The 106,137-nt window shown below is 36.7% G+C and overlaps 2 protein-coding genes, 1 long non-coding RNA gene and 2 pseudogenes across 3 annotated transcripts; 3 read left to right on the top strand and 2 right to left on the bottom strand.

Annotated features, from left to right (window-relative positions):
- The first annotated feature begins 8,111 nt into the window (after positions 1–8,111).
- Positions 8,112–17,004, top strand: LOC100371973 (short transient receptor potential channel 4-like; annotated as a pseudogene).
- Positions 17,005–20,659: 3,655 nt separating this feature from the next.
- LOC100372118 (transient-receptor-potential-like protein) lies at positions 20,660–35,992 on the top strand (annotated as a pseudogene).
- Positions 35,993–45,075: 9,083 nt separating this feature from the next.
- LOC100372272 (uncharacterized) lies at positions 45,076–49,375 on the top strand. Its single transcript, XM_085499146.1, has 4 exons — positions 45,076–45,180; positions 45,319–45,967; positions 47,909–48,556; positions 49,213–49,375. Exons 1-4 carry the CDS (start codon positions 45,127–45,129, stop codon positions 49,224–49,226), a joined length of 1,365 nt encoding a protein of 454 aa, XP_085355272.1. The 5' UTR covers positions 45,076–45,126; the 3' UTR covers positions 49,227–49,375.
- Positions 49,376–53,022: 3,647 nt separating this feature from the next.
- Positions 53,023–70,955, bottom strand: LOC100329010 (transient receptor potential channel 196). Its single transcript, XM_085499570.1, is given in 15 exon segments — positions 53,023–55,579; positions 55,700–55,821; positions 55,943–55,984; positions 56,410–56,586; positions 57,349–57,544; positions 58,831–59,453; positions 60,133–60,250; positions 60,252–60,270; positions 61,061–61,263; positions 61,751–61,938; positions 64,247–64,654; positions 65,935–66,042; positions 67,394–67,512; positions 68,060–68,249; positions 70,665–70,955. Coding segments are annotated over 15 exon segments (3,171 nt in total). The 5' UTR covers positions 70,683–70,955; the 3' UTR covers positions 53,023–54,939.
- A 5,231-nt stretch (positions 70,956–76,186) lies between these two features.
- On the bottom strand, positions 76,187–77,035 carry LOC144352004 (uncharacterized). Its single transcript, XR_013420523.2, has 2 exons — positions 76,832–77,035; positions 76,187–76,516 (listed from the first exon to the last, which is right to left on the bottom strand). It is a non-coding gene; the product is annotated as an uncharacterized LOC144352004 (long non-coding RNA).
- Positions 77,036–106,137: the final 29,102 nt, after the last annotated feature.

The raw sequence follows: 106,137 nt of genomic DNA, 5'->3' as shown, positions 1-106,137 counted from the left end.
TACAATAGTTATATATATTTAAATAAAAAGATTATGAGGTTAAATACATTGGTTATATTTTCGAATATCCTACTCTATCAAGGAGAGGTGCCAGCACTTCACTTGCTATCCCAATTATTCAGTATTGGGTTCCCTATCTACTGCATACTAGTAATATCCCTGGGAATCTCGGTATATACTTCAGATAGACCTACCAATAATCTATAATGATTCCCTACCCCTTCCACAGCCACGCACTTACTATCTTTCCACTTTGGTATCTTAACGGCTTTGGGCAAAGGAATTACACGTTCTACACCATGAAATTTGTATTTTAAATCACCCCATTCGATATTCAACACGGACGAAATTATACCACGTTCAACTGTTAAATTCTCGATCACGGGTCGCTTTGCAAAGGCCAAATGACTCGGAGACACGTACAGAGTCATAACATTTACCAAGACATACAGCTTGTCATTGGATATCTCTAAAATTAACTTAGTACGGGGCAATTTAGGTGCGCGATACATTATAGAGCGATTACAATAACACTTGCACAATCGAATAACCGCCAATATTAATAAGAATCCTGAACACATTAAAATCAGAATTAACGTTTCATTTCGAAGTTGGATCATGGAACTCTTCAAATCTCGCAAAGGATGGTCCGTAATTAACTCGTCTACTGGCAAATATAACGTTTTAGCCCGGACCCTGGGAAGGGATGCAATCAATATGCTCAAAGTTCTCACCTTACAAACTGTATATACTGACAAAATCAGTGACCCTGTGCTTATAATAGCCAGAATGGTTTCAATTATAGTAATAGTTTTGACTTCCAAAAACGGTAAGGCAGGGGTTTCATCCGTAATGTCGCTAAATAATTTGTCTACTTTAGAATAATAAATTGGTTTATTTTTCCTTAATAAATCTGCCGTTCTGTTTAAATCTACCACCAAACGTGCATCAGAACGTACAATTTCCTCGAAATTCCCTCTGTTAATGGTGATGTTAGGGAGTTGTACTCGCCACGGGTTTTCAAACATCGATTCCCCCGTAATTTCTGTCAAATCATCTGGGTCATAAAAGGGTATTAAAAATGGCAAATTTACCGGATGCAGAAACGTGGGGGCCTCGTCTTCTGTGCAACTGGTTAACAATGGCGATATATAGAGATTGTCGGAATTTATAGCGCATCCACAGGGCAATTTAATTATACACATTGTACAACCTTCAATAGGCTCAGGGCTTTTATCCCCGCATGCTATTAACCATTTAGTATCATTGCTATTTACCAAAATATTCCCCTGTCCGATTTCGAGAATCTTAGGGTTGTATACTGGGTTGAGTATTAAATCTATTTTACATGTGTTATGAATTTCCTCTTTATTATCATAGAACAAGGCCTTCGTACACGACGACTTACGCATATTTATCATGGTAATCACAGAGGGACAATCTTTTACTGTCAGACCAGTACAAGACGAAATTTGGTCTGTACTCATTTCAATGTAGTAAGTTTCATCTTCATTAACCCCAAAATACTCTGCAACTGACGTTACCTTCGTGCGCCCGTTCTTTGCTGTATTATTGTCGAAATGCTGAGGTTTATCACCTAAATCATAAGGGAGGGGCATAGGCATGACTATCACTTTATACACTTCGAATATGTCGTTTTTTATTGTAATGGGGATTCCAACCTTTATGTACACATTATTGTCTGTACGCCGAAATGTCACTCTCGCATTATGGTAATAATAATTCAAATTCGTGTATGCTATATCAAAATTAGGATATTTCTTTCGTAGTTTCTTTCGCACTGCCCTTAAAGCATCCCCTAACACTCTCGGTCCTATCAACTGCAAAGGTAACCTTTCTTGTAATAACACGTCAATCGACTCACCCTACGTTGTGTCTCCCTTTCAAGTAACTGTAACGCTTGTAGGCGTTGAATAGCATATCGAAACATTAAATGTGTGGATCGCCGTTCATAATTTAATTCTTTTTCTAACGCCTCTTGATTTAGTTCCATTCTGTTCAAGCGCTTTCTCCATTGCGATAAATCAGATACGATCGAATAAATGGCCTCATGATTTTCCTTAATCCCATTCAGAGCATTCTCTATTCTTTTATTCGTTGTGAAAACATATGAATTTAAATCATCTTCGTACGCAACAATTTGATCTGTCATAACCTCGGTGGAACTTTCCAATGCCGCTACATGTCGTCTCAAAATATTTACGTCGTTCGACGTGGCCGTTCCGAATAAAGATTTCGATACCTTCCCTACAAAGTCTAATAATCCCCTTTTCTGTCGTTCATTTCCCAAATTCTTTTTCTCTATCTTTGGAAATAACACACGAATCGCTCGTTCATCTCTCGAAATATGATACATATAGAACTTATTTTGTTGCTCGACTAACTTCAAGGTTTCCCCGTATTCCTCACAAAACTTCGGAATGAGGTGAACTGTTTCGTTCGAACATAATGACTCATTCACACTCATCATAGGAATATCTAAATAAGGTATTGCGAACGTATGATGCCAGTACGTTAGGCTGTTATCGATGTTTGCTACCCGTTCAAACAATACTCCATAATTGGGGCGCAGAACATAATCTCTCATCTGCACAGACGGTTTCCATCGTACGACCAGTAATACACTAATAAATATCAACGCTATTCTCATCTTGACATCAATTTCTCGGGAGACGCACTATAAATTAGTAATGAAATGAAAAGAAAGGGGTATGACACATGATAAATGAAAAATTCGTGGCCAATTCTCAATTTGCGTGGTCGAATGGTAGAATTAAGTACCCACCTAAAGCGTTTCCTAAGTTCTCATCAAATTGTCCATGGCGTCACCGCCCGGCGTCTTCATGAAAGTGTGACCCCCAACACCAAACCCGTACGTAGCTATAGTGCGGACATCACACCTCCATGTAATTTAAACTTAGGCTTTATCATGGATTCTTTCCACGCTCCTTGAGAAATGATCTCGTATGAATGAATTCGTTAAGTATTATCGTTAGTAATGAATGATGTGCGTCCCAGGGCCTAAATAACACTCGTCTTGTCACACACTAATCTCTTTTTAATATACTTCTAAACCATTAATCAACTTTTCCCGCCTTCTTTTATTCGCTTTTGTCGACCCCATAAGGGGTATCGGATGGTTTTCTAAAAATAATCTCGCCTGTTCGTTTAAATTCTCATAACATTCCCAAGAATTTTGATCTTTTGGGTACCCCACCCATTTAATAAGATACTCTTTTCTACCGTTCCTTAGCCTACCCTTAATAATCTTTTCGATACCAAAATATCCGCTATTCTTACTATTCATCTCTGTGTCTCTGGGCGTGCCTTAAATACGGGTCGAAATATTTAATTCCTACCACTACGGCCAAAGCCTCTAATTGTGTTATAGGATAATTACGCTCTGCCGGGGTCAACGCCCGCCCGCCATACGCAATAACTCTCTCACGTCCATCTTGTATTTGCGATAAAATAAAACCGATGGCTTGGCCAGAGGCGTCGCAACTTAATATAAATGGCTTCTCAAAATCGGGGTATGCCAATATAGGCGGATTTGTTAGCGCTTCTTTCAGCTGTTCGAATGCCTGTTGACATTCTTCCGTCCATTCAAACGCAATATTTTTGCTAGTCATTGTATTCAAAGGCCTGGCTATTTTCGCATATTGGAACACTAACTTTTTATAATAATTACAAATACCTAAGAATCCTCTCAAACTTCTTACATCACGTGGAACGGGGAAGTCCCTTATGGCTGCACATTTTTCTGGATCTGCTCTGATACCGTCCTTACTTATCACGTGACCTAAATATTTAACCTCTTTACACGCAAAATTACATTTTGATAACTTCAGTTTTAAATTAGCCTTTCTTAACCTTTGGAATATTTGATTTAGGTCCCCCAAATGTTTCTCAAAAGTATCGGAAAATACGATTATATCATCTAGATAAACTAAACAACTCTTCCAATTCAATCCCCTAAGCACAATATTCATGAGCCGTTGAAATGAATGTCCACTCCCAGCGACCCCCATCGGACATCGGTTAAATTGATAATTCCCAGCATGGGTCGTAAACGTAGTGAGTTCACGACTATCTGGATGTAGGTCTAATTGGAAATATCCACTTTTTAGATCAAGCGTCGAAAAATATTTGGGTTTGGCTATTCCCAAGGAGTCAAAACAATCCACTATTAAGGGTAAGGGGTATGGTTCTAATTTTGTGATTGCATTCAACTTCCTATAGTCAACACAGAATCGATAAGCACCCCCAGGTTTCGTAACCAAGACAACCGGAAAACTCCATTCCGAAACAGAAGGTGAAATTATATCTTCAGATAACATATCATTAATTTGGTTTTCAATCTCTGATCTTTTTTGAGGAGTGACCCTGTATGGCCGACAACTAATTGGGTCGGGGTCGCCTACTAATCTTATTCTATGTTGGATTAATTTCGTGTGACCCATGTGTCCTGCAATTTCGGCAAATATATCTCTATTCATATTTAGGAATTTCCTTAACCTTTCTTTTTGTTCAGAGTTTAAATCTGCCCTCGCCATGTCAATATTGAAAGGGTTTACTGTTTCACTAGGGTGATCATCGTACTTGAACTCATTCAAACTTAAGTGCTCCCCCTCTGAGCCGACGTTAATTATGCCAGTATCCGGGGTCAAACATTGTATCATTCCAACTTTAATGCCTCGAGGAATTTGAATTTCTGTGTCTAACGGATTCATTACTCTAATTGGCACCTTATTCTTATGTATTTCAAAAATGCCTTTTGCAGTCAATAACCCGTACTTAGATAAATTATTCACGCACTTATTTTCTGCAATTACTCCGTTTGGATAATGATATCAAGTTTTACAAGTCATAATTTGCTGTGTCTTGGGAGGAATTGTAATACTATTTTGTGTCCATATTGGCGACTTCGGTCTCAAATGAAACTTTCGGGATGAGAAATCAATAACTGCTTTATGTTCCGCTAGAAAGTCTGCTCCAATTATCACATTACTTTTTGTATAGTCGACAATGTGGAAAGGAATAGTCACTTTTTGATCCGCTATTTCTGCCCTAACATAGATTCGACCTCTGAGCGGAACTATTTGACCGTTCACAGTTTCGTATGAAACTTCTTGAAATAACTGAAATCTCAGCTCCCGTGTCTACCAATGCCCATACATAATCATTATCTAATTTTACTTTAATTACATTATTTCTATAGATATCGGTTGATACTGAACACAAAAGAGGGCTGTCTACCATCCTTTTCTTATGGCTAGTCAGTCTATTCTCCGCCCTTACTAAAATAGACTTTTTGGGTTTTAATTACCCCCTTGTTTTTCGTTATCACAATTTTTAGCAATATGGCCTTTCGCCCCACAACTATAACAAATTATATCTCTCGAATTTCCTTTTTGTGTCTCTCTTCGACACTCCTTTGACCTATGACCCCTTATGCCACAATTATAACAATTTCCACTGAAATAATTTCCACGGCTGTAACAGCCGGCTGCTGAATGACCCTGCTTATTACAAATGCCACATATCGGAATTGTATTGAATTTTCTACCTTGGTAAGTTAGGTTTGAACCAACCTGACTCTCTGGTCCCTGGAACTGCTGCGGGCTGTATACGTACTGCGGTCGATGTTGTTGTAATAATTGTTCAGTTTTCTGTGCTAACCTTCCCACGCTGAATTCAATCGCTGATAGATCTGCGCCATTCTTTTTTTTTTCGCCTTCCTGCATCTGACAAGCTATCTCACTCAGTCTGGCTCTTCGTCTCGCTTCATCAATGGTTTGAGGCTGATGGACAATCACCTGACTCTTGATGTCATTCCGTAGCCCGGCGCGAAAATAACGTAATTGTTCTTCGGGTGTTTTACGAAGTCGGGCACAACGCGACTTGATATTTGCCGCGTAATCTTCTACGGATTCGTCGGCCCCTTGCTTTCGCTCAGACAGTTCTTGTTCTAGTATCCAGTCTAAATCGGCGTTTTCAAAATATGCAATAAAGGCCGCCGTTAAAGCTTCATAATCATCTCTTACTTGGGCTGGCAATTCATTTACCCACATCTCGGCTGGGCCAGTCATCAACATTCTGAATCCTGCCGCTTTTCTATCATTCGGCAGTTGGTTAAAGTCTGCGTACGCATTAAATCTCTGTAACCAGGATGTTGCGTTCTCTGATTGTTTACCTTTAAACGGAGCTGGCCCGATTCCCATGTTGACAGGCGTTGGACGATTTTGAAGATCTTCCACCACTTCCTGAATTCCTTCTACCGCTTGTTGTGTCATTCTTTGGTCTCCAGCAATGGCTTGTGTCATTTGTCCAAGATGTTCCGTTAAAACTTCACGAATTCCTTCCATCATGTATGTCTTTTGTCTTGTAATCATACAGTGTTCCCAGGATGATTTTTGTGTTGAACACAATGCCCAAGGGTTATCCACCACGTGTGATAGGTATTTTTGATAGTTAAAAACCTTTCACTTAGGTAACCGGGGTTCGGTCGTTTCCACGCTAGGCTAACAAAAGACACACACAAGCTTCGTTCATCTTCCCAAAACGATTTTCTGCCAAGTCCCTGGTTTTCACCCCTTAACCAATTACAATCAGTATAAGAGACTCCAAGGCCTTGCCTTCCAACAAACAACCAATCACATGAAAGTTTTACACATCATAATCAATTAATTACTCGTCAAGCTGTCTAGAGAAAACATTTCTATACATTGTCAACGCTAACTAATATTGATGGGGTAATAATCTCGCACTAACATTCCACAAAGATACTACCTTAGTTAAACTCGCAAACAACATTGGTTTAGAATTACAGCTACTGTCTTGCATCTTAAAAACTGCAGAGTCATAAGATGTTTTTGGTTGATTTCGACCAGCTCGCCATCTGGTCTTGTCATTAACATTTATCAGTATATGTCATGGCAACCACTGTCAAACTGACTGAAATATAAATCATGATAGTACTTTTACGATGCTCACGGCCCACGTCACGTGACGAACGCGTCATTTGGGCGATGCACGACAGTAGAATCGTTAAAATCTTACAAGAAGATTTCTGGGAGCCTATCGCCACACTCGTCATATCCAGCTGAACGAAAGAGATATTAGGAAACAATAATATTATCAGTTACTGGTTTCTTTAAATGATTTTTTAATGTTTTCTTGTTACTATTTTGGACTTTTGTTTGAAATATTATATGTATGTATCTATGTGCCGAACACGCTGAGGTGCTGACGATTCAGACCGCTTTCGGCGTCTCCAAACTAGAGATCTGCTACTGTTATCCGTAAATATACGTACATAACTAACGTGGATTTCGTGTGCACGGAAACATAATATTCAGTACTCGGTATTCTAGTACATTATCGTTTTACGAATATTCGTTTTGGAATGCATATGTCATTCTGAAAATAGTTCCGTCTTTGCAGAACTAATGACATAGACACGGGTAATGATATAGAACGATCTGTTCAACGGGCATACATTTACTTATGCATATGCAGTGAGTTTCAAACAAACAAGTTATTAATACTTTTCGTACGAACACCTACATTGGTGAAACCGGTAAAATGGAACATCGAAATAAACACCGAGGTTGTAAAATGAACTGCATCACTACTAACATGCACTGGAAGGGATAATGTTTTATCAACGACCGTAGGGTAATAATGTACAAAAAGTACGTAAGCATTGCGTTCTTTAGTATGCGCCGTGCTTTTAGTCCGAAAATAATACCCGTGTCGGTTCGCAGCTCTAGCGTAAATACGAATGTCGACCATCTTTCGTTGATGTCTAAAATAGAGAGAAAGGAGCATGTTTGTCAGTTTTGTGCCATTTTTCAACGTTTTCGATGAAAAGGAATTTTCGAGTTTTCGATGAAAAGGAATTTCTGAGAATGTCACAAGGTTGGTAATTACGCATACATATAATCATCAAAAATTGTGATACGGGCGTTTGTTGGACATCGCCAACTTCAAATGTATTGATCTATATACTATCTCAAATTTTTCCGTCGTATTGCTTCTTTAACAACATTAAGCCCAAAGTGAAAAACTGTGAATTAAGTAATACCATGGCCGGCCTTTTCCCTATTTTACAGAATATGGCACAGGAGCAAGACGAAGAGGAGCACCAGGAGAGTCTGGAGCAGGTTTACTTGGCAGCCGTTGAGAAGGGAGATATAGATGCAGTGGAGTACGCCCTCAAGCATAAGGATGAGATAAACGTGATGGCCTTCGATAACAATGGAAGAAGTGCCATGGTGATTGCCCTTCTTAATGGCCACATAGGTAAGTACGTTTAAGGCGTAGAGCATTGCAACAACTCAGAAAACTACTATTTAAATCCAAGAGAAAGCATTGCGTTACTGAGAACATTTTACGCTGATACTTGTGCACAATGTTTACGATTCCTATAAATCGCGCCCTCTGTCGACAAAGTTTATGTAAAAATGTCGTCGATAGGTGAAAGCGTTATTGTTCCAAAAGCGACAACTGTGTTTCGATTGTCTAGTCGTTCATCAATTACAGTACAGTAGATCCTGTTCCAATCGCCATATTCAAATTTATGCTCACGGCAGACGACAACCAGATCACTATGAATATTCATTACAGAGATATTGAAGTTACTCTTAAAACACAAGATTCACGTTGGTGACGCACTGCTAAGAGCTGTTGATCTGGATTTCTTTAAAGCCGTTGAAATCTTATGTGAAAATTCCCAGTTTCTTTGTGTAAGTACCACGTTCACATTCTATGACAACGGTATTTGGGTCATTTTTTTTACGCATTTTTATAAACCTGTGAGTTACCTCTCTGGAAAATTGAGGGAGATGTGGAATACAGAACAGAATATAGAACAAAAAATATTGTTGACCATTTCGTAGACCCAATGAAAACTCAATACACCCTTCCTGAAAGTCGCGCCCTCTATAGACGAATTCCCTCTGTGACGTCAAGGAACGCCCTTGACAACGTCACTGCTGTTTCTACCCATAGTCTTCCATCAATTGAAACATCTATTCTTTACTGTAACCTAGAACGTTTATACCACTAATCAAACTAGAAATGAGCCACGGAAGCGTTACGTCACAACAGGGCGCCACTCGGCGGAAATGAAACGTCACAACACGAACACGTGACATCCCACGTAAAGATTGTGTGTGTGTGTGTGTGTGTGTGTGTGTGTGTGTGGGGGGGGGGGTTATGAACTGCGTCACATGACCTACCCAGTTCTAGTCCAAACATATATAAATTCTATTATGCCAACTTTGTTTTTCGAATTCATATATGGAAACGTCGCTTGTTTGCACTAGGTAATTTTATTACACAAAAACGTCGAATGGTTCTTTTTAAAAACAGAGATTGCTAATTACAAACACACAATTTTGATAAATATCAACTTCTGAGGATTACGTCATTAAACATGTTATTTTTTTGATCAACAGAGACGTGGGATTGATATTATCAACTGTAGATCTGAAAATGAAGACTTCCACCAAGTTATTACGCCGATTGTATTAGCGGCACATCACAATAATTACGACATTATCAAGGTAACATTCACATCTGTACTCCGAGAGTGGGCATTTGTCATGGTATCTTTCAAATAGGGAACCCCCGTAAATATAAATAAGACATGTTCATCTTTACTAGCAGCAACATTGGTTTTTAATAACGTTATAATTTTACATTGTCACACGATAATGTAAACCGATATTCGTAAATTCATTTCAACAAAAAAACCTCAAATTTAACCAAATTTGTTCAAATAACAATAATGACCCCCTACAGCGCTATATTTGACTCACACACTATCTTGCCACATACCCTTCTCCTCGTCAAATATGGAGCTGTGGGGAGTCATTATTGTTTGTCGCTTGGTGGTACAGTGTTGTAACACTGTTGCATTTCACTTTCCGAACGCAAGTGTTCTCTCGCGGTCGCGGTTGTAAATGAAATTATTGCATTTAGAAAATCTCTACAAATAATAAAGAAGGCACATCCTGCTATAAAGCACGTACGTCATGTAATATTTGCACAATATTTTCCATTTTTTCATAATGTGTAATAGTTTTGTGCAAAAAGTGTCAAACGAACAAGTTTTTTTTAGATGCGGTTAAGTTCATTATTAAATGGCCATGTAGCCGCCATCCAGATTTTTGACCTCTGAGAAGTTATGAATATGAAGTCCCGCGCCCCCACATCGACATTATTAGTTGTTGATTGTTTAAACCACCAATTTATTGCAAATCATGTAGCCATTTTCAACGTGCCACTTGCAGATTCTTCTTGATCACGGAGCCAATATCAAAGACCCCGAGTCAGATGTGTGTACAGGTATTGGAGAGAAACACACTCTGCAACAGTCTCTGGGTACAGTGCTCGTCTACAGGGCACTTTCTAGTGAAGCCTTCATCACTCTGACCAGCAAAGATCCAATCGATACTGCGTTTATATTGAGCGGGAAACTGCGTAAATTGAGCCAACGGGACGAAGAATTTGGTGTTGAATACAAAGAACTGGAGGAGCAGTGCGAGACGTTCGCTGCTGACTTGCTGGCCCAGACACGGAATACTCGGGAGACTCATACGATTCTTACTTACAACCCGACAGAGTGGGCAAAATCAGAGAAGACTGATGCGAAAATACCGCATAAGGCATTCACCGCAGTTAAGTACAGACAAAAGAAGGTATGACATAAAACTTCTCTTGATTATTATAGGGATATTTGGACTAATATTTGAACTGAGTAAAGGTGCGAGTATACACTCTGAGATCATTACTATATCATTTCACCACGTATCTACAAATACACTAGTCACATACAACAGTGGAACAATAGCCGCGATTGTAGAAGAGAATGGAATGCTATCTGAAAAACAAGGGGTATGATTAATGATTATATGATTCATATGATTAATATCGTTTTGTTCATAGTTTGTTGCTCATCCACACTGTCAACAGTTTCTGATTGAACGTTGGTATCGTGGTTTGACTGACTGGAGAGAACGAAGTAGTTTCTCGAAGATTATTATTAGCAGCTTGCTTATGATATCATTCCCTATTCTGTCAATTCTGTACTTATTGTTTCCAAGGGGACAAGTGACGAAGTTGTTACAAATACCGTGAGTAGAATGACAGTCCGTTGATTCCTATGATACTATAGAGACACATTACAGTCAGTTTTCATTGGCTAGGAATGTTTGACGCTGCCAAAATACATTTTAAGACTGGTATATCCCCGAGTTGAAAATTATTTCATAAAATAATATTTCGATTTATTGTACCGATAGCTACAACTATACATCTAAACACTCAAAATATCTAACAATTCACTTACAATTCAACCTACATGTTTTTATCAAAATACACGCAATATATAAATAATTCAAAATAAAATTATGTGGTTATGTTACTCCGAAAAAATACTGATATAGTGGTTGCTCAAAACTATAGTGAGAGAGTAAACTCCACTGTCCGTAATTCTGTGATCTACCATGTAAACTGCTAAGGGATGTTTAATGATTGTTAGCTAAATTCTCAGAAGGCATTCTAAATATCTGCCATAAAGAAAATAAGCCTCCTTTTTTGATATAGGTACACTACACTACACTACACTACACTACACTACACTACACTACACTACACTACACTACACTACACTACACTACACTACACTACACTACACTACACTACACTACACTACACTACACTACACTACACTACACTACACTACACTACACTACACTACACTACACTACACTATGATTTATTTTATTTTCGCCTCACTGTTTACAGGTATGTTAAATTCCTAATGCGCACGGCATCATCGTTGGGATTTATTGCCCTAATCCTTCTTTCCCTGTTAGTAGAAGACTGGGTGGACGTAGGAGGAGAATATGGGTCAACAGATGCACTAAAGTATTCCGTGTTGCAGGACAGTATTCGTGGAAAACAACCAAGTTATATTGAGATAGTTATGTTTGCATGGGTGTTAGGTAAGTAATAACTTCTGCATAAAATCCAATAAAATATAACTGCTATTAGCAGAAAGTATAGTATCGCCCGTCATGAGTACACACATATGTATTATTTTGAGAAATTCAATTAACAGTTTGTCAAAGTTTATCAGAGTTTGTCAGTTATGAGCAAGATAAAATACTTTGCAATCAATATATGTTAGTTTTGAGCAATTGACCCCCCTAAGTTTGCAAACAATTTAGTTTAATTTTTCTCCCGATCCGATGAATATATCTCAAATCTTCCATAAATAATGGGTTGCCATGCTTTTACAATGCAACGTTGGATCTTACAATTCATCCAATGTCAATCAAACTAGCCATATACTCACATAACGGAAGTAGATCATATAATGTGATGCTGCAATTTGCATGTTTTGTGCCTATGCAATGCAAAATAAGACCACACTCTCCAGTGCACACGTTCACTAGAAAAATTATGAGATGCGTTATTTGATTGGAAATTGTTAGAAGGTAAGATTTAAAACATTGCATACCCTGAATATTTATAATTTTAACAGCCAAGGTACTCTACACATTAGACTGAATACATGGCCGTGTATGGCCACAGAATCCAAAAATCAAGATTGTATAAATGTATCATAACCGGCTTGGGATGAGTGAACCTTAGTGTCAAATGGCCACCGAGAGCTCGCTGAGATTCACAACATTAGTTTTTGACTTCAAATGGTTTTGCATTCTTTCCTGTTTTCGTGAACCCTGTACCAAATATATCATGATTACATATTCCACAGGAACAGTGGACACAAGTGAATGTAACACTGCTTGAGGGGCAAAAACAAGTCTTCAGGATTTCTCACTCTCATCGGCCATTAGCATCTAAGTTAATAAATGCATACATTAATTTATAACTTTGAAGGAGAATATTAAAGCGTCCCAGTCGTTTCGCTGTGATTGTGTCCTACATTAGTCCCATTGCATTTAAAATACATTTGTTATTTAAAATTTGCTGCGAGATGACTTTAAATTTTTTCTCTCTCAACAATGATGCATTTGAGCCTTTGAAAATATTGTTAAACCCCAAATGTTATATTTTCAGGGATGACATGGAGGGAAATAAAGGAGATATGGAAGCAAGGTGCAGCGTCCTATGCATTCGATTCATGGAACATTATGGACTTTGTCCAGCTGTCACTGTATTGGATATCATACACACTGATGATGGTATCGTGGCTGATTGTAAGTAACGTCAAGGTGGACTTTTTTAAATCCATAAAAAAGCTTGGTATATTATGAAGTGGTACGGTAAATTTCACTTTACTGTGTCTTGTTGAAAAAAAAGTTTTTACATATACTTATACTTGTGGTCTGTATTTATATAATCGTTATACTCAATGCCCGATTGAACAGAATGTCATTTTTAATTCATTTCATTTCACCTCCTTTATCGGATGAAACTCTGACAATGGTCTTGGCAATCCTATTCAGTCTGTGGCAAACGTCCAATTCCTTAATGAGCACTTGAAATACTTTCTTTTCAAACACTTGAAATATGTTTATGAAACGCACTGAGCTCCAACACATAAACAATTGTCATATTTCACCCACAGTGGAGACGGAGATATCAAGAACTTGATGCTTTAAATGAATCAGTTGGAATTAGCAGTGAATTGAAACTACGACTGAAGAGAATGTCAGTTATGGAATTGGACTCTTATATGCAGAACAAGACACTTCCGGATTTAGAAAGCTATGTTGACCAAGTGATTACTAATATCACAGGATTCGTTGCAGACTCTCATAACCAACAGTTTGCAAAACTGACACAAACACTTATACACAATTTCAGCTGTACGACGTCCAGTGAAACGGTAACAGAGGCACCAATACAGTTTCTGGAGGACTCGCGGGTCGTCTGGAGTGGCTATGACCCTGATTAAGTTGCAGAAGCATTGTTTGCCATGGCCAACATTGTTAGCGTGCTTCGTCTGATCAACATTGTTGTTATAAGCAAACAAGTTGGTCCACTTCAGATCTCTCTCTGGAAGATGTTTTATGATATAGTAAGGTTTCTGGCAATCTTTGGGTTTGTTCTATTGGCATTTGCTGTTGGTCTGACCCAGCTCTATAAATTCTATTCGTCACTAACCATACTAGAATGCCGTAATGAAGAAGCACTATCCAGTTGTTACAGTGGATTTACAAGGTGAGGCATATATGTACAGGGAGAATATTCAGTCTAATACATACACAGAATCAATCCGCCTTCCGGTTTTACCCTCAAACCTAACATGTTGTCTGACTGGTGGATCTATTACATGATCTACTTAAATAATGCCACCCATCTGCACTAAATACCCTATTATAAGTCTAATTCTTTCCACGATTTGAATATATATCATGTGAAATCCTGACCAAATTTTGCAGCGCCACGGAGGAGCTACAGAGGCTGGGTTCGAAATTGGTGCGCGCACAACTGTGATTTAAAATCAATAACATTGTTGATCACTATGCATATATTGTGTATTGGCTACGCTTGCCACAATTTCGCTATGTAGATTGCATGAGGATCATGACTACAAATTCTGACAAATTAAACGCTCACCCAAACGTGTAATACATGTTCCAGTGTATCATTGTACTACACAATGTGCGTAAGGCTACGACCCGTCATTCCTAAACATATATTTCAACCCCACTTCAATGCCAGTGTTTATTGTGGTGACTCATTTAATTGCCAATGAAGGTCATATAGGAATAGCATATCATATTCATTAATATTGAAATAACTTAATTCATATTTCACTGAATGAAATATGCGACGATTGGTCGTGAGTATACCTGTTGGGCCAGTCAACGTCATCTGGCCACTAACACATCGTCATTCTGCAAGGCGAAACTTAACCACGTACTACAATAGATACTTACTACAAATTATTCTACTTAACTCAATCAGTAAGCATTCCCACTCACATTTAGAGACATTTATGTGATTCTGTTTCAGCTTTACGAGCACGATTCGGACGTTGTTCTGGAACCTGTTCGGTGTGTCTGCTTTGGAAAAACTAGAGGTTACCGCGAATCACCCATTTACGGAAGGTGTGGGTGAGATTGCTTATGCATTGTATCATGTTGTTGGTATAATAATACTACTCAACGCCCTTATTGCTATGATGAGCAATACCTATACGAGGATTGAGGTACGATTCGTAGCCTTTCTATCAGTTTTTGTTTCATTCGATAACGAGACTATTCTAGGAGTTATTCATATCACTGAATAGTTATAGCCGTCGATCTAGAATCAATAGTTCCAACATAATTCAACACCAACATTCGAGAAACAAAATTATGATTCGAAATTATGATGAATATTTACATGTTTTAGTTTTATTTACCGTCAGGAAAACTCGGACAGAGAGTGGAAATATTCCAGAGCCCAGCTGTGGATGAGCTTTTTCGAAGGTGGTGCAACAGTCCCGCCGCCATTCAACATCATTCCAAGTGTGAAGAGTGTATACTATAGAATGAAATCACTCATATATGCTTGTTGTCCTCGCTTACAAAGGAAACGAACAAAGGTACAGTTGAATATGATCTACATGTATTTTTGTGTCATACAATATTTCCCCATATTGAACTTCACTGTTGTTCCCCTGTATTCAAAGTTCTAACATTAGGCAAACGGTGTAGAATACGCAGCCAATTCATGACAATTCTCACAAGCCTAAAAAGAAAGAAAAATGCTCTAATCACCCCTCAGCAGCATCGGAAACATTACAAAATAATCTGAAATAAAATGACGGAATTAATATTGTACAATTTCATTCAAAATCCCTTCACTTCACTGCCACAGATCGAAATGAGTAATACTTTCTGAGCAAAAATTTTGAATGCAAAGTAAAGCACTAATCGGCTTATGATAGTTGCTTGCTTCTAAACAAAGCCTAATTTGCCTGCACTGCGAGATATGCATGGGCTATGTTACCTGTGATCGGTATGTACAATGTGTTTGAGTATATCTGACGCTTACGGAATATTACTCATGAATTATTAATTTCAGAAACAATGGGATAAAATTGCCGACTTAGAACGACGTTATGAGGTATGTATCTCTGTAACTACACCGTGTTTTAAATGTCATGTTTAAGCATTATCACCAATAGGTGTGATTTGTTCGTTACTGAATGAATACGAATCGTGTAATCAATTTCAAAATCTGTATTCGTTTCTTTTAAATAGGAAGTCATCCAGCAGTTAGTCAGTAGGTACTGGGCTGAAAAACGATCTGGAGGTCATGAAAATGAAAAACACGTGTCTCAAGTGGACATCCTACGATTGAAGCAGGATATAACAGGTTTAAGGTATGGGTTAACTTCGTCAATGCTTGTTGAAATGTGTTTGTTTGGAAAAAAAGTGATTGTATATAAAAAAATTGCTAGGTTATAGAAGGAATACATTTTCAATTATTTCATATCTCTACTTCAGGTATGAGGTTCTTTCAAACTTACACAGAAGTGATAGGTCCATTCAACACATTAGGAACTCCACAGCCAGCATTATGAAGAGTTTACTTGATATCAGATCTACTACAGCCGAGTCTAATCGGGAAGATAGTTCACAGAATACCAAGTTACAAGATGAAATGACAACAAATTTTGCTACAAATGATGACTACTTGTACCTGCAAAATAGTCGCTTTGTAACGAAAATGCGCAAAAAACTCAGTCATGGTTCGACAGAGTCTCAAACGCTAGTCAAACCAACTATGGCCACAATTGCAACCCAAACAGATGTCGAAGGTGTGTTGTATGACACAGAAGAAATGTCGATGTATTTTGATGCTGAAACCGATGAAGAGACACCTGCAAATATTGACAGAGGTGAAGCTAAGGCAATGTCGCAAGAAATCGTTCCCCTGGAACCTGCGGCTTTGTTCGCAGAGATAAGCAAACCCAGAGTAGGAAATCCGTTTTGGGTGCATTGACAAGACAAGACAAGACGTATTTTCAAACACAAAAATACAATGTTTTAAAACTTGACGACGCAGCACGTAATTTTACACTGTTCCATGCTATGAGAAAATTTTAATTAGCACAAAATTTAAAACAATGTTTTGTTTATATTAAATAGTCGGTGATATAATAAACAATTATAATACAATATTTTGAAGTTATAAATGGTTCACATGTTTGTTGAAGAATGTGGCTTCTTTTTCGAGTTAGATGACCCATTGGTCTTATAAGGCTAATTTTCAACCACCGGGATTCCTCCGCAGCATCATGTGATATTATTGTTTGCGACATTTTAATTTCACAGTTGTGCGAAATTTTGCACGTGCTTTTCTGAATTCAACGAATATGTACTCTTCAAGGCACGAGGTCACGTCATATGCAAGGGCGGACTAGGGACAAAAAACGGCCCTGGACTTTCCCGCCAATACAACCGAGGACGACAATAACGCTATATTGTCTGTCATAACAGAACCTACACAAATGAACTACTAGTATTTATAATTGTTTATTCACGAACTCAAGAACATTAATGTTCAAGAACGACTAAAGCATCTCTCCAACAAAAAATATACACATAGTCTTTGTACAGCCACTTTTATGCTTGCATTTAAAAAAAGAGAAAACATCTATAACATTGTTTTTTGTAACTGACTTTACTAAATACAATTACACAGAGTAGTCATAAAACTTGATGTGGGGCCTGACAGACGTGAACCGGACGGCCGTTCTAGACTTTTCCAGAACGCACAGATTATCAGTCCGCCCGGGTCATATGCTACTACGGTGTTAAGCGTTTATAAAGGTATATAATCATCCACGAAAAGTCGCACTATTGGTTTATTTATCAGACATTCTCTACATAAACACAATTTATTCAATTAACTATAGAAAAAAATCATTATTTGCAATTAATGTGTCCCCTGATATATGTGTCTGGTACGTCATCAAAGCGTGGACACATCCGCCATATTGGTTGTTGTGCTCGTTCATATCTAGCTGCTTCCATCTTTTTATCCAGGTACACAATACTATGTTAGTAGTAAATACTTGTCTACAATAGAAATGTGCATAATTAATTAGGTCACATGGCAAATCGCTTCACAATACCGAGTTAGAACATGTGTATCTACAATATATCTCTTGGATACAAATATTGTGTCAGTATCTATGGTGTGTACTATTGTTTTTGACCTGTTCAGCAATGAATACATGTACATGTATAAGAATAGGACGTCCTGCTAGCCCGTTCGCTTCGAAAATTGGAATTGAGATTTCTCTGCAAGTTTCGTAAAATGATGGCTGAAACTTTCTAGAAATGAAATTGAACCTGAACTTCACTGATTGCGGCATATTACACAGCATAACTTGGTGATTTTGTTGAGAAAACGAGTAAAATACTTACCGTTGCTAACACTGCTTTTGGAGGCAGCCATGTTGTGTACGCCCTCAACATCAAAATATGTTCAAAGCTTGAGTTCTCGATGTCAAAACTAGCGGATTTCATTCCTGTAGCTAAGCTTTTCCTGACCAAGCTATGCTGCACGGTGTCAAAGCTGTGATTTTCATTAAAAAGCTACACTTTCATTGGTACCCCTGAATTTGAGCGTGCACCCTGTAAATTTTAGAAACTCGAGGGGGGGGGGGGGATCAAAACAGACAATTGGTTGATATTAGTTGCTGGTTTCCCTCAAATTATATAAAGATTTGGATCAACAGTTTGGTTGGCAACATAATTTTGTATCATTCTGTTGTTGAGGTTTAAAGGGCGGTGTAAATAAACAATGTATTTTCCATGCGTTGTATACGTCGCTATGTGTCTCATATCGAACATGACGCGACACGACGATCACCACCCTTCAACTGCAGTAGTGCTTGAAGCCCTAGCATTACCATCAAATTACGATCAGCGAAAAAGATCAATGGAAAATTTGAAATTGACAACCACTGTTCATTAGTTTGATTTATTACTACCCTCGAATAAAACCTGATCAGGTGTTTGAAAACTCAATACTGGTTCACGGAACATTATTCTCTGCCACCTTGGTGTTAAGTTTATTCAAGAATCGATTTATAGATCTTTACTCCAAAAACGGCATTCTGTCGGTTTTGAACTTAACATCATTCCACCCAACAATTCACAAAAAATAAATAAAAAAAGATAAGAGAGATGCTAGATGTTATTATTGTTTACTCATTTCGAGCTTTTGGCAGATTGGCACCTTTTTGGCAGTGTATACGGTGTATATACAGAATATGGCGGCTTAATTGGATCATTTTAATTGTGAGCATTTTAAGTTCTCCAGACAATGCTTTGATAATTTAGCCGTTACGTTACTGACAGTTAGACATGTGCGTAATTAATGAGGCCTTGGGACCATGAGCCTCAGTGAACAGTTCTACCTCCGACTGGCTTCCGCCTATATCTGGTATCCCGCAAGGTTCCGTTTTAGGACTTTTCTTGTCTCTACTGTATATCTAGCTGCCACTATAAGATGGGGCGTTAAGTTGGGAATGCAATTTTATGCAAAGAAATGTAAAATATTATCCATCTTTAATGAAGAAAAAAAATGTAAAATGTACAACTCAGAATTGTGATTGGCAATTCTCTATGGAGATTCGAGTATCAGAATGATAACAAATACCTATTGGAATGAGCACAATAGGAAAATTGACAAATTGAAAGCGTACTCGACGATTTGGTGTATTTCAACTTGTAACACTATACCCATGCCAACTAAAATGTTGTTACACAAGTACGATTAGCTCTTTTGGATTAAAAATAAATCTGGAATTTATACACGTCCGTTCAACGACGAGCGACTAAATAGTGTTATGACTGTGATTCGGATCACAGAAAACGTTTGCGCAGTTGCCATTAACGCTATGACAGGAAATGATTGGAACTATGTACTTCCTCAAATTGCCACACAATTTTGTGGATCTCGACTGGAAAAAACGTATTAGGTTTTGTAGCAACTGATCCCAAGGTGAAGGTACAACATTCAGATGAAACTAACACATAGAGAATCGAGTAGATATTATTATAACTACTCGTATAGCTAATGTATGGAATAAAATACAATTGTTTATCAAAACTATCAGAAGTCAAGTATTAATAAGACAGTGAAGGTAAACCCATTGCATTGGTAAACACATTGCAACAATGATAAAACAATGCAATCCCCGTTATTGATGAGTTATATATTATTGATATATAAACACTGTATTTTACACACGCTGTATACGTTGCATGTTGTTTGACGACTGTAGTTTCTATCTATCGGCGCTGTTGGCTGGTAATTCAAACTTGTATGTCTCGACAAGACATGTATCATGCCACAAGAATGTTCCGAGTCAATTGCTTATGTTCTTGAAAAAAACCCCGCAGAAATACGGAAATGGTAGGTACCCTTAAGTTAGTAATGTGGCCGTATCATTCTTATTATGAAAACACTCAGTGCTAGGCTTTGTATTGAAAAGTCACTAAAGAAGAACAATGCAACCACCCCAGGATAGTACTAAACATGCAAAGTATGGCCGCGTTGTGCTGGCAACTAATCGGGTTACTCAATAGGAATGTAGGGGTCGTCACCTCTCGTCTAGACTCAAAGTGGTGAACCCTATCTCGACGTCGACGGTGAGAAAACTGCAGTTCCTCTTCGGCGAGGTAAGTTGCACACTAACTACGACCACAACGCGGCACATCATGAGGGTTCTCTCATTATGTTTATGTTCGTCGTTAAATTGAAAACGCTTGAGAACAAGATTATTTACAATGAGTGTCCCACATGAACAGGTTTATACGTGTCAGCGATAATTACAATTTCAGTACACAACATGGTTTGTCAGCGTTTGAGGCATGTTAAAATAATAGTCACTTAATGTTGCATTGTTTATTTTATTTGGTGTGCGTAACTTTCATTGGTAGGGTGTGTACGACACGGCGCTCCCTGGCCTATGTCACGTGACGAATGTGCCACGCGTGTGGCGCAATAGGATCGTATCAATCTCACAAAAACACCTATAAAATTAAACTACCTAGTATAAACGAATGAAACGCTGACCCGCGTTTTACATTGCTCGAGAGTTACAGTCGCCTTTAAACACGCATCACTCAATCGTGACCTCGCTAAGATACAGTGAGTTTCTATCAAAGAGATAAATGTCAGTGAAACCCGTGAAATGAAATGAACACCGAGGCTATGATATGAACTATATTCTAGAATTCGTACATATGAAATGATATCAACGACCATATGTTTATGAAGTACAAGTTCACATGCGAATAGTCGACACAGAAAATATTGCCCGTGTCGGTTCGCAATATAAGGTGAATATCGGTCAAATGTTATTCTTTTTGAAAAGGGGAGTAAGGAGCGTGTATGCCAGTTTGGCGACACGTTATCATCGTTCGCTATCACGGAATAGTGCTTATAGGACACAAGATCATAATAATTCTTTGCACGTTTTGAGCGTCTGTTATCAGTTAGCTTAAGTTAGCTCAAGAACCAAATGAATAGAATACGAGTAAACAGCCAATGTCAATAAAGTAGTCAAGATGTTAAATAAAAATGGACTATTTAAAATATTTTAAATAATCAAATTGCTTTTAGGTATGCTTTTTGTTTCATTTGGGCCTTTTTGACTCAATAGTCCTTAAAATCTAACATTACGTGTAATAACGTGACTAATCTATCGAGTTTTCACTTTCTCCTCGTAAAGGCGCGATGACTGTTCCCTCTCTGGTCACCAACAGAATATTTGCTGTTATACTTTATATAACACATGTGTTCAGCACTAAACACAAAATAAAGTTTATTGGCTTGAAACGTAGAGCCTCATGGGTAGACACTTGTTTGTATATGAAGCCACGATGTGCTTTAATTTGACAGGTACATTTACTACCACGTATGATGAAAACTAGGCAGGCTATTTTCAGGCAGCACTGTATTTCACTTACCAGAGACAGTTATCAGAATAATAATGGTAATATAGTATTTAGTAAAGCAATCCTATCATTAATTAAATTTTATAAATAATACTATAAGACGAATGGATAACAAATGGCTTTATTTAAAATTGCGGTTTAATTTGTGTGTATATTATCAGAAAGATGAACTTAATAATAATAATCGATCCATTGATGAAATCAACAAAGTAAACAGATAACAGTCTGGGATATTAACGAATGTCAATGAAACACGTTACGTTTTTGGAGTTATAAGAGATCTCCAAACTGGAGAAATGAACGAAGTAGCAAGAACTTGAAGGAGCGATGGAAAACGTCCACGAACGAAACCACAATGACAGTAACCAGCGACAAATAAACGTTATTGTTAGTGTGTCAGATAAGAACCCAAAATGGTAGATTGATTTTTAAAATGATAAACACACTATTGTTGGCTACATATCTTGATCAAAAGTTTGAAAAATTATGGGAACAATTCTGAAAGTTTTAATATATGGAAAGGTAATAAAAGTTCAAAAGAACGAAACCAGTTGCAATAAACTAGTTTTACGTCATATATACGACATGGTATTACTAGTATACTGTTTTCCGTTCACTCTGAGATTTCGCGTTATGCATGAAATCAACATGAGCTCAAATCTGCTCAAATCTAAGTTACAAATTGTGGATTACGTAAACACTAGTCCTTTCCTTACTTTACAGAATATGGAACAGGAGCAAGACGAGGCGGAGCATCAGGAGAGTTTAGAGCAGGTTTACTTGGCAGCCGTGGAGAACGGAGACATAGATGGAGTTGAGTACGCCCTCAATCATAAGGATGAGATAAACGTGATGGCCGTCGATAAGAATGGAAGAAGTGCCATGGTGATTGCCTTTATTAATGGCCATATAGGTAAGTAAGATAAAATACAAAACAAAAATACTGTTTTAAACCACAAGAATGCATTGTATTTCTATGGATTCCGGATGACAGTGTGTACCGTTACTTGTCTACGCTGAGATGCCAAGCAACATAAAAAATCGCGCCCTCTATCAATACAACATATTTGATAATGACGTTCGTGGGTGAAAATTATATTGTTAAAACTGCGACTTGTATAAAAGCATAAAGTGTACACTATTATATTTTTTAATGATTGCTAGAGATTGCTGGCGCTTTGAAAGTGACTAAACACATTTAGCCAGACTTGGTGAATTGTACAGATGTAACGTTTCTTCTTATTCACAGTAGAATGTAAACCACAAAAGCCGGCTCTACAGTCTAATATGTTAATATGTTGAAGTTACTTTTAAAACACAAGATTCACGTTGGCGACGCACTGCTAAGAGCTGTTGATCTGGATTCCTTTAAAGCCGTTGAAATCTTATGTGAAAGTTCGAAATTGTTTCGCGTGAGTATCATCATGCCTAGACATTCTGTGGCACCAGTTGTACTGAGATTCTGGTGTCCCCGGGTGTGCATCTGTTTACAGTGTCGGGGTGCTTTGCCATGGTCGTAAGTTTGAGTCTCGCCTGTATGTGCTTATATGTGCGTAATCTACATGTACCTGTGTTGTACTCCCACATCAAACTACTCCCCTGAAATATACATGTGTATGAGCATGTTCATTACCTCCTTGGAACTGAGAGAAATGTACCACTCACCAAATGTTATATACTTTAACACGACAGATGATAGAGCAAATATTCTAGTTGATCATGTGATCAATGTTGTGTTGACATAAGATGACGCTACAACGCCCCGACCCCGGACGTAATAAGTTGTCCTTAAGTCTGCCGCCCTTATAAAGTAGACATAGGTAGACAGTTTTTGCAACCTATGGTTGTGACGATGATATTTATTGTCACATCGTTTCCACCCAGCTTATTGCTGTTTCGAAAAACAAGACAATTAAAGCACTGCTGTGTCTTTCACGAACATCTTTTGGATGTTCAATTATTACATTTAAATTGGCTTTGCGGCATAGATCACTAAGATTCCCAAGTAATCTGATTCTCAATCGCCTCTATGCAGCAGACATTAGAAAACCAATAATTACAATTACACAATTTAGATAAATATCAACTTCTGAAGATTACGTCATCAAGAATGTTATATTTTTTTACCAACAGAGACGTGGGATTGATATTATCAACTGTAGATCTGAAAATGAAGACTTCCATCAAGTTATTACACCGATTGTATTAGCGGCACATCACAGTAATTACGACATTATCAAGGTAACATTCACATCTGTACTCTGAGAGATGACATTCGTCATGGTACTTCTACTCTCCTTCTCATAAATATATATAAGAGGGATCACGTTTCAATTCTTCTCCGAACCCCACATGATACTGTCGGGATCATTATTGTTATAAATCAGAATTAAACCAATTTAGTTAATTTCGGCGATTTTTGTCGAAATGAATTTACTTGCAAATAGAGGTTAACATTATTTTATGATAATGTCAAGTTACGTCGTCATGAAAACAATAATTTTGATAGTGATGATTTATAACACGTGAGTTGGTAGCGCGTCTTCTTCTATTCCCTGACAATATATACCGAGTTCATGCATCGTGCATGTTTACGTTGTGATGTTGGCATTTATGTCACCTTTGGAATGTTTGTAAAATATGAAAAAAACGTGGGTTTATTCATGCATAATTTAGACAAATAAATAAAATAAACTGTTGTGACAACGTAATATACGAATAGAATATTTACAAGCACACCACTCTACAATACATCACAGTAGACCAAGTACACTGCATCACAGTGCACTACACCAAAGAGCACAACGGACACCACGCCAGGCAACACCGCACCGCATCGCACTGCACCGCACCGCACTGCGCTGCACTGCACCACATCTTGCCTCAACACCACACCACATATGGCATATTAGCCAACATAATGTACTTTTAAATTTATTTCAAATCATTTGTTTACAGGTACGTTAAATTCATGATGCACTTAGCATCATCGTTGGGATTTGTAGCCTTAATCCTTATTTCTTTGTTACTGAAAGAGTGACTGAACATGAAAGAATATGGATCGACAGAAACACTAATACGTACTGTGGTAGAGGACAGTATTCGAGGACGCCAACTAAGTTATGTTGAGTTAGTAATGTTTACATGGGTGTTAGGTAAGTAACAATTACACAGCACACATTTTAGCTGCTATTAACAGCTGAAATGTGACTGTAGTCCTGACTTTACACACACGCATTTAGTTTTTTTTTACAATTTCTGAGAGTTTATCAATTATAACCTTATGCACAGTTGTGTTTGGTTTACGTTAAATAAAGCATATCAAAGAATAAATATTCATCAATTGAGCACGTCACTGATTAGTGTACGCAAAATACCACACCAGCACCGCCACTGGAACCATTATGAGAATTGATAGTTAAATTGTGGTATGGGAGGTTATACATAGAATATTAAAGCGTCACAGTTTTTTTTACACGAGTACTAATCGACGTATACAACGAATGAAACCAAACAACACACACTGTTATATTATTTTGACCTGGTTTGCTTTAGAGTGAACAAGAAAAGGAGGTAAAACTATGGCCAAGACATCAGTGTTTGCCCACAAACATGGATGTAATTCAAGTTGTTGCGTGTCGGAGACTCTGGGGGTGGTGCGCGGTGTGACAAATGTTGTTTAATCCCGGAAATGTAACCATTATACGAAGGGCCAAGATTGGCATGAAAGTTATCTTATTTGTGCGCAGCGTGGGATGAACATTAATTTGCTAATGGATAACAATGTGTGCGGAAATCGACATAGAGACGTGTTGCTGGTGTCATGAATTTGTTTTTGCGTATCTGTTAACCGACTTAATTAGTTGATTATTAGCTGAATTGCTGTGTTATGTCTGTCATCGTGCAGGCTTATTTGAAGTTTTGGACGGAACTTGGCTCAGTGATTTGGAACTAATTACAAGATACCGTCGCTATTCTGACATCCGTAGTTATTAATGTAGTGAACGATTAATCAAAAGATATGACGTATTCAGTACTTAGTGTGATTGGCTTTATGATTGAAGGTTACGCCCTAGAGTCTTTTACTGTTTTGTAATTGGTTAGAGTTTTGAAAATGAATAAAGCGAGTTTGAGTCTTGGCGAGTAAAGCACGATAGACGCAGTAGAGAGAGGGTGCAGTCCTGGAGAGTCGAGTCCATTCCAGGGGCGAGCCTTGACGCAGTCCAGTCTTGGGCGAGTCTTGGTTCAGCCTTGCGAGAGTCTTGGGGACTTTTCCCCAGGGCGCTGTGTCTTATAGAGTGCTCCAAAGATCGACTAAGACGAGAGTTGAAACGTATTACGTTGTGTGTGCCTTATTTGACTGTAAAGTATAAGTGACTTTCCCGATCCCGTACCTCAAGGGGACGCGATAGAGAGACGAGACGAGATTCCCCCCTGACACGTGTGGAGAACCCGAGGGAGAGAATTTACCCCTGATACTGGAACAACGTGACGTTATGCGTGATGAGTTATTTATTATTTAATACGCGGCATTCATTGTTACTTATTCTTATAATTAGGCCCAGTAATTGGTGCTTATTAAATCTTGTTAACCATTTTGATTCGGCACGTCCGCAGGCCTACTCGACCAAAATCGACCCTGAATACAACTTTCGATCACCAGGGCGGGTGTAATACCCGCCGTGGTGATCGAAAGTTGTATTCAGGGTCGATTTTGGTCAAACGTACAAAACTACAATGTTAATCCGAATGATTGCTGCATTGATACTTTTATTACATTCTCCCCAGAGAAGAAAAATATTGTTAAACCTCAAATGTTTTTTTCAGGGATGACATGGAGGGAAATAAAGGAGATATGGAAAAAAGGCGCAGCGTCCTATTCATTTGATTCATGGAATATTATGGACTTTGTTCAGCTGGCACTGTATTGGATATCATACACACTTATGTTTGTATCATGGCTGATTGTAAGTAACGTTAACTTCGGACATTCTTAAATATGGAAAACGGAGCGGAATGAGTGCGTGGTGTGAAAAGTTTTTATTTCACTGTGTTTAAAGGATTTGATAAACATTGGCCAGTTTAAAATATTTAGATTCCCAAGCTGTTCATTTTCTTGTTCTAGCCTGGACTACACATGCTTACCCATTACAACATTTATTGCAGAATAAAATACTCATGGCAATACTACTATTTAGTGCAAACGTAATTTGTATATTTTCATATACGTTCACTATGAATTCATAGTTTTTTTTCGAACCAATTCAATCACTGTAACTCACACACACACACATAGTCACCCACAGTTATCCAAACAGCACGTGGACCATCGCCATTCTGAGCACAAGGCTTCGTTATCATACTAGTACATATCAATCTATTGATTAGAATATCTTTTTCACAATTTGCGTGTTTGAAGTGCCGCTACGCATCTATGTGACATCTCTCTATCATAATATTATTAAGGCATTAGACCATTTTCTATGGTACGCGCTTCCAGGGCAACGAGTCGTCTCTTTTTGGTGTCCTACTCCAAGCAGATTTCGCACTTTGGCTTGCACAAGTCTGATGCATCAACCACTATGCTACCAGTGGAGAATATAAAACATCAGATAAAAACAATAACACACACGACACGGTCAATTAAATGAGAGAATGATATGGATGCGGTAGTCAACCCATAACCAACTTTGAAAGTTCAATCGGAATAGAATATATACGTTACTACATTGTTAATCGTTACTTTCATATTTGAAGATCATATTCATTCAATGTGGTTCCAATCCGCATTACTGCGGATGGTAGATTTGACAGTGCAGCGGATACGCTATTTAAGCCTGTTGTCCAAATTATCATAAAAAAGAAAATTTGGCACATTTGTTAAGTTCAAATGTAAGATGATTAAAATAAGAGATGGGGCCACACCAGATCTCTTTCGTAAAACAGATGTTTGAGAAATTAAAAAAAAAATCCTTAACATATTTTCCCTTGGCCAAAAATAGTTTGGAGTCGGTCCAACTCTTATTGTGATGAATACAAGGTTTTTATCATAATTTAAATATTTACTTAAATTTTTATGTAATTTAAACTATGAATCTCAAACTATATACACTATACTTTAATGTTTTGAATATACAATTATATCTCACCCACAGTGGAGACGGAAGTATCAAGAGCTTACCTTAAGTGGATCAGTTGACAGTCGACTGAAGAGAATGTGAGTTGTGAAATTGGACTCCTATATGCAGAACAAGACAGTTCCGGATTTAGAAAGCTATGTTGGCGAAGCGATTACCAATATAACGGGATTCATTGCAGCCTCGCAAAACCAACAGCTTGAAAAGCTAACACAAATGCTTATAACAATTTCAGCTGTTCTGTAGCCAGTGCAACAACACCCACGGAATCACCAATACTGTTCTTGAAAGAGACGCGGGTCGGCTGGAGAGGCTACGACCCTAATTTAGTAGCAGGAGCATTGTTCGCTATGGCCAACATTGTTAGTGTGCTTCGTCTGATCAACAATGTTGTTATAAGCAAACAAGTTGGTCCACTTCAGATCTCTCTCTGGAAGATGTTTTATGACGTAGCAAGGTTTCTGGCCATCTTCGGATTTGTTATGTTGGCATTTGCTGTGGGTTTGACACAATTGTATAAATTTTATTCATCAATAACCTTACTAGAATGCTGTCATAAACAAGCTCAATGCAGTTGCTACGACGGCTTTACGAGGTGAGTTATATATATTGTATGTACAGGGAGAATAGTATTAAGCTTAACACCAGAGTCCAGAATCAATCTGTTTTCCATTGTCAGCCTGGCAGTCATATCACATGATCTATTTATTTTAAACGGTACATGCCCTTAGTGCCACCAGTTGTGTGCCAACGCTATATATTTGAACTTTATGAATATAAATATTTGGCTATTTCATGGGCGTGCGAAACAAAAGTTGTTTTGGATCAAGTGATTTGTTTTCATTTTAACTATTATTCTGACAAGAAATTTTCATTTCATACAATTAAACTAGCGTGTCCGAGCCTAAAATACACGTACAAATTAACACAAACACTGACAGTTAAATATTTGATTTGATTCACCGCAAAAGTTTTGACAAATGTGTTGTATACTGTCATCAAGCCTAATGATTGCTACGTTAATCGGAGAAACAAGTCCCAAATACACGCAATCAATGCACATCATATTACACATACACCTTGCACTATATCACAGTCACTACATCTTACTAACCACCCAGATGCTGCATTTAGGGAAGCTACATTACCTTTAACAACTAGACAATCGTTACACTACATTCGACGTCATCCATATATGCATGCGTGTGTGGCTAGGCGTCATCACTAAACATAAATTTTAATCCCCTTTCAATTCATGATACACTAATGAGACTCAAACAATTGTTAATTAATGTCATTTTCTACATATATTTATTGTTATTGAGATAACGTAATGTAATATCAACAAAAGGAATGAAATGTACACCAATGTTACCCGATGGGCCAGTCAAAAGAATCATGTTTCCTGTGCAGTTACTGTTGTAACATTACACAATACTGCTGTACATTGCCACCAGCACTTTCTGCTCAGCAAAACGAAACTCACTTCATATGCAATAAAAATATTCAATATTCCATTCCATTCTTAGCAATTGTATGATATTTATGCGTCTCTACTACAGCCTGACAAGCACAATTAGGACGTTATTCTGGAATTTGTTCGGTGTGGATGCTCTGGTATATTAATACTTCTCAACGCCCTGATTGCTATGATGATTTATAGTATTTTTTTTATTAATTAAATAATGGCCTCCGGCCCATTACAATCATGCAAATTAATTATTGACAAGAAATAAATTTACATTACAAAATATGTATGAAAATATAGATGAAGAGTGTGTCAATAGATAATATAAGCCCTATATAATAATGTGATGGGGATATTAATATATATATACATACAAGCTTATTAGGTTATTCTCATTTGATCTTTGATTAAAAAACACTTATAAATAAATAGAGCCAAAGAGTTAATGATTTGGCTTTTAGAGGAACTTAATAGTTGTACTAGAGTATTCAAATTTGGGGGTTGTGTCTCATTTGGAAGATACTTTTTCCTGATTGTGTCCCATGCAGTGCATTTTAGTAAAAAATGATATTCATCATCAATTTCTTGCAGGCACAAATGACAAATACGGCTCTCCCTAGGGATATTATTATGTCTGCCTCTTTCTATTTCTAAGGGATGGCACGCACATCTTAATCTTGCTATTGCTCTGTGCAATTTTAATTGTGGCAATGTCACATAGTTTTCAATCCCAAAATTTGTTTTGTATTGCCTATAATACTGCGTTTTTTCGCCAGAACAAACGTCTATATACCAATCTGTAATTCCAGTATCTTTGACCTTTTCACAAACTTTATACAAGAACATATCAGAGTCCCCCACCCCTTGATTAAACCAGACATAACCAAATCCATATTTAAATAGCAGTTCTTTAATTTCTGTGGCCCATGACCTTTGTCCTTTTTCGTCCAGTGAAAGTAGCATCCGGTAAGCTTTCTGGGGTAATCTGTTTTCATCCATGCTCGTAATTTTTAACCAATATTTCACACATCGTTTAACATGGTAACAAAATAAGGGTAGCCTCCCACAATCCCCTAATACTGTACAAGTTGGAGCATTTTTACCTACACCGAGGTATTGCCTACAATAAGATGTATGTACACTTTCTAAATGTTGATATTGACCATATCCCTAAATTTCAGACCCATATGTAAGTACAGGTTGAATTAAGGTGTCAAAAATCTTAAAATACAAGTCTGCTTTAAAACATTGCATATTTCCTAAGTATCTTTTGATTGCAATCAATTTCTTTTTGCCTTTTATAGCTAAATTTTCTGTGGTAATATTAAAAGAGCATTTACATGACATTACCAATCCCAAGTATTCATATGAACTAACAGTACTAAGTTGCTTGTTCCCGAAGTACCACTTTTCATATTTACTGAGATATCCCCCATTTCTGTATACTACAATTTTAGTTTTATTTAAGTTGATATTTAGATCCCACTTGTTTGTAAACTCATACAATATACTAATTAGTCTTTTCAAGCCCAAAACAGAATTTGAAAATAAAGCAATGTCGTCAGCATACAATAATGAAAACAACTCTAACATGTCGTTCGGGATCAATTGTATTCCTCTATACCCAGAGTCATCCAACATGCTTTGTAGCTCATTAATGTAAAATGAGAATAAAATAGGGCTGATCATGCACCCTTGTCGAACCCCATTCTTCAATTCAAAGAATCTCGAAGTGACTCCTCCTTCACGAACACATGATTTGACGTCTTTATAAATACTTTGTAAAATTACATACATTTTCCCGTTGATACCATTATTGGCCAGTCTAAACAATAAAAAATCCCTGTTAACAGAGTCGAATGCCTTCTGGAAATCTATATAGAGGCAATACAATTCCCCCCCTTTCCTGGCTAACTGTTTCTGAATTATGGCATATAATGTAAATATTTGATCAATAGTTGAATAGCCCTCCCTAAATCCAGCCTGTGTCTCTGGGATTATATCAAAAACCCTTGCCCATTTTGATAGTCGTGCTTCAATGATACTGGTGAAGATTTTTCCAAATATACTCATGAGTGATATAGCTCTATAGTTATCGGGATCATTTCGACTGTTTTTCTTGTGGATAGGAATAATAATACGTTTTGACCAACCTTCCGGAAAGATACCGGTATTAAAAATTAAGTTAAAAAGGGCATTAAAAAATGTTATCGACACATCACATGAAAATTTAAAAAATTCAGCGATTAAAAGGTCAGGACCTGCAGATTTGCCATTTCTAAGTTTATGTATTGACTGAATAATTTCTTTATTCGTTATTGGCACATTCAATGATGTGTCAGTTTCCCCAAATTCTGTAGAATGCGGATCAAAACTATACAGAAAGTTTTTAACTTCAGTAAGATGCTCTCGATCTATGTTATTGTTACATGAATCCTGGTTATACAGTTTTTCGAAGTACATGGCCCAATCTTGTAATGGGATTATAGATGTTTGATTTTTACTCTTATTCTTTCTAATAGTTTCCCAGATACATTTTTCACTTGTTATGTTTTCTCTAATTGTATCCTGCAATTTTTCGTTATATGTATGTTTCTTTTTTCTCACCAGTGAGCGAAATGAATTACGGGCACTTCTGTAAGTTATTATTATACAATTAATAAAAAAATTATTATAAATTGCTATGATGAGCAATACCTATACTAGGACTGAGGTATGATATACAATTCGAAGACCATTTTAGAGTTCCTGTATGATACATATGATATCTATACCAGGCTACATTATCAAATTCATCGTTTGTTTTGCCTCAGCTGGTTTGTCGTGTCACTGAATATTCGAATGAATTCAAAGAGCAATAAAATCCAAAAACAAGTTTTGATATGGATTTAATAGTGCCGACGTAAATTTACAAAATTATGATTCAATATAACCTTATGTAAAAAAACGTGTATCTATAAATTTTGGGTTTTGTTTAACGTAAGGAAAACTCAGACAGAGAGTGGAAATATTCCAGGGCCCAGCTGTGGATGAGCTTTTTAGAAGGTGGTGCAACAGTCCCGCCACCATTCAACATCATTCCAAGTGTGAAGAGTGTATACTATAGAATGAAATCACTCATATATGCTTGTTGTCCTCGGCTACGAAGGGAACAAGCAAAGGTAGATTTGAATATGCTTTGTTTCATGTGCGAGTGTCACCTAATCCAGATTTATACATTTCAAAAGTTATATAGTTGCTAAAACGAGTGATATAAATGCAACCATGTACATAACAACCAATTACATCCATTTACATCGGTGTCATTGTTCTAAAAGCTGTTTAACGCTTAAATGCGAGTTACATAAATCTAGCTAGATCATGTATGATGCATAAACGTTCCGATTATGACACTAGTAAAAACTTTGAAAAAGTAGAGGCTATAGTGAAATCTCTGTTATATATGTTATATATGTTGATTTTAAGTTCCTGGATGAAGCGCATACCTTGTAAGATTAAAATTCATGTTCTACTTATTTGGTGTACGCAAATTCAGAGTGCGCTGAAGTTTTGCAATCTTCCTTTTTTAATATAAAGCGAATGTGATGAGATACCAATATAACATGGATTATTGATGCTGATGCATTTTGTTCAGAATAAAAAGATGTTTTCTCAGTCAAACACTGTTTTTATTTTCCCATGAGTTTCAAATTTTCGTGAAAGACCAGTGTCATCTTTCAATTTAGAAATGCATTTTTGTCCTCACAAATCAATCGTTGATTCGTTCACACCAAACCCATAGAAGATCAGTAACTTTTTTTAATATTAGATTCCCGGCATGGCTTACTCCTCTTTTCCTCGATAGGTATGGTCAGCGTACGCAGCAAGTACTTGACAATTATTATACCATTACTTCATGTTTACACACTAGGCTTAGTGAATGTTATAAGCCATTGACACTTGACTGAACACCGCTAGATGGTCAGCATTTGACATAAAAAAATCTGTTTATACACCCGTGCATTATTATGTTTAAACTTATGATTAAGTGTAGATAAGAGCTCAATAAATCTGGATGCAGCGAAGTGGAGAGTTTCATTGAATTTATTAAGCTAACCTTAGTCTAGAGTTGTAGGAACTTGTAGTCTACTCACCTGGGAATAGATTTTCTCAGTGGTTTTATTGATTCCCACTGCTCCCTCAGAGGCTACTTTTCTACAGTCGGAAGTGGGCAAACCATTTTAAGATTTGTTCATCCAAATTGTTATATTTTTTTATTCAAAAAATACTGTAGGCCTCCGGCCTCAAGGCATACTCATTGTGATTACATAACATTCTACAGAGTGCAATGTCATTTTACTGAAAAAGAACTGTCAGGCCAAAATAATTGCATTACGTTTTTTTGTGGCGAGAAAAAAATAAATTTAGAAATATTATGCAAGATTACTACATTTTGTAATTGTAATAACGATATAAATTTTTCGGGTGAGCGAAATGTATAGTAATAACTTGGGATGTATTTAGATCTCAACTCTTGGTAAAACGGACAGATAATGCAAAAATGGTACTCGTCCTCTACACAGTTGGTATTACATAAAATACAAACTCTTTCTGTGCGTGTATTTCAATTCGTAGACAATGGGCAGAAATTCTTAGGCGACACAATGCTTCCTTGTAACATACATGATTGAACTCTTAAGATTATATTCAAACTCATGTGCAATGGAAGACCCAATGATTTGTGATTTGTGTATCAGCGATAATTTAGGTTTTGGTAATTGTTGAGTTGACTGAATTTGTACTTTTTGAGAGTAATGAAACTATAGCTGACGTATAATTAAGACCAGACCTTATCCCAACGAAAGTTAGAGAGGTGAACGATATTTTGGTAAATTATGGCAAACCCTAGCTGACTTCCCTGAGAGATCCAAGGTGGGCCAACATGAGATGAAATTGACTTTGGATGACTCATCCGTCTTTCTAATTGTGTTGATCAAGTTAAATGATGACATCACCCTGAAGATTTGTTTTCACAATTACAGGGTGGACACTATTTACCCCCCACAAAAAATACATCTATACAGTCTTTAGTACATCCTAGTACTAATACCCCCATTTGGCGTAGACAACAGTGCTGTGGCGTTTGAATCGATGACTGGGTGTATTGTTTTGTGCGATAGATGACATTCTAATCCTATATAATCTTATATAATACTTTTACTGGCATTTTGAATCACCTGGGAAGGCTGGACTTACTAAAAAACCCATTTAAATGTTGTATCGGTTGTTCCCAGCTAGAGTTTTAAGTCACGTTATCTACACACAAGTCAGATCATATCTTGGCTTGGTGGAATATTACAGACAATTTGTCTTTAACTCTAACCCACAAACAAAAGACGACCAAGACAAATAGGGCCAACTGAAAAGGGTTCTTAGTTAAAATCCTGTAATAAATATTCTGACTTTGACAAGCCTTTGTACTAAAAATATATAAGTCCAGTATGATGACGAGGATGAATTTGCTGTTCCCTTTGCCAGACATAAATTGAGTAAAATTACTCCGGCTGGGGAATGCGTATATTCTCACTATACCTCCTTCTCAAAAAATTCTGAATCGATACAGACCTTTATTAAAAAGGGATAATAATCATGGATTATAAATTATTATTATTAATTGCAAAAACAATGGGATAACATTTCCGATTTAGAACGACGTTATGAGGTATGTATCTCTGTCACTATGGCGTGTTTTAAAAATATTTCCAATAGGTGTGACTTATTAGCTACTGGAACTTTTTTTTATCAAGAACAAAAATTGCTTTTGTAGGAAGTAATCCAGCAGTTAGTCAGTAGGTACTGGGCACAAAAAAGATCTGGAGGTCATGAAAGTGAAAAACACGTGTCTCAAGCGGACATTATACGACTGAAACAGGATATATCAGGTTTAAGGTATGGATTAACTTTGTCTATGTTTGTTGACATGTTTTATTTGTTTGGAAAATAATGTGATTGTATGTCAACGATTTTATAGGTTAAAGAATGAATGCACTTCAATTATTTCACATTTCTACTTCAGGTATGAGAGTGCTTTCAAACTTACACAGAAGTCCATTCAACACATTAGGAACTCCACAGCCAGCATTATGAAGAGTTTACTTGATATCAGATCTATTATAGCCGAGTCTAATCGCGACGATAGCGCATGGATTATCAAGTTACAAGAGGAAATGACCACAATTGCTGCTACGATGGGTGACAATATATCAAAGTGTCTTGCTGAAACGAAAATGCAAGAAAAACTGGACCATGGGTCAAGAAGAGACTCCAACAGTTGCCACGATGGCCAACTCAACTATGACTTCGTCATCAACCCAAACCTATGGAAAATATGTTCTGTACGACACAGAAGAAGTGTCTATGTTTTTTGATTCCGAAATTGGTGAAAATACACCCATAAACCGTGACATGGATGAGGCCGAGGCAATGTCACAAAACACCGTTCAAGTGGAACCCGCAGGTTTGATCACAGAGGCAAGGTCCTCTTGACTACCAAAACCGTTTTATCTCCCCCTGAATAGAAGATTTTGGTATTTTGGTAAAACAGTATTTTACAATTCTGTATTTTTATATTATTATTTATCTGTTGATATATTATCATGCCAATTCACACTAATCGCCGAATACGTTATGATTAAGAGTTGTCGTATCTAACAATATTTTTGCATTTATTGATGTTTGAAACATAAGAACTTACTGAAGCTGAATATGTGTATATATAATTCCGAGGTTAAAAACACAACATACTAACAGTATGAACTAAAGCTTCATTTTTGTATTTATCAAAGCGTTAGTCTGTTGAAATAATAATGAAATAAAGCATGACTTGGAAATAACAACCTTGGTCCTCTACATAACATCCTAAACGCTTTGTGCACATAACGTTCGTGTATCTGATATTAGCGATCCACTCCGGTAGGATTTCTCCTAAAATCACTTACTATTTGTTGTTTTTTTATTTTGTTTTTTATTGGAACTTTTCACCAGGAACGGCATTTAATTGTGATTTTTTTTTGGCCAGGCCGATTTCGTTCTAACTTGGCAGGCAGGTCATACCTTCACTCTAGTCAGTTGGTGAAATCTGGAACAATTTTTGGCCCAATTATGCTATGGCAACAGTCAAAACAATTAATTGTGTATACCTTCGCGCCAAATGTATATCCCACAAATCCTACGTATTTTTAATGAAAATAAGGTATGCACCTAATTGCTTTAAGCTGTTAAAACAGCGTGCACAATTGTGCAAAGCGATTGCCAACTTGTTCGATTTGCGTGTTTATTTGACCTATGTTGTTGTTATATCGAACCCTACGGTTATAAAGTATGCGAAATGAATAAAATATATTTTAAGCCTCCTATGTTAGCAGCCTGTCATGTAAGCCGGCCGTAAAATGTAAAACACGCCTGAAAAAGGTGGAAAGCGATGGAAAAGTTGGTTTATTTCCGTGTATATAACCCCGCAGTTAAATTCAGAGAAAAAATATGTAAAAGTATCAAAAAAGTCATTTATATTAGTAGATTGCACCAATACCCAAGCGTTAAATGATAAACAAAGTGCCGACAAAGTTACGAAAAGCTACGGCAAAGTAGTCAAATTTACATGGAAATGACACCTATGATGTAACATTATCGGCACCTATAGTTAAAAGTTCGGAAAAGTGAATAAATATCTCGTCAATGGCCGTTTGAATATCGTAGTGGCTTCCGAAGGATGTATTTTGAAACATTTGCCAACATTAAATGGTCGCTAGTATAAATAAATTTCAAATGACTCTCATAGCTGAGTGATCAGGTGATCCACCGATCATAAAAGTAAAGATCAATCGGTCGTGGTTAGTTCTTGCATGGGAGACAACTTGAGAAAACCAGCGGGTGATTGTTTGGTGTTTTGCAACAGACATTGCATGATTTGCATGATAATTAGCTAATTTTTAGCTGTTCTATGACTGTTCCACTGATATCTAAAGAACCACTCATTGGATTTTGATGAAACTTGGTACATAGATGCTCTGAACATATGCGCAGATTTGATTAATTTTTGGTAAAAATCCGTGCATATTAATTACCTAATTTGCATAATGATTAGTCAATTTTCGGTTTTTCCACTGATATCTCAAGTACTAATCATCACATTTCAATGAAACTTGGTACATAGATGTCATACGACACTGCACAGACCTGATAGTTTTTATGGTAATATCAGTACATATTAATTACCTAATTTGCATAATTAATTAATTTTCAGCATTTGATATAAGTAGTTAGCATTACATTTCAATGAAACTTGGTACTTACATACTCAAGGACTATGCAGAGATTGATTGTTTTCGATAAATATTTGTGCATATTAATCACCTAATTTGCATAATTAGTTAATTTTCAGCTTTTCCACGGGTATCTCAAGTACTAATCATCGCATTTCAATGAAACTTGGTACATAGATCCTTTAGGACTATGCAGAGACCTGATTAGTTTTAGGGTAAATAATTGTGCATATTAATTACCTAATTTGCATAATTAATTTTCAGCTTTTCTACTGATATCTAAAGTACTAATCATCACATTTCAATGAATCTAGAATTATGCAGACCCAATTAGTTTCCGGTAAATATTTGTGCATATTAATCACCTAATTTGCATAATTAACCAACTTTCACACTGATATCTCAGGTACTATACATCACATATCAATGAATGTACATGGATGCTGTAGGACAATAGACAGACCTGAATAATTGTGGGTTAAAATCTGTACATATTAATTACCTAATTTGCATAATTAACCAATTTTAAGCTTTCACACTGATATCTAAAGTACTGTAAAAACTCCAAAATTTCGACCGGTTTTAAATAATTGGTGTTAGAAATGTGACGTGTTTTTAGAGTCAAAATTAAGGTGCATTTTCGGACGGTCGAATTTTTCAGAATAGAAATCAGCAAAAAAAAATGGGGATGATAGACAGTGTGCTTCATTAGTTTTTAAAAAATGTAATGTCCGTCAATTGACGTAAACTTCCTCATGTTTCACGGTAAAAGCAAAGGTCGTGGCCGAGTTGTAACTCAAAATCTAAACAAAGTCATCAATCAGTGAGTATTATGACAAGCAAAACAAAACATCAAGACGCGGAGAAGGGGTCAGCACAAAACTAATAGGTCAAAAGACAAAGCTGTCTCGCACTACCTAGGAAAACTTGCGAATGTTCGAAGTACAGGTACCCATTGGACAAAAGATACATGGAAGTTTAGCAATCGATCTCCCCGACCCAGTGCAATGTATCCGGTTAGAATCAAAGCTCACGTGTCCCTTATTTGAGGGACCAAATTCTGCCGTAAATTCGCCCTTGGATTAAAAAATAAAATGGGATTTAAGAAAATAAAATGGGACTTTTAAGATGTATTTTGGCGTCATTTTTCGGACATTTCAATCAATCCTGCCGGCTAAAATAGAGTAAGTTTTACCGTAGTCATTGACGTCTGTCTATTCAAGAGTACACGTGTATGATTTTTATCGTGACTAGCGTGAGCGGGTAAGCTTCCTTTCGAGAATGAGCTGTTATCACTGTGAACAATGTTAAATTATTCTTCAGATGACCAGTTTATTTTTTAAAAACAACTAATTTTTTTATTTAAAAAAAATCATGCCGTTTTCGCATCAAAATCCAAGCCAAAATATCGTACTACAACATCAATCTCTTCCGCATTGCGTTCAATAACATTAACATATTTAAATAAGCTATGGTAATTTGAACACGTTGGCATCATCCAGCTTTTTGATTGGTTAATTAGCGATTTGACCTATTTGAATTAAGAGAACATGGCGGATATCCTACAGCATCAAACGTTTATACGAGACCGGAATCATTCGCTTACGATGAAACTAAGTTGACTTTTATTTGTATTTCATAACCATTCAACAAATTTATTTTGTGTACATTATTATAATCACTACTGAGTACAGTAATAATCAACAATTCAGAAACGCAGCATGCCGAGGTTTTTGTGTTCGTTTTTATTTGAAACTTCGTTTATTTAGAATATATTTTCGTTACCAATAAAATAAAAATCTCTCAGTCAATCAGAAACCCGGATTCATGCCTTTGAGGAAGGTCCCGTTTGAACGCTCACATCGTTTTTTTTTCGTTTGGGGGAAAACTAAAACTGGTCGCAATTTTCGAATAAGAATGAGTCGTCAATTTTTAGTGGAGTCGAAAATTTGTAGGTAAATAAAACACCGAAACCCGGCAAATAAATAGGCGGCCGAATTTTTAGAGGGGTCGAAATTTTGGAGTTTTCACGGTACTAATTATTCCATTTCAAGGAAACCTAGTACAAAGATGCTCTAGGACAATGTACAAACCTAAATAGTTTGGGGTAAAAATCTGTTCATATTAATTCCCTAATAAGCATAATAATTCATAATTTTTTGGTTCTAATCACATTTCAATTAAACTTGGAGACATAGATTTTCTGTTACATTGCGCAGACCTCATTAGTTTTACACTCAAATCTGGTCATATTAATTTTCTGATTTGCATAATTACTTTTCAGCTAAGTAATTTCGAATTATATTTAATGTGTCTCCAATACTCTCAGCACATGGGAGTTCTTTCTAAGCTTTCTTTGATTTGTTTTATTATTAATGTATCGTGATAATGCCCAGTTAGCTAGCCAGGCTTGCCCAGCTGTGGAATTAGAATAGACAGCATGCATTCTCATTGCTAATTAATATTCTTTTGTTCGTGCTTGTGCAAGACGACCGTCATTTTATTGTTTCGTATGTTTCGGTTTATTTAATTTACGTTCTCACTGCAGTTCTGAGCGGGCCTCGAATCCAATCCTTTGTCAAGCTAATTTTGTTTTACCCCGATTGCTCGTTTGTGTGTCACGCAACGACGTTGGTTGTTGAGTGGTGTTCATTTTTCTAACTGCTTTAATGTCCCGATGAGTTAAATGGGAAAGCCAAAACGATTGCTATGGTTCCGGTGAGTTTTTATCTAGTACGATTCGAACTCTTGGCGTTTGTCGCGCCCGGATTTGGCGGGAGGCGCGCTAGGCGCAAACCCGTTCAGCCTGCAAAAAAAAAATGACAAACCCGGCTCACCGGAAGTCCGCGGACGTGGCCGCACCCAACCCTTAACGAATTTCTTGATCCACCAGAGTTTGTAATAGGCGGTTTTTAATTTCCCATGTTTGGTACGCCGTAATATGGACCACTTCCCCCATTTTATGAGTGTTGAATGATGTGTTTCTCGCGCGTCACGCCATGAATGAGTTTCAACCACACGGCCATGTTTCAACAATTTGAAACTAAAATCGACGTCATTGTAATTAATCGTCAAACACTATGACTATATGTCTCGTCAGTCATTCGGTGCACTTATATACATAATGAACAGACTGAAATGCCTAAAATCAATTCCAAATTTATTTAATAAAACCTGAAGTATAACGTTATTACCTATGTAACGGCTCTTGCCGAAATCCCTACAATACTATTAATATTGTGCATTTCCTCAGGTACGACGTAGGATCATTTTCACCTAACAGCAGTGAACAGAAATCAACTCGCTTACTCGCATCCAGGAACAGTTAAACCACAATTGTTTGCAGACAATGGCACAAAACAGTACTCAAACCCACATAGTGGCTGTCACGTCAAAAATATGAAAGTTTCAGTCTAACAGTATGTGGCATTTGAAAACAAGTCAAAGGAATATGTTATACTATGTAATATATCCAACAGCTGTTATTAGACTTCATTTAAATACCAGATAACGAACAATCAGTGATCATGATTTTCGTAATGGCATCAACTGTGTTTCGCTGGTCCCGGCGTCCCTTGCGAATGGCAAGCAGGATGCAGGTGTGCAGTAATCGCCATATTTTTCCACCCGACCGGGATTCCGGTCCAAAGGCACGTGTCCAAGTGACGTAATATGAAAACATTCTAATATTCGCTTTCCATAAATAAGTCTTCATTACTGCAATAACGCCCTGCCCATACAGTCTGCCAGTAAGGACTTAATATTTTGCAATGATTCTGTCATTTCTCGCTGTTTCTGTACAAATTGATAACAGAAGAAACAGTTTTTTATTCCCCGAACTTTCGAAAGTAAAAGGAAACCCCTAAACGCCCGCGAGCGTAAGCGCTGACATAAGGTAACCAAGGGATATAGAACAATCAACGAGAAAGTGATAGACCAATCATAATGCTGGAACCATGACTAGTTACCGGCCTCTTGTGGATTGGTGCGCCATGACACTTAAGGCGCCAGCCAACGCCTGTGTCCAAAAATGAACAAAAATATACTGTCTCCATAGAGAGTCAAATATGCAATACGCAATAGAAGACGCGATTTTGAGTGAGTGAGTTGTGATATATATATATATTGGAAATTTCAAAAACATTGCATACATGAAGCAGGTATATGAATACTAAATTTCTAGGATCTGTTTTTTTTTCTGCAATTAATAGTAAACCTAGATAAATAAACGCCATGGTCTGTCATCTTTAATTTAATTTGGGTGCAACTATTATCTTATTGGGGGGGGAGCACAGGTGGAGTACACCCTCATTAAAAAAAATGCTTCGATAAATACGAGTCTAAATTACAGCGAAAGCTATTTTTCGAAGGACCACTACATGCATTTTATACTGAAAATTTTAACACAACAGCAATTAAAATAGATTGCTGCATTATAAGCATCACATCCCTGTCAATTCAATGAAATAATTCCAAATAAAGAGGATTTCCTCAAATTACAGCTAAAATTTGTCTTCATTTACGATATTAAAACTGATATAAATAAATAGTGTGCAATATATTCATTTTTTGCTGCTAGTAGTAGATGTTAGTAAGGAAAGTGGTGAACCATTAGATACTCAGGGCGATGGCAGAAAAACACATAGTTTTGCGTCAGTGTGTATTCATTCGATAACGAAGGCAATTATCAGTTACAATATAAGCCCACACAGCGGTCATTCAATTTCATAGACAACAATTTTGGTGGTATGAGCTATATATTCCTGTTATGATCCGTGGTACATCGTGGCCATTCCAGGATGTAAACTCGTTCCTACAATTAAATAAATACCACATTAGTATATTAGGCCCATTTTATATGATATTTCAATCGTATGCATGCGACGCAAAACTTAATATATTGCCAAATATTTTGATTTCAATTATTTCCATGGGATAACAAATTTAGTATTTTTTGGCAAATTTTTAATTCATTATCAGTATCAGTGTGTTTAAATTTCCGTGAATTAACATTATAGCATTTTTCGTCTGTCAAATAACGGCCAAATAAATACGTGGAATCATTAATTACTAAGGACCTGGCGTATAACTGGAAATTACTTTAAATAAACAAATGTCCAATTCGGGAACAGAATAATAGTATATTTGGTTATTGATGAAATAGTAGGGCGCCACCAGACGGCTTAGCAAGTGCGTCGTGTTTCTCTCACGAAGTTGTCGCTGATTGTGCACAAAGGAAGCTGCTCATCTCGCCATTGGATGCCGGCACATCGTATGTGTGGTGTTTACAAAGGACATGGAGATGAACTGTGGTACATCGTGACCAATAATAAAATGATTGGTTGTCCAACTGTGGGCGTGTCCTTTTTTCTGTGCTAAACATGCAACACTAAAGTCCCGCCACTTATTTTTCATGGTTGTTCGACCATAGTCCTCTGCACCAGTATCGCGAGTTCTAAGTTTGGTTTACTATGTTGGTCGCTCAACACCATATTCCCCGCCTCCTTTTCGGTACCGACGCCCAACTCGGCGTCCTGGGGAGGAAATCTACTCACCACGCCACGCCACTTCGATACCTCTCCTTCCCGGAAACATGCTTTCCAATACGAGACTGAAATCTCTATAAGTTCGGCCATTTAAAATCATATTCTGGACAAGATTTTTATCAATTAAATGGTCGGCTTCCATTGCTGCTGCGAATCATTCAGAAAATGGCAGCGCAAAAATTGCGCAAATTCATTTTACCGGCACTTTACAGCGGTTTTCACGCAGACACCAGTTAATTCCGTCGTTACACAATGGCTGAAGAAATTTCACATCGACCAGACACGCCTCAAAACAGATGACGAGATTTGACAGGATCGGCCAATGCGCATGCGTCTAAAACAGCTGGTACTAATATCCTAATATTCTAATTTCCTAATAACTTATTTTGCACTCGTACAATCCAAAATACATATTTGATTAGGTTGGTTGGCCGTCAAGTACCATCCTATGGCACCAAATTCACATATCACCAACACGATAGTACAGAGTTATGTTAACATCGAATCAAAATATGACTAATATACTAAATGTTTATTTAATTAATTGTAAGTATGAGATTACATTGTGAAATGGCCATGATGTACCACGGATCCTGTTATACATACGTGTACAATTATTATTAAAATACAGTGATGTAATGAAAATGTTGCATTTAGTGTGAACATTGTTATATTAAAGCCAGTGAGTCAAACAGTCAGAAGTAGAATTGTTTAGTCTAGAAATCATGGTCTTTACGTGAACTGTGGATAAAAACAGTACCCAGTAATGATAGCTGTAAGCTCTCTCTCTAAAAGAATCCCATTCCATCGAATCTCTGACGTCACCGAGCATTCCATACTATTGTCAAAGATCCGGTTTTACAAAACGAAGTTAATATATGTCTAAAATAGCTGATGGCAATGCGTCGTGTGGCCTGAAATATCCATTACATTTTCCCAAGGCCGTACACTAAACTGTAGGATACGAAGAATTAGATACATCACACAATAGCATCCAGAGCAACAAAGCGTACGTCCCAATAAAACGTTCGTGTTAACTAACATCTTGGGGTCTGTCCGAGGCTATTAAAGTATAGTGAACGTGCAATGAGGGGGTATAATGACATACACAAATCTATCTTGGGCATCTGATGTGCGTGTTTACTATGTCATACATACACCGCGGCACGAGATGTGCGGGTCTACTGTGGGTATAATGGCGTACATAGTTCTGTCTCAGTCCTCTCAGTGACTCTGACTCAGAAAAGCACTTTTGAATCTTAGCACTGCTTAACCGTGGGATTAGAGAAATCCATACATTGATCAAATAAATAATAAGAGTTAAAATTCGAAGATCAACATGTAAATATGCTTGAAACTTGAACAGGACATTTTCAGAAAATGGTCTGTATTTAACAACATCGACGATTCTGTATACAAACAATTTTAATAAAAAAAAATGATTGAAACACACCCATAAGTGAAAGCCTCAGAAACCGAGCCCAAACAAGCACCTGTATCATGGTATTATCATATATGAAAATATTTCTGGCATATTCAAACAGTTAATTTATTATTAGTCCGTATGTATTTATTCAAAATAGTATGTATGCGTGCGTATGAAAATATACACACGCATACATACACGCGTACATATATATGTGTAAATATCGGACGATTGTTTATCTGCGAGACGAGCAGCCTGCAACCGATAATATGCGGTGTCTATATTGTATGTTCGTTGTCTTGACACTAGCCGATATTAGTAAGGTAAGTGGTGATGCATTAGAATTGATTACACGGAATGGGTATTGTATCACTTTGCCAAACCAGGGGCTTAAATATATTTGGTGACAATTTTATGTTTAATGTTTACTGAAAATGATTATTTTTTTAAAAAATTTACAGCTGTGCATTGCTGCAGCTCCTGAACCGGTAGCATTTTGGCCACTAAATAGCGAGTATGGTTTAGCTGATGTATCGGGGAATGGCAACGACGGTACAGCAACAGGCTCATCGTTGGACGCGGATGCGTACGGTAGATGTACTGGAGCATATGAGTTCAGTGGTAACAAAAACTCCTACATAGAATTCCCGAACAACGGTGCTTACGATACTGAATATTCACTTACTATGATGGCGTGGGTATATCCAACTGGAGTCGATGGTCCTATCTTCAACTACGATAACGATGGTTGGGGCGCCCACTTATGGCAAACCGCAGGACCTAACGAGTTTGTACGGTTCGTGAGACGAGATCGGTCGTTTACCGATTCTTTGACTGTCGAGCTTAGTATGAATCAATGGAACTTGTTCGCCGCTACGTACGATTACAACACTGGTATGGCACGGCTTTATTTGGATGGTGTCCTGAAGACGAGTTTGGACATTGGGGTAACAACATTAGCAACTGACTACAAAGCACGTATGGGAGCACGTATAGGCGATGGTAGATATTTCTCAGGCATGATAACGTGTATGCAAGTGTACAATGTAGCGTTGACTCTCTCCGAAATTGCAGCTGCCAGCAAAGACCAACACTGTGGAGATTTCACAGGTAAAAATTATCTCATTATTGGTAATAGCTCTTTAGCATGCGTACATTGTGTTTTATACTGTACTGAACATTATTTTATCAGCGACAGTCCTTGTGGGACTTGAAATGAATCAAGAACATGTCGATGTCTGTGACTTAGATATATAGTATATAACTAGTTACATTGTTTTTATTCGCTCAATTACTAATTTTAATTTATGGGTGTAAAGTTGGATATATTATGAATAGTATTGACCAATGATTGAATAGTGCATTGTCAGTGGAAAATCCCTAAATTTGAATCCCGAATAGATGGTTATTAGACATTATAACTAAATTATAATGCGTATCAGTTTGGAATATACTCGTATCAAAGCGTGTTGAAACTCGAACGCGTGTGCTGATTGTAACGATTTAAAGCGGCAGAGTCGTCACTTGCGCATGCGTCAGATGGCCATAGCGTGTCATTATTTACAAACAAGCGTCCACGCATGAGTCTATCATAACTAGCATTCATACTTCAGTAACAAATCTTTATCAGAGATACCTTCTTGTTATACGGACGCTTGAACAAACAAGTTTGCACAGACAAGGACGTCTAGATACATATGATGTTATATCATTTATACATACACTTCAATAATCTTACACCGACATCGAACTGGGACTGTGTCATACGCAACGTAATATTACCGTAATTGGTATAGTACACGTGTGATGGTTCAAATACCAAAATGGCAACAGTAACAGAAAGACTTCCCTGGCGGCGATGATAAAACACGAACACAGAGCCAACAGATGAGGTTTCAACTGGTACTGGTATTATTATACTCTGCAAACATCAAGTACAATAACGCGGTAAAACTCCAAACCTCCAATAACTAGATACTTAAACTCCAATACAATTCAACAAGATCTCCGATCTGATCTCAGTGCTGAACAACTCCCCTATATATACCCACACTGTCTATAAATAGACCATTACATCAGCATACATAATGAGTCTGGAATTTACTATAAATTTCTAGAATGTTCCATTACCTTCTATTGCCTCCTACAGTGTTCTATTACCTATTCAACCAGTTTCTAAAAAAATCTAGAATATTCCACCCAGACACAGTACGGTTCTAGAACATTCTCAGTGACACGGAAGTGGTAAATAAGTCGTATGCGACAGACTGTGTCATTTTTTATTCACCATTGCAATACCTTGCGTGTATCTTTTTGTTTTCAATGTGAGAAGATATTATATTTGTAAATATTGGAACCAAGTTGATTCTTAGTAGACAGATACGGTCGTATCTGTTGCTTTACGTATTTATTGTACCAACACATTGCGTGGACTCTTGACTAGGTATCGCCTTATCATATTATACTTACTGGTCTATTGGGTGTTTAAGTCATAGGTATAACGAATTGTTTGTATCACGTGATATTTTTGTTTAAATACATCATAAATATTCGACATGTAGTCGTTCTCGTTTGTAGTTTTGAATAATACCGTATGTTTGCAGACGAGCGTGAGCTCTTGCAGTCGCCTTAATTAAAAAGGCTGGACATGACCCACCTGTAGCGTAAATGATGTAATATCCCATGCGCCTAAAACCCGCGAATCCTCCATTGTAATTTACTCAGTTAATATTACACACAAATACTAAATAAAGTGGACAAAACGATTGAAAATCAGAAATGAAAAAGGACCAAGTCGACCGTGAAAATGGGGGTAAAACGGCGGCGCAATCCTGTATACTTTTGACAGTACCCCGTATTCTGGGCTCGTACAAGACATACACAATTCGAATACTTATTTCGAAGCCTAATCATACAGTAAATTGCCAGGAACGCAACTGTTAATAGATTATACCACAAGTTACTCACCAGCAATACTAGTAATTGTAACTTAGCATACGTTTCATTACAATATTTTTATTTTACTAATTGCTATTTTATCTTTTATATCAGAGACACTCCCTGACCCGGTAGCGTTTTGGCCACTAAATAGCGAGTATGGTTTAGCTGATGTATCGGGGAATGGCAACGACGGTACAGCAACAGGCTCCTCAATAGACGCGGATGCGTACGGTAGATGTTCTGGAGCATATGAGTTCAGTGGTAACAAAAACTCCTACATAGAATTCCCGAACAACGGTGCTTACGATACTGAATATTCACTTACTATGATGGCGTGGGTATATCCAACTGGAGTCGATGGTCCTATCTTCAACTATGATAACGATGGCTGGGGCGCCCACTTATGGCAAACCGACGGATCTGGCGCACCTGATGAGTTTGTACGGTTCGTGAGACGAGATCGGTCGTTTACCGATCATTTGATTGTCGAGCTTAATATGAATAAATGGAACTTGTTCGCCGCTACGTACGATTACAACACTGGTATGGCACGGCTTTATTTGGATGGTGTCCTGAAGACGAGTTTGGACATTGGGGTAACAACATTAGCAACTGACTACGAAGCACGTATGGGAGCACGTATAGGCGATGGTAGATATTTCTCAGGCATGATAACGTGTATGCAAGTGTACGATGTAGCGTTGACTGAATTCGAAATTAAAGCTGCCAGCAAACACGAATACTGTGGAGGTTGCAAAGGTGGGAATTATTTAATTATTGCTAATATATTTTTAACATATTGTGTCATATGGCTAATAAGAGGTAATTTTCCCTATGTATATCTTAACAAAATGATTTATCACAGCAATAAAATCATTATTTCTAATCGGTCGGCAACACATTAGTTTCCCGAGTAGTTCAGAAACACCTTGTATTTAAAAAACAATCTATGATATACCATGCCGAAATGGTGAAATGTTTACAAGCGTTGTTATCTAGTGGATTAAAAAATAATAGGAAGTACTTACAATAAAATTATGCAAGTACAATCCACAAGAACAAAACAAAAACTGACAGCACAATGCATTATTAAATCATTAAATATATAGTTTATTAATATAAATATATATATATTTCAGCGTAAATATTAGTTCGCATAAAAAACAATAATTCAAACTGCACATGTATAAGCCATAAAAAGCCAATCCCACTGCATATTTACCTACTGGGAGTTTGGAATTTGTGGTGCAGCACGTCAATCCGATGATAAAGATAAAAACACAACGTTTTTTGTGTTTATTTCGATCAACTATAATGATAATAGACAATGCAACATTTTGTCGGGTATATATAATTAAGAAACTACACGAATCTTATTCATGTATCAGTGATGCTCATTTCAATTCTCATTTCAGGTGCTAACTGTTAATGGAGGTAGTAGACTCGTGGAATATAATCATGACTAATTGTTGAAATAGATTCAAAGAACGACAAGGCACTTCTATGTGTTCAGTTACTGTCAATGGTGAATTATGGTGATGGGCATCTGAATAATAAATACAAGTAATGCATATCATATAGCGGCGTCATAGCATCATTATTTGTTTATTAAGAACGTAATATAGACGAGAGAATGTATTTTTAGTATTCTTGTTTGATAGAATATAGATTGGCAAATACATTGGTTTATGATTTATGATGAACTGAAGACTCTGTTTTTGTGGCACACTTATGAATATTCATTTGATGAAAAAAACGTCGTTCTCTCATACCATGTGGACTGGTTGTTTCACTGCACATGCGCTTTAGTGACTGTCCGACGGTTGCGTGTCTAGCAAAAGCAAATCCTAATACTTGACCTACAGTATGCAGTGTCGAACAACAATATTCAAAATACTGTATGTTTTTGTCCATATTGTTTCTTTAAAATGTGTTTTAATGTAATAATTGTGTTGCAACATACGTTTAAGTCCAATTTGCGACGGAGGTTATGTTTTTATGGAAAACAACACGAGATATAGAGGTGTTGTAAGGACGTTGTAGTAGCTACGTATACACTGGCTGATTTAATGTTCTAGGCAAGGTTGACATAATTAGCCAATCAAATGATCGTTGTCAATTTCCAACATATGGTGGCACTAAACATTCAGACATTTACGATTCACTACTCAAATATATTAACCCTGTCAGTAACACACTAAAAATTTGGCCCAGCTGCTTTTAAGTTTGCAGTTGTGAATTATGTCCACCATTTTTAATCAAAATAATTTCTCATTATTGTTTAATTTCGAACACATGTTGACACTGAGCACTCAGAATCCATGACCACATCTATTTCAAATTTACGGCGACTACATTGCTTAAAATAACTCCGCCCACTCAACAACACGCTTGAACTCACAGACAGCTGCTCTAAAATAACTTGGCAAATGCAGGAAAACACGGTCGCTGTTTAGGTAGTCGAGTTGTCAATCATTTTACCAATATATATTGGTACAATATATATATATTATTGTCAAATAATTTAAAATCACCATTTGTATGAAGAGTTCGACACATTTCTTTTGATTGAATTTGATTTACGATGCTATTACCATTGCTTGGTCTATTTCCACGTTCGACTATTGTAAACGATTAAAGCGGAAGAGTCATCGACTGCGCATGCGTCATATAACCATAGCGTGTCATGTTCACAAAAAAAAGCGTCTACCCGTGAGCCTTTGTGTTTTAGCGTGTGTTATTGTCGCTTGGGACTCAATTGCTGCGCGTGCGCAGTTGACGACCCTCCCGCTTTGAACTATTCCTGCCTATGTTTCATAAATAGCCCGACTCGTATCTTTGAAACACATGTTTATACAAGTCTTGGGCTCCCTGAGTTACCCTAGTTGCTTACCAACCAAACTCACCAGGGGCGGGGGTACGAATCTATGTGGATCCGGTCAGCAGAAATACGCACTTACCTCACTATACAGCCTCAGTTCTGTATGGCACATGATGATGATGTGTATTGTAGACATGCATAGTTACCTTTGAAAGTTCACAAACGTCTCATAATATATTGCACTGGCGGTGCTATTGGACCAGGAGGTAATGGGAACTGCTACATTAGTTCTAAATTCACTGGTGACGATATCTCTATGGGCTCTATGTACGTAACTAGCAGTTGCATTTTGTTCACAAACCTAGGTGGTCTTAGAAGCCAGTAACTCTTCCAACGTATAAAATCATGCCCTTATATTGAATGGTTAGCTACGATGCCTTATAAGAAAAATTAACTGTTTCGATTGACGTTCTTTTAATGTTATAAACCAATTACGTGTTTCGAAATACGTAAATACAAAATAAGTGTTTGTTTACGTCGTCTTAGTTATCCAACTGACTCAAATGTCTCACTCCCTGAATCGAAACCGAAAGCCGTGTACCTGGACCATTGTGTGAAGTACAGACGAGCTGCTAACTATACACGTCCCTGCACGACAACACGTACGACCGGATAAAAGTCTCATCCGCCACAAAAAAAAATATACAATCAAATACGCACTTATGTGGTGGGTGGTGGTGTGGTTACAGTAGTGGGAAAATACTAAGCATGCTTTGATGAGAAATCAGTATTGACTTAGGGTTTAACTAAAGTATGGTGGCTAAACCGAGCCAACAGACACACTGTTATTGAAGTAATAAGAGCCGGGATGTACAAACTAAACCATACCGAAGACGAACTTACAACAGTCAAGCTGAGACCAAAGACCAGGCGGCAGCGCAAACAGTTTTCTGATTGAAAATAGATATCCCCTTGTAAACTACACCACTGTCTACACTTTCATCATCTGAGTTTTTCAATAAAGCAGTTAGAAACGTAAATTACTTTGAGGTAGCTAGTTTTTCTATTTATATTTATTTTCTATTTCAGTGATTGGAATAAATTTGTCTAAACCAACTATTTACCTGAATAAAAGAAAGTGACAGACTTGAATGTGTAAAACGCGTTTCCGAGGACATCTACATCGTAATTGGGGAAAGTCTGTCGTAATTAAAAAAAAACACATTAAACGTATGTTAACCCTCTAGGACAGGTTTGTACTAGCATTAAGCACAGATAAATATGCAGACCGAGTCTGCTAATTAAGGTAGAGATGCAGGTTCATGGGCACTTGGGAGTGATTTGTTTTTTGCTTTTTATTATCCAAACAGTTTTGGCTATTGACTGTTACAATTTTGTAGAATTGTTAATAGTGGAAAATACTCAAAAGACTATTTTAATATATAGATAACAGGTGCAAACATTCTCTTTTGAATGCTTAGCGAGATTTAGCAAGGCTGTACATGAATAATAAAAAAAACATGGTGAAAAAAGAAATGACGGGATCTCCATATTATGCACTATATTTAACATTTTAAAAATGATAATACATTTAAATTTAGAACTGTTACAGCCATTTTAATTATGAGCATTAGCAAACTTCTTACCGAGTGAATTGTTATGCAAATCAGCAATTATCTTAGCTTCTTTTTAGTGCACATCCCAGAAATATCTCCTAGACGCTTTGACCTTTTGTTTTGAAATTTTCACAAATGATTGACAATGTGTTTATCTTCAAAACGCTATCGGGGCATTGTTTTTGGTTGACCAGTGTTACAACAATCGTACAGACAACTAGCCTGGGTGTTAATTTATGCATAAACTTGATGTAGTTGAATTTGAGCTGCACATTTCAAACTACAGTGTCCATAAACAAAATGTTAAAATTCATACAATAAGCTTTCCGAAAATATATAGTTTGTGGACAAGGGAAGTCATCTTGGTTTCCTAATTATCTAATTAAAATACCTGTCGGGTAAACTGCATCTCTACCTTAAGGTGATAATAAAGCTATCCCGAGTAGCACCTTTTGTTAAAGAACACAACCCCTACCAACAACTCCACCAACCACCGACACATTTACCAAAATGCAAGACTTTTTCTCTCACAGAATGACAAAACATTATGAGATAAATTCAGTGTATGAGCCATGTTTCACCAATGACAGTAATGCCAAATTATGAAAAGAACTTTTGAAAACGATTCATTTTCGTAACTTAAAGAAAATGGGTTTGGAGTATAGTTTCAATATTTCAGTCGAAGGTTGTGAGAACTTTTCTTTCCACCTGTGAATACAAATCTGAACATCTGAATTGGCACAGACTGTTTTCTTAGTTTTTTTCATAATGAAAACTTCCAGTTAATGTATTTGTTTTATATTCATCCCTACAAACTTTATTTAATATGCATATACTTACATAAGGCTTATTGGGTTTAACTCTAACATAGCCTTCGTATTATAAAAGCGTAGGATATAATAACAATTTGAACTAGTGTATTTTTATTGTCTCATCGTATTCTTAACTAATTCACGAACTTATTTTTTACTGCGTTCCTCTGATGTTAATATAGTGATCGATAAAGTTTGTAAACAATATCAGCAGATTTAAAACAGTTAACACTAGTTCATACACTGCATACAAGTCATTCTTTTAGTGTCCAATGCGTCTGTTTAACATGTTTACAATCGCATTAAACGGATCAATATACACTGTCAAATAAACTAGAAAGACGGCAAAACGTACACATGTCATCTTGTGGGGGTTCTAGTTACTACAATATAACTTGACTGTATTTATGAGTATGGGTAGAGATTGTTATATAGACCAGTTCATATACACAGATGCGATGGACACTTTAAAGTAAATTATATAAATATGGAATCCAGCAAACATTAAACAAAGTTATACCTACGCTAGATGAAATCGTGATGCATTCAGTACAGATCAAACTAATTAACTAAATTATAAAACAAAAAAATTTATAAAGAATTGCCACATAACTGTTAATGCTAATCTAAAGTAATCATGTGATCTTGTGAATCTTTTATATTTAAGATATACGTATCTTTTCAATTTCTGATATTTGGTACTTCTGGTATTGAGACAATACAGTACTTCAAATTACTGTGGGCCAACACAATATGTAAGCGTTGACGTCATCAATGTGATCGCACGTCCACTTTATGAATCCTAAAATTTTGAACGCTTTAGAAACAATAATATTTATTCAACTTTTACGTATTCGATGAAATGTACACAATTATGTAATAGTAATGCACATTCCATTTGATTAGATGAAGTTTGAGTTTACAATCTTAACACCAGAGGGCGCAGAAATTCTAGTATGCGTGTAAATGAATGCAGACATTAAAACATGGCAACAGCTTTCCATGAGGACCGCCAATGACCACCAAGTCATGATTCAAGATAACCGCATACACCGTAATACTGTAATGAGTGGTGAATTGGTAAAATGCAGCTGACATAATTGAATACCCTGCTGAAAACTTAAGTATAAGTAGTCAACCTGAGTTGTAATGCAGTCAATGCAGTTGACAATATCAGTTGCAGTAGAGCTGCCTGATCGTCTTCGGGTAGAATTACAAATATACATAACTAATTACATTAAACATTTTAAATGAAGTGTCCAAATGCACCGTGGCAATTCAAGTTGTGCATCAACTGCCAAGAAAAAGTAACTTTAGAAGGAAATATTTTACCTGATTTACATAGTTTTGCATTCAATACATGTATTATTGAGCAAGGTTGGAACTATGAATACCACAGTGCCTATGTTATAACGTTCATTACGTCACTGATATGACAGACAGAAGTTATATTGTCGAATAAGCACTGATATATTTCGGACTAATTAATATGTGTACATTGCATGGACCAAGTATCAAGTAAAGTAGAAAAAAAATGCCGATGTATCTGGCGTTACTATGTTTTTAGTTTTAGCAATGTATGTGCATATAATCAGTTTTAGTAAATTCTTCTGTTTCACGTGGTATTAAATATTGAAATAGTGTTAATACAATAATTCATTATTCCAATGTATTAATGGGAGTTGACAATAAATACAAAAATAATCCAGTAATACATAATTATAAAATATATAATTATATGTGTTATCATATTATCCTGTTATTTGTTTTTAGTAACATGCAAACAATCCATGTTATCACCCATATATAACTCCACAGTACTGCATATTTCCCTTGCCATATTAGGGGTTGATGTTATATCCAAAGTTACAAATGTAAAATTAACAGATTAATTTAATCTTTAATTAACCTTTCATACAGCGCATATATTGGAGACACGCCTTCCGTTTCCTGTAACGATTGAGGTGGACTTGGTGTGGCCGAAGAATGTGAAGGCTCCAATTTAGAATGCACCCAGAACGGTTTTGGTTGTCTGGGTGCCCTTGCTTCTGCAAACAAAGCTGCGGGTTCCACGGGAACGGTGTCTCGTGGCATTGCCTCAGCTTCATCGATATCGTCATTTATGGAAGTTTCTTTATCTGTTTCGGCATTAAACAGCATCGAATCTTCTTCCGTGTCATACAACACACACGTGCCTTCTGTTTGGGTTGAAACTGTGGTCATAGATGGTTTGGCCAGCGAGGCATCGGTTAAACTATCTGTTGGACCATGGCTTAGTTTTTCTTGCATTTTCATCACGGCACGACTATTTGGTATTTGCATTTCGTCTTCGGCGTTTTTCAAAATGTTATCATTTGTTATAACATTTGAGGTCATTTCCTCTTGTAACTTAACAATCCCAGCACTATCTTCCCGATTAGACTCTGCTATAGTAGATCTGATGTCAAGCAAACTCTTCATAATGCTGGCTGTGAAGTTCCTAATGTGCTGAATGGACCTATCACTTCTGTGTAAGTTTGAAAGCACCTCATACCTGAAGTAGAGATGTGAAATAATTGAAAGTGTATTCCTTATATAACTTAATAAGGTCAAATTGTGTGATTCACAAAATATATACCATATGTATAGGCATAATGACCATTATATGTCATACCTTAAACCTGATATATCCTGCTTCAGACGTAGGATGTCCACCTGAGACACGTGTTTTTCATTTTCATGACCTCCAGATCGTTTTTCAGCCCAGTATCTACTGACTAACTGCTGGATGACTTCCTATTTAAATGAAACGAATACAGATTTTGAAATTCATCACACGATTAAAATTCATTCAGTAACGAACAAATCACACCTATTGGTGACATTTAAAACACGGTGTAGTTACAGAGATACATACCTCATAACGTCGTTCTAAATCGGCAATTTTATCCCATTGTTTCTGAAATTAATAGAAATCATTAATAGCTTAGACATATCATCCCGTTTAGTGTTTTATATGAGTGGACGCGAGCGCGTCATTATTTATAACAATGTATACACATGGTAACTACCGACCACGTGTGGCACAGTAGATGTTGCATCAGACCTGTAAAATTAACACTTGAAATTTGCACATACAAACCATCAGGAAAAACAACAGTGGCATTCAATGACGTGAAATGGCACAACAATATTAAAGCGGCGGAGTCGTCACCTGCGCATACGTCAGATGGCCAGAGCGTGTCATTTTTCACAAATAAGCGTCAACCCATGAGCCTTTGCGTTTTTAGCATGTGTTGTTATCATCGCTTGCTTGGGACACAATTATCGCGCGTGCGCAGGTGACGACCCTCCCGCTTTAATGTAAATCACATTTAACTTTACCTTGGTTCGTTTCCTTTGTAACCTAGGACAACAAGCATATATGAGTGATTTCATTCTATAGTATATACTCTTCACACTTGGAATGATGTTGAATGGCGGCGGGACTGTTGCACCACCTTCGAAAAAGCTCATCCACAGCTGGGCTCTGGAATATTTCCACTCTCTGTCCGAATTTTCCTGACGTTAAACAAGAACAAAACTTGTAAATATTCATCGCCTAACTCTTAGCTATAATATTATCAAATCATATTTTCTTTCTAAAATTGTAATATAGATACAAAACGAAAACCAAATTCACTGCAAATCGAGTTAAAAGAAGTATTAAGGTAGAAGCCTATTCATGGCAGTGTTCATTGCTTAATTATGTAAATCCGTGAAGCTAGTGTCTAATGAAATCATTCTTCCGTTTGTTACAGTAACGTTTTTCGCGAAATTTGTCGTAATATTTAAAAAAAAATTATTTTTAGAACAATTCCATAGAGCACAATGTTATTCCCTTCTTTGCCACTTTTTTAAAACCCCGATTTTTGAAATAATTGATAACAAAAAAAGTATACCATTATTCTCAATATATAATTTTTTTCAGCCTATGTCATCAGCCTACAATTTAAGATATGATATATTATCTCTTCCATTGGAACCCATGGTAAATCTTTATAATACTGACAAAATGGCTACTATTTACTAAAATACAACCATCATTTTCTCGAAAATTAAGCTTGTGACCCCCAAATTTTCAATATCCTTACATTGCTCGAAACTATAAAATCTATTGGAAAATGAATTAATTCTGGGTATTTGAAATCATGAGTCGGCTTCTACCTTAAGTAAGCCGACTAAATCACACCTAGCAGAAAAAATGTTGGTATGATAACGTACTCTCGTACAACTATCAAATGAAATGAAACTAATGGATTGGCTACTAATCGTATATCATACCTCGATTCTAGTATATGTGTTGCTCATCATTGCAATCAGGGCGTTGAGAAGTATGATTACTGCTGCAATACCGTACAGTGCATAGGCAATCTCGCCTACAATTTCTGTAAATGGGTGATTGGCGGTAACTTCTAGTTTTTCCAGAGCAGACACACCGAACAAGGTCCAGAATAGCGCCCGAATCGTGCTTGTCAGACTGTAATAAAATCACATAAATATCTCATTCGAAAGGGTATTCATAGTGTGAGCGGAAACAATTCAGCAGATAAGTGAAGGAGAATGAATGTTATAGGAATATTGTACCGGTCCTAGGTCGATATACATACCTGTCGACCCAAAGAGAGCATTTTTGACCGAAGCGAAGCCGAACACTTGGAACGATGGTGGCGGGACTGTGAAAAGGTTTTCAATGACAATCTACATCCACAATGCTCTCCAGATAGCTGTTTTGTCACCCTCCCAATGGTTCAGAAGTATTTATACTCCAAGAAATTACTGTTACATTTTTATAGGTATCAACTAGCTACTGGCGAATTTCTGACATTACAGAAGCCGCGATATTTATAAATACTCGACGCGCGCACACACAATCAAAAACAGCACACTAAACTTTGGGTCAGTCGGACCTAAATAAAACGCGATTAGTATCTCCTGGTTACAAGTTATCTTATCAAACATAATTCGGTCCTAATGATACAAGATACCTTGTTAAACCGAAAATGTTACAGCCGTTTGACTTGACCATGAATATTAAAGCTGAACGGCGAATCAGCGTTTTTAGATCGATCGTAACGTCTGCGCAAGCGCTGAAGCCGAAAATTACGTAATTTTGCGGTATTTTACGGGGTATTTTCATCCTACCATATTAGGAAATGCAAATTCCAAATATGGAATGATTACGCGCGTAGCGTCCTCTAACATTAAAAACAAACATGGCTGCCACCAGGGTTTGACCGGACAAAGAAGTTCGCTGATTCTGTTCTAAACTTTTTGGATTTCGGCATTCCATGATGTATCCTTGTAAGGAAAAGATGTATAATCTGCGCGTCGGTCGATACTGCCGATGTACTGTCTTCGTGCATACTTTGAGGTACCTTCGTAATAACCTTATAATATTTTTAAACGCTTTACATTTGATGGCGCAAAACATGCACATTAGCGTGCGTATGACGTGTTAGTTTCGCACTGGATTTTATATATGACCAACTTTTCATTGAAAAAGTATGTGACCATGACTCCTTGATTTAAAACAATTCAATAACGTGACACTAAATTGTTTACAAACTTAGGGAGTAAATTACTTTCAATAGTTAGTGTTATATTAAAGGCATATGCCAATTAGGTGGAACATACAATAGGTCTACCGGTCTAACAAGATATGAGAACAAAGATAAAACCGGAAGACAGATTTATTCTGTACTTGTGTTAAGCTAAATAAATTAATAGAATATTGTTCGTGCTTATACAATATATATAACTAACCTTGTAAATCCACTGTAGCAACTGGATAGTGCTTGTTCATGCCGGCATTCTAGTATGGTTAGTGACGAATAGAATTTATACAATTGGGTCAAACCCACAGCAAATGCTAATAGAACAAAACCAAAGATTGCCAGAAACCTTACTATATCATAAAACATCTTCCAGAGAGAGATCTGAAGTGGACCAACTTGTTTACTTATAACAACAATGTTGATCAGACGAAGCACGCTAATAATGTTGGCCATGGCAAACACTGCTTCTGCAACTAAATCAGGGTCATAGCCACTCCAGCCGGCCCGCGACTCTACTCTGAACTGCTCACTTGAGTAGTCCTTCAAGAACTGTATTGGTGCCTCTGTGGCCGTTTCACTGGACGTCGTACAGCTGAAATTGTTTATAAGTGTTTGTGTCAGTTTTGCAAACTGTTGGTTATGAGAGTCTGCAACGAATCCTGTGATATTAGTAATCGCTTGGTCAACATAGCTTTTTAAATCCGGTATTGTGTTGTCCTGCATATAGGAGTCCAATTCCATAACTGACATCCTCTTCCGTCTTATTTCAAATACACTGTTACTTCCAACTGATTCATTTAAAGCATCAAGCTCTTGATATTTCCGTCTCCACTGTGGATGAAATATGAATATATTCACAATACAATACAATACAATAGTATTTGATTTGTATATCGTATATGATTCATATTCCAAATAGTGTAGATCTAGACAAGTCTTTGCAATTTTGTTGAATCTATCAAAATAGTCATGTTCTTGATACAAGGCTGAACATATTCAACTGGTGCAATAAAGTGTCGAGCAAAGTAACACTGAAATATGGATCTGACAATTTATTATTCACATTTCCTGAAAAATCAGTTCAGAATTACCCGCTTCAGCCACGTGTGAGTAGATTCGAAAACTGAACGGAATATAAAATTACTTTGTAAACGATCTTGTAATACTTGAACCTGATTAACTTAAAGTGCAAACATTTCAGTCCACTTTCAACATCCACCACCCCGAATGATGCAGATTAGAACGACATTAGAAAAATATGAAGGATCAAATTTGCTAGGAACGACGGACACTGTTGTGACAAATATATTCTATTAGGATTGACCATTTTGCACTGACTTTCTTATTTTGTTGACGAATTTTGGAGAATTAGATAACTAAGAACTTACAAACTGGCTCGTTGTGAACAGCTGTTTATGACGTAATAATAAAGTAAAATCTCCCCACCATCCCTACAATCTTTCAAACTGTTTCCAGGATTCCAAAAATAACCAGCCTTGACGTTACTTACAATCAGCCATGATACCATCATCAGTGTGTATGATATCCAATACAGTGCCAGCTGAACAAAGTCCATAATATTCCAGGAATCGAATGAATATGACACTGCGCCTTTTTTCCATAACTCTTATTTCTCTCCATGTCATCCCTGAAATTGAAAGATTGTTTTTTAATTTCAATAACATTTATTTCAAATCTACTACTAAACCACATATACCACTATGATCGAAGGCATCTTCTTCTAACGCTATCGACATACAAACTCGTCTTGTTTCGGGGCTGTTAATGTTAGTAGTATTCCTGGAATATTACGGTTAAAAAGACTTCTTGAGAGTTTATGATCAATGACGCTCATATTTGTGGTTAAAACCCCCATGTCGTTAGAACTAATGCCGCATCATGCTAATGGCCAATTTTGAATATTATGATACTAAACATGCATATGAGAATTTTTCACATTTGATTTTATGAGACTACTTTCCAAAGCATCTGACAAAACTCCGGATTAGTGGAAATAATATCACACTAATTGTTTTGCCACACACATTTTTGCCACAGAAGTCATATTCATGTTTGGGTCTACATGACAGGGCTGTGCGCCCTTCTCCCTATCAAATGGCAATTTTAATACGCTATGCTGGCATCAACCAGGCTACGTCGAACACAAACACCTGCGGACCTTAACTCGGCCAGTAGAAATGGCCTTTCCATTTCCATTGATCCTTTTAATGTTCAGCCTAATGTATGATTTGAACTTTGGTATACCGATTATGAGTCTGATACGACAACCACTATGCTACCAGCGACACTAAATTGTTCGCAAATTTAGAGAGTCAAGTTGTCAATACCTTACATATTGATTACCTATAAATGTATCTCTCTCATAACTGATAAACGTGTACTCTAAAATGCATATGTGTTCACGCACAACCACTTACCTAATACCCAAATAAACATAAAAGTTTCAACCAAACTTGGTTGTTTCCCACGAAGACTGTCCTGCAACAAGAAATATTGCAGCACATTTGTCGAGCTATATGCTCCTCCTACGTATGTCCAGTCTTCGACTCTTAACAGAGAAAGGAAGATCAAGGTAACAAATCCCAACGATGATGCCGTATGCATTAGGAATTTAACATACCTGTAAAGAAGGATTCGAAATGAAAATGTAGTGCAGTGCGGTGCAGTGCAGTGCAGTGCAGTGCAGTGCACCTATATCAAAAAGGAGGCTTATTTCCCTTATGGTAGATATTTCGAGTGCCTTTTGAGAATTTAGATAACAAAAACAAACATCTCTTAGCAGTTTTATATTAATACACTTTTGTCAGAATGAGAATAGTCATAAAGCAGTCGTACTTTAAGATCTTCTGTGATCTGGTGTTGGCCATTTTGTAATTTGTTTGTCAACATGATAGATCACAGAGTTACGGACATTGGACTCTCTCACTGTAGTTGTGAGCAAAAATAATTTTACATAATTTTACTTTGAATTCTTTATATATTGCGTATCTTTTGATAAAAACATGAAGGTAGTCATCATAAGTGAATTGTTAGATATTTCGAGTGTGTAGATGTAGTGTAGTGTAGTGTAGTGAACTAATTACAGTTCACAAATTCATTCTACTCACGGTATTTGCAACAACTTCGTCACTTGTCCTCTTGGAAACAATAAGTACAGAATGGACAGAAAAGGGAATGATATCATAAGCAAGCTGCTAATAATAATTTTCGAGAAACTACTTCGTTCTCTCCAGTCAGTCAAACCACGATACCAACGTTCAATCAGAAACTGTTGACAATGTGGGTGAGCAACAAACTAAGAATAAAGAGACACATCAATCATAAAAACATATTTTTCTGAATGCCACCCTCTCTAAAATATTAGTGCATTGTTTCGATAGTGTTTTGTTGTGATAAAATGGGCACGATGTCTGTCTCATCGTCTCTAATTATTGGTAAACATTTTTTAAGGAGTCAGAAGAAAGTTATTCAAGCCGGCAGGGCGGTTGGCGATCCACTCCGCTCAAAAAACAAACAACATGTTTCGGCTGTTGCCATGGTAGGACATGAACGTGAAGCTTACGTCGGCTGATAATTAAACCGGGCCCCATATACATTCGCAAAGAGAATTCAGTCTTCCGAAGTCAGTTCACTCAAAGACTATAGTCTCTATAGTTTTTGCTTCACTTTATTACCGGGCTTTATTACTAGCGAGTCTTTTGCTGTAATCGTTATTACATCCACGCAAGTTGACAGGTGAACGTTTTTTAATTGTATTTTCCAGATTATTTGATTGAACGCAGCATTTACTGTTCAGTCAAAGTTCAAAGTTGCGTTCAGATTTTACCACCTAACTCGAGTGAAGGTGTGACCTGCCTGCCAAGTTTAAGCAAAATCGGCCAAGTCAGAAGATCACAGTAGAATAAATCTGTGGAGACACAGGGAATCAAACACACACGAAAGTGATTTTAAAGGCAATCCTAGCAGAGCGAATCGCCAAAAATGTGAAATTATGCGGAAGTATAATAATTATAAATTTGTAACTATGCATCACATTGTGACATATCTTTTTCATTGTAAAACATGACTAGAAAGCAATACACCGAGAAGTCAAGTTGAGTACTTCGTCTGCTTAGTGACTTCATGACTGCGATCAGATAATCACTTTTGACGCGTCGATTAGATTTCTAGCACAGTTGATAATTTGTATAATTTTATTTTTAGATGGATTGATTTCTGCATATCGGACCGATAACTTCCTCTTCCAATTAGATGGTTATTATGTGTCTACTATAAAGGCTCGATAAGGTATTTTCGTGAGCAGTAATAAAGTGTAATAATGTAATTTAATTAAAAAGAAACGTAAATTCGTAGACATGAGCAAGACGTAAAACGTAATCGGATTCTGCATTCGTCCTACATTTTATTTTTTGTACGCGTATAAAGCATTTCCCCCATTAAATGGTGTAATTCGTAGGCAGTTTCCAATTTTGATTCTTAAACACAAATTATCATTTTTTTATTATAAATTATAAATTTGCTTTATCTGTAAAGCGTAAAACCCTTTTTTTTACTGTAAACAAAACTTTCATTTTATTTCCTGTGAAAACCTGTACCAGCTACCCCCACTTGCCCCCCCTCCTATACCAACTATATGCTTCAAGATTTTGAAACAGACCATGCTGGAAACATAACAGTGAACAATACTAAACATGAAATTAAGGTAGAGATGCAGTTTACCTGACAGGTATTTTAATTAGTTAATTAGGAAACCAAGATGATCTCCCTTGTCCACAAAATTATATATTTTCGAATAGCTTATTGTATGAATTTCGAACAACTAGGATTATTTCTGGCTCGTGGTCTCTAAAGTGACATTTCAAATTTGCGAACTCAATTTCCATTGTCTTCATTGAACTCGTTATGTGGCAAATTCGATTGACGCAATCGGTTTCACATCACGTGACATTGATTAACAATAATTATTCAAGCTTAGCAGTGTGTCTTTTAAAGCGGGAGAGTCGTCAGCTGCGCATGCGGCACAAGGCCTTAGCGTGTCGTTGTTTACAAACATGGGTAGACACCCATGAGCCTTTGCGCTTTAGCGTGCGTTGTTATCGTCGCCTGGGACTCAATTCCCGCGCATGCGCAGGCGACGCCTCTCCGCTTTAACCGGTTCGTGTTTTAGACTTTTATTCGTCAAAATCTCAATTGATACGTTATTCATTTATTTATTTATTTATTAACATAAATACAATATACATCCACATAAGTACTACACAATCGGTCTATATTTGCAAAAACCTTTATCTTATTTCCCAGTCAAATAAGTTTCCTATGCTTTTTTTAATAATATTGAAGTGTCAATGTCAGATCATTACGAACACATTTTGGAGCAATGGGACAATACGTTAAATGTGTTTTAACAAAATGCGACAAAGCTATACTATTGAAACATCCAGCATTCAATAGTCCATGTTTTAGCGATCGTTTTGTATTCATTTTGTCGCTTTTGAAAAAGGTTCATATTCATACCATTACATCGTTTATATAATAACCGAATATAGTTATATTATTTATCTCAGAGTTTATCTAACGACCCACTAATTTCTAAGTCAGCCTACCTTCTTTTGTCTGTACTTAACTGCGGTGAATGCCTTGTGCGGCATTTTCGCATCAATTTTCTCGGATTTTGCCCACTCTGTCGGGTTGTATGTAAGAATCGTGTGAGTCTCCCGAGTATTCCGTGTCTGGGCCAGCAAGTCAGCAGCGAACGTCTCGCACTGCTCTTCCAGTTCGATGTACTCGGCGCCAAATTCCACGTCCCGTTGGCTCAATTTTCGCAGCTTCCCGCTCAATATGAACGCAGTATCGATAGGATCTTTGCTGGTCAGAGTAATGAAGGCTTCACTAGACAGTGCCCTGTAGACGAGCAGTGTGCCCAGGGACTGTTGTAGTGTGTGTTTCTCCTCATTTTCTGAACACACGCCTGACTCGGGGTCTTCGATATGAGCTCCGTGATCAAGAAGAATCTGAAAGTATCATTGCGATCTATTTATTGTTTATTATTAACAAAACTAGCAAAACTTGCCATAATCATTAATTCAACGACCGTTGTGAAAACTAATTAAAAGATCAAAATAGGTTGTTTAGATAGACAGAACTACAATTCGAGTTCCCTCAAAAGTTCCATTATTTTGTATTGGGGCGTGAAAATACGTCATTCATGCATATATAACTGTGGCAAAATTCGAACATGGTGACGACAAATTACCTGAATTGCAATTTAATCGCTTAAAACACGTTCAACTCGTGTATACAAATTAATGGGCATAGTGCCGGTACTAAGTATCACATTTTGCAATAAATTATTTCAGCTCATCTTCAATATTTTATGGAAGTAACAGCGTCACTGTGTTTTGGTTATCTGATGTGGAAATGTAGAAAGGTGACAATGCTATACTTATTTACTATACATATATATATATATATATATAACAAGTTGTATCGTTATAAACCTGACAGTAATGAAAGAAAACAAGACTTGAAGCGTCGTGGTTTCGAGCAGTGGTGATGCGACTCTCCGTTTTAAGCCCTGAGAAATATTCCTATTTGGCAGTTGAACATACAAAATAAATTGGAAAATGAAAATGTAGTTTATTGGAAATTGTATTTCGTATTAGGGTATGCACATCCATTATGAAATGATACAGCGTCTGTCAAATATGTTTCTCCATACCGCGTCCCGTGAGTTCTTGTATAAAACGATGTGGATGACTCTCACCGCGTGCGCCGCTTATGGTGGAAATAAAATATACTTTCTTCTTTACGAAGACCTTCAAGTTCCCTGGTTTCTACGTTACTGGGCGTGAACCGGTAACAGAGAATGGTCGATTTTTTTTAATTCTCGTTCGTGAGCCCACATGTTGTTTAATAGTTCAATAAATTACATACTTGTATCCCCATAGATTTCTTATAAAAGTGTAAACGGATACCAAGACTGTATAGATTGTTTTCTTTCCACATTCAGTGTGTGTATTTATGAATGAAAACACTTTTTGTATATTTTACGAACATTTAATACACGTTTAAAGAATATGTAGATGCCGGCAATACAACATGAAGCTGGTATATATAGTATGTGATATTATGAAAGAAGGGAAAGGTCTGTATTTATATTTAGGATGTCGCTTCTTGAAAGATACCATAGCGAATGTCCATTCTCGGATTACAGAATGTTAATGCGGGAGGGTCGTCACCTGCGCACGCGTAGGTGACGATTCCGCCGCTTTAATGTGAATATTAATGTTACCTTGATAATGTCGTAATTATTGTGATGTGCCGCTAATACAATCGGCGTAATAACTTGGTGGAAGTCTTCATTTTCAGATCTACAGTTGATAATATCAATTCCACGTCTCTGTTGGTCAAAAAAATAACATTTAATGACGTAATCCTTAGAAGTTGATATTTTTATAATTTAGGGAATTTTCCGTTCAACTGCGAGATCTCGTGAGTTGCGTGAAATACGTGCGCTGAACGTCTGCCGCAAAAATCGAACGATTTTATTTTGAACTTCTTTATTTTGTAACTCGAAAGGTCGATTTTTGACAAGGGAATATTGCGTTTGAATATAATATATTTTCATACATATTTTGTAATGTAAATTTATTTCATGTCAATAATTAATTTGCGTGATTGTAATGGGCCGGAGGCCATTATACAATTAATAAATTATTATATTATTATTGCGTTTAAATACCCTTACTTCATCGAAATTGACCATCATCAAATGTGTACAGCACATTATTAAGCATGGAAATGTCCCCAAAATACTTTCGCGTTTGTCGAATCCCACGCGATTTTTGTCGCCACTACGACGCTATGACCTTTATTTGTCCTGTATTTACATTCGATTTCCCGGAAAAATGGTGTATTGTAAGTACTTGGCTGAAACGGTGTGGCGCCAGCTATTGTTGGCACTACCGTGGACACCACTATATTGCTTGACCCACTTATTACTTCCGGGGTTGACACGCCGTGACGCCAGCTAACGTCAGTAAAACCATGTGTACTACTTGACTCCACCTTAGGGATGACTCATGATGAAGAACTGGATGTGGGGAAATGTTTTGATATAATATCCTTTATTGTGTACAACCACTGTACCTGTTTGTATATGGATCACTTAGTACGTATGAGCGGCGATTCCAGACAAAAAAAATGGAAACAAATTACATTTCGCCCAAATTAATTGGATTTCGAATTATGTACATATTTGTTTGGATTAGGGCCGAGTATGGCACTAGGTGGCACATTTCCTCAGCCTCAGCATATGTCACGTGTTTGTGCCGCTTTCGTTCCGCTGAGTAACGTTTGTTAGTCACAGTAAATAGATGTTTGTATTGTCCGAAGCCGGCAAATCAAAAACAGCGACGCTGTGAAGAGCGTCCTCTCACGTCAATAGCGATTCGTTGTTAGAGGCGGCGACTTATTAGGTTCCCATCGATCTAGGATCCAGTTTTATGAAGGTGATTTTCAGTCAGCAGAGGCAGCGGCACGAATTTTTGCATGAAGGGGCGAGATCTGAAATCTAAACTTTCTGAAACGCGACCGCCCGGTACCGCCGCCACTGGTCAATGGTTCTTCTGCTGCGCGTAACAACACTTACAAGAAGAGAGCCAGTAACGCTGAACACATATTCTATGTTCACTGTAAGTACAACTGAAGCGCCAAAAAACTTTTTTCTGAAATGTAAACATATTACTTACACGGAGAAAACGGGAACTTTCACATAAGATTTCAACGGCTTTAAAGAAATCCAGATCAACAGCTCTCAGCAGTGCGTCACCAACGTGAATCTTGTGTTTTAAGAGTAACTTCAATATCTCTGTAATAAAACATTCAAAGTGATCTGGTTGCTTTGCTTTCACTCATCGACGTCATAATGACGTTATATAAGCGCGTCATCGCTGGAGGGCGCGACGTATGCGCGAAGATGTATGTTCAGTATTCAGCACCTCAGCATGCCCGCATATGTTCAGCACAATCAGCGGTACGAACTGTCATCCAGGATCAGTGGCGACGGCGCAAGGGGGGGGGGGGGGTTGGCAGAGGAGTAAGTCGCCCCCTCGAAAAATAATGTTAGAGGGGTCGCCCCTCCAAAATCAAGCTGAAACTCTTTGTGTCATCAAAATTTGCCCCTCAAAATGCAGGAAATAGTGTTTCAGAGGGTCTAGATTTCAAAATTAATAAGGGAGAGCATGCCTCGAATCCCCTAGCAAAAATCACGTCTTCGGAGCAAGGTTTGTGAGCAGATCTCGCCCCCTCATGCAAAATGTTGTGCCGCCGCCTCTGAGGATTTACAGTAACACGATGCATTCACGTGTTTCAAAAAATGAAGTTGTTTCTATGTTGTACGCCTTAATCTCACTTACCTATATGGCCATTAAGAAGGGCAATCACCATGGCACTTCTTCCATTGTTATCGACGGCCATCACGTTTATCTCATCCTTATGCTTGAGGGCGTACTCCACTGCATCCAAATCTCCCTTCTCAACGGCTGCCAAGTAAACCTGCTCCAGACTCTCCTGGCGCTCCTCTTCGTCTTGCTCCTGTTCCATACTCTGTAAAATTAAGAAAGAACTACGGTGTCATGTAATCCACAGTTTTTACTTTGAGCAGAGTCGAACTAATTTAGTTAAAAAAAAAAAAACAGTTTGCTGATCAATATATGTGATTATGAATTATTATTAAATAATAATTGCGCATGCGTATTAGTATTTTTCATTGTTCATAAATGCATACTATTTGAAATGATTGATTTGAAAAGATGATGTTCACATAAACAACATATTCTATAATCGTTGCGTACGTTGCATGGGACCCACCTCAATGAAGACGCGCCACGACATCTACTACACTTACTTAGGCAGTACTGATACGTCGTGAAACTAGTTTCGTAACCTTGGTTAATATGTCGCGATTTATAAATATGCCTTTTGTCATGTTTGTGAGTCAATAAAGACAAACACTGTTGCAACACGTGTGGCCACGTCCCAGCTTTATTCCAGACCGCCCGTACTCCCATAATCTACAGACTCCCTAGCACAATTGTCATTCATAATATATTACATCCTACAATGAACTACTGACTCCCTAGCACAATTGTCATTCTTAATATATTACATTCCTCCTTCTTTAATTTGTAATTGCCCGAACTGAAAATATAATTTAAATACGTCTTATCTTAATCGAAAAATGCCTATTAAAATTAAATCTTTTTACTACAAACCTATATAAGTTACGTTAGTCTGTTAGTATATTAGTATATCAGTATATCAGTTATTCCAATTATTTTTAGTTTGTGTTTTTTTTTTGTTTTTTTTTTTATTCTTTCACAGTCTGCTCTTAACCGACATATAGTGTATTACTAACTACATTACCCATTTTCAAATTCAATGAAAAATCGCAATAAATATCACCATAAATATCAATTATTCAACTATAACATCAAGTATATCAAGTATATTAACTCCAGAAAAATCGAAATGAATGTTCAATATAAACTCTAAATCACATAAAAATTCATAATCCCGTTCAATTTAATATTGCAGTCTGTCCGGCGGTTTCCTTTCTCTCGCAGGATATCTTCTTTCTATTTCTCGTTCTGGGATCTGATTACCATTTCCATTATTCCTACCATTACCATGTTCACCATTACCATTACAATTATTTTGTTTCCATTACCATTATGTTTACCATTACCATTATATTGTTTACCATTACATTGTTTACCATTACCATTATTTCCGATATTTTTCTTGTATGTAATAATTTGGTCGCCATGTCGCCTCATCTTGTCCGGGGTCTTCACCTTATAAGATACAGGGCCACTCCTTTCTACAATTTGTCCGGGTATCCATTTTTTCCCTTCTCTAAAATTTCGTATCATCACGGTTTCACCAATGTCGGATTCTTTATGCTTTCTTTGTTTATCGTGATAGCATTTCTGATTGGTTTGACGTTGTACTACATGACCTTGTATATTTGGTTTTAATAAATCTAGCCTGGGCTTCAATGTCTATCAATACCTGGCCACCGAACATGCATTCTTGCAAGCGATTTCATCTTTACAATTCCAAGGTGACCTTGATGGAGTTCTTCTAACACACGATGACGAAATTTTGCTGGGATTACTACCCGAATACCCCAGAACAAAAAAAATAGTTTCCACAGTCAATTCGTATTTCCTTCTAAAATATGGTTGCAATTCTTCACTAACTGTATTTGGCCAACCGTTCTGTGTAAAATGTCGTACTTTAGACAAAATTGGATCTGATCTGGTAGACTGTTGTATTTGTTTTTCAGTAACTGGTAACAATTCAATTTGCTGAATGTTCAATATGCTTGACTCTGACAATTTTGAGTTGCAGTACATATTTAGTGGTAACCGTGATAATGCATCTGCATTTGCATTTTTCGCAGTTGGTTTGTATTCAATGGCGTCTGGAATAACGGGCGGTCTGGAATAAAGCTTGGACGTGGCCACAACGAAAACAGTTTTTTTTTAGCATAGCTCTTTGTTTTGGAATACACTGCACATACTTCATGCTCTTTTGTATTGGTTTGCAACTCACTGGCTTGTTTATTTGCAGTTTCATAACTCTGAGCAAGTTCAAATGCACGATCAAAGGTTAGACCTGACACAGTTAACAATTCCTTTTGTGTAACAGAACCCCGCATTCCACACACAAACCTGTCACGCAGAGCTTCATTCAAAAAGGTTCCGAATTCCTATTTTTCAGCAAGGTGTCTGAGCTCGGCTAAAAATATAGCAACAGATTCTCCGACCAGTTGGTTGCGACCATGGAATTTAAATCGCTCCGCAATTGTTAATGGCCTTGAGTTAAAATAAGTATTCAATATTTCCACGAGTTCACTGAACGGTTTGGTTGAGGGTTTCACTGGAGCTAACACATTTCTGAGAATATCGTACGTCTTAGGACCAATGACAGTAAGAAATATGGCGACTTGCTTACCCTCGTCAGTAACTTCATTTGCTTTGAAGTATTGGTCTAGTCTTTCTGTATACAAAACCCAATTTTCGCCTTCTGTAAACTCTTCTATTTTCCCCAGTAAAGCCATGCTGGTTTCTTCATTCAACCATTCATATTTCAAACACGTCTACCAGGTTTATGGTATCCTGCCGACTACGCCATTGTAATGTTTGTGAGTCAATAAAGACAAACACTGTTGCAACACATGTGGCCACGTCCCAGCTTTATTCCAGACCGCCCGTACTCCCAAAATCTACAGACTCCCTAGCACAATTGTCATTCATAATATATTACATCCTACAACGAACTACTGACTCCCTAGCACAATTGTCATTCTTAATATACTAGTATTGCACCTTTGTTTATTGATGTTAATTATTGATTACGGGAATTATTTGTCAATATATTTGTCTTCTTCTTTTTTTTCGTGAAATAAATAAATTTCTAGTCCCAAAGTAAAAAAATCACTCCACATATTACAATTGGAAACTATCTAAATACCAATTTTATCAATAAATTTGATAAAACAGTATTAAAAATGGTGTATTTTATGCAGCGTGACGATTCCACAATAATATACGCTAGAATAAATAACTATGAATAGCCTGACTACTTAGAATTAATGAAAGTCCGCAATGGTCTGTAGCAAAATGGAATGAAGCGTAATTTATTTAAAATGAAAATAAAAAGATGATTAATTTTATCGCTGATAGCGAAATGTTGAGGCATGATGATCGATTGACCTACTGTCTTGTCTTGTCTACTGTCTTGAACCCAGTCTGCTAATCAACGAGTATATTGTGTGAGTTGAGCCAATCGTATGATGGACACAAGAAATATTTTTGTATTCTTTTTATTTTATATTGTTTTTGTAAATATTTTTGTATTTGTACTTTCTTAGTGCCTGTAATTTGGAATAAATGTTAATAAATAAATAAATAAATAAATAAATAAATAAATAAATAAATAAATAAATAAATAAATAAATAAATAAATAAATAAATAAATGGCCAGTCCGATAAAAATCTCTCGTTTCAGTTTGAATTGAAATTTATTAATATTTATAAAACAAGCAGAGACAAGAGAACGGGTTTCTGGTCACGTGCCTAATGCTTTAAATCAAAATTCATAACAGCGCACGAATATTGATATTCAGGTCATGTTTCGTCTGCTAAATGTGTATACTGATAAAACTGCAATATTTAAACATATCAATTTTTGTTTGTAAAATCATTTTTAAATTTTTATTCGTAAAATTAATTAGTTATATAATTTAATTAAACACCTATTAATAGTCTGAAAGTGCAATCTGATTACAACAATTGTGGTTACGGTTTCTGTGGAAAAAACAAAACAAAACAAAAACGGAAATGTATGCAATTACAGCATGGGAATAGTATACAATCACCGTATGTCCAAATATGGTTATAATTTAGGGCAAATGTCAACAATACGCACATCATTTTTCAACGAAAGTTTTTACAGAAAACTGTGGAAAAGCTTAAAAATAACAAAAAGTATATAATTATCCTGTAAACACTATTCATATCATTTTTATCTTGTGACATGAGCACGTTGTTTGGATTTTCCCTTTTCATAGCAAAGGATGTTAAAATGTCGTGAAACAGCAATAAAAACGGGCAGGCATTCATCTTTGTGCTCGAGTTGCAAACCGAGACGAGTACTGTTTTCAGGGTAGTTGAATACGCTAACATTACGGGTCATTTTATGTGAGATGAACTTTTTAAACCTTTTTCTTATCTTGTTTCTGTGTCCCTCGAGTTACACCGATGTAAGAGAAAAACAGATGTAAACACGTTACGCCAGCGTGTGAGAAAAACACATATGAATACCAGCGTAAGGGGCTTGAATATGATGTAGTTCAGACCCCAGCGAAGAGACAACGTCAGTGATCTATGACCATTCACTATGGGTTTACGTTGTAAGTGTATTAGCTTTATAAACTGAAGTTGAGTGCAAATGTCAACACATAACATATTGAAAGGTATGTACTCGAAATACACCTGTATACGTTGTAAAATATGCTGTTTGGTTCCATTATAGAGTTAAAAGGAGATTAGCTCCATGGTCCTATCAAATGTATTTAGTATACAGTATATAATAAACTATTATGACAATTTCCATGACCCAGAAACAAAAATGCAGATACATACGGCTCAACTGAGACATTGTCTGGAAGCGCCATTATCCGATTTATCCCCTGGTCGCCATACTTACGCTTGTAGTGAGAATCGCTGCTGTGAACACAATATTGCGAGATCGTTATATCTCTTGTTACCAGACGTAACCTCTCCTCGTGAAGACACGGTATTAGAGCGAAAACCCTGGTAGGGTTACGGAGATGCCCTGTGTAGGGGACGCGGTGGATTAACTTAAGTCTTTGTTAGTTACAACTTCACTGCACCTTAGCGGGGTCACTGTGAAGTGATGCATGTATAAGGACACAGTGTGTAAATATGAGCTATTAGAACTGCCGGAGCGAAGTTAAACTGGAGCCAACGTTTATTTTCATTTGTTTCTACTCGGTCTTTACAAAGTGTGTTTTCGTAAGATGGATACGATTTAGTCTGTTGTCCGTCAGACTAACTAACTATGAATGACGTATGCGTCACGTGATGCGCTGTACACAGTGAAAGTTATATACCGTGAAAAAATAACATTCCAACAACAAATATATATTGTCACTTGTCTACATACATCGACTTGTGTTGAATATTTGGCACATTTATACTGTTTTAAACGTCGCTCACAATCTCGCACTTGTTGCAATTCGAATTTAGCGAAAAGACACGCATTACAAGTAGTCCCAGGGCACCGACTCGGGCAGGGACGATGCCCACACACTAGGCAAAGAAAGCGATCTTTAAGGTCCCCATCAGTAACCTCGACCCTAATCCTGACACTCCAGCCCAAATGTACGGCTGTACATATCCCTCCAAATAACCACTTGTCGTTATATAATTAAAATGGGGGAGGACACTGGAGGGGCGAGGCAAGGATAAGAGTTATTGGTGAAGGTCTTAAACAAATCTCACCCTGTGCGAAACCATGTTATCTTGGATGTTTGCTGTGCAGATGTGTCGTGTTGCGACTATAGTCCATAGTTAGTGTGCAACTTACCTCGTCGATCAATAACTGTGTTTTCTTGACTGACTCGCGACGTCGTGGTAGCGGTCACACCTTTGCGTCTACACTGGAAGTGACGAACCTTGTATAGATATTAGTAGGCCGATTGTTACCTATACAACACGGTCATCGCTTTAAGGTTAATTACTGACCTTGGGCCGAATTTGTTACTCTCCTTTGAATGACTTACTCAATACAAAGCACAGCACTAAATGGAAATTAGGTCTCGCGGCCCCTCGCTTACAATAAGATGTCTAAGGGTCATTGGGTTTACTTCATTATCAACATTTTTGGCAGAAACTTTAACATTTTATTTAGTTTTATAATTATTCTGATTTTTTGGAAGCGTAAAAAAACGTAAAAACGGTAAACGCTGCGTGGTCAACGCATGTGTGCGGATCAGGTTGAATTAGGTTGTTTATATTGATTTCGACCTGAATTGTACTTCAGGCAATCTGGAATGCTAATTTCAAGAAGGTAATGGTTTACTATTACAATCACGTTCAAAGAAACGTTCAACACTCGACGCTTAAGAAATAAAAATGACTCAAATTCAATAGACAACTGTATAATATATTGCAGTATATATACCATCCCATGATACAGTACATGCTACGAAATGTACAGTCGCAAATACGAGCATTTACCCGTAACGACTGAATAATTTACGTACCCGAACTTAAATACCACGTGACACGGCGTGTGTGTGTGTGTGTGTGGGGGGGGGTGATTATGAATTTGTATTTTTGTAACAACAAAACCAGAGTAGTGTATTTTTTTGCAGAAACTAATAACTAATTTTGTAAACACCGCAGTAAGCATATGTTTATCACGTGACTCTCTGGCACAACATCATTTCGAGACGGTGCTGGATCACTGGATTGGGCAGGTGATGAGGAGAGAACAAAAAAGCCTCCCAAAAGTAGCCCTAAACTCAGATGGAAAACGAAAAAGAGGGCGATCCAAAACTACTTGGCGTCGGACGGTAGAGAACGAAATGAAAGCGATGAACTTGACCTGGGGAGGTGTCCAGAAAACAGCCCAAGTCAGACAGAAGTGGAGATCCTTCGTTGCTGCCCTACATGCCACTTAGGCTTAATGGGCAATAAGTAAGTCACTGGCACGCTGAGCATATTCAGAATCCGACATATGAAATTTCTAGTTTAAAATGTCCAGTGTGTATCATGGTTAATATTTAATTATCAAAATAATTTATTATTATACTTTACAGCGCTTATCTCTACTACATTTTTCACTTCTAACACAATAACACAAATTTCACACTTTAGGCTGTCGAATACACCGCTTTTACAACTTAAAGTCGCGCCCTCTACCGGTGACTCCGGTTTGATTTAATTGCGGTTCGTCCATTAATATGTTTTCGCCTAGCATGTCATTATAGATAATCTGTAATTTCGCTTATTTGAACTAATATAATAGTATATTTAGCTAAAATTAAGTTTCAGTTAATTTGTTGAATTCGTTAAAATAGTTTAATATTTGCAGCTATTTCTATTGATATAAATAAACCAATGTCACTTGGAGGTCACACAAGCACATCGACACTAAAAGGCGGTGTGACTTAGACACACAATGATGTATTGCACGAGCTAGTGATTAAAGTCAATCTAGTACGCTTCAGTGTTTCCACGAAGACGTCTATAAAACCCAAGCCTCTCGCATATAGCATGTACTGCTATATGCATCCATTGATGATCGCCATGTATGCACATGCATATTATGAATACCCGGTGATGAGTTCGCGTTGAGATCACGCTTCGTCGGTTCCACGACACGCAGCCAAATTGTTTCTATATTATGGTGATGCGTTACTAAGTATGTCAATAACACGTACGGTAGTCCACTATTTACATATTCTGCGTTGATTTATGTTCTATTCGTGATTATCTGTATATTAGAGTTACATCCCATAGCATAGGACACAGAGACGACGTTGTGAAGGCGAATAAATTACGCCGCCAATTAAACAGAAAATTGTAATGTGGTTTCTATGGTGAAATGTAATATATAATAATGACACTAATACTTAAAGATTAAGACATGTTTTAAAGTCAATTTGTTGCCAGCCCAAAAGATTATGGTCATATGTTTTGTGTTTATCTACACAACCACAATGGTGTATCTCACTGAATATAGCAATTCGTTCGTTGTCTTGTTTAAATAACAGAATGTCGTTTAAAACGATAGCTGCAAGGACAGGGACAGTGCTTTGGACGACAATTTGTAATGTGCAATATTGTTGCACAGTTAATTCAGTGATTTCACCCATAATATACCATGTAATATCCTCTTATTCTTATTAAATGTCATGTAACGTCACAAACAACAGTAGCAGATAATAATAATAATATACATTTATTACAAAGCTAGGTATGTTGACTACTCAGAATTCAGGATTTGTCGCAGCTGGAATCGCATCACACAGTAATCGCCAAACATACTAAAACAGATACTAAGCCAGTAGTGAACGCATGTATTTTTTTCTGACTCACGACAGCAACATATTTGCAATACGTTAACAGTCTCCGTCTTCAAATACCATGCCGAGAATAATATTCGTCGTCTTATTCTTCTTATGGCAGCCAGTATACTTATTTTTCGTGTTGAGCTGTATGCCAATGATGAGGCTGGTATTCAGCACATGGGTATTCAGCAACGCAACATGACTGACAATAAAACAAACAGGCACATTTCATATGTCCATGTTGATAAAAATGAAGTAATTCACAGTAATATCAGGGGTAAAATCTTCTTCTCTCGGGGTTCTCCACACGTGTCAGAGGGGAAACTCGTCTCGTCCCTCTATCTCGTCCCCTTGAGGTACGGGATTGGGAAAGTCATTTATACTTTACAGTCAAATAAGACACACACAACGAAATACGTTTCAGCTCTCGTCTTAGTCGTTCAATCGAGCACTCTATAAAACACATCGCCCTGGGGAAAAGTCCCCAAGACTCTCACAAAGCTGAACCAAGACTCACCCAAGACTGGACTGCGTCAAGGCTCGCCCCAAGACTCTCTTAGACTGGACTCGACTGCCCAGGACTGCACTCTCTCTACTGCGTCTATGGTGCTGTGCTCCCCAAGACCAACTCAAACTCTCTTTATTCATTTTCAAAACTCTAACCAATTACAAAGCAGTAAAAAGACTCTAGGGCGTAACCTTCAATCATAAAGCCAATCACACTAAGTACTGAATACGTCATATCTTTTGATTAATCGTTCACTACATTAATAACTATGAATATAAACTGTCAAAATGGCGACGATTATCTGGTAATTAGTTCCAAATCACTGAGCCAAGTTCCGTCCAAAACTTCAAATAGGCCTACACGGTGACAGACATAACAGCAATTCGCTAATAATCAGCTAATTAAGTCGGTTAACAGATACGCAAAAACAAATTCATGACAGTAAACTTAATTGGAACAATGATTGTGATTCTGCATTTCAGCTACCCAAGAGCCATGACATGAGAATTGATAATTAGCCATCCAATTGCACATTTTTGATTAACCTAGCATGAAATGCTCATTTACGAATTCGACATCTGAGTCTATTATTTGATTGGCACCGCTCAGCCATCAGGCTGATTGGGCAAACAGAAATCTACTAAAAATCATTCTACTCAAGTAGTATTTCTTGTAGGTATTCCATAGTCTGTGGAAATTCAAGAAGAACTCAGTCGTGAGAGTCTTCAATATGACGATCTAGTTCAAGGAAGTTTCCAAATAATTATACTTCAGGAACTTGACCAGAAAAATACTAATGTTCCTTAGGTGGTCGTATTATTTTTGTTTGTCTACAAATTTCGTTATCAAAACTGAAATTGACGTTTTTGTAAACTTGATGAACATTGTACCACAACTCAGTTCTTTGCCAAAAACAGATACCTATCTTGGCCAGCATCAGGGAAACCCCCATGTAATTCGGGATCCTCGGAACAAATGGTATATATATTACGATGTTTATCCAGATGAATATTATCCAAGCTACAACATAGGCGCGTTATATATTATTTCCGGAGATTTATCTAGAAGGTGTTATGAACACATATTGCGGCATCAAACTGCGTACATATCATCTGGCGATTCATATATAAAAAAATAATTGGAGTTACAATGTCGAAACTCAGTGTACCACCTTCTACATACAGAATATTTAACCTTGATGGGACTACACTGAACTGAATGTTTCAGCGAGGATGATGCTTGTTTACTTGTCAGGTTTGGAGGAAATAAAAAACCGAAATATTGATAAAATATTCGATGACAACATAGATGCAGAGACGATCATTCTGGAAGGCATATGCCTTGCTGTAGTGATAACAAGGCCAGCCTCCCAGCAGAGATGGATAACTAATTATCGACAAGTTGTAAAACCAGTATCAGTAATAAAGAATAATAGTATAGACGTGATTCAGTTTGTCTGCAAGACTGATAACGAGATTGTAAATATATTGGGTGAACATGAATCGTTGTATTACAAAGATATGGTGCGAGGGGATATTTTGTGTGATGAGGACAATATGTATGAAGGACATGTTTTTGCAAGTAACTGGGCTAAAGATAAATTATTCTCACAATATATTATGTTTATGAACTCGGGTCGTGTACACATCGACTTGTATACAATGTTAGACCTTTTTATTCAAACCAATGGAAACATTGATATCGCCTTCTTCTGTGAGGGGGAAAGATGTTCATGCAATGGCTTACAGAGTAACTCAATACTGAATGGTGGTCTGAAAGATATGACGTGTGTAGAAGATATGGCTTCTTTAAAATTATTCGCCAGTCTTACTTCACGACATTTATTATTGCCTTTCGTTCGTATTGATATACGTAAAACGGAATACATAGTCGTTAAATCCAGACTATTTACTTATGGATCGAGAAGGAAAGGAATAACTGGATTCGCTTGTCAATTTCGGCATTCATACTTTGCTGAATTTTGGCGAGGAAAGCAAAACTTGTATTATTTGCCCTGGCTGAGCAATGACTGTGACAATAAGAAATACAGAAATCTTGTCCCCAAACCGGAAGTATATGTACGTCAAATCTGATGTGCTTCCGGTATATGTATAACACGAATGATCATATTATGTGATTCAGTTTCTAATGAAACAATACATATATTTATTCCTCAAATGACTTAATCTAAATCATTATTCACATTTGTTCTTTTTTCGAATCCCTTCAAAGCCGTTTCTATTACGACAGAATAATAAATGTATTATATTTTTAAAATATATTATGAAAAATGAAATTTTAATCTGATCATTACACATGTACTGAGTATTACACGTATGCAATGGAATTATATTACTCAAGCTTCAAGTCATTAGGTTATTTTTAAGTGTCAAGTATTCGAAATATAATAGTTACTGATGATAAGATATACATATTACGTTTTGCATTGTTCAGTATAAAGAACGTATTAAGGTAGATATTGCATATAGATATATATGATTGTACTAAATCATAGAAGTTGCATTCACTTTCGTGACTTTTAAGAAAATATTTACCCATTATGTAACGCATTGGGCATATACTCAGTAATAAATTTGTACCCGAGTACAATGCTGCGCTGACTGCTTCGAATAATGAACAGGACATATTCCTGCGAGCAATTATTGTTTACAGTTAGTGTCACTTGTTATTTATGAAATACGTAATTAAACTGGCAGTATTGTACTGCGGTGACAGCCTAGCCAACTAATTCACGTATACGTTAATAAACGCTGCTCGGACTGATAAATGTGATATTTATGGCTCGAAACGTTTAGCTATTTTTAATAGTACTTAGGACTATGATTACCAAATATTATCTTCTATGATTAACTTATATATCACCTTTTTTCTTTGAAAAACACGTCTTGTCTCTTATATGTTGGTTTTGGCTCTCTGTATTTAAGACAATTTCTTATATTTATGTTTAGTTTCCGACGCAGATGACGCTATTATGATAATCATGTATTTAAATGAAGATATAAATGTAAATAAATGACAGCTGTCTGATGTATTATGCACAATCAAAATAGTCTTAATAGACACAAAAAGTGTCTCACAAGCTGACACTAGGTGGTTTTGGCTACTGTGGATTGAATGTGCAAATAGATTCCTGACCTCTGTTTATGATTGTAAGGTAGAACAGGTTCCATGTCATGCCTAGCGAGATGCGATAATAATAGATTCCAGGGATTTCGGAATAATCTGTTAAATATTTTGCTAACTTATGGTTTATTGGATAATTTTCCGTGATTCTAGGCAACTTTTTCTGTACGTTATTTATATAATGCACCGAAAAACCACTGCCATACTGACCGATTATATGTCAATTAAATTGGCCTGGATTTAAATTTTAAAGGAGATATCAATGTTTAGAAATTATGCAATTTATATACATAAAACGGAATACATAGTCGTAAGATCATGTCTGTTTACTCATAAATCGGGAAGGAAAGGAATAACTGGACTGAAATTTCGTCTGTCATACTTCGCTGAATTTTGCAGAGGGAACCCTCTGGCTGAACCTAGATTGTGGCAATAGTAAGTACAGAAATATTGTCCCTAAGCCGGAAGTTAATGTTTGTAGTTATCATTCTGATGTAATTCCACTATTTGTATCAAACTTGTGTATATATCAGTTTCTTAGACAGCAGAATGTACGTTGACTTTTTCAAGTGACAGGATTTAAATCTTATAAAATACCGTGAATATGCAAATAAATGGATTATTATAAAAATAGTTACTGAAGTGGAGGCCAATATTCAGTTTTGATGAGTTTCGATAAGCGAAAAAGAGGCGCTGCACTGAATATTCTTACATAAATTTGCATATTGCGCGGAGCTCCGGATACTGGACCGGAATATAGAAATATATTAAGAACAATGAAGTTGTAATCTAATCATCATATTGGGTAATACACGTATGCAAATAAGTGAAATTATATTAGTTATATCCGCTAACTAAAAAACACCCTTATATTAATGATACTCACATATGCTATTAATGAATTTAAGGTACAAATGCAAGTCACATGGCTAGAATATTGGCACAATATCTGTTGCAGCATTGATGAACCCTACAACAAGAATGCGCTTTACGGCATTTTGCAATCATTTTATGAAATGACTTGCTTTTGCACTTTCTTGACAATGGCTTAGTGAAAATAATAATAATTTGTGTAATATATTTGATTCCCCAAACTTGAGATCACTGGATCATTTTTGATAGTTTTGAATTCGAAATATCATGGTAGAAAGCAAAATATTCATATTATCCTTATCTTTAAATAGATACTATTCGGATGATATGCTTTGAAAAATTATTATTTCTATGATTACAAAATTTAAATTTAATTCAGTGATTTTCCAGTAGGATAATATTTACCTATTACGACCCAATATATCATTGGACATATACTCAGCAACATGCTCTGTAGTTTGAACTCCATTAATATGCTAAGATGATGACCTTATTAGCCATTGAATAGTTATATGATGTATTTTACAGCTGCTACTTAAGCTTTTTAAGATACTTAATTCAATTTGCTCAATGTTCAAGAAAAAGTCGACCAAAGTATGAGTGAAAAGTAAAGTCTTGCTGATTTGGGTATTAATCTCTACATCAATGACCTGAATTTGTGTTAATCATAACGATCAAAAAATATTACTGCAGCACAATACATTCGATTACACTTTAGCTTGTCGATTACCAGTTAACCCATCCATCGACAATAATAATTTTGGATAATAATTCACTTCAAATTAATATGAGATATGTTAACGTTATAACCTCGTTAACGTTATTAGCACATTGTGTACGGGCCTTTTTTTCGCATTCCACAACGCATGCGTCATCACAGTGAGTTCAATTAACGTTTCATGCGAGGTCAATTGAATACTGTTAATGAGGATTGTCAATCAAACCTTCTTGTTGGTGTTGAACGTTATATTCATATTCGAAGCCCACACATAAGCGACGCTACTAGATACATACACAATCTAACAAGCCAAATGTTGGTTTCCCAATAACTCTTGGTGGGAATAAACGGGATTGCAAAATAATGACAGGACGCTGTGTCGTTTGTTGTCACTCATAAAGAATTACGGATTATAAACTACAGTAATTCCTGAATATTATTATTATTACGTTCGGTCGTGACAAGCCATTCGACAAAAACGGTTTTACATATATACATGATGTATTATGGTTGACGTCACTGAAACAACCTGGCAACAATACAGTACAAACAAAAATGCTGTTTACTGCACTGTCACGATGACGGTCTTTGTAATTTTAAAAGAACTTCTGCCATCTAAACAAAACAGTGAATGGACTAGGTTTGCTGCTGAGTGAGGGACGCCATTGTGAAGTTCTTTCCACGAAAAATCTATACGACATAGGCACTATTGGAACGCAAAACCTAGGATCGCATCACACAGTAATCGCCAAACAGACTAAAACGGGTACTAAGCCAGTTGTGAACACGTGTATTATTCTCTGACTCACGACAGAAACACGCGTAAACAGTCTCCATCTTCGATAACAATGCCGAGAAAAAGCTTCGTTTTATTATTCAAAGTCATTGTGGCAGCCAGTATAGTTACCTGTCTTGTTGAGCTGTATGATGATAAGGTTGTTATTCAGTACATGGAAATTCTGCAACGCAACAAGATTGACAAAAAACATGTTGTGTATGTTCATGTCAATAACAAGTATGCGACTCACAGTAGCCTCGCTTTAACATATGTCAATTGGAATAAGACTCGTGATTCTGCATTTCAACAACCAAAGAACAATGGCATGGGAATTGATCATTTGCCATCCAGTTTCACATTTTTGATTAACCCAGCACAGACATGCTCATTTATGAATTCGACATCCGAGTCTGTTATTTTGGTTGGCGTCGAATCATCACCTTCTCATTTTGATTCCCGCTCAGCCATCAGACAGACTTGGGCAAACAGAAATCTACTAATAAATCACTCTACTCGAGTAGTATTTCTTGTAGGTATTCCAGAGTCTGCGGAAATTCAAAAAGAACTCAGTCGTGAAAGTCTTCAATATGACGATCTAGTGCAAGGAAGTTTCCAGGAACACTACAGGAACTTGACCAGAAAAACAATTATGTTCCTTAGGTGGTCGTATTATTTCTGTTCATCTGCAAATTTCATCATAAAAACTGACGATGACGTATTTGTAAATTTGATGAACATTATACCACAAATCCGTTCTTTGCCGAAAGTAGATATGTATCTTGGTCAACAGCGCGGAAAAAGGGCCCCTGTCATCCGCAATCCAAAGCATAAATGGTATACCTCACAAGATGATTTTCCAGATGAATATTATCCCAGCTACAACTTAGGCGTGTTATATATTATTTCTGGAGATTTATCTAGAAGGTGTTATGAACACATATCAGAGAATCTAACTGGATACATATCATCTGAAGATGCATATATTGGAGTTATAATGTCGAAACTCGGTGTGCCACCTTCTACATACAGCCAATTTAACCTTGATGGGAGTGCACTGAATCAACCACATCTGTATTGGGAATATCCAGTGATCCATAATGTTTCAGCGAAGATGATGGTTGATTACTGGTCAAGTTTGGAGGAAATAAGAAGACGGGATATTGATAAACTGTTCAATAAAAACACGTATGCAGAGATGACCCTTCTGGAAGATGTATTCCTTGCTGTGGTGGTCACAACGCCAGCCTCCCATCGAAGATGGAGAAATAATTATCGACAAGTTGTAAAACCAGTATCTATAATGAAGGATAATCGTATAAACGTGGTTCAGTTTGTCTGCAAGACTGATAACGAGGTTGTAAATATATTGAGTGAACACGAATCGTTGCATTACAAAGATATGGTGCGAGGGGATATTTTGTGTGATGAGAACAATATGTATGAAGGACATGTTTTTGCAAGTAACTGGGCTAAAGATAAGTTATTCTCACAATATATTATGTTTATGAACTCGGGTCGTGTACACATCAACTTGTATAAAATGATAGACCTTTTTAATCAAACCAATGATAACATTGACTTCGCCTTCTTCTGTGAAGGAGAAAGATGTTCATGCGATGGCTTACAGACTAACACAATAATGAAATGTGGTCTGGAAGATATGACATGTGTAGAAGATATGGCGTCTTTGCAATTATTCGCCATTCTTACATCGAGGAATTTCTTACTAAATTTCGATCGTATTGATATACGTAAAACGGAATATATAGTCGTTAGATCCAGACTATTTACTTATGAATCAAGAAGGAAAAGAATAACTGGATTCGCTTGTGGATTTCGTCAGTCATACTTCGCTGAATTTTGGCGAGGAAAGCCAATTTTTTATGATCTGCCGTGGCTGAGCATTGACTGTGACAATAAGAAATACAGAAATCTTGTACCCAAACCGGAAGTATATGTATGTTAAACCTGATGTGCTTCCGGTATATGTATAACACGTATGATCATATTATGTGATTCAGTTTCTATTGAAACAATACATATATTTATTCCTCAAATGACTTGATCTAAATCATTATTCACATTTCTTCTTCTTTTGAATGTCGAGTCATGTATATATCAATCCCTTCAAATCGAGATATTGCATTTGTATATAGTAAATACGTATGTAATCATAGTTAGCATATACATACGACAGAATAATAAATGTGTTATATTTTTTATAATACATTGAGAAAAATAAAATTTCAATCTGATCATTATATTGAGTATTACACTTATGCAGTGGAATTATATTATTCAAGCTTCAGAATTCGAAATATAATAGTTAATGATGACAAGATGTACATATCACCTATATGTTCGCATTGGTTTGTATATAGAACGTATTACGGTAGATATTGTTTTCTATGATTGCACCAAAGTATAAAAGTTACATCCACTTTCGTGACTTTTAAGAAAATATTTACCCATTATGTAATGCATTAGACATATAATCAAGAATATGCTTAAGGTATAGATGCAGGTTCGTGGGCACTTGGGAATGATTTTTTTGTTTTTTTGCTTTTTATTATCCAAACAGTATTGTCTATAGACTGTACAAAAATCGCAGCATTCTTAATAGTGGAACATACGGGAACGACGATTTTAAAATATGGAAAACAGGTACAACATTTTCTCTCTTGCTTAGCAAGATTTAGCAAGGCTGTATATAAATAATTAAGAAAAACATGGTGAAAAAAAGTAATGATAGGTCTCCATATTATGCACTACAAAACGATAATAGGTTTAAATTTTGGATTGTTACAGCCATAGAATTATCATTATCAACTTCTTACTGAGTGAATGTTTATGCAAATAAGCCATTATCTCCACTTTTTGGTGTTTTTCAGTTTACCAGGTAAGTTCACATCTAAACAGTTCTCACAATTCTTGCTTATTTCAAGTTAAACTTTAACACAACATTTATCATGTAATCCTCTACATGAATCCATTGTGACCAATGTATTCACTCTGTACATGAATCCATTCTGACAAATATATTCACTCTGTACATGGATAAATTTGTGACCAATGTATTAACCCAGTACATGAATCTATAGTGACCAATGTATTCACTCTGTACATGAATCCATTCTGACCATTGTATTCACTCTGTACATGAATCCATTCTGACCAATGCATTTACTCTATACATGAATTCATTCTTACCAATATGTTCACTCAGTACATGCATCCATTCTGACCAATGTATTTACTCTGTACATGAATCCATTCTGACCAATGTATGAACCCTGTACATGAATCCATTGAGACCAATGTATTTACTCTATACATGAATTCATTCTTACCAATATGTTCACTCAGTACATGCATCCATTCTGACCAATGTATTTACTCTGTACATGAATCCATTCTGACCAATGTATGAACCCTGTACATGAATCCATTGAGACCAATGTATTTACTCCGTACACTAATCCATTCTGACCAATGTATTCACTCTGTACATGAATCCATTCTGTCAAATGTGTTCACTCTGTACATGAATCCATTCTGACCAATGTATTTACTCTATACATGAATCCATTCTGACCAATGTATTTACTCTATACATGAATTCATTCTGACCAATGTATTTATTCTGTACATGAATCCATTCTGACCAATGTATTTACTCTGTAGATGCATCCATTCTGACCAATGTATTCACTCAGTACATGAATCCATTTTGACCAATGTATTTATTCTGTACATAAATCCATTCTGTCCAATGTATTCACTCTGTACATGAATCCATTATGACCAATGTATTCACTCTGTACATGAGTCCATTCTCACCAATGTATTCACTCCATACATGAATTCATTGTGACCAATATATTAACCCTGTACATGAATCTATTGTGTCCAATGTATTGACTCTGTAAATGAATTCAATCTGACAAATGCATTTACTCTATACATTAATTCATTCTTACGAATGTATTCGCTCAGTACATGAATCCATTCAGACCAATGTATTTACTCTGTACATGAATCCATTCTGACCAATGTATTCATTCTGTGCATGAATCCATTCAGACCAATGTATTAACCCTGTACATGAATCCATTGTGACCAATGTATTCACTCTGTACATGAATCCATTGTGACCAATGTATTCACTCTGTACATGAATCCATTCTGACCAATGTATTTACTCTGTACATGAATCCATTCTGACCAATGTATTCACTATGTACATGAATCCATTGTGACCAATGTATTCACTCTGTACATGAATCCACTCTGACCAATGTATTTATTCTGTACGTGAATCCATTCTGACCAATGTATTTACTCTGTACATGAATCCATTCTGACCAATGCATTTACTCTATACATGAATTCATTCTTACGAATGTATTCGCTCAGTACATGAATCCATTCAGACCAATGTATTAACCCTGTACATGAATCCATTGTGACCAATGTATTCACACTTTACATGAATCCATTCTGACCAATGTATTCACTCTGTACATGAATCCATTCTCACCAATGTATTCACTCCATACATGAATTCATTGTGCCAATATATTAACCCTGTACATGAATCTATTGTGACCAATGTATTAACCCTGTACACTAATCCATTCTGACCAATGAATACTCTGTACATGAATCCATTCTGACGAATGTATTTACTCTGTACGTGAATTCATACTGACCAATGCATTCACTCTGTACATGAATCCATTCTCACCAATGTATTCACTCCATACATGAATTCATTGTGCCAATATATTAACCCTGTACATGAATCTATTGTGACCAATGTATTAACCCTGTACACTAATCCATTCTGACCAATGAATACTCTGTACATGAATCCATTCTGACCAATGTATTCACTCTGTACATGAATCCGTTCTGACCATTGTATTCACGCTGTACATGAATCCATTCTGACCAATGTATTTACTCTGTACATGAATTCATACTGACCAATGTATTTATTCTGTACATGAATCCATTCTGACCAATGTATTTATTCTGTACATAAATCCATTCTGACCAATGTATTAACCCTGTACACTAATCCATTCTGACCAATGTATACTCTGTACATGAATCCATTCTGACCAATGTATTTACTCTGTACATAAATTCATACTGACCAATGTATTTATTCTGTACATGAATCCATTCTCACCAATGTATTAACCCTGTACACTAATCCATTCTGACCAATGTATACTCTGTACATGAATCCATTCTGACCAATGTATTCACTCTGTACATGAATCCATTCTAACCAATGTATTTACTCAGTACATGAATCCTTTCTGACCAATGTATTAACCCTGTACACTAATCCATTCTGACCAATGTATACTCTGTACATGAATCCATTCTGACGAATGTATTTACTCTGTACATGAATCCATTCTCACAAATGTATTCACACAGTACATAAATCCATTCTGACCAATGTATTAACCCTGTACACTAATCCATTCTGACCAATGTATACTCTGTACATGAATCCATTCTGACCAATGTATTCACTCTGTACATGAATCCGTTCTGACCAATGCATTCACGCTGTACATGAATCCATTCTGACCAATGTATTAACCCTGTACACTAATCCATTCTGACCAATGTATACTCTGTACATGAATCCATTCTGACCAATGTATTCACTCTGTACATGAATCCGTTCTGACCAATGCATTCACGCTGTACATGAATCCATTCTGACCAATGTATTCACTCTGTACATAAATTCATACTGACCAATGTATTTATTCTGTACATGAATCTATTCTGACCAATGTATTTACTCAGTACATGAATCCATTCTGACCAATGTATACTCTGTACATGAATCCATTCTGACCAATGTATTCACTCTGTACATGAATCCGTTCTGACCAATGCATTCACGCTGTACATGAATCCGTTCTGACCAATGTATTCACTCAGTACATAAATCCATTCTGACCAATGTATTAACCCTGTACACTAATCCATTCTGACCAATGTATACTCTGTACATGAATCCATTCTGACCAATGTATTCACTCTGTACATGAATCCATTCCAACCAATGTATTTACTCAGTACATGGATCCTTTCTGACCAATGTATTAACCCTGTACACTAATCCATTCTGACCAATGTATTTACTCTGTACATGAATCCATTCTGACCAATGTATTTACTCTGTACATAAATTCATACTGACCAATGTATTCATTCTGTACATGAATCCATTCTGACCAATGTATTTACTCTGTACATGAATCCATTCTGACCAATGTATTTACTCTGTACATAAATTCATACTGACCAATGTATTTATTCTGTACGTGAATCCATTCTGACCAATGTATTTACTCTGTACATGAATCCACTCTGACCAATGTATTCACTCTGTACATGAATCCATTGTGACCAATGTATTCACTCTGTACATGAATCCATTCTGACCAATGTATTTACTCTGTACATGAATCCATTCTGACCAATGTATTCACTCTGTACATGAATCCATTGTGACCAATGTATTCACTTTGTACATGAATCCATTCTGACCAATGTATTTATTCTGTACGTGAATGCATTCTGACCAATGTATTTACTCTGTACATGAATCCATTATGACCAATGCATTTACTCTATACATGAATTCATTCTTACGAATGTATTCGCTCAGTACATGAATCCATTCAGACCAATGTATTTACTCTGTACATGAATCCATTCAGACCAATGTATTTACTTTGTACATGAATCCATTCTGACCAATGTATTCATTCTGTGCATGAATCCATTCTGACCAATGTATTCACTCTGTACATGAATCCATTTAGACCAATGTATTTACTCTGTATATGAATCCATTCTGAACAATGTATTAACCCTGTACAATACTAATCCGTTCTGACCAATGTATTCACTCTGTACATGAATTCATTGTGACCAATGTATTCACTCTGTACATGAATCCATTGTGACCAATGTATTCACTCTGTACATGAATCCATTGTGACCAATGTATTCATTCTGTGCATGAATCCATTCTGACCAATGTATTCACTCTGTACATAAATCCATTTTGACCAATGTAATCATTCTGTACATGAATCCATTCTGACCAATGTATTCACTCTGTCCATGAATCCATTCTGACCAATGTATTCACTCTGTATGTGATCTACTGTGACCAATGTATTAACCCTGTACATGAATTCATTGTGACCAATGTATTCACTCTGTACATGAATCCATTGTGACCAATGTATTCACTCTGTACATGAATCCATTGTGACCAATGTATTAACCCACTACATGAATCCATTCTGACCAATGTATTTACTTTGTACATGAATCCATTCTGATCAATGTATTCACTCTGTCCATGGATCCATTGTGACCAATGTATTAACCCTGTACATGGATTCAACATATGTGGGTGTATATATAGTATGTTTTGTTCAATCGTATATTCAATACCGGTCAGTATTTCACACTTCGAATGTCATTGTCCGAGAATGCAAATCTTTCAAAATAATCCCAGACTTCCTTTTTTTCGTAGGGACGTTGTCAACATAGTTTGAAAATTTCAATTTAATAAATTGCAATCTTTTCGACCAAACTAGAAAACACGGACGGAGATAATGCCCGTTTTTTTGGAAGTGACGTTAATCGTCCAGACAAATTGCACGTCGACATGCCAAAATCCATCGTACACCGACGCTTGCTGATGTTCAATCGTAAGATAAAAAAAAAATTACAATTCGAGGGAAACGGACGTAAATTCGTCCGCGGAGTCGAAACCAGGTTGAAATGGGCCGTAATATTTTGTTCACACTGGCTATTCGCAGTTTTTACTGCCCATCGCTCAAACGCCGGTGAGAAAAAAATCGAAATTCAAGGAAAACTATTGTAAATCGAGAGAGGTTTCATTCAACAAGACGAGATGGATCGATAACAATGAAACGAACCCTGACCTCTGGAAATACCTCATTCATAGAGTGCCTTAGTACCAGGGGTCGCCGAGCACGGCGGTACAACGTACTTTGCGGCATCGATACAAATGCATGTTAGCTGACAAGGGGATTTCCGATCAAGGTAACCAATATGGCATCGCAGAGTGCTTGATTTTTTCGCGGTGTTTAAAAACGGCATCTCGTTGCCGATCTATCTGTAATTTCCAGGGTATGGAAGCATATACTTCTTGTCTTTTTTGTAGTTTGCAAGGCTAGTTGATAGCGCTTGAGGTAAATAAACCGAGTCCTAAACAGGAACTACAAGTCACACATCGCCGCACCGCAACTGAGGCCAGCAATTCATTTGCATATAATATCAACAGTGACTCGTCAATCAAAAAGCAGCGTAAACAAACTTTCGGGACTTTTAATCACATATGCGTGTCTTGGTTCCCTATATTTTAAAATCCATTTTGAGTATGTTCCATCATTGACAATGCTCCAAAACTTTAACATTATCTAGCCAAGACAGTCTGGGTAAAAAAAGTGAAAAAGCCCACGAACATGCATCTATACCTTAATAGTTGAATTTGTACCCGATTACAATGCTTTGCCAGTGTTCTCCCCAGACTTCATGTCAAGCATCACGGCCAATTTGCATAACAATGCATCTAATTTGCATAATTTTTATTTGCATAATAATCAGTTTTTCCCAACAAATATTGTCAATCTACAATTAATTAAAGACAAGATATTTTTATATCTGATAAATTTTATATCATTTTACTGCATTGTATTTTATGTTTTTGTATCAAGTCAAATAAAGTTTGAAATGGAACAGCATAAAAAGGAAAAATAATTGAAAGACTTGTGTTATAGCCAGTCAGTGAATATAATGTTATCCATGGATGTAACTGGTTCATCATTGTGTATAAGTTTTAGAGCCCATGTCAATGTCGGTTCATATAAACGTCGGGGGAAAACATTTTTTGGTTAAATTTATAAAGTCGGCAAGATATCGAAATATGTTGAAATTAATAAATCAATAATTAGAAACAAATTCTACAATGGCAGTTCGGCGATTTTTCATTGCAATATACCTTGTGAGTACAACACTACGATCACCCTACGATCACCGTAACATTGTCAGCTGACGGCATTGCGTTGGATGGGTATTCACCGCTGCTATTGCGATCATCTGTATCTGACTTTTTGGTGTGAAATACACAAATTTTTTTTAAAACGATTCATTGACGATTATCATAGGCATTACATCAAAATCGCCAACGAGATGTTGTTTTTAAACATCGCGGAAAATCATGCATTCTGCGCCGCCATCTTTGTTACCTCGATCAGAACCCCCGGTAACCCAGCATGCATTGGTCACAATGTTGCAACGTGCATTATGTCGCTTTAGGGCGGCGTTCTTCTGTACTAAGGCACCCTATGAATGGGGTATTTCCAGAGGTCAGAGTTTTTTCTCAACCCGTTTCGTCTGCTGTTGAATTATTCATACTTTTCTTTCCAATGCGACTTAATTTCACTTGTTTTTATTTTTTTTATTTTGGGGTAATTAATGTCACCGGCGATTGAGTGATAGCAAATCAGAGTGCAGCAAATCGGGGTTGATCTTCGAGACGTACGCCGTGAGTTGTTTTGTCACATTGTTGCCGTTGTGTGTAATGGGCAAATTATTGCTACTCTAGTTAATTTTTTGTTTGATTTGGAGGCTCTGCACCTTTGAAAGACTTCGCAACATATTGCAGACTTCCGTTTTTATCACTGTCTTTGTATGGCTAACAAAAGCGGGATTACCTAAATTAATAAATGTTATTGTTTTAAATACGTGCAAGACGAGACTGACACTTGTAAACAAAAACATAAGCATCACGGGCGAGTGACCAAGCGTCATGGACAAAGGGCAAGCATCACGGCCGAGTGTCCAAGCGTCACGGTACCGTGTCGCTTCAGAGGCCTGGGGAGAACACTGCTTTGCTGATTGCTTCTAATAGTTGACAGGAAATGTCCTTGCGAGCAATTATTGTCTACAGTTAGTGTCACTTGTTATTCATGAATTACGCAAGTCCGTAAAGTGTTCAAAGAATATTGAAATCATTAAATTGGCATTGTTGTACTGCGATGACTGCCTTGCCAACTAATTCACATATATATCACTTTTTGTCTTTGAAAAACACGTCTCGTTTCTTATATGTTGGCTTCGCTTCACTGTATTTAAGAGCAATTTCTATATTTATGTTTAGTTTTCGACGCAGATGGCGCTATTATGATAGTCATGTATTTAAATGAAGATATAAATGTAAATAAATGACAGCTGTCTGATGCATTATGCACAATCAAAATAGTCTTAATAGGCACACACAGTGTGGCTCACAAGCTGACACTATGTAGTTGTAATGTTTCACACTACGTGGACAAATTGTAATTCAGGAACAAAGAAATTTGAGTCGGCGTGGGTTCCCACGCCTGCTTCCGTTTTCGCAGTGTGGTGTTAAAATGCCAGCATGATGCAAACATGACAACATGATAACTAATAGAAGTACTTTATAAATAATTTACAAATATTAATAAAAATAAATGGTTTATTTTCGCATCACCCAGTAAGAGAGAATTGCGTTTGATATTATTAAATTATACACAATAATTAAATACAGCGACCTTGAGCTATCGTTATCACTGAGGCCGTCATTAATTTCATGGTTTTTATTCATCTCATTCTGAAATATCTGATAACGTACCAATGGACAACGTATCCTTCAACTTTCTGCGCAGGTATTAGTTTTTCTCTGCAATCTTCTTGGCGTTTCAGTGCTGAGAATATCAATGTAGTAAAGCTTCTTAAGATCGCCAGGTTCTATTTCGGTTGGGGGTTAACTTTGGTTTCCCCAACCTTCTTCAAATGTCATAGATGTGAACTGTTCGTTAGCATCACAAAACCCTACGTCGTTTACGATTAACAGGTGATTTGCTATGCTAGATTTTATTCCAGACATTGTAAGTTTTAAAATAGTGCCCGCGGCTTACTTTTCGTACATCAGTGCCAACAGCGATGCAGCTTCCTTCCTTTTTTGATGTATTCACAATTGCGACCGATGTTCTTTTCCATGCAGTACTCTCAAACACCTTACAGCAGCGATAGTTGCTTTCTTCGTTTTCTTGCATTGAATATTTTCTCTCATCTCATTCATCTCTCCAAGTTCCGCGGAACCAGAGCGTGGGACTGGATTTCTGTCTTCAGGATCTGAGATGATCCAGCAGCGGAGTTGTAGACGACGACGCCATATTGTAAACTAACCAATTGCGCGCGCGCAATTAGAACTATTAGAACTGCATGATTCATTATTTCTGTACAATTTCATCAGCGGTCATTAAACAGACTGAATTCTGACAAATCAGCGTTACGATATTGGATATTGATACATGATTAATGTATTCTGTCTCCCAATTGCATAATTTTACCAACCAATGGAGGTGATCAAAATCGAGGAGCTCCGCGATTCAACTAATTAGCTTTTAATTAGGTCACTCGGAAACGGCATTATTCCTAGAAGTCCGAAGGTTCAACTCCAAAGCGTAACTGCCAAATACCTCTCTTTGAACAATATATATAAATTGATTCAATGTTCAGGGTGTCGAAATTCCTGTCCTGTTAGAGAATTCCAATTTGTTTTAGTGAAAGCGACGTAATAATATTCACAGAGTTTGATCTCTATGGTTTGACGACTATCTCCAGAAAAATGGATCGTTGCGTAGTCACGATGTTATGAAATATGGCGTTATATAATTCCATTGATACTATAAATATAACTGTCAATATTTGTAGAATGGTATATTTCATGCTTTGGAAATTGTGCACTGCCGATCCAGAGTTTTAACAAAGTTGCGGAGTTAAGATGTTGTGGATAATAAAGACTGTTAATTTGCATTTCATTATTCCAGTTAATGTTTGAAAAGTGAGTTTAATATGAACCAAATCTCAGTAAATATTGAAAAATATTGATTTTGCGCCCAGTGAAACATTACTGAAACCAATCGCTACATCGCACTCATTTTGGACACATAAACAAAGTTATCTTTGCAAATAGTTTCTAGTCTGCAAATCTAGTTGTCTAATCATTTATATGTGTCTATGGAAACAGTAATATTACGTGACTGAAAGAAAGTCGCAGACAGGTACTAGTATTTGAATTTTTCCGTTTTGTCGGCAAAGCACGATGTTTTATTTCAGTGCGATCCACTATGATTCAGTGCCCTCTATAACGAAAGTTGTCCGTATTATGCAGCGGAAAAGCAATGCCACCAAGCAAATATTCATGGCCAGCAATTTTGTGAAATCGACGTTTCTATAAACAAGTAAACACACTATTTACGCGACGGTAGAGTTTCAAGTTTTCCTATTTTTTATACATCAAATAATTTTCTTTTGAAATTAAACAATGGTTATCGATTAGTTTAACTCCGCTCGCAAAAAAGAGGCGCCTCACTGAACTGTTAGCTCATGAATATTCTTGCAAAAATGTGCATATTGCGTGGAGCTCTGGGCAGCTTCGCGGATACCGGGCCGGAATATATAAATATATTAAGATCAATGAAGTTGTAATCTGATCATCGTATTGGGTAATACACGTATGCAAATAAGTGAAATTATATTAGTTATATCCGCTAACTAAAAAAACACCCTGATATTAATGATACTCACATATGCTATTAATGAATGTAAATGCAACTGTTTATCTGTTGCAGCATTGGTGAACAACATCACCAAGAATGCTCTTTACAGCATTTTGCAATAATTTTAAGAAATGTCTTGCCTTTGCATTTTCTTGACAATGGCTCAGTGATAATAATAATAATGTGTGTAATATATTTGATTCCTCAAACTTTAGATCACTTGATCATTTTTGAGAGTTCTTAATTCGAAATATCATGGTAGAAAGCAAAATGTACATATCATCTATTTTAAATAGATACTATTCGGATAATATGATTTAATTTAGTAACTTTCCAGTGTGATAATATTTACCTATTACGACCCAATATATCATTGGACATATACTCAGCAACATGCTCTGTAGTTTTAACTCCATTAATATGCTAAGCTGATGACCTTATTAGCCATTGAATAGTTATATGATGTATTTTACAGCTGCCACTTAAGCTTTTTATGATACTTAATTCAATTTGTTCAATGTTCAAAAAAAAAATCGACCAAAATATGAGTGAAAAGTAAAGTCTTGCTGATTTGGGTATTAATAATCTCTACATCAATGACCTGAATTTGTGTTAATCATAACGATCGAAAAATATTACCGCAGCACAAAACATTCAATTATACTTTAGCTTGTCGATTACCAGTTAACCCATCCAAAGGTTTCAATAAAAGTTTAGAAAACGATGTCATCGACAATAATAATTTTGGATAATAATTCACTTCAAATTGATATGAGATATGTCCAAGTTAGAACCCTGTTAACGTTATTAGCACATTGTGTACGGGTCTTTTTTTCGTATTCCACAACGCACGCGCATCATAGTGAGGTCAATTAACGTTTCAAACTGTCTTGATGGTGTTGAACGTTATATTCATATTCGAAGCCTACACATAAGCGACGCTACTAGATACATACACAATCTAACAAGCCAAAAGTTAATTTCCCAATAACTCTTGGTGGGAATAAACGGGTTTGCAAAATAATGGCAGGATGCGTATATTTTGAATTACGGGGTATAAACTACTGTAATTCTTGAATATTATTAATATCACGTTCGGTCGTGACAAGGCATTCGATAAAAATGTTTTTTACATTTATACATAGTATTTTATGGTTGACGTAACTGAAACAACCCGGCAATAATACAGTACAAACAAAAATGTCGCTTACTGCACAGCCACGATGACGGTCTTTGTCATTTAAAAAGAACTTTTGCCATCTAAACAAAACAGTGAATGGACTAGGTTCGCTGATGAGTGAGGTGCGCCCTTGTGAACTTCTTTTCACAAAAAATCTATACGACAAAGGCACTATTGGAACGCGAAAACTAGGATCGCATCACACAGTAATCGCCAAACAGACTAAACGGGTACTTAGCCAGTTGAGAACGCGTGTATTATTCTCTGACTCGCGACAGCAACATACGTAAACAGTCTCCATCTCCGAAAACAATGCCGAGAAGAAGCTTCGTCTTATTATTCAAAGTCATTGTGGCAGCCAGTATGGTTGCCTGTCTTGTTGAGCTGTGTGATGACAAGGTTGTTATTCACTACATGGATATTCTGCAACGCCACAAGACTGACAATACAACAAACAGACACGTTGTATATGCCCATGTCGATAACAAGTATACGAATCACAGTAGCCTCGCTTTAACTGATGTCAATTGGAACAAGGATTGTGATTCTGCATTTCAACAACCAAAGAACAGTGGCATGGGAATTGATCATTTGCCATCCAGATTCACATTTTTGATTAACCCAACACAGACATGTTCATTTATAAATTCGACATCCGAGTCTGTTATTTTGGTTGGCGTCGAATCAGCACCTTCTCATTTTGATTCCCGCTCAGCTATCAGACAGACTTGGGCAAACAGAAATCTACTAGCAAATCACTCTACTCGAGTAGTATTTCTTGTAGGTATTCCAGAGTCTGTGGAAATTCAAAAAGAACTCAGTCATGAAAGTCTTCAATATGACGATCTAGTGCAAGGAAGTTTCCTGGAACATTACAGGAACTTGACCAGAAAAACAATTATGTTCCTTAGATGGTCGTATTATTTCTGTTCATCTGCAAATTTCATCATAAAAACTGACGATGACGTATTTGTAAATTTGATGAACATTATACCACAAATCAGTTCTTTGCCGAAAGTAGATATGTATCTTGGTCAACAGCGCGGAAAAAAGGCCCCTGTCATCCGTGATCCAAAGCATAAATGGTATACCTCACAAGATGATTTTCCAGATGAATATTATCCTAGCTACAACATAGGTGCGTTATATATTATTTCTGGAGATTTATCTAGAAGGTGTTATGAACACATATCGACGAATCGATCTAGGTACATATCATCTGAAGATGCATATATTGGAGTTACAATGTCTGAACTCGGTGTGCCACCTTCTACATACAGCCAATTTAACCTTGATGGGAGTGCACTGAATCAACCGCATCTGTATTGGGAATATCCGGTGATCCATAATGTTTCAGCGAAGATGATGATTGATTACTGGTCAGGTTTGGAGGAAAGAAGCCGGGATATTGATAAAATATTCAATAAAAACACAGATGCAGAGATGACCCTTCTGAAAGATGTATTCCTTGTTGTGGTTGTCACAACGCCAGCCTCCCATCGAGGATGGAGAAATAATTATCGACAAGTTGTAAAGCCAGTATCTATAATGAAGGATAATCGTATAAACGTGGTTCAGTTTGTCTGCAAGACTGATAACGAGGTTGTAAATATATTGAGTGAACACGAATCGTTGCATTACAAAGATATGGTGCGAGGGGATATTTTGTGTGATGAGAACAATATGTATGAAGGACATGTTTTTGCAAGTAACTGGGCTAAAGATAAATTATTCTCACAATATATTATGTTTATGAACTCGGGTCGTATACACATCAACTTGTATAAAATGTTAGACCTTTTTAATCAAACGAATGACAACATTGACGTCGCCTTCTTCTGTGAAGAAAAAAGATGTTCTTGTAATGGCTTACAGGCTAACACAATAATGAAATGTGGTCTGGAAGATATGGAATGTGTAGAAGATATGGCTTCTTTGCAATTATTCGCCATTCTTACATCGAGGAATTTCTTACTAAATTTCGAAAGCATTGATATACGTAAAACGGAATATATAGTCGTTAGATCCAGACTATTTACTTATGAATCTAGAAGGAAAGGAATAACTGGATTCGCTTGTGGATTTAGGCAGTCATGCTTTGCTGAATTCTGGCGAGGAAAGCCAAATTTTTATAATCTGCCGTGGCTGAGCATTGACTGTGACAATAAGAAATACAGAAATCTTGTACCCAAACCGGAAGTATATGTATGTTAAACCTGATGTGCTTCCGGTATATGTATAACACGTATGATCATATTATGTGATTCAGTTTCTATTGAAATAATACATATATTTATTCCTCAAATGACTTGATCTAAATCATTATTCACATTTCTTCTTCTTTCGAATGTCGAGTCATGTATATATCAATCCCTTCAAATCGAGATATTGCATTTGTATATAGTAAATACGTATGTAGTTATAGTTAGCATATACATAAATGCATCAACAAAGATTAATGTATGATGAAACTGATAATGCCACTAATAGACGAACACAGCCAATTTTTTTTAAGGAAAACTGTCATAACTATGTGTTATATATGACCTAGCACTTTTCATTTGTCTTATTCTTCTGCGAATGCCATAAAGGCTTTGTTTAAAAAGGTCAGCTTACTTTGACGTTATAGTTTGTGTTTAACACTCATTTAGTTTTTACAGATTTGGTAGCAAAGTGACATTAGCTGTGTGCAACTCGCCTGGATTGGAGTTGCAACACGATACATATAAATGTCTGTGGAAAATTCGGAAGCCGTTTCTACTACGACAGAATAATAAATGTGTTATATTTTTTATAATACATTAAGGTAGCGGAATAGTTTTTTGGGCACTTTTCACATTTTTTTTTGAAAATCACAAGCATAGCTCCATAAGGCATGCCACATACATTAGTGTATTTATTTTATTGAAAAAATAATATCTTGTACAAGTAAACTGTTTTTTTTCCTTGTGTGCAAACAAATACCCAAGTTTTTTGTTTATCCAGTGTACACCCCATGAGTGCTTCTCATTAATATTCATGGTTAACAAACATAACTGAACTGGGGCTAAGCTATTTACAAACAACTGATAAGATATCTGTTTGTAGTTTACACACAGCTGATAAGATGTGTGCACTGCTTCGTTTCAAGAGGAGGAAGCTGTACAGCAAAAACAAAAACAAAAAACACTTTCGAAACACAACAAATTTTGTATAAACAAAATAGTACATGAGTGTATCACATGTTACCGGATTTTGCCATAAATTCGCCCGGGCCGTTTAACGGCAGTTTGGTATTTTTTAAGATTTTTTTAAAAATATTTTGGGAAGACAAATTTATGTTCTAAATGTTATTTTAATAAATCTGTTGTCAAAATAAATGTACAATGTCACAGTTGGAGATTTTTTATTTTTTTTTATTTCTGTTTGATACATTATATGCTTTTTAGGATCAGATCAGGGGGCCTTGACCCTTATCGAGTTCCGTGTTGATTGACTTTCAACGAGATCCGAATTTTTAATTTGATGGCTGGTTTGAATATATCCACTTTTACAGTGATCAATATAAGCGTTTGGAAATAGCATAATTATATTGCGTGAGTGAAAGAAGCCAGTGAAACAGCGTGTTCTATTTATTTCTAACGCGCGTGGTCGGCGTCTTTGATTGCGATTGTTTTGTATTTTTGTCTTCGAAATGTATCACTCGCTGCGTTTTTTTGGGGTCACGTCTCGCAACTGAAAGTCAAAGCTGACTTTGTTTTGGCTGTAAAACTAAAAGCCCCCAACGTCGGATTCGTCAGCGTCATTCACAAATACTTGAAGGGCATCTGTGATATCTTCACCTTCAAACTGTCTTCGTCTAAAAAGTCAAATTCGTCATCTTCTTCTCCACAGTTAGCTTCCCCAGCTAACACCTCTTGAAGTTTGCTGTTCAGTAATTTACTTTCATTGACTCCACCGTCATTCACGGCAGTTTTCGTTTCCTCAACGGCGGTACTCACAATGGTAAAGGGTGTTTCCCAAGATAGTACGACGTATTCAATGCGTAAGTGTGAATTATAAACAGACCAGAAAAGTCCGTTTAAAGCAACAAAAAGACGACAAAAGGACACTTTGAAGCCCCGTCATAGCCATAACAAGAAACCACGTGGGGTTGTTTAGTGTCTGTCAATATTTTAGAACACTGCATTTTCATTGGTCGAATTACGTTGAAAGAGTCGTCAATTGAAACAAATATTACAGTCTGTTGACAGTGATTGATCACTGTTATCATCATGAGAAAAAAGAGTTATCCGCAATATACTTGCTGTTGGGGAGCCACACTACGGTAGCTTCCTTTGCCGAGATCGCCAGAATCTTCACGATAAAGTGGCAAGTTTAAACCTTGATGCAGCACAATTATTTGCGAACATAATGGACTTGAATTTAGCTGATGGTGGTTGTTACTATCTTAAAATAAAATCAAACCAAAGTCCGACGTACCTGCAAAAAGAGTGCATGTAAATGTGCTGTAAGACGAACACTTTGGTAAGGAGGGGCAGAGTTTCCTTCGAATTTGTCTGAAAATCGCTTTAGGCTTATTCAGGTAAAATGAAAACTAAACTTGCACGAACACAACAAAAGGTCCCTCCCGAAAATAACAAGTCCAACAAAAACGGTCTCGTCGGATGATGATCTCGCTACCTTAAGAAAAATAAAATTTCAATCTGATCATTATATTGAGTATTACACTTATGCAGTGGAATTATATTATTCAAGCCTCAGAATTATAAATATAATTGTTAATGATGACAAGATGAACATATCACCTATATGTTCGCATTGGTTTGTATAAAGAACGTATTACGGTAGATATTGTTTTTTTATGATTGCACCAAAGTATAAAAGTTACATTCACTTTCGTGACTTTTAAGAAAATATTTACCCATTATTTAATGCATTAGACATATAATCAAGAATATGCTTAAGGTATAGATGCAGATTCGTGGGCACTTGAGAATGAATTTTTTGTTTTTTGCTTTTTTATTATCCAAACAGTATTGTCTATAGACTGTAAAAAAATCGAAGCATTCTGAATAGTGGAAAATACGGGAACGACGATTTTAAAATATAGAAAACAGGTTCAACATTCTCTCTCTTGCTTAGCAAGATTTAGCAAGGCTGTATATAAATAATTAAAAAAAAAACATGGTGAAAAAACTAATGATATGTCTCCATATTATGCACTACAAAACGATAATAGGCTTAAATTTGGGACTGTTACAGCCATTAGAATTATCATTAGCAACTTTTTACTGAGTGAATGGTTATGTAAATAAGCCATTATCTCCACTTTTTGGTGTTTTTCAGTTTACCAGGGAAGTTCACATCCAAATAGCTCTCACAATTCTTGTTTATTTCAAGAGAAACTTTAACACAACATTTATCAGTTGTTTATTAACAAATGGGTGTATATATAGTATGTTTTGTTCAATCGTATATTCAATACCGGTCAGTATTTCACACTTCGAATGTCATTGTCCGAGAATGCAAAGCTTTAAAAATAGTCCCAGACTTCCTGTTGTTCGTAGGGACGTTGTCAAGATAGTTTGAAAATTTCAATTTAATTAATTGTCAATCTTTTCGACCAAACTAGAAAACACGGACGGAGATAATGCCCGTTTTTTGGAAGTGACGTTAATCGTCCAGACAAATTGCTGTTGCATCACGTCGACATGCCAAAATCCATCGCACACCGACGCTTGCTGATGTTCAATCGTCATATAACAAAATAAAATAAAAAAAAATTACAGTTCGAGGGAAACGGACGTAAATTAGTCCGCGGAGTCGAAACCTTGCTTGGAAACTGTGATAGCGCCGTGTTATCATTTTCACTGAGGGAGGGACACAGTGGATTACGTAAAGCCGATGAGATATTCATACAGTTATATAAACATAGCGATCGCCATTGGGTGGGTTGAGTCTAAATTTACCTTTCCTCAAACCATGCGAAGTTAGTCGACCAGGTTGAAATGGGTCGAAATATTTTGTTCACAACGCCTATTGGCAGTTTTTACTGTCCATCGCTCAAACGCCGGTGAGAAAAAAATCGAAATTCAAGGAAAATTATTGTAAATCGAGAGAGGTTTCATTCAACAAGACGAGATGGATCGATAACAATGAAACGAACCCTGACCTCTGGAAATACCTCATTCATAGAGTGCCTTAGTACCAGGGGTCGCCGCGCACGGCGGTACAATGTACTTTGCGACATCGATGCAGATTCATGTTAGCTGACAAGGGAGTTTCCGATCAAGGTAACCAAGATGGCATCGCAGAGTGCTTGATTTTTCCGCGGTGTTTAAAAACGGCATCTCGTTGCCGATCTATCTGTAATTTCCAGGGTATGGAAGCATATGCGTCTTGTCTTTTTTTGTAGTTTGCGAGTCCAGAACAGGAACTACAAGTCACACATCGCCGCACCGCAACTGAGGCCAGCAATTCATTTGCATATAATATCAACAGTTACATGTCAATCAAAGAGCAGCGTAAACAAACTTTCGGGACTTTTAATCATATACGCGTGTCTCGGTTCCCTATATTTTAAAATCGATTTTAAATATGTTCCAGCATTGACAATGCTCCGAAATTTTAACATCATCTGGCCAAGACAGTCTGGGTAAAAAAAGCAAAAAAGCCCACGAACCTGCATCTATACCTTAATAGTTGAATTTGTACCTAAGTACAATGCTTTGCTGATTGCTTCTAATAGTTGATAGGAAATGTCCTTGCGAGCAATTATTGTCTACAGTTAGTGTCACTTGTTATTCATGAATTACGCAAGTCCGTAAAGTGTTCAAAGAATATTGAAATTATTAAATTGGCAGTGTTGTACTGCGATGACAGCCTAGACAACTAATTCACATATCTCTTATTTTTTGTCTTTGAAAACCATGTCTTGTTCCTTATATGTTGGCTTGCCTTCACTTTATTTAAGAGCAATTTCTATATTTATGTTTAGTTTTCGACGCAGATGGCGCTATTATGATAATCAAGTATTTAAATGAAGATATAAATGTAAATAAATCACAGCTGTCTGATGTATTTTGCACAATCAAAATAGTCTTAATAGGCACACACAGTGTGACTCACAATCTCACACTATGTGGTTTTGGCTGCTGTGGTGCGAATGTGCGAATTGATTCCTGGACTCTGTTTATCATTGTAAGGTAGAACAGGTCCCATGTCATACCTAGGGAGATGCAATAATAATAGATTTCAGAGATTTCGGAAGAATCTGTTAAATATTTTGCTAATTTATGGTTTATTGAATAATATTCCGTGATTTTAGGCAACTTTGCCTGCATTTTATTTATACAGTGTACCGACAAGCCACTGCTATAATGACCGACTGGGTGTTAATTAGAATAGCATGTATTTCAGTCTCAAAGGAGATATCAATGTTTATAAATTAGATAGGTCTTATGCAATTTATATAAATAAAACGGAATACATATTCGTAAGATCATGTCTGTTTGCTCATAAATCGGGAAGGAAAGGAATAACTGGACTTGCTTGTAGATTTCGTCTGTTATACTTCGCTAAATTTTGGAGAGGGAACCTTAACTTTTATTATCTGCTCTGGCTGAACCCAGACTGTGGCAATAATAAGTACAGAAAACTTGTCCCTAAGTTATAGTTATCATACTGATGTACTTCCACTATTTGTATCAAACTTGTGTTCATATCAGTTTCTTATACAGCAGAATGTACGTTGACTTTTTATAAAATATAGTGAGTATGCAATAGAATGGATTAATATACAAATAGTTACCAAAGTGGAGGACTTATTGTTACATGGCGTACCATGCCGAGTGTGTATGCCACTTAGCTGGGACTTAACGGTTAAATTGCTGATAATTTTATTCATGCCATCACAGGATAACAAATAGAAGTACTTTATAAATAATTTACAAATATTAATAGAAATAGATGGTTTATTTTCGCATCACCTAGCAAGAGACAATTGCGTTTGATATTATTAAATTAAACACAATAATTAAATAAAGCGACCTTGACCTATCGTTATCACTGAGGCCGTCATTAATTTCATGGTTTTTATTCATCTCATTCTGAAATATCTGATAACGTACCAATGGACAACGTATCCTTCAACTTTCTGCGCAGGTATTAGTTTTTCTCTGCAATCTTCTTGGCGTTTCAGTGCTGAGAATATCAATGTAGTAAAGCTTCTTAAGATCGCCAGGTTCTATTTCGGTTGGGAATTAACTTTGGTTTCCCCAACCTTCTTCAGATGTCATGGATGTTAATTGTTTGTTAGTATCACAAAACCCTACGTCGTTTACGATGTCAATCGTCCCTACTCTTAACAGGTGATTTGCTATGCTAGATTTTATCCCAGACATTGTAAGTTTTAAAATAGTGCTCGCGGCTTACTTTTTGTACATCAGTGCTAACAGCGATGCAGCTTCCTTGCCTTTTTGATGAATTCACAATTGCGACCGATGTTCTCCTCCATGCAATACTCTCAAAACACATTACAGCAGCGATAGTTGCTTTTTTCGTTTTCATGGATTGAATATTTTCTCTTATCTCATTCATCTCTCCAAATTCCGCGGAACCAGAGCGTGGGACTGGATTTCTCTCTTCAGGATCTGAGAGGATCCAGCAGCGGAGTTGTAGACGACGCCATGTTGTAAACTAACCAATCGCGCGCGCGCAATTAGAACTATTTGAAATGCATGAGACATTACTTCTGTACAAGTTCACCAGCGGTCATTAAACATACTGAATTCTGACCAATCAGCGTTACGATATTGGATATTGACACAGGATTAATGTCTTCTGTCTCTCAATTGCATAATTTTACTAACCAAGGAGGTGATCAAAACCGAGAAGCTACACGATTCAACTAATTAGCTTTTAATTAGGTCACTCGGAAACAGCATTATTCCTGTCCGAAGGTTCAACTAGACAATGTAACTGCCAAATACCTCTGTTTGAATAATAGATATAACTTGCTTCAATATTCAGGGTGTCGAAATTACTGTCCTGTTGGAGAGTTCCAATTTGTTTTAGTGTCAGTGCGTCCAAGTCAACGAAAGCGTCGTAATTATATTCACAGAGTTTGATCTCTATGGTTTGACGACTATCTCCAGAAAAATGAATCGTTGCGTAGTAAGTGAGTTTAATATGAACGAAATCTCAGTAAATATTGAAAATTATTGATTTTGCTCCCAGTGAAACATTACTGAAATCAATCGCTACATCGCATTCATTTTGGACACATAAACAAAGTTATCTATGCAAATAGTTTCTAGTCTGCAAATCTAGTTGTCTATTCATTTATATGTGGTCATGGAAACAGTAATATTACGTGACTTAAGAAAGTCGCAGACAGGTACTAGTATTTGAATTTCTTCTAGCAGATTTAGCAGGGGCGCATAGTTCCGTTTGTCGGCAAAGCACGATAATTTATTTCAGTGCGATCCACTATGATTCTTTTTATTATTGGAAAATAACTGTTTACATTAAAATCAGTGATCTCTAGAACGTAGTTTCCCGTTTATACAGCGGCAAAGCAATGCCAGAGAGCAAATATTTATGGCCAGTAATTTTGTGAAATCGACGCTTCTATAAATAAGCAAACACGCTATTTACGCGGCGCTAAAGTTTTAAGTTTTCCCATATTTTATACAGCAAAAAATGTTCTTTTGGAATTAAACAATGGTTTTCTATTAGTTTAAGTCCGCTCGCGAAAACGAGTCTCCTCACTGAATTGTTCGCTCATGAATATTCTTGCATAAATTTGCATATTGCGCGGAGCTCCGGGCAGCTTTGCGGATACCGGACATGAATATAGAAATATATTAAGAACAATGAAGTTGTAATCTAATCATCATATTGGGTAATACACGTATACAAATAAGTGAAATTACATTAGTTATATCCGCTAACTAAAAAACACCCTGA

This window comes from Saccoglossus kowalevskii, chromosome 5 (genome assembly GCF_978046115.1).
Source record: "Saccoglossus kowalevskii chromosome 5, keSacKowa6.1, whole genome shotgun sequence".
Lineage (NCBI taxonomy): Eukaryota > Metazoa > Hemichordata > Enteropneusta > Harrimaniidae > Saccoglossus > Saccoglossus kowalevskii.
Note: the sequence above shows the minus strand (reverse complement) of the source record. Positions and strands in the feature narration are given on the sequence as shown.

Excerpts from the sequence above, each read along its gene's own strand:
- LOC100372272 (XM_085499146.1), top strand. The coding sequence starts at position 45,127 with ATGCGGTGTCTATATTGTATGTTCGTTGTCTTGACACTAGCCGATATT. Across the intron at positions 45,181-45,318 it reads CACTAGCCGATATTAGTAAG|CTGTGCATTGCTGCAGCTCC; the intron begins GTAAGTGGTGAT and ends AAAAATTTACAG. Across the intron at positions 45,968-47,908 it reads ACACTGTGGAGATTTCACAG|AGACACTCCCTGACCCGGTA; the intron begins GTAAAAATTATC and ends CTTTTATATCAG.